The following is a 144,179-nucleotide window of genomic DNA, read 5'->3' on the forward strand; positions in this document are numbered from 1 at the left end:
AAGCGGGTTTCCTGGAACAGTTAGTTCTGTCTCAAATCAATTCCTGCCTGAGTTCCTAGTGGCCTGTAGGTTTCAGATTTGTCAAGCCTTGCACTCACAGGTGCCAACCCTTTTAAATATATATGCGTACTCACACATAATCCTTCTTTAATACCCCTTAGATCTTTATTCTAAGACCATCCGAAGACAAAAAGAATAAAAATACATGAATGTTCGACTCCTAAATAAAAGGTCATCATATTTACATATAATCAGAGCACACCTTCCTTACATACTTTATTCTATGTATTTATTTTTGAGAAAGGGCTTCAGTATGTGGTTCTAACCGGCTTGGAACTTGTCATGTAGACCAGGTTGGCCTGAACTTACAGTGATTGTCCTGCCTGACACCTGAGTGCTGTAATTGCAGAAGTGTAACCCCAAGACCAGCTTCTGGCCTATATTTTAAATCACCTCTAGCAAAATTTTTAAGTAGTTGTATTTATATACTTATGTACACATATGCAAGTACTTAAATAGTTAGGTAGCAAGTATTTAAGTAGTTGTTACATTGTACTGTTTGGGGGTTGATGAAAAGTAAAACAGGTCTAAACATGTTCAATACAGGGCCATTTTGTTGTCCTAACTAAACACAATGGCAAAAGTTTATTTTACAAAAATACTCAGAGATTCAGCAGATAAAGGTACTTGCTTCCCAAGACTGGACTGGAAACTTGTGCTCTATCCCCCTGAACTTAGGTAAAAGTGAAAGGAAGGAACTCACTCTACAAGGTTGTCCTCTGACCTCCATGTGGGTGCTATGGCATGCATACCATGCCCCTCCCCCATGTTGGAATAAACACAATAATGAATGAGAGACTTCTATTCTTCTATTCTCAATTGGCTTTTAAAAAAAGTACTATAAAACCCAAAGATTCAGAGGGATGATTCTGTTTCTCACTGTCCCTCCCCCCTTCCTCCCTCCTTGTGTGTGTGTGTGTGTGTGTGTGTGTGTGTGTGTGTGTGTGTGTGTGTGTGTGTCCTCTGGCGTGGCATGATGGTGCATGCCTTCAGTCCCAGCACTTAAGAGGCAGAGCCAGGTGGATCTCAGTGAGTTCAAGGCCAGCCTGGATTTACAGAGTGAGTTCCTGGACAGCCAAGCTACACAGAGAAAACTTGTCTCAAACAAAGAAACAAAAACCCAAATCAAAACAAACAAACAAAACAAAAAGATTGTTTCTCTGATCTGATAAGAACTCTGATAAGGGTCATGGGCAAGACCCTAGCTGAACCTAGTAACATAAGAAGCAATGGCCAATCTTTGTCAGAAATCAGAAGGGAAGTAATGTTGGCTACCATATCCAGCACCCTGTGCCTCTGTCTCGGATCTCCATAGTGATTTTTCCTACACTGAACCTTCGGCTCTCCCAAAACATTATTGTTCTCAGATTCCCAAGGGTCATTTACAAGTGATTTCGCAATCCTTAAATTTATAATATGCATTTTGTTCTTTCCAAGACAAGCAAACTACAAAATAATGAATAAAACCCACATAAGACAATATGAACAGGTTAATGAATTATTAAAAAAAAAAATAGAGTCTGAAAGGGTTATAAAATCGAACAAAACAGTTGGTGGGTTAAAGTGAGAAGTTTATTTTGTTTCATGATCAGATTGCTTAAATAAACCTCAAAATACTCTGTGGTTTCATGATAGTTTTGTTGATGCTTTTGGAAAATAGTGAATTGACCTAATTCTATAGAGAAAACAAGAAGTCTAATTATTCTACTGCTTTTAAATTCCTAGCTCCAACTTTTTTTTTTTTGAGGTTTGAAGGGTGATGAAAACTTTGTATTTCATTACTACCTTTAAAGTTGATAACATCTTTAAAAATAAAAAAAGAAAGAAATGACTTATTTTTAGTATATTGTGTGTGTGTGTGTGTGTGCCCAAAGATGACAGTACCAAAATTTCCAATGTGTAAATTAGAAGTATATTCTTACAGAGAAATTTGTATCTGAAATCATAAAAAGCTAAAGAAAAAGAAATTAGCCAGCTACTCAGGAGGTTGTGTCAGTAGTGTTTTAAGTTCAAGGCTCACCCAGGCAACTTAGCAAAAACTTTTCTCAAGATAGAAAGGTTTTAAAAATGCTAGGGCAACATTTGGGATGTAAATTTTAAAACATAATTAATTAAAAATGAATAAATAAGTAAGCAAATAAATAAAAGGCTAGGGTAGTAGCTCGGTGATAGAACTCTTAAGCTAACACGTGAAAGTTCCCAAGTTGTCTCTAGTATTAGAGAAGGAAGACAGGAGAAGAAAAGGAGGGAGCAGGAGGGAGGGAGAGAGGGAGGGGGAGAAGAAAGGAAACAAGGAGAAAGGAAAAGGGGAGAAGGGTAGACTGGAGAAAGGAAGGAGAGGAAGGAGGGAAGGAGGATGGAGAAGGAACTGAATCGTAGAGACCATCGAGCTACTGTTCTAGCATGTTCTAGAGACTGAACATGTCCTGTGTGCTTCTCAATAACTAGTTGGTCTGAGTTTCTCTCATTTTGTATCATTACTTCCAGAGTATAAAATCATTTTATCTCATTTACTTTGTTTACTTTTTCTTTTCTTTTTTTTTTGGAGGGGGGTGGGCAGCTGGGAGAAGATAGATTCTCATGTACCTCAGGCTGGCCTCAACCCCATTCTATAGCCAAGGATAGCCTTGTTCCTCCCACTTCCTCATCTTCCCAGGTACTGGGATTACAGGCATATGCCACCATGTCAGCTTCCTTCCACTTCTTATTCTAAGTTCACATACTTTATATGAACTTAGAGCACATATACTTCAGTTCATATACTTTAGTCTGAAGAAGAGGGCTGCAAAGAATATTGTTTCTGATCTTAAGCCAGAAATTCATCAGATCTGTGACACCTTTTGAAGCCACAGGAGGGCAAACATAAGGCTTGCTCAGACTAGCACTTGCTGCTCATGTCCAAAGTCCTCCCTCCAGTGTCCAGTGTGGCCAGTAACTTCCCCAGCACAAAACCTAGGTGTGGAGGACATCTGTGATTAAAGCAATAAATTATAGAAATAATAAGTCTTTATAAAATATTTATTTTTATTCTCTGCATGTGTGTTTTGCTTGTATGTTTTGTGCACTATGTGTCTGCTGAGGCCAGAAGAGGGCCTCAGATCCCTTAGAACTAGAGTTATAGATGACTGCCAGTTTCCATATGGGTGTTGGGAACAGAACCTGGGTCCTCTGCAAGAGTAGTAAGTGCTTTGGACTGCTAAGCCATCTCTCTAGCCCCCATAATAAAATAGTCTGATTTTTTTCTTTTTTAAAGTTTGTCTTGGTGAAGGTTTCTGTTTGTTTGTTTATTTTCTAAATCTCAGCATTTCATTTCTATATAAATTTTATAATAATTTCATCAGTATCTCAAAAAAAAACCTGCTGGGAATTTTATTGGGATTACATTGAATCTATAGTTTAATCTGGGGATATCTGCCCCCTCAACTGTGTTGATGTCCTAATCAGCATTTTTCTCAACTTACTTACAAATTCTCTCTCTCTCTCTCTCTCTCTCTCTCTCTCTCTCTCTCTCTCTCTCTCTCTCTCTCTCTCTCTCTCTCTTTTTCTAGACAGGGTTTCTCTGTGTGGCCTTGGCTTGGCTGTCCTGGAACAACTCACTCTTGTAGACCAGGCTGGCCTTGAACTCACTGAGATCCACCTGCCTCTGCCTCTGCTTCCCAAGTGCTGGGATTAAAGGCATGTGCCACCAGGCTACTTACAAATTCTTTAACTTCTCTCACCAGTTCTCATAGTTTTCAGCATATAGGATTTTCACATTTTACACCCGGTTTATCCTGAGATAGCTCATACTTTTAAATGCTATCATATCTTACCCTATCTTGTATTGTTGTAAAGGAATACCCAGAGACTGAGTATGAGGGCCTCATGTTGCTTGGGGACAAGCAGAGATCAAGCAGGTCTGTCAGGAAGAGGACAACACAGAGTGGTCTCATTTTATGACAACCCACTCACCGTCAAGAATCTACTAATGACCGTCATCTGTTAAAGTCTCTCAGCACTGTCACCTGGGGAGCTAAATGACAATATGAGTTTGGGAGATTTTCAAATAAGAGCATAGTGTAAGTAGTATGATGATCGGTTTCTGTTTTGTTTTGTTGTTTGGTTTTTGTTTGGATTTTTTTTTTTCAAGACAGAATTCCTCTGTGTAGTATTGACTGTCCTGAAATTTGCTCTGTAGACCAGGCTGGCCTCGAAGCCATAGAGATCCATCTGCCTCTGCCTCCCAAGTGCTAGGATTAAAGATGAGCGCCACCACCATTTGGCTGTGATGATTAGGTTTGACTGTTAAGGTAATTGGATTGAGAAGCACCTTGTGAGTTAGTAAAGCTTACTTCTGGACTTCCCTGAGAGAGCCATTTCCTGAGAGGGGTGACTAAGGGAGAAAGACTTGCTTTGAATATGGGTGGCACCCAATAGGCTGGATGCCAAAATGGAATTAAAGCCAAAAGAAGAATCCCACTAGCATGGGAACACTCCTCTGCTTCCATGAAGCAAGCTGGTCTGAAACTGTGATCCAAAAGACATGTCTTCCTTTTAAGTTCTCAGGGATCTGCTAGGGAGACGGAAGCTTGGCTAACACAGTGCTATTTACAACCTTTCAACCTCTGCTTACTTCTTGCTGTTAGGTAAATACAGTTAGTTTTGTGCAATGCTCTCCATCCTCCCGTGTTCTCAGCAAGTTAGGAGAAACCAGAACGATATCGCTTGATTTTCATGTTCTTCATAAACCTGTAACTTAATATTTTAAATTTTACTGGGTGCGTGCGTGCGTGCGTGCATGTGTGTGTGTGTGTGTGTGTGTGTGTGTGTGTGTGTGTGTGTGTGTGTACAAGGACAACTTTCAGGAATTGGTCTCTCCAAAGAAAGTTTTAGGGATTGAACTCAGATCATGAGGCTTGCATGGCAAGTACTGTTACCCACTGAGCTCTTTCAGTCGCCCCAGAAATGTAACATAGATTATAATGGTTAGCCTCGATTTCTCTGCCTCCTATGATACTTGAACAAGAATATAAGCTCTGAGTGTTAGGAAAGAAATACAGACCTTGTGGTGCTGTAGCTCTAACCGTGGGGTCCTATGTAAAGAATATAGCCAGTGGCTGAATCATAGCCCAATTAGCCTCATACTCACAGCAATAATTCTGTCTTGGCTTCTTGAATGCTGAGGTTATAAACGTGTACTACCAGATCCAGTGTTGTCTTGAAGACTGTATTTTAACCTGTAGGTTTTGGAGGGACACAAATAAGAAGACCATAGCTGGGAAAAATTCCCATGACCCTCAGTGAGTAATGAGGATGGGCAGATAGACTGAAAAGCCTGCTTACTGTTGGCTGTGTGTGCAGCTCAGTGATAGAGCACATGCTTAGCATGCACAGGACCTGGGTTCCCCAGCACCAAAGAGGAGAAGCAAGAGCCTACTTTCTCACTTTCTCAATCTTCAGTCAAGACGATTCTCTTTGTTCCTACAAAGTCCGTTAGCGGCTGAGCCCTAGCTGCCTGTCATGATCATTTGCCCAGTAAGGTTCCTACTATCTACTATCTTCCCTTGTGTTTCACATCATTTCTCTCTCAACTACTTCCTGGACCCTCCACCTAAATAAATGAATTATGCCCCCAAACCTTGTCTTGGGTTACATTTTGGGGAACTGAAATAAAGACAAGTCTTTGAGAAAATGATCAAGCTGATTAATAGTAAAGCTAGGGTAGAAACTCTTAGTTAGGGTTTCCATGGCTATAAAGAGACACCATGACCAAGGCAACTCCTATAAAGAACAACATTTAATTGAGGCTGACTTACTGGTTCTGAGGTTCAGTCTGTTATGATCATGGTTGGAAGCATGGCAGCATCCAGGCATGGTACTGGAGGAGCTGAGAGTTCTACACCTTGTTCCGAAGGCCAACGGGAGAAGACGGTCTCCAACATGGATAGAAAGAGGGTCTCAAAGACCACCCGGCAGTGACACACTGCCTCCAACAAGGCCACACCTACTCCAACAAGGCCACACTTCCCAATAGTAGCACTCCCTGGTATATTCAAATCACCACAGCATCTTCAGAATACATTATGTCTTTTAGCTGTCCCACAAGGGAATGGGGCACTCAGGTCACTGATGACACCATGTCCAGAGATCTGTGGTTGATACTAATAATGCAGCGCTATCTTTGTTGGGCTTTATGCGTTTCACTGTAAGTGGCTTCCAGTGGCACAAAACAACTGGCAATCCAAGAAAAGATTAGGGTTTTGGTCTCAAAACCCTTTAAGGATAATATCTCAAAGACAGAGGAATAAAGATGGTATCAGGCACTAAAAACAATCCCATGGAAATAGAGAGAGGGGCTTTCAGTGGTAGAGCACATCTGTATGCATGATATAATATGATATAATGCTACAGGTTTCAGGAAGCCCAGAGGCGTTGGTCAGTAGCTTTTATTGGAATACACGCTTGTGTTATTGGAGTTGTGAGGGTCAGATCCTTGGACTTGGCAGCCTTAACAAGCTAGGCTTGGTGATCTGTCCTCAAGATGCCAGTGAGGAGAGGCAGGTCATGGTGAAAATGGGGAAGGAACTTATTTGATGTGGCCACATGGAGGTGGGACAGACCGGGTGTTCTCAAGTCCACCTTTGGAGCACTGGCATAAAGTTCAGGTTCTGATAGAGGGCAAGAGGTATGTTGAACTAAGTAGTCCTAGTCTAACTGTGGTCCCGCCCATCACAGAGGCATTATTATCTCTCTTGAGAGGCCGTCTAACATGTCAGAGCTGTCCCTCTGGTTGGCACCAGGCTTATGCATTTTCTTTTTCCCAGCATGAGATTTGTGGGGAAATTCCAACTTCTTGGGGACCAATGATTTAACAGTATGAATGCTAAAGGGAAAGAGATAAATGTCTCTCATTAGAATATTTTTGCTTAGGCTGAAGAGATGGCTCAGCAGTTAAGAGCACTGACAGCTCTTCTAGAGTTGAGGTCCTGAGTTCAATTCCAGCAACCACATGATTGCTCCAACCATCTGTAATGGGATACAATGCCCTTTTTTGGTGTGTCTGAAGACAGCGACAGTGTACTCACATACATAAAATAAATAGACAAACATAAAACAAAAAAAGAATATTTTGTTCCTGCCACAATAATCACATTGTCACAAGCACAGAACATGAGCATGGCTGACAATAACCTCTTGAATAGTGAAATCATGGATGGGTCTGTGACCTTTTATAAGGATATCTACTCTGGTGACATTTCAAAGTTGAGTTTAAAAAAATAGAAGTTATTGCACTAAATAGCACCATCACTATCACAGTATATGAAACAAAAATAAACTTATCAAAGGAGGGCTGATTAGATGAATTATGTCAGGTAGTACCCACAACACGAAATGCCTCACAGCTATTTAAAATCTTGAGGTATGTGGCTCAAGATACCGCACTTGCTGCTCTTGTAGAGAGGACATGGGTTCAGCTCCTGGCACCCACATCAGGTGGCTCATAGACGTTGGCAACTTCAGTTCTAGGATATCCAACGCCCTCTTTTGGCTCCCTCAAGCACCTGCCTATGGTGCACACACATACGCCATACACATAATTAAAAATAAAATAAATCTCGATGGAGATATATAGATGTCTATATATCTGTCCAAGACACATTAGCCAAAACACAAAACAGCGAGTAAGAAGGAGTTGGTGGAGCTGGCCAGATGGCTCAGCAGGTAAGCATCAAGACAGATGACCTGGGGCCTGGAGAGATGGCTCAGTGGTTAAGAGCACTGACTGCTCTTCCAGAGGTCCTGAGTTCAATTCCCAGCAACCACATGGTGGCTCACAACCATCTGTAATGGGATCCAATGCCCTCTTCTAGTGTGTCTGAAGACAGCAACAGTGTGTACTCACATATATAAAATAAATAAAATCTTAAAAAAAAAAAAAGAAAAAGACAGATGACCTGAGTTTGATGCTTGGGACCCCATGTGGTAGAAGAAAGGAACCCCTACGCTGTCATCTGACTTCCATAGGCATACTATAGCATATGTCCCTCTACTCAAAAAAAAAGGAAAGACCCTAAATTAAAAAAATATTTTTTTTTTTCTTTTTTCGAGCTGGGGACCGAACCCAGGGCCTTGCGCTCGCTAGGCAAGCGCTCTACCACTGAGCTAAATCCCCAACCCCCCCAAAAAATATTTAAAGTAGTATCGTGTCTATCTACAAACACAGACAGATATGTGTTTGAACAGCTCAAGAAAGCAGGAAGGGAAACTGGAGAATTGTTGGCAGGGATAGGAGGATATTTTTCGAAATATATCCTTTTCATACCTGAATTTACATGATTATTGCCTCTGAGACAATAGTGAAAAGTAGGAACTCCTGCAAGCTAGCCTCCATAAAAAAGCAATAAGTGGAAAACCAAAAACCTAGGCCATTGCTTGGTGCAGGACCACGAGGTAAGCAAGGCCCAGCCCTTTGACTCCACTCTCTGCCTCCTGCAGGGCTGTTTTCTCCCTTTCCAGAGAAACAACACCAACTTGTGTTGATTGCAATGACTCTACCAGGCATAATTTAAAAAAAAAAAATCACACACTTTACCACATTCAATCTTCTCAATAGCCTTGAGAGAGGAGGGCACTGATACTGCCACCATTCTCTAAGTGACAGCTTTGGGACACAGCAAAGAGAAGTAGTCAGCCCAGACACACACTTTGTAAGAGCAGGCAACAGTTTAGCACACTGATGATGCGCTGAGTCGAAATTCTCAACCTCTGTTCAACCACTCCTCAAGGACACAGCATAAGTACTTGGAGTAAGGAGAACTTCTCCATGGCTTCACCATCAAGGTGCCCCAAGAATGAATGAAGCCTACGTTTCTACAAAGACTCATGGATAATTGAACGCACTGAGAAGTGTAACATTCTCTGCCGGTGCCTTCTCAACCCTGTAAACATGAACACGTAGCTATCAAATTAAATGGCGTTTATTATGCAAAACTCTTTAGTTTTAACCTGCCTGTGATCGCGCCATCATGAGAGAAGCTTGGAGTGTCTCTTTGTTCCCAACCCTTGTAGTTAGGAGTACTTGTTGAACCCTGATGAGAAGTGCATCCAAGTGGCAAACAATTATGAAATCCATCAAATGATTTTTGAGGAGACTCTCGGCATCGTAAGATCAATTCGTGTGGGTTGTCAACACCTACAGCCTGCCACTCACACGATCAGGGCTGCAGACCTGGCCCTGCCGGGTACACAAAGCCAGGGTCCAGCTACTCAGGGAGCAAAGTGTACAAGGGTTTGTTGCTTTAGGGCTAGCCTGTCAGAGGGCTCCTACAGAGGCACAGTTTTGAAGAGCTCAGAGGAGATGATTCAAAGACTTAATTGTAGGTAGACAAGGGCTTCCAGACAAAGTGAGTCCATCTCATTAAGCAACGCCTCTAACGGTTCATTTTTCTGCTACTACTCTTATAGTCTGTATTTTGGCTATTTGGCTTTCTGGTAGCTCAAGTACCCTAGACCCTCTTTTAGCAGTCTGTAGGTTTTGCTGATCTGAAACAAAATGAGGAAATTCATTCATGGACTTTTTCTTTTATTTACTTACTAATGTTGAAACCAGGACCTCACACATGAATTCTCTGTTCTTTTATTGTCCCACCAATATCTTACTGTCTCCGTGTCTCTGAGCAAAGGGCTCTTAGCAATTCCATACCTTTCCATATTAGTCAAGATGTACCAGAAAAACAGAACCAGTAGGCGATACTTGGGGGTAGGGTCAGACTCTTCTAGGTATGGAGATGCTGTGGCTTAGATGTGTTTTCAGTGTATCCTCCAAGTGTTCACGTTCTGGAAGCTAAGTCTTCCTCTTGAAATGGCAACACATTTTCCAGATGACAATGCAGAGTAATTACGTTATCTCTGTAGATGCTTCTTTCAGATTGACAGCTCTTGTGGGACCTCAGGCTCTTCTCCTAGGAGTGTGCTGCTGCTAAAAGTTGCCTGGACCCTGACACTACTAAACCCTCTGGCTTCCTGTGTTACCATGTGATCTCTGTCATAGCTGCTTCATCATTCTAATGTCATCTGATATTACACCCTCGACAGAGACCCAACGACGGGGCCATTTGACCTTGGTCTATGGCCTTCCAAAAATAAGCTAATAAACCTTTTTCACTTATAAAATTCCAAGCCTCATATATCTTATTATAGCTTAGACAATAAACCAACAGAGGGCTATCTGCTTTACTCAAACTATTCTGATTTAAACATTAAACACAGCTAAGAAAACTGTTGGAACCCAGGATTCACCCCATAAGCCACACAACCACCAGTCTCAGTCAGACAGGGATGGTTTATTGAACAAATACCCTAATACATATTGATCAGGATCATACCTCAAAATTTGGGGGGGTAGAGCCATGGCATCGAATATCATTTTTTCTGTCAGCTTATAAAAGGAAAAATAAAACCACAAAACCCATAATGAGGTCATACACAAGTGCAGGAAGTGTCTCATGGTCAGCTCTGACTCAAGCTATTTTAGACATAATGGTTTATATTGTTCTTTAAGTTGATGGGCCCTGCGTATAGCTTTATGGAATACCTAACATGCACAAGGCTCAATTAAAAGAAAAAGAACATGACATTTGTCCTTTAAAAGGTAAAATTCTGATTTCAAATTATCCCCAAAAGCCAGGTCCTCACCTCTTTAGATTAGAATAGTCTGGGGATTGGGGTTGAGGCATGGTCACCCACAGGCCTTGAGGGGATTATAAAGGTTATTTAATTTTTGCCAGGATTGTAGTAAAACTTTAGTTAGATATGTATAGGTTACGTTTCTCACTGCTGTGACCAAATGCTGACAGAAGCAACTTAAGGTGGATTAGTTCTGCCTCGTGGGTTAAGAGGGAACAGTTCACCTTGGTAGGAAAGGGATGGCAGAATTCATGATGGCAAAAGTGTGTAGCTGCAACTCCTCATATCTGGGTAGACACAGGAAACAAGGAACAGGGAAATCTGACTGACGCTCTCTTGTTTTCTCTGTTTCTATTTAGTCTGGCCCTTGTAGCCCCTGTGATCCTACAGGCCACATTCAGAATCAGAAATGAAAAGGGAGACATGACAATAGAAACTGAGTAAATTCAAAGAATCATCAGATCCTACTACCAAAGCCTGTACTCAACAAAACTGGAAAATCTTGAGGAAATAGACAAATACCAGGTACCAAAGTTAAATCAGGATCAGGTAAACCATCTAAACAGTCCCATAACTCCTAAAGAAATAGAAGCTGTTATTAAGTCTCCCAGCAAAAAAAAAAAAAAAAAAAAAAGCCGAGGACCAGATGGGCTTAGTGCAGAATTCTATCAGACATTCATAGAAGACCTCATAGCAATACTATCCAAACTATTCCACAAAACAGGAACAGAAGGAACACTACCCAATTCTGTCTATGAAACCACAATTATGCTTATACCCAAACCACACAAGACCCAACAAAGAAAGAGAACTTCAGACCAATTTCCCTTATGAATATTGGTGCAAAAATACTCAATAAAATTCTTGCAAACCGAATCCAAGAACACATCAAAATGGTCATCCATCATGATTAAGTAGGCTTCATCCCAGAAATGCAAGGATGGTTCAATATATGGAAACCCATCAACATAATCCACTATATAAATAAACTCAAGAAAAAAACCCCACATGATCATTTCATTAGATGCTGAGAAAGCATTTGACAAAATTCAATACCATAAAAGTCTTGGAAAGATCAGGAATTCAAGGCCCATACTTAAACATAGTAAAAGCCATATACAGCAAACCAGTGGCTAACATTAAACTAAATGGAGAGAAACTTGAAGCAATCCCACTAAACTCAGGGACTAGACAAGGCTGCCCACTCTCTCACTACCTATTCAATATAGTACTTGAAATCCTAGCCAGAGCAATTCAATAAAAAACAATGACTTCATGAAATTCATGGGCAAATGGATGGAACTAGAAAATATCATCCTCAGTGAGGTAACCCAATTGAAAAAACCACACATGGTGTGCACTCACTGATAGGTGGATATTAGCCCAAAAGCTTGAATTACCCAAGGTACAATCCACAGACTACAAGAAGCTCAAGAAAAAGGATGACCAAAGTGCGGATTCTTCAGTCCTCCTTAGAAAGGGGAATAAAAATATTCATAGAAGAAACTATGGAGACAAAGTTTAGAGCAGAAACTGAAGGAAAGGTCATCCAGAGACTGCCCTACTTGGGGATATACATACAGTCACCAAACCCAGACAATATTGCTGATGCCAAGAAGTGCATGCTGACAGGAGTCTGATATGGCTGTCTCCTGAGAAGCTCTACCAGAGCATAACAAATACAGAGGCAGAGCTCCCGGGGATTAAACCACCATCCAAAGAGTACACATAGACAGACCCATGGCTCCAGCTGCATATGTAGCAGAGGATGACCTTGTTGGGCACCAATGGGAGGAGAAGCCCTTGGTCCTCCCAAGGCTCGACCCCCCAGTGTAAGGGAATATCAGGTCAGGGAGGCAGGAAGGGGTGGGTGAATGGGTGGGGGAACACCCTCACAGAAGAAGGGGGAGAGGGGATGAGATAGGGAGTTTATGGAAGGGAAATTTTTTCAAATATTATGGAAAGGGGATAATATTTGAAATGTAAATAAAAATATTCAATAAAAAATTAAAAAGGAATGGATATTTGACTTCCATTAAATCTCTATGGAAACATCCTCATCCTGCAGACGAGTCTCCTAGGTAATTCCAAATCCAGTCAAGTAGATGATGAAGATTAGCCATCACACTAAAATTTGTGAAATAAACCTCAGTACACTAGCACTGGATCAACATGATAAAATGAATTTATAGAGCAACTAAAAGTCATATCAGTGCTAACCTTACAACTGGGCAAGAGGGTCCTGCACTAGATCTACATATCATAGGTCTGTTCTAGTTCCTTTCTAGTCACTTTATGTGATGAAGAAGGCCCCAGAGTGAAGTACATGCCCACAGGGTTCACAAACACACATCTCCTAGAACACAGTCCATTGTACCCAGGCATTTCCTACTCAGAGGGTCCCAAATGCTCTCCAGGGACTTCAAAAATCTCTTTCCTGGGCCATTCTTACAAGGGATTGTCACTAGTATTTATTTTAGACCAAAAGGAGGCTGAGACAAACATGTGGATACAGATGGGATTTTGTGGAATGGAGAGAAGGCGGGGCACACATAGCCCTAGTGAGTGAGATGTCTAATCCTCCAACCCTCAACCTGGGGTGGGAAATCAGGGGGTGGATTAGGAAACAATCAGAGAACTAAATTCCACCCTGCATTTCCACATTCTTATAAAGGGATATTGGTCAAGACAGGAGCAGAGACCCTATTTTGCTTATAGCCCATTATGCTGATTTATGACATTTTAATTCAATAAAGTGTGTGTGTGTGTGTGTGTGTGTGTGTGTGTGTGTGTGTGTGTGTGTGTGTGTTTGAATGTGGATGCATGTGTGTTAGAGCGGACAAGTGGAGGTGAGAGGACAACTCTGGGGAATCAAATCAAACTCAGACTGTCATATCTGCAAAGAAAGCATCTTTCATTTGCCGAGCCATCCCCAGTCCACATTCTTTTCTTTCTAAAAAGACAGGGTCTGTCAGGCCTGTCTGGAATTAGACACCCTCCTGCCTCACCCCCTGAGTCCTGAGATTTCATGGATACATTGTACTTTTCAACATTTAGGCAGTCAGTATGAGGAAGAAAGGATAAGTAAAATCATCATCTTGGGTTGCTGACCTTTGAGCATTTCATTGAATTCCCTAATAACCAATATGGTATTGTCAGTCAGAGAGCAAAGGACTCTCACAGTGTATATAGTGAGCGTGCTATGTCATGGTATAAGACGCGGACATATGCTGCCAGAAGCTGCTTGGATTCATTATGCCTTGATTTTCAATTGAGTTTTGGTAATTACACATTCAGGAATGGTCTACTGTTGCTTTTTTTTGACATACAGCTCCCAGCCCCACCCCATTCCTGTGACTCCCCCCCCCCCACGGTACAATCCCCATGGAGTCCTGACTCACTATTAAAGAAGCTTTGGTTTAAGTGATGTTTTGCATGAAAATAAAACTACTGACTTGAGAAAAGAAACTTAAAAAAAAAAAAGAGTCTAGAATAAGACACCACAGTGACTAAAAGTATGTGTGTACAACATATTTTTTTGAAATGTTTTCCTCTTCCAAGTGGGTTTTAGAATACAGTTGTCGTTCTTCTGGAAGCCTTTTGCCATGTTGATGAAGGCAAGAATAAAAACTGATACTATGTTCTGTGCCTTTATAACCACTAGTGCCTCTGAAATGATCTAAGTTTAAGTTAGTCTTGCTGTACTAGCCTACCCAGTTCACTCTGAGGCACCTAGGCTTTTTTATGGTCACACAGCTGAGCTGTGGGACATCGGGTCTATGCCAATGCAGTCTGGGTGGGGGCCTTGTTGGAAAATCGACTGCAGAAATAAATGGTTTGATTCACAAGTCTTTCTCCCTTGAAAAGGCTGGTGGAAACCTGAGCATTGAAAACCATTCCAGCGTGGGACGGCATATATCTGTTGAGAATTTGGGTTTTTTGTTTAGTTGGTTTGATTCTTGTTTTGTCTTTTGGGTTTTGGTTTTTTGAGACTAGGTTTCTCTGTGAAGTCTTGGTTGTCCTGGAACTCACTCTGTAAATCAAACTGGCCTCGGTACTCAGAGATCCTACTGCCTCTGCCCTTAAGTGCTGAGATTAAGGGCCTGTGCCACCACGGACCTGACCGGCATATTTGAGGTTCTTAAGTTTTGTTTTCTTCTAGCTTTTTGTTTTGCTTTTAAGTGTTGGTATCAAAACAACTTTGTCACAGGGTCTCTCACTGCAAATTCTAGGAAGAAATTGCATCTGATAAAATGAATGCAGTTAGGACAGATTCTGTAGCTGAAGCAGGGAAGAGAAACAAATCTGTAACAGAGAGAAAGTGACACAGCTCTCTTGTCTTCCCATTCCTAAGTAGAGGAAACCACCAGGGATGCTGTCTCCCTGCCCGGCCCTCTGCCATCGCCCCTCCCTGACCCGCACCGCAGCTAGCTCCGCCTTCTTGGAGCCCCGCCTCCGCCCCGCCCTCTTCAGGCGGCAAGGCGCCTTGTTTACCCGCGGTGCATGTTGGGGCGGTCTCCGTAGGCAACGCTGGCCTTCCAGCTGCCCTGTGGCAATGCCGCGAAGGCGCGGTGGTGGCGGTGGTGGCGGTGGTGGCCTACGCCAGGCGCCCGCTGCATCCGTGCCCTTGGCGAGCCCCAGCTACTACGAAAGGGTGGGCCAGCTCCAGCAGGCTCTGCGGGACAGGTATGGCCGCGGGACGGGGCAGGGAGTCAGCGGCTCCACTGAGAGCATAAAGGGACCACGTCCAACCATTTCCCGCCAGTAGTTCACTAGGCTCGGGATTCGCCTGCGACCCCCAACTAGCTCCAGATGGGGTTGGGAGCACAAGTTTACCACAGATACCCCTTTTTTGATTAGGCGCAGAGCGGCTATAATCCCTCATGGCAACTAAAGCCAGGTCCCTCAGCCTGTGGATGCGGCCGGAAGTGAGAGTGGGAGTTCTTTTGCCTGCCAGTCTTGATCAAGCCTTGTGAATTTCTCCAGTCTGCTCTCTAGTCCTACACGCCCACGCCCCCCCCCACCCACCTTCAAGTTGCCATCCTACTTTGACAGCCGCACTGCATCAAAGATGACAGGTCCAGGAACGCAGGCTGGAATGGTGTGTGTGTGTGTATACACGTGCGCGCGCTCTGTAGTCTTTTGGAGGTGTCTGGGGCTGCCTAAATTTCTAGTAAAGGGATGAAATTTTCAACGAGTTCAGCTTCGAGGGTTGGAACTGCCTTTGATTAAGACATGAAAGATGAGAACCATTGGAAACAGCTAGATCTAAGAATGCATAAATAGAAAAAAAGTATAAAGCAATTGACTCTAAATAACACATGGAAAGATAAGTTGTTGGAACACTTATTTAGCTGCCAAATTAATTGGACTTAGAAATCTCATTAGTTGACAAGAAAGGAAATAGATTTTTGGATCTCTTGATAAACAAAACATTTAATGAGTGTTAAAGTTACAGAATCATTCAGATGAAACAGGAGGGCTGTAACAATTCTAAGATGATAACAGTAATCGCAGGTGAGGTAAAGTAAATGATTTTACAAAGGAATTGCATCTTACGCTAGACTTAATTTTTGTCAGTTATTTGTGAAGTATCTCCCACAGGCCTTCACTCTTCTTTCCATGTTTTATCTTCTTTCTACATCCTATTTTCTTTCTGACACGGTTCTGCTCGCCTACTCTAGGGATCTCTTAATCTCCCACTTAAGAAAAAAACTAACCAACCAGTTATGCATATGCCCATGGTGGTCTATGCTGAAGAGGCAGAGATAGGAGGACCACAGGTTCAAGGCCAGCCTGGGATACATGAGTTCCAGTCAGCCAGCCAGGGCAGCATAGTGAGGCCTTATCTCCAACCCCCCTCCCCCCCAAAAAAACCCCAACACACACACACACACACACACAAATTGTGTGTGTGTGTATGTATATATATATATATATATATATATATATATATTATTGTTTTCTGCAGAACTTTTCTCAAAACTTCCTAATGTTTGCACCTTCAGTGTGCTTAATGAAATCTCAGGGATAATACAGGAGACTGTGTGTGTGTGTGTGTGTTCGAGTGCGCACACATGTGTGGCTGCCTGCCTCCCTGTGTGTGTATGTGTGCACCTACAATGAGAATTTTAGGCAGGAAAAAAATCAACACATAGCATACCATTTGGCTGACTCATTGTGTAATACAGTGGTGGTGGAGGTATTTTATAAAATATTTGAATTTATGTGTGAAATCCAAGAGTCAATCAGCTAGTGTCCAGGTGTTACCGAATGCCCAGTGGCCTCATATTGTCATTAAATAATGACCTTTTTCCAGTTACCCAAGGTGGTGTTAGATCTCTGCATATACCAGATCATTGAAAAGCAAGAACTTGAGTTTCAGTGCCTTTACCTTATTTTCTATTGTAGATCGAGAGTGGTGTAGTTACCTTGGGCCTTTACTTATTCCTGTTTCATAGCCAGAGATCTGATCTTAAAACGTTCCTGATTTAAATGACATTCCTTTTGAACTAATTTAACGGGAGTCATGAGTCATGCTGCCTCTTACGCTAGGCACACCTGGTTGTTTATGGCCCTTCTGGTACAATAACCGTGTCATGATTATCCACTTTATGTTTAGCTCTTCTTGCTTTAATTATTAAGCAAGGTGAGGTTGTTGAAATTACATAAGAAATTGGAGTCAGATTTTATGGCCTGTTCACGGTCCTGCATTTGAAGATTTGTTTTATTTTTAAGCCAGTGTAAATCTGTGGCTGCGTGTGTTCATTTTTCATTTTAAGAATTTGTAAGTAACTCTAGCTCATGCATTCGACACACAAGATAGACGCAAGTAACTTTAGAGAGGGCGCTATGGTAAGAGCATAGGAACGTGAGTTCTGGCCCATGACAAATCATGAGACCTTCAACAAGGGACACACACACACACACACACACACAAACACACACACACACACATACACACGCGCGCGTGCGTGTACAACCACACTAAATGTAATAACATTTTAAAAATTAAATCCAGTCTCAGCATAGGGACCACTATCTGCTGAAAGTCCATGGTCATCTTAAATATTGTGAATTGCACAGCAGTTGGAAATGCTTTTATCACTTTGGAAACTTTGGGGAATTAGGAGATCAACAGCAACAATAAATACAGTTCATCCTTCTTGGCCCTTTTAGAGGCAGCCATTGAAATGTTAGCTGATCTGATAGCTGGGCTTTTCCATCAGAACTGTTGTATTTTAAACTCCAGTCATTTTCTGTGTATTCACACACAGGTGTAATTTTATAGCTCGAATGTTTTTCTATGTGTATGTAGTGCTTCCTCTCCATTGTCGTGAAAGTCAATAATTGAATCTGAAAGAGTCTAATGGAGTGACATGTTGCAGTGTGTATAGTGCCTACAAGTGTGGTAGAAACATATAAGTGGAGCTGATGCTTAACAATTACTGTATATAAAAACATCCTTTGAAAGGTCCATTAACCAGCCCCGGGTCTTTTCAATGGCGATACCGATTCAGGGCAACATATCATAATGGTCCAGAATTGACACCGAGATATTAGTTGAGTACAGTTGAGGGTGATGGAAAATCGTGGTATTGAGGCACAAACAGATTAAGTGCCTTAAAATGTAGAAAATTCAGCCTCGTATGAACAGGCCAGCTGTGAAGTACAAGTGACTGAGACATATACTCTGTAAGTAACACAGGTTTGGGCATTTCAGAGATTCTGAAGTAGAGATTTGATATGTAGGCATTACATGGGGATCCTAGCAATAAGCCTTCCCTCTGACTTTTCACTGAGGTAAATATCCAGTGTTTAGACCTTATGTTAAAACCCATATGAAGGGTTACCATTTGGAGATGCAGCAGCATGGAGGAGGGAGTTAGATGAGGAGTTGACAAAATGAGCACCGTTTTCGAATGGAGCCACAGTGTGTCTGTGGTTGCTAAGATATGAAGTGTTCAGAGAGAGACTAGCGGAGTGACCAGCGGGTGTCTGCATCCACGGCAGAGGGAACTGAGAACAGAGATCTTTACATCATTATTAAAAAGAATTTGCAATTTCGGAGGTGATGGAGTTTAAAAAAAAATGGCCCTTTTCCCCTAGATTGCAGATTCATTTAAAAAGTTATCTTCAAATAAAGTCAAGCTTATTACAAAGTTGCAAACATGGGACAAAGATCCAGTATTCCCCTCACAGAGATTCTCCTGAAGTCCCAATGATATTATTTTCATTTTCTTTTCCCATGTGATCATGTGATGGTCCACATCACTAAAACCTTCAGTCTACTAAAAAAAAAAAAGATAAGATGCTCTTTTGTAAAACAGCTCTCACAGTTACCCTTTAGCCTTGCTGTCCATCCACACACTCAGTGCCAGACACAAGCGGTCCCAGCAGTATGCCTTTTCCTTTCTGGTCCTTTCTGGTCTAAGGTTTTATTGAGAAACATGGCTTGCATTTCGTGTGCCATGTCACTTCTGTCCTCTTGGCCTGTCTGTCATGTTCCTGACAATTTTCTAAGCTTGTACTTAAGGATCTTCCTGTCCTTGTAATTTAAGCACAAGTTCCCTGGACCATCTAGCCATTCATTTTTCCCGAGTCAGGCACCCAGTTGGTTATAAAACCCTTGAAGGGTTAATTATCAAGATGTCAATACAGATCTCTAATGTGAAAATAAAAGTTCTCTCCACTTATACTCTGAATTCAGTCCTTTTGTTTGTTCATTTGTTTGCTTTTTGAGACAAGGTCTTATGTATCTCTGGCCTCAAACATTTTTCCTTACTTTCAGAATCCTTGTCAAGTTTTGTTTTCCAGATAGGTCTACCCTATGTAGCCCAGGCTGGCCTCAGTGTACTAATCCTCTTCCCGTAGCCTCTGAAGTGTGGGTCAACAAGGATGCACTACATACCGTGCCTCGCTGATGTTGAGAATCTTGATCTTTTGCTTCATACTGCTGTTTCCTTTGTTTCTTTTACTTGCTTGTTAATAGGTCTTGTAGCCACCCATGACATTTCCTCCCCTTTTAAATAGATGGGTGGGACAGTCACATAAAGATGTGATTTCAGAAGACACTATGGTCTTAAATTTCTACAATACAGTGACTTATGTTTCTGTATTTCAGTGAGAAGAAGAGACTGGACCTGGAAGACAAGCTTTATGAATATAATAAGTCTGATAAGTGCAGGTAAGAGATGAGAGTGATGGTTGTCCAGCTTGTTTGCAGCTGTTAGCCAAAATTTAATCTGTACAGCTGGGTGTGGTGGCCTTTAATCCCAGCGCTCTGGAGGAGAGGCAGGCAGATCTCTGAGATCCAGGCTAGCCTGGACTACATAATGAGTCCCAGGCCATCTAGGACTACATAGAGAGACTCTGTTTCAAAAACAAAACAAAACAAAAAACCCTACTATTATGTCATAGTTTTTATAGTTGGAATATTTTTATCATTCTTTTATTTTTAATGCATAATAACTTGAAGTAAATCCTACAGTTTTATATAATTATTATTAATAAACATTTTTATTATTTTTTGTATTAGTTCAGGAATGTGGTTTTGTTTAAATATATTAAAATAAGGCAGTATTATCTTTTTTTTTTTTCTGTTTTTTTTGGGTGGCAGGGTTTCAAGACAGGGTTTCTTTGTGGAGCCCTGGAACTTGATCTATAGACCAGGCTGGCCTTGAACTCAGAGATCCACCTGATTCTGCCTCCAGGTGCTGGGATTAAAGACACACACCACCACCGCCAAGGCTGTCTTTGATTCTTATGTCAACATGTTTAGCTTCTGCAGAGAGTTAGACATGTCATGGTTACAGCTGATCTGTTAGCTTTTATCCATCCTGTAGTGCTTTCCTGAAAACTTGTTGCCCCTGCGAGGGCCTCCCTGCCTCTTCAGCTAGGTAGGCAGGCAGGCAGGTTGCTTTGAAAGGCTCCTTTCACTTTGCCTCAGAACATCCATCAATAGCCTGTTTTCCTGTTGACTGTAGGTAGACAGTTTTCCTACTTGCACAGCAGAATGTATCAATGATTGCTTGGATGGATGGATGATGCACATGGCGAGCGTTAGCAAGAATAGCAAGAATGAGGGCAAGCATTTGGGTGGAGAAGCAACTTTATTAAGTACCTAGGCAAGAGTATGTCAGGGTCTTCCTCCATTACTGTCATTTGGGTCAAAGATGCAAACATGGTCATCAAGGAAAACAGTATTAGACTGTATTATCAGGAAGGAAGACTGAAGTCAGCCAACCTCAGTTAAAGCACAGTGTCATTAGCATGATAAAATTCTTCTAGGCTGGGGAGATGTCTTAGTGAGTAAGTCCTGGCCATCCGAGCCTGAGGATTTAAGTTCAGATCTTCAAGTGCACATAAATCCAGACATGGTGGTGCATGTCTGAGAGCCCACATGGAAATGGTAGGCAAAGACCAGAGCATCTCAGGAATTTGTGAGTCAACTAGTCTAGTATATGCGGTGGTAAACAGCTAGAGACCCTGTTTCAAACAAGGTAGAGGTGAGGACTGGCACCAGAGGCTGTCCTCTGATTAGACTCGAAAGCACACTCATACATAAACCCCTTCCAGAGATATGGGGGGATTTCTTAAAGCTTGTTAGCCTAGCATTAGAGGTTTAAAGTCTATTGTTGATTAATTTTAGAAATTTCTAGCATCTCCAAAACTTTTCTGGGAAGGTAAATATCTCTGTCTGTCTGTCTATCTATCTATCTATCTATCTATCTATCTATCTATCTATCTATCTATCTGGATAAGAGAATATAAAACATCTTATTGGATTAATAATGTAAGTGCTCCACAGGAGGTGCTCATTTGTGGTTCAGGTAGAAGCAAATTGGTTTAAGAAGAGAAGGTTGTGTACTTTGAGCTCTCTAGCATGTCTTTTTAGTATTACAGCTGGGTAAGAATCTCCAAAGGTTTTCTCAGAGTTTATGTATTATTACAAAATATTTCAGTAGTATTTTGTTGCAATGTCTAATACATCTTTACATTATTTAAAGGATAGGTTTTTTTGTATTTTAGATTTTCAATTTTCTTAATTCTATGGACTACAGTTTATAGTTTCATTCTATATAAATAATTAATTTAAAAATTGCTTGTCATAAAAACTGCTCATAGGCTAGGTACGCATCTGAATATGACTACTTTAGAATCCATACTTCAGTTTAAGAAATAAATCTAGAACTGGGCATGGTACTACACACCTTTAATCCCAGCTTTCCCAGGGGGCAGAGACAGATGGCCAGCCTGGTCTACACAGCGAGTTCTGGTACAGCCAGGGCTATTCAGAGAAGTCCTGTATAAAAAGAAAACAAACTAAAAGACAAAATAAGAAAGACAGAAAGGAGTCCGACCCATGCAGCTGGGCGTGCTGCAGCCGGCATGGTGCTACACAGCTGTAATCTGTACACTGGGGAAGCCAAGGAAGGAGGGTTGCCCATCCATCCCGGCTGGGCAGTGAGACCTGTCTCAACAGAATATGAATCTTCACTGTGTTACCAAATGCACTTGGTATGCACTTCTCAGGAGAGGTATGCCATGCTGTGACTAATGTGATACAAACAGTGAGAACTATATTAATTTTCTTTCTCTAAACTATATATGCCTTCTATTTCTTGGGCTATGAGTAAATGTCTTACATTTTAATTGTCTCATTAACATTTTTGTTAAAGAAAATTGTTAAGTTTGTTTGAGTTCTGTTTTTAAAACTGCTTTTCTTTTTTTAAGAGCTAAGCTGAAATGTGCAAAACTAAAGAAATATCTGAAGGAAGTATGTGAGTCTGAAAGGAGGGCTCAGGTTCGAAACCAAGGCTATTTAAAGAAGTTCGAGTGTGTCCAGTCGCTTGTTGAACACTTGACCACAAATACGGAGAAGCTTCAGAAACTGAAGGTAACATCTTGTTCTCCGCAGTGTGCTTTGAAAAGCTTCTCCGGTCGGTGGCAGGCACCACTGTCAGTTGTCTGAGGAGGGTTATTTGTTGGTAGAAGGTGTGAATTTAAGCAGCATTAAGTTCCCCTTTGAAACTGATTCCCTCTCTATAGTGAGTCCTTGGGTTTGTTGTTGTTGGTTTGTTCATTTTGTTCTTTGATTTTTTTCTATTTTTTGTTCTCTTTGGTCTGGGCTGCTCTCTTCAGGGCAGGAGTGCATTAGGGATGGGGAGCACTGAGGGTAAAAATGTCCCTGAGGTATCGCCTTCCTGCTCCTGGGCTCTGTACAGTGACTGCTGCTGAAGGCTCCCTTTCATTCTGGCCCCTCAGTCCTTTGCATTCACGCCTATATGACCTTTGCCTGATGCCAGGACTTCTTATTTGCTGTCTGCAGTGGTGGGGGTCATTGTCCAGGTTAACCCAACACAATACTCAGAGAAGGTGGTTTGAGTGGTTTTCTTTGTGCTCTATCAGTTCTTCCCTAGCCTAATGTTATTGCAAAAAAAAAAATCCAGATTTATAGAAAAAGGAAAGGACTTATTCTAATGGACACCTTCTCCACTAGATACAATGGTTATAAATATGTTTCTGCATTTGCTTTGTATGCATGTGAGGGCTTTTCTTTCCCAGCAGAGTTTCCTGCTTATATCATGACACTTCTTTTCTGAGCTCTTAAGCACAAGGCTAGTGTCTTATATAATTAGACTCATGTTATCATCCTTAAACCTAAATAACTAATCCATGGTGCCATTTAATATTCAACTCATATTCAGATTTTTCCAGTTCCCATAGAAGGTGAACCCTTTAGAGTGTACATGTTATTTGAGATTTATGTTGTTATCATAATGATCCTTTAAAGTCTATTTTAATCTAATTTCAAATTTTTAAAAAACTGTAAGACATTTATTTGTGGATTTAAAAGTGAACATAATGGACAAGCATAAAAATTATCATAGAACATCAGTAAATCGCTTTTACACAGTAAAGCAAGAAACATACATGCACATGTTACTAGCTCGAACAATCGTGTTAATGCCCATCACACACAGGTATGGCAACTACCAACAGACAAACCACATCCACAATGAAATTAGGTCAAAACAAGTAGAATAAAATGACAGTGACCTGTGGCTGCTTTGAACTCTTTATTTTTTAATATGTATTTTAAATTAGGTATATGTAGGTCTTGGTCTGCATGTGGGTTTGTGCATGAAGGTGTAGGAGACGAGAGATGTTGGATCGCCAGGAGCTGTGATTCTCCTGTGTAGGTTGTGGGAATCTGGGTCCTGTGCAAGAATAGTACCCACTGCTAACCTCTGAGCCATCTCTCCAGCCTTGTAACTGATCTCCTAGGTGACTGGGATAGTCTAAGCACAGGGAAGAGATCCCTTAGGAATCGCGGGTGACCTTGAACACAGTGTTAAGAAAGCAAGGATCTCAAGGAACAGACTCTTCACAATGCCTGTGCATGGAAGGCTGTCACTTCCTTTATTAAGAGGGTCTCAGTGTTCCTGTGTATGCAGAACGCCTGTGCACAGTGGGAGGGCTCTGACTATGCATTTAAGGAGTCAGGCTTTTCTCATTAAGAGAAGAAAAATATACAGGGGCATTGTTCGTATGCTGATGTGCAGGAGTCCTGATAGCAGACCCTGAGAAAAGAGAACTGAGTATACGCCAACTGTCCAGAAGTACAGTATTATAAGAAATAGGGGGGAGAAGACTGTCTAGTGAAATAAAACATATTTTAGCAATTTGTAGTGTACAAAACACAACTGTAGGCTTCTCCTTTCTTGGATTTTGTGTTATGTGTTATTCTCTTATAAATTTTCCACAATTTATGTTGAAATCCCTAGAATATACTTTCTTTTCGCTAATCTCAGATATTTTAGTTTTCTTTTTTTCACTGGCATAAGCTGTTTGAGGAAGTCAGCCAATTGCTTGTCGCTTGGAATTTGAGTTATAGTTTCCTGGTCCAGAATCTGCCCCCACCTCCGACCCCATGCCCTGAGAACTGGAAATGTGGTTTAGACTAGCATGGCTGGCAGAACTTTCTGCAGTCCTGAGAATGTTCTGTGTCTATGCAGTGTTCTCTGATACAGCGTTGACTTAGCCAGCCATGCATATTCTGTCAAATCTGATGGTGTAGCTTGCACTGTGCTGCAGTTTTAGTGGAGTTGGGTTAATAGTCACAGGTGACTCATGCTTCCTGCAGTGTCCAATAAAGGAGTCCCTGGTGTTGTGGCCCTGTATGAGTGAGGCAGTGTTTGAGTTGTTGGCTAAGATGGTAATCTCTAGGGGGTTGGGGATTTAGCTCAGTGGTAGAGCGCTTGGGCCCTGGGTTCGGTCCCCAGCTCTGAAAAAAAGAAAAAAGAAGAAAAGAAAAGAAAAAAAAAGATGGTAATCTCTAGATACTCATTTTAAGGTACCTTAGAATTTTAAGGTACCTTAATAACTAGTCTGTAGAGTGATGGCTTGGCATCACTGGAAGATCATATTTTCACTAACTCGTTACCCACTGGTTTAGGGATCTCTAGATGACCCTTCCTGAGAGAGTTACTATAATGGAGGATGTCAGAGTGGCAATTTTCAGTTCTATCTTCCATTAACTCACTTTCTTCTGTAACAAAGAGAAATGACCTCTTTGCCCCCTCCCTCCTTTTTCAATAGCATGATGAACGTATGAATTTTTATTTAATTAGAATATTATCAATAGTTACTTTTGCTCCTATTGTTCTAAACATAGGCAGTAGGGATTAAAACTAGTACCTTAAACATGCTCAGTACGTGTCCTGAGCTGTACCTGCAGCTGCTGGGAGTCCTTAGGTGACTCCTGTGCCCTTTCTGTACGACCATTTGTTTGGATTCTGAGCCCTCTTTCCTTTGGGGCATAGCATACATGGGGCTGTAAGTGTGCCTCATGTCGTCTCTGCTTCAGACAGACGTGGCTTTAGGGGGCTAGAAGTCAACTTCTAGGATTAGCTGTGTTTACGCTTTATCAAGTTTTGCCTCTCGGTATTCCAATCAAATGTTTAAGGTTAAGAAGCAGTTGCCATTATCCACAATGTAAGCTACTCAGAGATTTCATGTACAACATAAGCAGTGGGCAAAACAGGAATAAAGGAAGTAAAAGAAAATTCTCTCTTATTCTTATATCATGGTCTTATCCAATTATTGATTTCTCCTTATAATCAAATGTAGGAGGAAAGATTTGGAATAAACTTTTGTAAATATTTTTATATTGAGAGCATTAGTTATATATAACAGGTAAGTCTTAGAAACTTGTTTAATGAACTAGGAAAGAGTATCAGCCCAGGGGACCATTTTTCAGAAAAGATCAACAAACTATATAAGAATGTGGAAAGTATTACTTACAAAATGCTTCAAAAAAATCACTTAGATTATGTTACTTTGAATTTTTGGTAAGAATTCCTTTTTTGAAACAATTCTGTTGATGAGATAAAAAAAAAAAAAAAAAGACCATGTAGCTACAGATGGATACAGACTTGGTATCCATGTAGCACTGGGATTTAGCAGTCACTCTGAATCCAAAGCTGCATGCCTCCCTTGTGTCCATGGAACCCAACACCAATGTCAGACACCCATCCAGTGACATCATTAGCTTAGCTGTAAGCAGAGGCTTGTCATGGGAGATGTTGATCTTTCGGGCCAGTTTCCAGCATTAGCCATAGGTACAGTAGAGCCATCTGTACCTCTTAATGCTTTTCTACCTTGATGTCAGACTTTACCTCTTTTGCTGAGGCCCTTAGGTAAATTACTTAAAGAGAAGGCTGTTCAGAGTGCACTCCCACACCTCCAGTGCTATCGAGTTTTTCCCTGAACAGAGGACAGTTTCCCTGAACATGGACTTCAGATCAGTAGAATGCCAGGAAGGAAGATATGGTAAAGGAGCTTTTGAGAGGTGGAGGGTTTTCTCAAGTTACAATTAGTCCATTTTTCCTTCTTTGTAGAGATAAGCCCATCCCACCACCTTATTGTACACACACACACACACACACACACACACACACACACACACACACAGACACACACACACACACACACACACACACACTAAAATCTTTTAGAATGGCCTAAAAGCTGAAAAAGAATTAACTGATCTCATGGCTCATTTGTGATTATCTGCAGCGGCTTTGGAGCAGCGTGGGTAGAGAACTGATGGGCAGAGGTGCAGGTGGTGATACTAGTCATGTCTTCCTAGACAGGGGAGTCTCCTGGGATTTTGAGAAGCCCTAGACACAGATACCCAGATACTGGAACTTAGTACTGAGGAAGGTCCCAGACACAAGCATTTATTAACTAAGATATGCACAGTCTACCACACAGTACCAGGTGTGGCACCAGCATGTCAGAGAATTCAGGAACGGTCATCACCAGGGCAAGACTCACCATTACATCTGTCCTCAGCATGAGGTGGTAGCCCAGGTGTCGTAGGTCAGAGCCCAGATGCTGGTCTCTACTTGAGCACTACCTCTAGCCTCAGCCTATGATTCCCCACACCCCCAATTCTAACAAACACATTCTCTTTCTGCCTCCCTTCCTCCTGCTACCATCCTGGACAGTTTGACAGGAGGTTATGTGTTGAAGAGGGATAACATTTGAGAACAAGTCTTTTGAGTTATTTAGTTCCTAACTAAGCATGTGACAAATACTGTGGGTAAGCTATTATCTTAAGGGGCCTAAAAAGCAAAATATGTAGCTAATCTCATTTTTAGTAACCAGAATGTTTTTCTTGTTTGTGTGTGCTAGTTGAATAAAAGCATGTTCTCTCGTGTCTTCTGGTGAGAGTCCACTATCTAGGAAAAAGCATGCATAATGGAAGACAGTGGGAAATAAAGGCAAAGAGTCACCTGAGAATCAAATTGAACAATCTGTCACTGTGTCCATCTTGAGTTATAACATGTGGAAATTGGGGCACTGATCTTAAATATCTGTGTAGTTCAACTGTCCCCTCCCACCTCTAGTCTGTAACTGAGAATCAGCTGTGCAATTTCAGAAACTGGGGAGAGAAAGAAATTAGTAAGGGAAGAGGGTAGTGAGTAAAAGGTAGTGCAGGTAAAACACAGAGGAATGAAGTGGGAAATGAGCTGTGCCATGAGCATGGAGGGACATCCCAGAGACCTGAAATCCCTGTAAGAATACCTGTCTCTTTCCCCTGGCCCATCCTGTTGTTAACAGCTCCAGTGATTCAGCTGAAGTCAATTGCTTGTACCTGTGTGGAAGTGAATGGGGGGTCCTCTTAAATTATGCGAGCAGCATCACCGGTGCCACGAAGCAATACAGTCCCCAGCAGAATGCACATGGTTAGCTCAGTGCTGTTCATTTATTAAGCCACGTTTCCCAGGCTGGGGGAAAATGATAAGGGGTCATCCTAGAGGTTCTGGACTAGGCGATGCTGCTGGAACATGAGTTTCCCTGCCCATAAGATCAACAAATCTAACCATGAAAAGTCCACATGCCAGAAGGAAAATAAAACAAAGGCTGGAGGGGTCTCCATTAGAAAGGACATATTCTAAGCTCTGATGTTCTAAGGAAACAGAAAAAGGACATAAGGCCTGATGGGAGAAGAAATTAGGAAGGAAACAAGAGTGACAGTTGGAGGAGAAGATGCGAACAAGGACATGTCCTCTGATGCCACATTAGACAATTTTTGCAAAAACAGTCGTGGGAAAAATAATCTGTATAATATTTTAGGACCAACCTAAAAAAACAAAAATAAAAACAAAACTTTTCAAGACATGTTTTGTTTTGCAACCCAGGCACATTTGAACCCACCATCTTTCTGCCTTTGCCTTTCCCTGAGTGCTAGGTTGTGCCCGTGTGTGTCCATCCTTAAATGAACTTTTACCAAGAGTAGACTCCTTTGCTTTATTGCAGTGGGAGAGAAGGTGGAACTAGGGAGCTCATAGCCTGCAGTTGGAAACTTTCTAGCATTCAGATGATCTGGTAAATACTAAATGTCTTATAAAGGGCAAAGAAGAACAAAATATTCTAGGTGGTGACTTTTCTAAAGGGTCCAGAGATATAATTTATATTTACCATCAATTTATGGCTGCATCACTCTGGTTTCAAAATCTATTAAACATTTTTTGGTCCACAATTTAGAAAGAGTTCAATTCAATTTTCAAATGTGTTGAGAACAATCTAGATCAGGCTCTTGAGGATACGTTTCTTACTGTTCTTTTGAAACTTAAACAATTATCAGTTGCATTTTGCTTCAACATAATTAATTGAACAACCCTTGTGAGAGAAACTTTGCTGTGAGAAAGTTGTCTGTGTTTGTTTGGGAGGTGGCTCTGAAATGATTCCCAGGCAGGTCTAATACTGATCTTTTAAATGTTAAGGCAAATGTTCTGTTTGGGCTATTGTTGTTCATGCATTTTTTTTTTCCTGTTAAAACAAATTTCAGACCTATTTTCTGTTCAGACCGAAAGCGAAAGAACAAGCCTTTAATTCATTATCTCATAGGTATGTTTCAAATTGTTTATCTAGCTGCTTAATTCAGAAACACCCTGATACTTACCTGGGATGGGCCACAGTCAGTGGCTTTTTAAGGCTTTGAGTTGTAACATATTGAATCAAAGCACTTTTCATACTGTGCGTTTTAGAGAAAGACATTTGTGTTTGAATCATTTTCAGTGGTTATAGTGATGGAATGATGCAGACCTCTCGAAGTTACCAGTGCCAAAGCAAACTTGATTCTGATGGTACTGGTGACTACTTACATTGTAATCTTATTCCTGGAATATAAAACTGATTTGCTGTGACTTTGAGGATCATGATAATATAAAATATAGTATGTAATAGCAAACGGTAAGACTTAATTTTTCTTTTTTAGGCTTTGAATTAGATACCTAATATCTAACTTTTATAATCAAGTAATGGGATTTTCATGATAGCTTAAAGAAAATATCAAGCTGTTAGTGTGTGTGTATTGAGGATTGAGGCTTTATTCCATCCAACAGATAGAAGACTAAGTAAAAATCCAGTAAGCCTTGTTTTACTTTAAAATGTGTGTGACATTTTATAGAGTTCAACTCTTGGCATATATTGTTTGTGAAATTGTCTGTTTTCCAAGGTAAGCTGAAGTTCTTGGCAATGTCAGCCTTTTTTTTTTTTACACTCCATTGTACCTTTTATGTGGCGAGGAAAGCAAGATATAGGTGGGGTTACTTGCAGTAGCGTCTAAAATTTGACTTTTTTTATATTTAGGCTGAATATGAAGCTGAAATGAAGAGGCTGCGCCTCCTGTCAAAGGACAGCCTGGGAGCGAGTGACAAAGACCAAGCAAAGGTAGCAGAGGGAAGCGGGGAATTTAATGTTTCCAGAAAAACCTTAGAATGCTTATATGTTAAAATTTTTTAAATAAAATCATCGTATTATAGACATTTTTTGATAGAACCATGATTATCTAAAGAATTTTACTTATGGGATATCATTTTAACGTCTGATTTAATTAAATTTGCCAAAAGACAGTCACTTGGACTTACGATTTCAAAGAAAACCTCAGGGTTTCAGAAGGTAAAATTGTATTTTCATGATTAGTGTTTTGTAGCTATTTTTTATTGGATTGAGAAATATTTTAAATGAAAATAAACTAAGTATGCTGCTTTGAGTCTTTCCTTTGTATGTATAATTTTGTACATTTGAACCTTTTCACCGACAAAGTGAAAAGAAAAGATTGCATATCTAAGCAATAGACAAAAAGACCAGCAAGGAATACTTAAATAAATTCTGCTATATATCTGCTGTAATACAGGCTTCTAATCCTTCTGCCTATCTCCATATAAATGATTCTGCTCAAGACCATAGATGTTTTCTTCACTAAAAGCAGTAAAGCTCTTTTAGATGAAATGTCTAAAAACATCTTGTAATAACTTGGAGCATGCTGGCAAGAGTAGTCACTTGTGACTATGTGTGAAACCCCCTCAGCCAGTCGATATTGTAATAAGCAAAAATGGTAGCATCACTCCATTATTCAGAGAAGCCAACAGCGTGCTTGTTCCTTAGGCTGCAGCATTCATTAAGAAAAGCTTACTGGGCTGAAAGCTGGAAACAGATGATAACGGGATATGATTTTCATATTTAATGCTTTCCTTGGAAGAGTATGTGTGCTACAGATTGATAGAAGACTCAACTGCTACTTTACTAAAAGACTTTCAGGTTTGCCCTATAGCTACCGATGGAATCATTCAGCCAAGAAATTAACTTTTTCTCCTTTTACCTGCTTTATATATCTGCTAAGCAGGCTGCCTGGCTGCCAGTAAATGTTATTATGCAGTTAACTGTTTGGTATTTAAGACTCTTATCAGAAAAGAAACAGAGGCCACACTATTTTGTTTTTATGGTAGAAGGAAGGTTTAGTTTTCCTTTCTTCCTTGCATTAGCAGGCATTAATCTGAGTTTACAGGAAGTTTTCGTTTTCTTTTCCCATAGATTAAAAAGTTAAAAAGCTAGAATTTAGAGCATTCTTTAAACAGTAAGATACTAAACACCAAGCCCCAGAACCTTGACCTATCTAAAAAGGCCTTTCATGATAAGTGATTCATACACCAATAGATGTAGGGCAAATGTGGTGTGATGTGATAGTCTTCCAAACCAGACTAAAACAAACTGTTTGACGTTTGGTCGAGAAATAATTGACATACTTTTAATCTATAAACCAGTTTGTTGTTCTTCTGCTGTTCTTGATAGACATATTCCAGTTTCTTCTTTCTTTGCTGTTCCTGATAGACATATTCTTAGTGTGGCTGTATCAATGGCACTTAAGTAAAATGGGAGAGAGCCTCCTCACCACCCCCATTTGCACTGCTGACTCCTTACCTTGCCCATAGTTATGGGTCTCCACTTGATAATTAGAACAGGGTATTTTCTTTGTACTGAAAGCTGTCATCTCCTCAAAAGCTTTGACGATTGGCTGCAATAAGAATCAATTAGATAACATTTTGAGGAACTCGTATCTTGCCTTTTCTAATTTCCCCTTGATATCTAATCAATTAAAAGGTAAACACACTGCAGCAAAAACATGACTTAGTTAATCCTCATTAAATGCTAATTCCTGAATGAATCCTTATCTTACGAATTAGGTTGTACTTTTTATTGGCATCTGAGCTCCTCCTCTCTAGGCAGTCAGAGGAATTTGTCTCTGTGCCCAGTCCCTGGCATCTGGGACTTTCTAATGCATAGCATAGTTGTTCTGCAACTGTTCTGTTGAAAAGCCACGGTAGGCGTCTTCAAGAATGTCTTAATTCTTGCTTTCGAGATGTTTCTCACAAAACAAATGTTCTTTCTGAGGCACAGAGCAGTGTGCAGAAAATGACAGTTAGTTATGGGATGAACTTGAGCTGTAGGAGAAAGAAGAGGCTGCTTCCTTTGCAGCATGTAACACAGCCTTAATAGAAGGAATGGTGCTTGGTGGGTCCTGAAGGATGAGTAGGACATGGGTGTTTGGCAATGTGTGGACACTATTGTAGTGGTAGTACTACCAGTAAGAGTGGAAACAGGGAAGCCCAGAAGGTCATTGCCTAGTCAAGCTGAGTCTAAAGAGATTGTGGGACATACTAGAAAATAAACTTGGACAGGCGTACCATGAAATTCAGGTACCCATTACTAAGGCTTTCTGTTTAAGAACTGAGATTTCCCCCTAGGATGATAATGTGTGTCTGCGTGTCCCTACCTGTATGTGTTGGGACAGATAAAGAAGCATAGGCTGGTTATATCATAGGAATGAAGCTGGCCAGGGTGAGCCTGGGGAAATCAGGGTCAGGTGGGAAGAATGATCTGAGAGGGATTAGGGTAGCCACTGCAGAGGAAGTCATTGATGGAGGAAAGAGGTTAGATCTCTATCAATGAACAGATGGTTTTAGGGATGCATCTCAATTGTTAGGGTGCTTCCCAGCAGCAAGGTCCTTGGTTTCAGCCTACCAGTACCCCATAAATCAGGTGTGGTACACACCAGTAAGCCCTGTACTTGGGAGGTAGAGGTAGAAACATCTGAAGTTCTGGATGGCACATGTGGTATTCTCCAGAACTGCAGAGAACCAACGAAGCTCATCACAGGACTAAAGGTTACACGGGGTGTCAGTTCTGCTACTGTCAGGTTTGGGAGGATAGCTCTGCAGGTTGCTACCCCACTTCTAATAGCAGCCTTTGTTCTTCCTCCATGCCAAGTGCTGCAGTGGCATTTTCTCTGCATCAGTTTGTTTAATCTGTTTCACAGCCCTGGTCTTAGATGTGATTGTTGTCCCATTTTATAGCAAGGGTAAGAAAAGTTAGTTAACTTACCCAGGGCTATAGAGTTGGACCCAAAATTCAGACCAGGGCCATTTTGCTATAATTCCTTCCAACCAAGTTTGGGGAAATGCTCATCGAGGATAGGGTAAATTCTCAGTGAGATGAAGGGAGCTTTTGGTGCTGTATGTTTACCTTAGGACTGAATTATCTGTCATAGTGCTGTAAGTTCAGCGGAATACAATGAGTCCTAGTGAGCAGAGGGCCCACCTCCAAACTGTTCATGTTTTCATAATAGGATCATCTGTTCTAGTTGGCTTGGTTGCACAGAAGAGTTTGAATGGAGAGAGCTGGCACTGACACCAGAGTCAAGGTGAGCCTGCTGGGCATAATAGAGCATTGCAGCAGCTTTAGCCACTGCCTTGAGCTCATTAGCAAAGGTGACCCACATGCTATTAGGAGCAGCCCCACCATAGGAGAGGCAGCACCTGAGTTAGGTGGTGAGGACTGTTCTTCCTTGCTTGAGGGGAGTGACTACTGCTCACAGCATCTGAGCGGTGTTCATAAAATCAGGACAGTCTCTGCAGTGCCAGGTTCATTGCCAAGGGATAAAGATATCTTGTGGAAGGGAAACTGGTATAATACAAGGGAAGAGGGAAAGGAATCCTAAAGCTGAAGCGCCCCTATCAAAAGAGCAAATAACTTGGAGATCCTCCGGAAGCAAATCACAAGACGAGGATTTATTGCAAGTAGTTATTTAAGAGGTGGTCCCAGAGGCAAATTAAGGAGGGCGGCTAGTGACAGAGAAGGGAAAGCAGCCAGTGGGTGTTTGATTGAATAGGTTATCACTGTGAGCACCTGGCACTCAGTCCCACTGGGGACCCTGGGAAGACGTACAAAACATGTTCCAGAAGTATCCTGCCCTAGGGGAGGGGAGGAAGGTATTTGTCCTCCAGCTTAGCCACTGAGCTGTGTGTCTGACTCCACTTCTGGTTGTCAACAGAAGCTGACGGGCCAAGAAGCACGGTATGGCGCAGGATAATAATAGGAACACACCTAGGATGATGAGAGCCCAGGAGTTTGGGCCTGGCCCTCTTCTAGCTGCTGAGGGAAATAAGCAGAGAATCATATTATCAACAGATACCTAGATAAGCCAGTTTCTCTCCGTACCAGTTCACAGTGCTACTCTCATCAACAGCTTCCTGAGTAGTCACTGCTCAAAGGGAAACATACACACTGTGTTGACATTCTTTCATGTCATCCTCAAAATTAGGATGACATTTGACTCTGAGCCATGATGTGTTAAGACAGTCATCCTGTGTTCAGCTTGGTGTCTTTTCTATTAATATTTTTTCAGTGCTAGGATTGAATGCAAACCCTTAGAAATGATTTGCTAGTGAGCACTCTACCACTGAGGCACACCCCAGCCCTCTTCATAGCTTTGTAATTTGTATGCTGGTAATTCAGAAAACAATTAGAAACTAAGCTGAATTATAGTAGTTTCTCAAGAGGATTGAGTTATTTAAACAAATCCAAAGCCTTCTACAAACTAAGTACACAGATCCATTTTTCAGGGTTGTGTAGGAAATGCTCTTCTCTTAGCTCACAGACAGAGACGATGCTAATAGCCTTCTCAGAGCAAAGGAGAAAGCTCTGAGGGATGCTCTCTCTGTGCGACAGATGTGTCCTGTTTCATCTGAGTAACAGGCCAGATGAGGCCTGCTTCCTTTTAGGTGCGTCTACTGTAAAGTGTGGTTCTAGTCAGAGCTAACATTTGCATTGGCCTTACTGTAATTCTGCTCTCGTTCTAGGGATTTGTGTGTAGGTATGTATCGGTGTATGTGTGAGTACACATCCCTACAGCCTTAGAAGGCCCTAAGTATTTTACTGTTTACTTTACAGATTAGGAAATGAGTGCTCAAAGCAGTTAGTATCTTGTCCCCAGGTCCCACACTAGCGAGTGCTAGAGCCTAAATCCACACCCAACAGAACAGACTAACCTGGAGTCTGAAAAAGAAGAGGTGGTGGTGGTGGTGGTGGTGGTGGTGGTGGTGGTGGTGGTGGTGGTGGTGGTGGTGGTGGTGGTGGTGGTGGTGGTGGTGGTGGGTGGTGGTGGTGGTGGTGGTGGTGGTGGTGGTGGTGGTGGTGGTGGTGGCAGGAGGAGGAGGAGAAGGAGAGGAGGAGGAGGGAAGGAAGGAAGGAAAGGAAAGAAAGAAAAGAAGGAAAGAAAGAAAAAACCCTAGTTTTGTTTTTAAAGTTTATTTTGGTCAAGAGTCGGAATATGTTTATCCACCTACTTTTTAGTTACTGTATAAAATAATTTGCTTGAGAAAATGATGGGAAAGGGCCGCTTTTAAAGGAACTTCTTTCCCATAGTGCAAACATCTTTTGTGGAAACTTTCTGCTAGATAGTTATCTTCCTTTGCTCGTCTCTGTAGTGGGAGTGTGTGAAAGCATGTGAAGTTGCAAAGGCTTGTGCAAGTAGGAAACTTATAGATACAGGGCATGTCCTGTGGAGGGAGGTGAAGGGAAAAGAGTGTGGGGAGAGCTAGAGAAGCAGGAGCCTGGGGTTGGGGATTTAGCTCAGTGGTAGAGCGCTTTCTGGGTTCAGTCCCCAGCTCCGAGAAAAAAAAAAAAGTAAAGAGAAGCAGGAGCCAGCCTAGCAAAGATAGGTGTGTGCTGTGGGAAAGCGTCCTTTCCTCCTCTAACATAACAAGGGAAGCTCTGGAGGATAACATACATTGATATTTTGTTGTTGTAGGGTCTGCTACAAATCTCAATGTGCTTATATTCAGTATAATATTATATCATTAGAAAAGCCATTCTGTGTGCAACTGAAAGCTTGCTGTGACAGCTCCTTTTCTGTTCTGCATTCCTCTTGCTGCTTCTCATTCCCCTGGCTATAGGGAAAAAATATTAAGAAAAATCAAAATGTTCCTAGCAATTTTCTTTTTTCTTTAATAATTATTTATTTTATGTATATGAGTACACTATAGCTGTCTTCAGACACAGCAGAAGAGGGTATCAGATTCCATTACAGATGGTTGTGAGCCACCAAGTGGATGCCGGGAATTGAACTCAGGACCTCTGGAAGAGCAGACAGTGCTCTTAACCACTGAAAGCCCAGCAATTTTTCAAAACACCGGTGTGAACAAATGCATCCTTTCCTAGTTGAATAAGGACCAAGACTTACCTATTTTGAAACTGTAGTCTCTAAGTACACCAGTTCTAAACTTGCTGTTATCCATGTGCCTGTCCCATTTCTCTCCCCCCCAGTAAAAGCAGCTGTTAGTGAGCCTTCTGGTCACCAGTAAGTATTTTCAGCTATTTTCATTTGCTTTGCTCTTACTCTCCCCAGTTCCACCAAAATTTAACGTGGCTCACTGGGGCAGGAACAGGAAGAATGAAGCGGAAACCTCAGATGGTGGATTTACTGCCAGCTTATAACTGCAATGTAACAGAAGGGCATAGACAAGCTAGACATTATGCCAGCTCCTCAAACACTGATTAAGAACCTTCTTTCAGCTGTGCCTCTTAGAAGACACCTTTGAATTCCTTCTGCTGATGCAGTGTCAACAATAATGAAGAGTTGGGAATTCTCCCTGGGTCAGAAACTGCTCTTAGAAGACTTAGAACTTAAAAGGCTTTCCCTATTGCAAAGATTAATTTTAAAAGTAAAGAAAAATTTGTCTTAGAATCTGATTATAGCAAATGGGAAAGCTGCCAATCAATAGGTCCACCTTTTCCTTCACCAGAGTGTCCTTCCACAGAGTGTTTCAGTTCAAGTATGGAATAACTATAGCAAGTGGAAGGTACTTGCCAGTTTCTCATAGAATTCTTTTTTTTTTTTTTTTTCTTTTTTTTCTTTTCAGAGCTGGGGACCGAACCCAGGGCCTTGTTCTTGCTAGGCAAGTGCTCTACCACTGAGCCAAATCCCCAACCCCTCTCATAGAATTCTTGTTAAAGAATTGTTAACAATTTGTTAACAATTAACAGTTGTTAAAAAATTTGTTAAACAGTTGCTTGTAGAAGTGTAGAACAGTGAAACCACTTTAGGAAACAGTTTAACAACTCCTAAAAATAGAACCACTACTAGTCAGAAATTCCATACCTATTTACTTGAAAACATATCTTCCCTAAATGTACAGCAGCAGCGTTTTCAGTACCAAAACAGGAATGACTCAAGTGTGTATCATTTGATGAAAGGACAAACAAAATATGGTATACATATATACATATAGATGACATAGATGTTATATATGTATACATACATATATATACACACACATATATCTTGGTTAAACTATGAAAAGGAATGAAATACTGATACCTGTTGTACTATGAATGAACCTTGAAACACACTAAGTGAGAAAAGTAAAAAAGCTTAAATACTGTATAACTTCATGTATACAAATTGCCCAGTATAGGCAAATCCATAAAGTTAGAAAAATGAGGTGTTGCTGAGGTGGGGAGCTGGGTGAAAGGCATTGAGGAAGATGCTAAAACATGTGGGGTTTCTTCTTGGAGCAATCCAATAGGTTCTAAAATTATAACAATAGTTAATATAATTTTGTGAAGATACTAAATACTATAAACTACCCAATTGTGTGCTTTGAAAAGGTAGATTTTATGATCTGTAAGTTATGTTTTGATAAAGCTAGTTTTAAAAGTTCAAGTGAAGTTGAAGTTATTAAATTGAAAGAACAAGGTGATAACTATATTCATATTCCTGACATAGTCTTACACAAGCACATTTTATTACTGTTTAGAATGATTTTTTCTTAGCTTTGTTCTTTGCTGGTTTTCATTCACCACATCTGAGCATTTCCCTCATTTCATTAACCTTCATGTGTCTCATTTTGATGATGCCACAATGCTTCCTGATCATGTATTTATAGGTTGCATCCAACTTCTCTGATTACACATGATCTATATGTGAACTAGTATGTCTCTGTAGAGTTTTGGATTTGTTTGTTTGGTTGTTTGTTTGTTTGTTTGTTTGTTTGGTTGATTTTTCTGTTAGCTTTATTTCCTTAAGAATTTCCACACAGAGTTACAGAATCAAAAAGAAGTATGTTCAGGACTCTCAATGCTAGATCTTTTTCAAATATAAATGTATGGGGGGCAGGCCTCAAACTTAGTCTTCCTGCTTCTACCTTCCAAGTAGAGGCATGCGTGATTGTGATCATCTTATAATTTTTAGAGTTTTAATATTTGCAGAAAAGTTACAGAACCTAGTGTGAGGAGGGCCTCTGTTCCCCACATTGTGTTCTCACGACTGTTAGCATCTCATGTTACAGTGTCAGAAGCTGCTTATCTAGAAAGAAACACTGGAACATGGTTTGCTAACAAACTTCTGACTTCAGTTAGATTTTTAGCAGGTTTTCTGTTAATATCACTGGACTCAATATAGTATTTAACAAAATTTTATTTCTGCTACATTATTTATTTTGATTATGTGTGTGCATGTGTTTATGTGTGAAGGCATGCATATACCATAGTGCACACGTGGGAATTAGAGTTGGTTCTCTCCTACACAGCATGTCTCAGGGATTGAACTCAGCCCATCAGATTTGGTGGCAGGCACTTTTTCTCAGTATGATTTTTGAAAGTTTAATATAACACATATAAAATGGTTTTACATTGTTTTCAGTCTTGTTTTAAAGAAACCACACTAAAGAAAGTATTCTTAATTATTTTGTTTACAAAGAAGAAAACTAAGAATCAATAAATCTCTCTCTCTCCTTCTCTCCTCCTTTCTCATTCTTCTTCCTCCTTATAAAGTAGAAATACTTCTTGTGATTATACTATCAAAAATGAATAATATGAATATAACCTTAAGGAAATGTCAGTAAAACAAACTGAGAGACAATATGCAGACAGATAACCTATATTCTTAAACAATGTCAAGGTCAAGAATGAGAAAGAAAAGCTAGCCATCTACTGCAGATTAATGGAGACTCAGGAGACACGAGCCTTAACTGAGTCTTCAACCTAGAACAAAGATAACTAGCTATAAAGGACATTATTTGGGCAATTGACAAAAAACTATGAGCTACAAAATAGGAACAAAATTATTTCTGCATTAAATTTTCTGATTGTATTAATGAAGCCCAACCAGGACAAAAAGTGCCCTTGAGTTCAGGAAACACATAACTAGTACACCACACATATAATGTATAAAGCGTGGAAGAATGGCCAAGAAATAGGGAAAATTCAAACAACTGGTCAACCTTGTTAAAGAGTGTTAGGTTACTTTTTTCAATGACAGTTGTAACTCTTTTGTAAGTTTGAAGTTGAACCAAATTCCAAATTTCAGACAAAGATGTACATATGTGCTCACACAATCACTTCAAATAAATAGACAGTGACAGCTAGACATTCAACAGACCAAATTCAAAACTTAGGAACTCCCTCTTGGGTCTTCATAGATCCTCAAGAGTTGCCTGATTGAATGATGTCCCACTGTGGACTTTCATTTTTATGTGCAGTTAGGACCATCTTCCTATAACTCCTAACTGACCATAGGCCTCTAAAATCTGATCTCCTCATTCATTAGTACATTGCTAGAGTAGGTGAAGAACTCAGAGTCCAGTGCTCTGGGAATTCTGCCCATGCTTGGATGAACCAGAGAGCACTGAACTACTGCTGTGGTGAGCTGTGCTCTCCCATTGCTTGGAGAAACTTCTGTTAACAGAGCATTCACTGCTTTCACTTCCTGTCAGTCAGAAGCATCACTGTAAGTAAAATTCCTTTATGTGCTACTTTCCCTCATTGTACAGTGGACATCCTAATTGGTTTCTGGCACTTGGGTTGGTTCTCTGAGTTTTGTCCAATAGGAATGGCCTGAAGTCTTTTGTTTCTCTTAGTGTGTCAGAGAGGTTTGAGAATTACTGGTTGTGGGGAATTACTCAGTGACACTTCAGTTGGTCTTTGCCATGTGACTTTTTACACCTGAGATGTAGTTGGCCTTTTGTTTACTGTCTCAGGCTGTCTTAGAACAAAAAAGAGAGAGACCATTAGAACTGCTGTATTCTCTGTGTCCTGGGGTTAGTAGACAGTCTGGTAACTCCCTAAATTGGTCTTAAAAGTGAAAGATCAAAAGCCTCTGAGACTTAGATTTCCCACCTGTGATTTGCATCAGATCAGCATGGAATAGCTACTACTGCTTCCAGTCAAGGCCTTGCTACAGTTGGTTCTATTCCACAGTAGTATCCCATTCCCTGGAACCGTCTATTTCAACAGTTGTTTGTTTATTTAGAATAAGGAAAGAATTTGTTGAGCTAAAGTAATAGTAACAGGTAATTTTGACTTACCGTAGATGCTGTCTCTGGGATGAAAACTGGAAAACTGAAATTCAAGTAAGCCATGGAGGGAAGCTTCTCTCTTTCCTCTAGACAGCTTATCTGCCCTGCACTTTCATATTCTTCCACATCATCAATTAGCACAAGCATACTTTCCCTAATTTTTAAAAAAGATTTATTTATTTTATGTGTGAGCGTTCTTTCTGCATGTGCACTTGCCTGCCAGAAGAGGGCATCAGATCTTATTATAGATGGTGGTGAGCCACCATGTGGTTGCTGGGGATTGAACTCTAGACCTCTGGAGTAGCAGCCAGTTCTCTAAACCGATGAGCCATCGCTCCAGCCCTATCTTTTTCTAATCTTAAATTAGACATATAAGTTATTTCTTGGTAAGATCTTGTTTGTTCATCCCTCCCTTACTTTTTATCTACTGTAACTGTACCTTTTTATACTCCTCACAGCGATAATTCACATCTTAGCCACACTTGTTATAATTTGAATCCTTATTGTAGCAGTTACTGTGGTCTGATTCCCCCAGTGCATATGTGAAAACCTCACCCGAAGACCATGGTGTTAGAGGTGTGGTTAGGTTAGGTTAGTTAGTTAGCCTTCACACTTGGTTCTAGTGCTCTCTTGAAAAGGGCCCTCGAGAGTTGAGCCTCGTACCATGTGAGGACAGGGTGAAAGGGCACAGTCCACGAAACAGAGAACCCGTATTGGACCCTAAATCCCCACTGCTTTTGATCTTGCTCTCTGCAGCCTCTATGACTGTGAGATAGGTATCTGATATCCTGAGCACTCTTCTTTATGTGTCGCTTGGTTCCGTTTGCTCTATTTCACTGAGAGTTTTTCACCTACAAGCATAGTAGTGATCTTTAGTTTCTTTGTGCTATCCTTGCCTCATTTTAGTGTGAAGAATCAGTTTCAGAGATTGAATGTTTTTTTCCTTGTCTGTTTTTACAAGAGCTTGGAAATGATTGGCATAAATCCTCCTTTACACATGTGGTAAAATCCACTGTTCCTGGACTTGTCTTTGAGGGAAATTGTGATCACTAAGTGAATCTCTTGACTTATAAGTCTGTTCAGATTTTGTACTTCTTTTTGGTAGTACCTTTCTAAGAATTTATCAAATTTGTTCCAGTGTTTCTGTTTATTAGTATAAACTTACTCCTGAATTTCTCCTCTAAATTTTTAATGAAAGATTAGTAGCAAATTACCTACCCACTTACATTTCTGATTGTAATGAATTGTCATTGCTCTTTTCTCTTGATGAGTCTATTCAAAAGGATTTTAATTGGTTGATCTTTTCAAAGACGCGCTGTTTGCCTTGCCGCTGCCTCTTTAGTGTCTCTGATCTCTAAATGTCATCTTTGCTGTTATCTGTATTATTTTTTCCTTCCATCCTGCTTTGATTTAATGGGGGAGGAGCTAGTGAGTATAGATATTTTTTGGTTTATCCTTTACCTTGTTGAGCTCTGTTACGTAGATTCATGTCTTTCATCTAATTTGGGAAGTTTTCCCATTATTTCTTCAGAACTCCATTGTTAAAAAGCATTGTGTGAAACTGTGCTGCTTGACCACCTCCAGAATGGTGGGTTTTCCTGGCCCAGCTAAGCCAAGTCTTTTCCTGAGTCTCAGTTTCATATGGAACAAGTTTGCCAACATTCAATAAAGCAGAAATATCAAGAAGAACATTATGGGGGCTACAGAGATGGCTCAGTCAGAATATTTGGCTGTGCACATGAGACCCTGAGTTCAGATCTGTAACATCTAATGTAAGAGAGCCCACACAGCGCTGCTATCCCTGTCAATCCCAGCACTAGTGAACAGAGGCAACGGAGATCCCTGCAGTTTACTGGTCAGACAACCCCAGGTTCAGACAGACTTTGTCTCAAAAAATAAACAACTGCGGAAGACTTCTAACGTCGGTCTCCGGCCTCCTTGTGCCCCATAAGGATGCACAAATGTGTACACATATGTACATGACTCCCCCTTTCCTGAGCAAGCTGGAGCAGCTCCCTCCAGCACATCTTAAAAGCCAGATCCATGCCTATTTCTCCCATTTTGGCACTATTACAGGATTCAGACTGTGCAGACGTAAAAGGACTTGGAAGTAGCGGCAGCTCTGCCTTTGAGGGGGTGGAGGGTCTGAGGATGTTGCCAAGATGGTTGTGGAAACAACAAACAACTGTGGTTTTGGTGAAAGACTTCAGCTGTGTTGTTTTATGCCAACAGAAAAAGTACATGTAGAGCTTTTTAGAGAGTAGAATGTGCCATTTCCTTCACCATCATATCCAGCAGTGAAACGGGAGAATCAGAATTGGAAATGTGGACCAAAAATAGAAAAGTGATTTAAAAGGAAACAAAAGTTACTCCGGAAGAGATTAGCTGAAGAAAGAATTCATTATAGTTTCCCCATCCGCTTTACCTTATATGAAAGAGGAGGCTTCAGGCTTCTAGAAGGAAAAAGAGAAAAGGGCTTCACGGGGCGCTCCTGACCCTCCTGTGAAGCCCCTCGCCAGACAGGGCCCAGCCAGTTTGTATGCCATTTTTAGAAAGACAAAAAATGAGAAGTGGCTGAAACAAATGATGATAAAGAAGATGGGATTTTTAAACAGACTGTGTCCATTGTTAAAGGAAATTTCCAAGAGCCTCCTCCCCTCTCCACTCAGACTCAGAAAGACAAAGAGAAGAGGCCTCCAGAGACTCTGAATGCCTGCATATAGCATGTATTCTGAAAAACTGTGATGCTCCCATCATGGGGACAGGCCGTTTTGTATTTTTACAGTAAAGGACAAGCATTGACAAGACTTGTGAGGAAAATGTACTGTTTGTTCTTATGAGGAAGAGTAGTAGTGGTTTTGGCTGTTGTGTCCTTCCTGAAGTTTAGGGCCGTGTTCCAGTGCAGTGGTGGGACCTGCTCTGTCCTCATCCTGGTATCTTCCAGTTTTCAGATGTTATGGTTCCCTTAAACCATAAAAGGATCACCAATAACTGTAACCTTTAATACCTAGCAGAGAAAGGTCCCCAGTCCCCTTTTACCATCTGTGTAGTGGTTGTGACTACTTAACCCCAAACCTACTGAGATTTTAGCCTCTGGTATGTTATGTGGGAGCGAGAAGACAGTTCAGGTGTTAATACAGTTTGATTTTATAATCAAGTACTAATACATATTCAGAAATAGTCTGCTTTCAGTGAAAACGTTACTTTGGTTTTTGGTAGCCTAATTTGATAACTACGCTTGTGTTAGCGTCATTAGTGTGGAATTGTGTTCCAGTTCAAACCATGACTGAAAAATAAACATCTTTGATAAAATTTGTAGGTGAGTCAGGCCTAGATGTTGTAGAGAATAATACCTTTTCATTTGTGTTTGTTTCTGGTACCCTTGAAATGTGCTGCCTGCTTCCCCATAGTCTTTCCTTTCATCTGGTCTTTAATGCACTTGATATTGTAAAATGATGTTCTGAGGCTCAAAGTTTTCTTCGTTCTTTTTTATCTCAGATTACACAATTAAAATCTCTGGCTGCCTCTGTCTCTCCCTCTCCCCTGTTCATCCCACTTTTAAAATGAGTCTCAGTGAACAAATCTACCGGCTTCAAGGTCATTCATTCTTCTGGGTGCCTCAAGAGTCAGCCTTACTTAGCTAATTATAGATAATTTAATGTCTCTATCTAGTAAGTTTAACACCTGGCCTTCCTCAGAGATAGTTTCTACTGACTGTAAATACCCACCATCTGTATAAGAGACAGTATTTATTATTTTTCCATTTAATTTTTAAGTAATTAAATGTGGCAATTGTGACAGTTCTACCCTCTCTGAATCTGTTGTTAATTGTCATTTGATTTGGGAAATGTGTCTTATTTTCCATGTGTGGTCACTGACGTTTCTGTTAAATTTACTGAACAACCATTAGTTTTCTTTGATGCCTGGGACTAGGATTCTTGTCATCTCGGCTAAGAGGTTCTAGGTATCCACTGGACACACCCACACTCCGCTGAGCATTCACAGCTGCACCTGGGCCTTCGCTTGCTTAGAGCTTCGAGTGAGCTATCTCGAGTTCAGGCACTTACTTCATGGAAACTTTTCTTAAACATTTCCTACAGCTGGGGCACAGGGTTGGTCCTCTGAATAGAGTCCCAGGAGTATACTAGAACCTTCCAGAGTTCCTCAAGCCAATAGGTAGCACTTTGATCAGCTTTCTCTTTAAAATGCCTTTTGTTTACTTTGAGTGGTACTGCCTTGGGCAACTTCCACATTAAAAAACTGGTTCTGATTATTTTCAACAAACTTGGCTTGGGGTCAGAGCTATGTGTCCTGGGTCAATTCAAAACTGGGCCAAGTCAAAACAGTCTTTTGCCTGGAGAAGTACCCCAAGGAGCTGCCAGATAGTCAAATGATGACTGTTGTCTGGAAATCAGGCTTCGAAAGAATTCTGCCTCCATTCCTTTTCCAGTGGCTGCTTGGCTAGGTTTTCTCTGTGAGTACAGTGGTCAAGTTGGCCAGTGCCTGGGAATCAGAAGCTTACTAGTTTTTCAAGATCTAACCGGTTCTCTTAAGTAAATGCTCCCCAGATGTCTAGAAAGCTGGCTAAGTTAACTTCTCGGGGTTCCTCACGCCTGCCACAGAGCAGAGGCTGTTTAGCGCTCTTGATCCCGCTGCCTTGCTCTGGCATCCTTGATTTGGTGACTGTGTGTGGTGGTGGTGGTAGTGGTGGTGGGGGTAGTGTTTTTTGTTTTGTTATTGTTATTCCAGAATTAGAAGAGACAATGTGTGAAGAGAAATATGGCCTGGATTCTGTTGTTGCTCTCTCTTGTCTGGCAATTGGATGTTGGTATTTCCATTTGTGGAGGGAAGTTGTAGATACATTTCGCATCTCCCCACCTGCAGCGTGAGCCTCTGGGAAGTGAGTACTCCACCTGTGGGCGTGCTCTGCTCCTTCTGGAAGAGAAGCCTTAACTTCTGCAGACTTCAGCTTGTTGCCTGTAGTCTGCTTGGCACCATGTCCCCTGTCTAAGCCATGTTCTCTGCCCAGCTTTCTCCTGCCCACCAAAGACCAGGCTGACTTTCCCATCAACATGCTAGTATGTTTAAAATTACTTAAACATTCCTTGAAGATGTTCAGGAAAATTTGATGTTAATATTTTTTTTTTTCCTTTTTTTCAGAGCTGGGGACTGAACCCAGGGCCTTGCTCTTGCTAGGCAAGCGCTCTACCACTGAGCTAAATCCCCAACCCCTGATGTTAATATTTTATATATGTTGTGATATGCTTTACTGTCATTATGAAGGTCACCATTGGTGCTTTTTATTTTCTATATAGCACTAGAAATAGTTTGAACCATCTTACTGTCTGTCCTATGTAGTCCCATGGTTTGCTTGGTGTTTTTTTTTCTCCTCTTGTCAAGTTTCTTTATAGCAGTGCTGAATGAGCTCTGTGTAGAGTGCATTTAAAACTCACCACTTTTCAGGGATTGACACTGGGTATGATATGCATAACCTAAAATTTACTAATGCCATTTCCTTTTAGCCACGTACCTCAGCTGGGTTAAACCTATGCATTTCGTTCTTCAGGAATGAATACCATAGTTCATTGCAGTAGTTGCTATGCACACAATGCTGTATTGCAGTAATAATCCGGACTGTAGCAGAGCTGGCTGGTTCATTAAGGGGGAGGCATGTTTATCAGTGGTGGGAGTTGATACCATGCTTATACTTCCGTTCGCTCCATCCCGCTCAACTTCACTGCTCATATGCAACATGTTTAACTCACACCTCTTTTGCAGGATGCAATGCAGGCAGGAATTAACTCGGGGACAGCTATGTCAAGAGGATTGTATCAACCAGCAACAATCTTTATGGGCCGCCAAATGTCAGCCATCTCAAGCATTGAAGATTTCAGTACAGAGCAGAAATCTAACCAACCCACAAAGAACTTTTCAATCTCTGACCCACATTCACACCAACAGACAGCCCAGAGCAGCTGTGTGACAGACAGCTGTGTAGTGCAGACTAATGGTGACACACAGTGCTTAAATAAGTCTGACAAAATACATGGAAAGACATCTCTTCAGACTGGTGAGAAAACGCCAGTCACAAGCTGTGTATTGTCTGAGGGAGAACAAACTCATTGCTTGGAGATAGGAAGCACCACACGTCACAGCAAGAGTAATTTATCTGAAGGCAGAAAGTCTGCTGAACTCCATTCCTTGCTACAGGGAAGATTAAGTCCAGAGAACAGAATCACTGATTTAAAGTATGACAGTTCCAGCAGATCAGAGGGATCAGACAGAGAAATACTGACACAAGAACATATTGAAGTCGAGGAAGAAAGAGCCAACCCGCTGGTCCCCATGATATCAGTTTCAGAACACTGTCTATCTGCAAAGAAGTGGGCTGGAGAGAAGCATTCTGCTTGGGAAGCTTTCTCAGGTGAGATGGCACACCGGTGTGTTTGCCCATTTTCCTTAGTGCCTAGCTTTTCTCATCGCGATCTATAAATTCATCTCTTTGAGCAAAGAAGTGACTTCATCAATGAGTTTCATCCTAATAACTTCTTATTTTTGTTTATGGAAATATTTCAAAAGATTTCAAATTCACCAATTTTTTTTTTAAAGATTTATTTTATTTATATGAATACACTGTAGCCAGAAGAGGGATGGTTGTGAGCCACCATGTGGTTGCTGGGAATTGAACTCAGGACCTCTGGAAGAGCAGTCAGTGCTCTTAACCACTGAGCCATCTCTTCAGCCCTTTTTTTTTTTTTTTTTTTTAAATATTTATTTATTTATTTTGTGTATAAGTACACTATAACTGTCTTCAGACACACCAGAAGAGGGCATCAGATCTCATTACAGATGGTCGTGAGCCACCATGTGGTTGCTGGGATTTGAACTCAGGACCTCGGGAAGAGCAGTCAGTGCTCTTAACTGCTGAGCCATCTCTTCAGCACCAATTTTTAAAATCATGTTTAAAAAGCATTTAAAATATTTTTAAGGGTTGAAAGTATTCAGCTCAATAGCGGATACGTACTTATTAGGAGGCCCTGGGTTCATTTGATCTTCAGCACCATTCAATTTATACATTTTTTAAAAGAACAAATTTTTTAAACATTTAAATACTCTTAATCGTGGACTGTTTCTACATTTTTAACGCATTTGTATATGTGCGTATAAGTGTATTTATTTGGGGGGCAGTGCATGTATGTGTATGTGGAGGGAAACCAGAGGACAAGCCCAGGTGTCAACTTTACAAAGAAAGCTACCTAGGTCCTTTGCGACTGGGCCTCTTACTGATCTGGAGTTCACCAGTTAGTCTACACTGAATGGCCAGTGAACCACAGAATCTTCCTGTCTCTGCCTCACCAGCTCTGGGAATAGAAGCATACCATGGAGCCTGCATCTTTATGTGCATTGAACTCATGGCTTCATGCCTCTGAGGCAAGCGCTTTATTGACTGAGCTATCTCCCAGTCCTGTGCTTCTGCACATTTGTTGCTTTTGGAGTTTTTTTGTTTTGTTTTGTTCCTCTTTTTGTTTTTCTTGAAACAGAGTCTCACTGTGTAGCCCTGGGAAGTCTTGAACTCTCTAAGTAGACCAAGTTGACCCTGAACTCAAGAGATCCTCCTGCCCCTGCTGAGATCCAGCATCACATCTGATAGGTTTCTATACATGTTTTAAAGGATGAAATTCTGTTCTGTGTTCCTTAGACCCTCAGAGCTTTGTGAACAGCAGTGCATGCATTTCTCCTCTTGCAGATGATCTTGACCATGGGGACCCGAAGTCACAGAAGTCCTTCCTAAAAATTCAGGAAGAACAGGAGGAGGACAGCTCATGCAGCAGCAGTGACCTCACAGTTTCTGTGAGTGAGGACGATCTGATTTTAGAGAATCTGGAGGCACTGTTGAATCCAGGAGCCAAGATGGCGGGTAAAGATGTAATGCAGGCCTCACCATCAGTCCGCACTGAACCGAGACAGGATTCAATCTTCACTGACTATGTTTTGCAGACCCAAAGCTTTCCTGATTCAAAAAGGGAACCCTCCCCAGACTCAGCACGACAGTAAGCCATTCTTTTTTTCATAATCATTCTGTTTTCAGTTGTACTTGGCTCTTAAAGTCCATTCCACTCAGAAAATTTTATTGAACACCCAACAAAGGTTGTTCAGGTTGCCTAATCATATAAATAGGCTTTGGGGTAAATTCTTGTTTGCTTCCTTTCCTTCTTTCTTCCTTTCCTTTTTGTAAAATTTAAGGTAGCTTTTAAAAGTCTGAGTGTTATTGAACTGTGGTGGTTAACTGTTTATAATACCCAGGCAGTGCTGAGAAATGCACAAGTCACTTGGCCTAACCCTTACCCTTATTTTTTTTGAGCCCCCTACCATTATTCTTTTTTTTTTTTTTTAAATGATGTTAACATTAGCCCCCAACAAAAGAAAAAAGTAACTAAACTTACTAGGAAATTCAATTTTGGGAACTCAAAACTTTGTATCTGAATACACACTTAACCCTTGCTTTCCGTAATACCTTTTTTCCCCATGCCGTAAAATAAGATAATACTGGGGCTGAAGATAAGGCTTAGTGGCTAAGAACACTGACTGCTCTTCCAGAGGAGACCCAGGTTCAATCCCCAGCACTGACATGGCAGCTCACACTGTCTATAACTCTAGTATTTGACACCCTCACACAGACATTCAGGCAAAATACCAATGCACATAAAGTAAAAGCAAATTATTTTTAAAAAATGAGGTAATACTAATCCTTGTTTCTCTTAGTCAGACTTCCTTTTCTGGGTGTAAATATGAGAATTCCTAGTGTTCAGTTAGAGCTTCAGTGTAGTACATTTTGAGCACTTAACAATGTCCAACTCATAAAAGGTAAGGTATGTGTTTTTATAAGTAATTGGAAATTTTGGACCAAATAGAACTTCGTTGGAAGTTTTTCTGTATTTTCTGAGTAGAAAACTTACTAGGTATTGAAAACAAATTCTGTGATTGAAGTAAACCAACCAATCAAATCAACTAGAAACATCAAATCCCCTTTAGGAGGAGAAAAAGCCTGAATAAATAGCTTATGATAGGCCTTCCCTTTTATAAGTAAATAAACTAAGACCAGGAATGCAGCAGCATCACATAGACCTTGGGGGCAGAACACACACACACACACACATACCACACACACACACACACACACACACACACACACACACACACACACACACACACACACACACACACACACTGGACTTGCCTCCCTAACTCCTGACCTCCCAGCTTTCCATTGCATCAACTTGCTGATTACCTTCCATCCTAGCAGGGTGAGGCAGTGAATGTCAATGTGAATGTCTTCTAAAAGCAGATGCAGAGTACAAGCCGTGTGCACAGAAGTGGCTGGCTGCTCTCACTGAGAAATTGGATGCCTTGGAGAGAGAAACCCAGAGGATTTTTCTATTATTATGCTTCTCATATCAAAGAATTTGTAGGTGTTACATCACACAGAAGTGCATCAGAAACATGACTAGAGGTAGAATGTGTCTGTTTGTGTTTGCAGGCTTCTTCTCCTGGTAACCTGCTGAGCAGGGTGGTACTTCAATGGCGAACTTAGGACCAGTGTATTCACCTAAGACTCTTAGGGTACCTTTTCTCACATTGTGTAAAGCTTTGCCTCTGTTTTCTGTTTTCAGTTGTAAATTCTAAGTGCTAAATGTTGGCAGGATTTTGGTGTTGTCATTTTTATGCCCCATCACTGGATTTTCTGTTTTGTCATATTTGTCCTTCCTCACCTGCCTAAGGCAATCTAGACCCGTGTTAGATTGTCTCCCTACTGATTGGTTGTAGCTGACTGACAGTCAGTAGCTGGATAGGAAGGAGGAGAGCAGAACTTCCCAGACAGAAAGAAGGACACAGGGGAAGAAAACATAGTTGGAGATTCAAGAGCAGACACAGACAGGAGCAGACACCAACTGCAGCAGAACAAAGACCTAGACCTAACCACACAACAGGTTGGAGACTAGATAGTGTAAGTTAAACAGTAGCGGGAGACTGTCTCAGCTAAAGACCCAGGCTTTTAACTATATTAATAACCTCCATGTCATCATTTATACCACTGGTGGCCCGCAGAAGGTGTGGGACTTGATGATTTTCTGAGGTAAAAGAGTTGGAACATGCTGAAATCAGGAGTATTCTTTGTCCCAATCTCCTGCATGAATGTCTTTTTCCTATAATCCCAAATCTAAGTACCTGAGTTTTTCAATATAGTTTTCAAATAGTATTGGAAATTTGGTGAAATTTTCAGTATTCATGATGATAACTTCCCCTCCTCAAAATGAAGATGTCAGTCAAAAGTGGTTAATTACCGTTCTGTTAAATTTGAGCCTATTGATTTTCGGTGGTAAAACACTCTCTATAAATTAGTTTGAAGGAGGTTTTCTTTTTATTACACTTATTTATTTAGTATGCATGTGGCAGTGGCTTGCACATGCTATGGCACAAATATAGAGATGGACAGACAACTTGTAGGAATCAGGTCTTTTCTTCCATCATGCGGGTCCTGGGGGTGAACTCAGGTCACCAGGTTTGGCTGCAAGCACCTTTACCTGCTGAGCCTGCTGTGCTGATTTTTTATGCTTTTAATTTTAAAAAATAGTTTTATCAAGATATAGTTTATATGCTATTCGTCTCTGTTTAGAGTATACAGTTCAATGGATTTGAGTATATTGCACCATTAATTTTGAGTCCTATAAGCAATATATAACGTGAAATTTGCCATTGTAAAATACACAATTTAATAACACTAATTACATTCATGGTGTATAGTTAAAATTGATACTCTGAACAATTCTTGTAAGTATAGTCATTCTTGTCCCTTTTTATGTCTACCCGTTCCAGTTCGCATATGGCTTTGAGGTTCATCCATGTTATGTATCAAAATCTCATTTCTTTTTATGATTGAATAATATTTCTATATATGGACATACCACAAATAATTTGTGTATTTAACTCTTAAGATACTTGGGTTGGTAATCAAGTGTTTTGAGAGCCTGGAGAGATGGCTCAGTAGTTAAGAACATATAACTTGTAGAGAACTTGAGTTCAGTTTCTAGTCCTTGTTTTAGGCAACTCACAATTTCCTATAACTCCAGCTACAGGATATCCAGTACCCTCTTCTGACCTCTGTAGGCACAAACCCACACAGCAAGCACATACATACAGCTAAGTAGAAAAATAAAATAAAATCTTGCTGGGTATGGTGGTGCACAGCTTTAAATCCAACACTTTCTCGATAGAGCCTCTTTGAGTTAGAGGCTGTCCTGGTCTATGTAGTGAGTTCCAGGCCAGTAGGAGCTACATAGTGAAACCCTGTGTCACAATAAATAATAAACAAATGAATAAAATCTCTTTTTTAAGCCAAGTTTCCAGGCCCAATCTCATAGATGAGTTCAGATATTGAAAACTGGTCCATATAGTTTCTCCAGCATAAGTCTAATGAAGTAACTCTTCTTCCAAGGAAACATGCCAAGGGCAGGACAGAAAGCCCAGCATTTAAAGGTGCTTGCTCTACAAACCTGGTGATCAAAATTCAATCCTTGAAACCCACCTAAAGTTGGAAGGAAAGAATCAATTCCACAAAGTTCTCCTTTGACATGTATATGTACTCTCTGTCATGCCACCTTCACACCATACATGTGTTCATGTGTGCATAAACACACACATATGAATAGTAAATAAACTAAAAAAAAAGAACATATACTAAGTGAAATAGTAAAGTAATTGTTACAAAAAAGGGTGGTTTTGAATCTCCTCATTTTAAAGAATAGATACATTGAGTACAAGTGGATATATAGCCCCATGGTTTGAATCATCACTACCTTTGTTATTTTCCATTAACAGGTCCATGGTCACTTGGGGACCACAGGAGTGACGTGGCCTCATGTCTCTCATCATTTGGAAGGTCACTAGTGGTAACATGGCCCTAAGACAGCATGGAGGAAAGCCCTATTTCCCCAGTGCTTGCTTTGGCTTTCTTCTGTGCTTTTGGCTAGAATCTGGCCTCCTTTTTAGGCAAATGCTCTGTTACAGAGTTGCCCTCAGCCCTGCATGGGTGCTGTGCAGGTGTCTTGCGTCACGTTTGCTGACATTGCATTGGATAAAGAGTCACATAACCCAGTCCTTCTCTTAGGCTTTCAAAGTTGCATTGCAAAGGCATGTGCACATGGGATGGGAAATGTATGGTTTTCTTTTTCAGTCTATTCTAGTACTTCAGAGCAAACTCAGATGAAGAAAAGCTCTGAGGATCCAGAGAGTCAGGAAAACTTGTGGGAGACTCAGTGAAGCTTCTTGAAGTCTAAATAGGCTTTAAAGTAGGAGGGAAAGGGCAGGTATATAGACACAAAGGACACAAGGGTATGGGCTTAGTCCTACCCCTTATCCCCTGTGAGAACTCACTGAGGAGGGATTCTGGAAGTTAAGGGTTCCAGCATCTACAGGGCAAGTGCTAATGGACCTTGAATAATGAATTTGGAGTTCAATTTCTGTGTCACATGGGATGTTTGAAGATTATTTTAAGAGAACAGTGTGAGGAGTGGCCTACTTTACGAGGATTAGATAGCATTGACTTCTCAGGATTAATTCTCTACATGGTAGGCAGAATTCTAAGATGGCTCCAAGTTTCCTGCCCGCTGCTGTACATCACCTGCATAATCCCCCAGCCTCGAATGTCAGAGAGTTTGGTAGATTTCATTCCTGACTGTTCTATATTCTGTGACAGATAAAGGGTTCTGTAGATTTTCTGAAGGTCCTGAATCAATTGGCTTTGGGCTAATCATGATTATTCTTTCAGGTAGGCCTGATCAGACGAGATCTTTTAAAAAGACTAGATTGTGAGTAGATGAGATAGACTCAAGGAAGCAAAATGCCATCTTGTGGCAGGGACTAGTTTTTATACCCTCCAGGCATAGAACATTTCAGTTCTCCAGAGGTAAGAAAAAGACTCATGGATTTGGATCTTAAGTGAGATTGCAGCCCCAGCAGACACCTTAATTTCAGGCCAGTGAGACTTGAGCAAAGGGCCTCAGTCACCCACATCACGATCCTGATCCATAGAAACTGTGAGCTCATAGATGGCATTAGGGGCCAGAGTTGTGGTGATTTGCTACACAGCAGTAGAAGGTGAATGTAAGAATTGAAGCAAACTTTATATCTCTGCAAGCAGAGATGTGAGCAGAACATCTGTCCACAACGACAAGGTTGAGTTATATGTTTAGTTTTCGGTGTGAGAGCACATGGTGACAATGTATATAGCCGATGGGAGCCCAGTAGCCAAGATAACCTGGTCTTTCTCTCACCTCTCACCCACCATGTTCTGAGTGAATGAGTAGAGCATGGTAGGTAGAGACCAGAAAGTAGTTGTGCACATCTGGCAACAGCAGCTTTTCCTCCTGTTGTGCTTCTCCGCTTTGTCTCTAGGAGGTGCAGCATGTATTGAGCTTCTTTGTCTTTTGTTTTTCTTACAAACACATATTTCCACATCGTGGCGGTATGCAGAATGGGTTAGAATACTTGCACTGTGCAGAATCCCCTGTGCTCCATCTATACAGCTCTCTTCTCCTCTGGACTGTTGGCAAGCACTATCCAGTCTTAAATATTGAATTTTTAAATTTTTTTGAGATTATAATGTAATTATATTCTTCCCTTCTTTCTTCCTTTCCTGAACCTCCCATGTACCCCTCCTCTTGCTCTCCTTCAAATTCATGGCCTCTTTTTATTTGTGTGCGTGTGTGTGTGTGTGTGTGTGTGTGTGTGTTGTATTCCTAAACATAAATACAACCTACTCAGTCTGTATAATACTAGTTCTATCCATGTTTCCTGGGATGGCCATTTGGTGTTGAATAATCAGTTGATCTGGTCTTCCTTGGGGAACACTGTTTCTCTCACTTTCAGGTTCCCTAGTTGCCTGTAGTTCTTGGTCTAAGGATGAGGCTTTGTGGGCTTTTCCCTGTCTACTTTGGCATATCTATTATTGTTCTTGTTCAGGTCATATTTCGACAGCCATGTTGATGAGACTTTGTGGGTATAGCTTGTGACATAACTAAGAGACACCATCTCATAGCAAACTCCAGCCCTTAAAGTCTTCCTGCCCTACCTTTGAGTGTGAGGTGCAGTTACTGTGATATAGATATAGCCATCACACCTGCCTCCACAGTTGTTGAATTCTGACTGTTCATTTTTCTTATTGTTGAATTTTAATTAACATTCTGATTGGTGTGGTCTTCAAGCATTGTTCTTACTAGGGGCTTTGGCTATTTAGTGTACCAGAGGCAAAAGAATGTGGCAGGCAGCCTTTCATACTGGATTGTTTTGTGCAACATTCATCCTAGGTTTCTTCTTGTCATTCCATGGCTTGCTAGCTTATTTTCTTTCTAACAATGAATTATATTCTAGTATATGGATATGTCACAATTTATGTATCCATTTACCTATTACTGGACACCTTAGTAGCTTACAGGTTTTATCAGTTATAAAGAAAACTACTGTTCAGGGTTTTTTTCCCCATAGACATACATACTTTCAACTTAACTGGGTATTCAAGAGAGCACCTGCTGGGCTGTTGAGCCCAGCCAAGTCTCAGTTTAGCTTTAAAAGAAACTTCCAAATTACTGTACCAGTTTACATTATCACCATCAATGAATGAGAATTCTGATTGCTCCAGTTCATATTAGCATTTGCATTTGGTTTTCTTGTGTTTTGTTTTGTTGGTTCTGTTTTTAATTTTAGTTATTAAGTGGATATGTAGTATCTCATTAATTTGCAGTTTATTAATGTAAAGTGATATTGGGATTCTTTTCATATACTTATTTTATACCTATGTATCTTTAATGAATCTATATAGATCTCTTACCATTTAATTTTTTTAATTTACAAAACATTTTATGTGTACGGGTGCTCTGCCTATATGTGTGTCTCTGTACTACGTGTATATTAATCCACACAGATGCTAGAAGAGGGCATTGGATCCTCTGTAACTGGACTTACAGATGATGTTGAGCTACCATGTGACCACTGATACTTGAATCTGGGTCCTCTGAAAGAGCAGCAACTGCCCTTAACTACTGAGCCAACTCTTCAGCCTTCTCTTCTCCATTTTTAATTCTGTTAATTTTTCTTATTGTTGAATTTTAATTAAGATTTCTCTATTTTGAGTACTAGCTTTATATTTTAAGTTCTAGTTCTTTATTAAATGGGAATATGTCTTCTCTTGGGTTTTGTTTTTCTCGTTGTTGTTTGTTTGTTTGTTTTATTTGTTTTTTATTTTTAGTTTCCAGGTAGAGATTACAGATACTTGGTAAAATTCATTCTCTAACTGTTCGCTAGCATTCACCAATGAAACAATTTGGAAGGTTAAACATTGACTCAGCTTATTCAGTGGCTGTAGGCCTATTTAAGTGATATATTTCTTCTTGCATGTGATAGATTCTATCTTTAAGTCATCTGTCCATTTCGTCTAATTATCGGATTGGTAGACATATACTTGTTCATATTCTGTTCTTTTATTCTCCTTTTGATATTTGTAACATCAGTAATGAAGACTGGTCATTTATGAATTTTGTGACTTCTGATATTTGTTCCCTATCCTCTGCTAGTCTGATATAAATAAATATTTGTCTGCCCCACCCCCATACACACACCAATTCTTTTGTTGAAACTCTTAACTACCAACATATGGAATAAGGCCTGTGAGAAGGTCCCAAAGGTTGTCTGAGGTCATAAAGGTGGCACCTTAATCTCAGAGGGCTGGTGCCTGTACAGAGCTCTCCTCTGCACATGAGGATACATAGAAGGTGCCCAGCTGCAGGCCTTCTCAGGAACTGAATTGGTCACCCTGATCTTGGACTTCCCACCCCAAAATTATGAAAAATACAACTGAGTTATACCCACCAAGTCTGTAGTATCTCTCATAATTTGGCCGAAAATCATATTTCTTAATCATAATAATTATTTTGTTATTTTAATTTGTCAAGGCATGTGATGTTCTTGGGATGGTCTCAGTATGTGCTCTGTGTGAGTTTAAGACTAGATCATGGTGGCATTGGACGTAGTAGTCCACACGCTTCAGTTATATGTCACTGCTGCTGCTGTTTAGTTTGCCCCACTTCATGATTGACTGTGCACTGGGGCAGTCAGCTACTGATAGAGGTGGGTTCAGGTCTTAAACTGTAATTGTGCTTTTAGCTCTCTAAGATTCTGCCAGTTTTAATCTATGAATTCTGATTTCATTAAGCATGTAGAGATTTCTATGTATAGAATTTTTGGGCATTTATCTTGGCATCCCATGATTGTTCCAGATTCTGTTTTGAGGTGTGCTAGTTATTTTGGGCCTCTTAGCCATTTTTACTTTAGGTATTCTCTCTGTTTCTCTTCTAGTTTGCTCTCCTCCTGCTATCTCAACAGCGGGCATGCATATCGTTTGTGCTAGTTTCACACAAACTACATATCGTTCTTGTATATCGTTCCCCCTTTTCCTTCTTTCTCTTTACATATCACTTCTGGGATATTTTGACATTATCCTCAAGTTCACTGAATCTCATGCTTTTGCTCCCGGACGTCTCCATTTTGCCCATGTTGACTCTAAGCTCCAGTGCTCAAGGAAGAAAGAAGCAGTAACCTTTGTCTTGACATCTCACTTGGCCACTGATTGCTTGCTTGCTTTCTCTCTCTTTCTTCCTTTCTTCCTTCCTTTCTTTCTTCTCCCTTCCTTCCTTCCTTCCTTCCTTCCTTCCTTCCTTCCTTCCTTCCTTCCTTCCTTTCTTTCTTTCTTTCTTTGTGCACTCTGGGCAAAATGCCACTGAGCAACATCCTTAACCTCTTGGACTTTTTTTTCTTTTTAAAAAACATGTTAAAAATTTTATTCTCCCACTACCACCCCGTGTGTGTGTGTGTGTGTGTGTGTGTGTGTGTGTGTGTGTGTGTGTGTGTGTGCGCGCGCAGTTGTGTGCACCAGTGCCACTTTTGGGTGTCAGTTTTCCTCCCCATCATGAGGTCTGGCTATCCGCTTTGTTTGAACTCAGGCAATCCGCTTTGTGCAGTGGGCACTTTTACCTGCTAAACCAGCTTGCTGCTCCTCTCCTCCACTGTTTTTTAAATTTTCTCCTTTCTACTAGTAAACTCAGCACACTTTTTTAAGGCAGAGTTGGGGTTTATCATAAAGATTTTGATATAAAGATTTAAGCCTGAGCGTGTATACAGAGGTGCTCAGGGATAGGATAAGATACATGCAAGACTCAAGTGCATCACAGACCTCCTGCATTGAGTTTGCCTCTTAGCGTTTTTGTTGTGAAATTATGTAGATGAGGAGGACATGGTGGCCCTTCCTTGTAAGTACTTGGGAGGCTAAAACAGACAGACTGAGCCAGCCTAGGATAATAATGAGGTAGATGGTTACCTAGGCTACACAGTCATACTATGTCTCCAAAAGTAACAACAGTAGCAAAACCAAAACAATTATGAGGAGGAAAAGAGGAAGATAAAATTATTCTTCCTATGCCTATGTATTAAAGTTAAATTATTCTCTCTTCTAGTTACACTGTCATAATTAAAAATTTAGTTTCTTTAAGTTTTTACTTTAAAATTTCCTGATCATTTGCTGAGCCCAATGCTCTATACTGTGAGCGATGGGGTTTTGTGACTGTTTATTCTGATTCGTCAGTGTTCCTTTGAATCTAGATGGGTTTATGTCTTCTTTAGATGAGTAAAGCATGATGGGATAGCTGCTGCATGACCTATAACAGCCGTGTTAAAACAGGCAGCTAAGTTATAATGGACCGTGCACCTTTCTACCATGTTTGCCAGAACACTCAGTTTTGAGCCATGATCCAGTCTATTAGAAATCTGACTTCTGGGGTTGGGGATTTAGCTCAGTGGTAGAGCGCTTGCCTAGCAAGTGCAAGGCCCTGGGTTCGGTCCCCAGCTCCAAAAAAAAAGAAAAGAAAAAAAAAGAAATCTGACTTCTGAGGCTGCTGTCTGTACTAAAGGAATGATGTGTAGATGTGTTGTATCTTCCCATTTCGGCTGTTCCCACCAAAGTGCCAGATACAAAGGAGAAGTCTTCTAGGACTTGGTTAACAGGTCATTCTACAATGTCATCAAATGATCTCTCCTGATAATGTAACACAGAAGGTCATTCCGCCACGCTCTGCCTGGTTCCTAACTTAAAAAACTGAGAGATACAATAAGTTGTAGTTTTAACCTCCAGAGTTTTGGGTGCAGCTGGTTATGAACCTGTGAGTAACTGAGAAAGCACTATGTTAATTGAACAGTAAGCATGAGCCTCTGATATGTACCAGGATTGATTGTTTTACCCCTGTGGTAATATTGACCATGCATGTGTAGAAGTGGGAAGGAAAAAATACAAACCAATGAACATTCTGCTAAAAGTATTATGAAAAAGAATAATGATGTTGAGTAGCTAGAAAAGGCATGGGCACCTTTAATAGAAGATAGGAAGAGAAAGGCCTTCTGTAAGGTGGAATTTGATTAGAGACCTGAAGTATATAGGAAAGCCGTATTACTTGTGTTCATATATTCTATGTCCACTTAATCTGCTCTGTGCTTTACCATTTTATTTTTGCCCTGTTGTATTTTTCCTTTATTTACAATTTCTCTTTCCAAATATATCTGAGAAAGGGAAGGAAGAACAAGAGCAGGAGACAGCACCATCGTGGTCTTTTTGGAGATGTGAAAAATTTTGGATTGTACTTCAGTGAAAATAAAGGACCACTGTTGCAGAACCCAAATAACTACGCAAATCGTCCCGCTGTCCTCGTTACCTGCCCCAGTGTTCTGTGTTCCCGAATGAAAGACACAGATAGACAGACAGATAGACAGACAGATAGAGACACAGAGAAAGAGAGAGAGAGAGAGAGAGAGAGAGAGAGAGAGAGAGAGAGAGAGAGAAAAGAGAGATGTTTTAAAGAGCTCAAGGCTGGATCACTTCCAAACTTCATGTGGCTAACACTCTCCCCTCCGATATTTCTGAGTTATTACTTAACTAAAACCTATATTCCATCTTAGCTACCCAGATCCAGACCTGCAGCCCTCTCAGGCTGTTTCCTAGCACCTATGTGGTTGCCATATTCTCTGTTTGGCATCTCTCAGACACAGCCTCTATTCCTTTCCCAGTATGGAGACTCTCTTTCTCTCCCCATTCCTTCCTCAGTCCATTACCTGGGAATTCTAAAGTCCCACCTCTGTCTCCCTGCCCAGCCATTGGCCACTGGACCAGCAACTTTATTTACCAATCAAAACCACCCGAGGGCAGGGTCCCTCAGTGTCTCATGTGCTAATTCTCAATTCTCGTGCAATTTGGGGGACTAAATTAATATAATACATGTAGCATTAGACCAAATCAAACACAGACCACTGTATTAGAAAGTAACTGAAGAAAAGGGAACAAGCAGGGAGCCCTGTGGTCCAGGAAGAGACACTGATATCTTGGCCTAGGGTGGCAGTGGCAGAATGGTGTTCTCTGCTCCCCCAGCACTGCGATTGCAGGTGCATGGCATCACACCCAGCTCTTTATTACCTGGGTGCTGGGGACCCAGGTCCTCAGGCTTGTCACACAATTTACTCATTGAGTCATTCATTGCCCCCAGCTTCCTCACCCCATTGCTTGATTTTTGTATGTTGGTTAATCCTTGCATAAATTCCACTGAATACTGGTGTATGATCTTTCTGATGTGTTATTGACGGTGTGCTTGACAGTTGGGAGGAGGTTTTGGTTTGCTTTAGTTTTGGGGTATTGTGTTTGTTTTTGTTTTTGATGTATTGAGATAAAGTTTCTCAATATAGTCTAGGCTAGCTTGGAACTCCTTAGTAGACCAGGCTTGCCTTGAAGTCGTAAGATTCACTTGCCTCTCTCTCTGCTTCCTGAGTGCTGGCATTAATGACCTGCAACGCCACACCCGACTCTTGATAGTTTTGCATTAGGAATATCAGTTTGCACTTTTCTTTTTTGTTGTATCTTTGTCTGGCTTTGGCATCAGGGTAATGCTGGCTTAGTAAAATGAATTTCTAACTTTCCATTTTATAAGAGTTTGAGAAGGAGTGATGTTAAAATATTTTGCAAAAACTACCGGTGAGGCATCAGACCCTGAGCTCACTTTTTAGTGGGAAACTGTGAGTACTGATACAGTCTCCTCACTGGATACATCTAGCAAGACTTTATGGCTTTCACAATTTGATCTTGTTGGGTTGTCACACCCCCTTCTTTATTACTAATTTTTCTTGAGACTGTTTTCAATGTGGTATCATTGTTTTATTTAAAATATTTTAATAAAGTTAACATCTAAAGTGTTAATAATACCTTCTGTTCATGAGTGTAGAGAGGATCTCACTGTATATCACAGACTAGAGTTGAACTTCCACATTTTCCTTTCTTAGCCTCCTGAGTACTGGGTTTACAGGGATATACCACCATCTGATTTTCAATTCTTTTATTTTTAGTTGGTGAATAATTGTAAATAATTTTAATGGGTACAACATGAAATTTGAATATGTAATGTTATGATAATATCAAGGTAATTGACATATCATACTAAACATCTCTTTTTCTTAATTTACTAGTAATTTGTCAGCTTGTGTGTGTATGTATGTATGTATGTGGGTGTATATGTGTGTATTACATGTGTGCCTCTGAGTATGTAAATGTACTGTGTGTGTAGGGCCTGTGGAGGGCCAGAACAAGTTGTAAGATCCCTTGAAACTGGAGGTATGGATGATATGAATGCTGGGAACCAAACTAGGTCCTCTACAAGATCAGTAAATGTTAACTCCTGAACTATCTCTCTAGCCTCTCAGAGATTTTTATGAAAAAGACATTACTGTGGTTCTACTCCATGCCAGTATGTTGGAAGGGAATAGAGAGAAAAGGAAGAGAGAAGGCTTGACGTGAACAAAGACCAGAGATTAGTGAGAGAACAAAGCTGATTTCTATCTCTATCTGACTGGGAACTAACAGTTAGGCCAGATCCTCTTAGAGCTATAGCAAAAGTAGACTTTTTCCAAAATAAATTTGAGTCTAAGAGAAGTTTATACTGAGTGGAACAATTAGAGAGAAGACACTGTGAGTCAGATCCTGTTTGTTTCAGACCCAAATAAGGTAGGAGAGAACAGAACATGGGCAGGTTTTCAAGAAATTTAACAAGTAATTGTCAGAGAAAGATTGGATAAGTCCAGTCATTATCTCAACAGAGATAATGTCATCCCTGCTTAGACCATAGATAAAAGTGTAAGAAGGTACAGATACTTCTTATTCTTACATTTAAAGTCACTTTGAGATGTCGAATCTGGGCATCATACATTGTTGAGCAAGGGATAGGTCCAACCTATACTGTGCCCTACCCATTTCCAAATCCCTGGTCCACAGAAACCATAAGCTTCATAAAAAGTAATTGGTTGTTTTTACTACTAAGTTTGAGTTGTTTTCTGGTATCATAGACCGTGATAGGTTAGTTTGTCTATTGAACGAGGTTGTCCCCAAGCAAGTGAAAGATCTGTATGACAAGAACTTCAAGCCTCTGAAGAAAGAAATCGAAGAAGATCTCAGAAGATGGAAAGATCTCCCATGCTCATGGATTGGCAGGATTAATATAGTAAAAATGGCCATTTTACCAAAAGCGATCTACAGATTCAATGCAATCCCCATCAAAATTCCAACCCAATTCCTCATAGAGTTAGACAGAACAATTTTCAAATTTATCTGGAATAACAAAAAACCCAGGATAGCTAAAACTATCCTCAACAATAAAAAGACTTCCGGGGGAATCACTATCCCTGAACTCAAGCAGTATTACAGAGCAATAGTGATTAAAAACTGCATGGTATTGGTACAGAGACAGACAGATAGACCAGTAGAATAGAATTGAAGACCCAGAAATGAACCCACACATACCTATGGTCACTTGATTTTTGACAAAGGAGACAAAACCATCCAATGGAAAAAAGATAGCATTTTCAGCAAATGGTGCTGGTTCAACTGGAGGTCAACATGTAGAAGAATGCAGATCGATCCATGCTTATCACCCTGTACAAAGCTTAAGTCCAAGTAGATCAAGGACCTCCACATCAAACCAGATATTCTCAAACTAATAGAAGAAAAAGTGGGAAAGAATCTCAAACACATGGGCACTGGAGAAAATTTCCTGAACAAAACACCAATGGCTTATGCTTTAAGATGAAGAATCAACAAACGGGATCTCATAAAACTGCAAAGCTTCTGTAAGGCAAAGGACACTGTTGTTAGGACAAAATGGCAACCAACAGATTGGGAAAAGATCTTTACCAATCCTACAACAGATAGAGGGCTTATATCCAAAATATACAAAGAACTCACGAAGTTAGACCGCAGGGAGACAAATAACCCTATTAAAAAATGGGGTTCAGAGCTAAATAAAGAATTCACAGCTGAGGAATGCCGAATGGCTGAGCAACACCTAAAGAAATGTTCAACATCTTTAGTCATAAGGGAAATGCAAATCAAAACAACCCTGAGATTTCACCTCACACCAGTGAGAGTGGCTAAGATCAAAAACTCAGGTGACAGCAGATGCTGGCGAGGATATGGAGAAAGAGGGACACTCCTCCATTGTTGGTAGGATTGCAGACTGGTACAACCATTCTGGAAATCAGTCTGGAGGTTCCTCAGAAAATTGGACATTGAACTACCTGAGGACCCAGCTATACCTCTCTTGGTCATATACCCAAAAGACACCCCAACATATAACAAAGACACAATGCTCCACTATGTTCATAGCAGCCTTATTTATAATAGCCAGAAGCTGGAAAGAACCCAGATGCCCTTCAACAGAGGAATGGATACAGAAAATGTAGTACATCTACACAATGGAATACTACCCAGCTATCAAAAACAATCACTTTGTGAAATTCATAGGCAAATGGATGGAACTGGAGAATAGCATCCTGAGTGAGGTAACCCACTCACAGAAAAACACACATGGTATGCACTCATTGATAAGTGGCTATTAGCCCAAATGCTTGAATTACCCTAGATGCCTAGAATAAATGAAATTCAAGAAGGATGACCGAAATGCAAATGTTTCTCTCCTTCTTTAAAAGGGGAACAAGAATACCCTTGGGAGGGAATAGGGAGGCAAAGTTTAGAACAGAGACTGAAGGAACACCCATTCAGAGCCTGCCCCACATGTGGCCCATACATATACAGCCACCCAATTAGACAAGATGGATGAAGCAAAGAAGTGCAGGCCGACAGGAGCCGGATGTAGATCTCTCCTGAGAGACACAGCCAGAATACGGCAAATACATAGGCGAATGCCAGCAGCAAACCACTGAACTGAGAATGGGAGCCCCTGTTGAAGGAATCAGAGAAAGGACTAAAAAAGCTTGAAGGTGCTTGAGACCCCATATGAACAACAATGCCCACCAACCAGAGTTTCCAGGGACTAAGCCACTACTCAAAGACTATACATGGACTGACCCTGGACCTCATAGGTAGCAATGAATAGCCTAGTAAGATCACCAGTGGAAGGGGAAGCCCCTGGTCCTGCCAAGACTGAAGCCCCAGTGAACGTGATTGTTGGGGGGAGGGTGGTAATGGGGGGAAGATGGGGAGGGGTTGGGGGATGTTGGCCCGGAAACCTGGAAAGGGAATAACAATTGAAATGTAAATAAGAAATACCCAAGTTAATAAAGATGGAGAAAAAAAAGAAAGAAAGAGGTTGTCCATTCTGAATTGCAGGGAAGGGCTGTTATGTCAGCAAAGGCATTGAGACAGCCAGTATGACTCTTATCTAAGGAAATGCTGGCTACTTCAGCTCATGTGCCAGGGCCAAGCACCACTACAGCCCACAGGGATGTCTTCAGGAGCAGCACTGCTCCTCCTCATCTTTCCAGCCCCATCATATGAGCACTCACCCAGTCCTCCTACATCATGATGGCCAAGACAACCAAGGACAAGGATGCTGCTGTTAGTTCATTAAAATTAAAACACAATTTTTGTTTAATTTTAAAATTTTATATGTATGGACATTTTGCCTGCATGTATGCCTGTGTACCACATATGTGTAGTGCCCAAGGAGGTCAGAAGAGAGCATCATATTCCCTGGGACTACAGTTAAAAACAAATATGAGCCACCATGTGGGTACTGGGAATAGAGCCTAGGTCTTTTGTAAGAACAACCAGCTCATAAACACTAAGCTATCTCTCCAGCTCTGGCTCACATTAAAAAAACAAAACAAAACAAAACAAAACAGATCAAGAGAAGACTTGACAGGGCAGAGGCAAGTTGTAGATTTGTCATTTTCTTCCTTTTCTCTTTTTCAGGTTTATTAATTTATGAGTACACTGTAGCTGTTCCAGACACACCAGAAGAGGGCATCGGATCCCATTACAGATGTTGTGAGCCACCATGTGGTTGCTGGGAATTGAACTCAGGACCTCTGGAAGAGCAGTCAGTGCTCTTAACCACTGATCCATCTCTCCAACCCTTAACATACTTCTTAAATGTGTTTTAAACAAAAATAATCTGAATTGCTGACAAGCCTCTATAAGAGGTCTTTATCCAGTTAGCTTTCTAAGCTTGTACATTCAGCTCTTAACTACAATGTGTCAGGACACTATTGGAGTCACGTAACAGTAGTACTGTGTCAGAATGTCTTAAAGAACAGGCACATTTGTTATGCCAGACATGTAATGTCCCTACATTGTTTATTCACTTTTGTCCACAGAAATTCAGGTACTTCCATTTCTCTGTCTAGTCGTTTTTTATTGGCCTCATCCTGAGGCCATGAGCAAAATGGCTATAGCAGTTTTATTGTGGCTGGAATCTCTCATGTGATGATATGTGGAGGTGAGGCCTTTGAGAAGTAATTGGGATTAGATGAGGTCATAAGAGTAGGGTCCTCACCATAGATCTAAGTGCTCTTAAGAGACGAGGACACAGGAAAGCTCTTTCCTCCATTCTTTGGGACCATAGGAAGAAGGTATCCATTTGCAAATAAATGTAGGAGTGGTTCCTCTCCAGGCCTCCCCCTTGAGTCAGACAAAGGAGCTCGAAGTGAAGACTGTGATATGAAGAGAGAACTCTACTCAGGGAATTTTATTTTGCTTTTGGTACTGGATTGAACCTAGAGCCTGCTCTTACACTGAGTCATTTAGGCCAGCCTTAAACTCGCCTTGCTCATTCTTACTATAAAGCCACTACAGTCACATGTCAAGAATCTTCCTAGAACTAAGCCTGGTGGCACAGGCCTGTAATCAAGGTCCCTGTAATCCAGGCTAAGACAGTAGAACCATAGTTCCAGGGCTGATTGAGCCCATGAAGTGGTGAGAAGAAGGTATATCCTTTTGTTTTAGGATAGAATGTTCTATAAATATCTGTTAAGTCCATTTGGTTCATAACTTCTATTAGTCTGTCTATGTCTCTTTTTAATTTCTGTTTCTATGATCTGTCCATTGATGAGAGTGGGGTGTTGAAATCTATTATTGTGTGAGGTGCAATGTGTGCTTTGAGCTTTAGTAAGATTTCTTTTATGTATATAGGTGTCCTTGTATTTGGAGCATAGATATTTAGGATTGAGAGTTCATCTTGGTGGATTTTTCCTTCAATGAATATGAAGTGTCCTTCCTTATCTTTTTTGATGACTTTTGGTTGAAAATCGATTTTATTCGATATTAGAATGGCTATTCCAGCTTGCTTCTTCAGACCATTTGCTTGGAAATTTGTTTTCCAGCCTTTTACTCTGAGGTAGTGTCTGTCTTTGTCTCTGAGATGTGTTTCCTATAAGCAGCAAAATGCTGGGTCCTCATTACATATCCAGTTTGTTAATCTGTGTCTTTTTTTACTGGGGAATTGAGTCCATTGATATTAAGAGATATTAAGGCATAATGATTGTTGCTTCCTCTTATCTTTGTATTTGGAGGTGAGATTATGTTTGTGTGCTTGTCTTCTTTTTGTTTTGTTGCCAAGACGATTAGTTTCTTGCTTTTTCTAGGGAGGAGCTTGCTTCCTTGTGTTGGGCTTTACCATTTATTATCCTTTGTAGGGCTGAATTTGTAGAAAGATATTTGGTGTAAATTTGGTTTTGTCATGGACTATCTTGGTTTCTCCATCTATGTTAATTGGGAGTTTTGCTGGATACAGTAACCTGGACTGGCATTTGTGTTCTCTTAGGGTCTGTATGACATCTGTCCAGGATCTTCTGGCTTTCATAGTCTCTGGTGAGAAGTCTGATGTAATTCTGATAGGTCTGCCTTCATATGTTACTTGAACTTTTTCCCTTACTGCTTTTAATATTCTTTCTTTGTTTTGTGCATTTGGTGTTTTGACTACCATGTGATGGGAGGAGTTTCTTTTCTGGTCCAATCTATTTGGAGGTCTGTAGGCTTCTTGTATGTTTATGGGCATCTCTTTCTTTAGGTTAGGGAAGTTTTCTTCTACAATTTTGTTGAAGATATTTAGTGGTCCTTTGAGTTGGGAGTCTTCACTCTCTTCTATACCTATTATCCTTAGGTTTGATCTTCTCATTGTGTCCTGAATTTCCTGTATGTCATGGGCCAGTAGCTTTTTCCATTTTACATTATCTTTGGCAGTTGTGTCAATGATTTCTATGGAATCTTCTGCTTCTGAGATTCCCTCTTCTATCTCTTGTATTCTGTTGGTGATGCTTGTATTTACAGTTCCTTGTCCTTCCCTTGGTTTTCTATATCCAGGTTGTCTCCCTTTGTGCTTTCTTTATCATTTCTATTTCCATTTTCAATTCCTTTACCTGTTTGATTGTGTTTTCCTGTAATTCTTTCAGGGATTTTTATGTTTTCTCTCTAAGTACTTCTACTTGTTTACTTTTGTTTTCCTGTGTTTCTCTAAGGGAGTTCTTCATGTCTTTCTTGAAGTCCTCCAACATCATGATCAAATATGATTTTGAAACTAGATCTTGCTTTTCTGGGGTGTTTGGATATTCAGTGTTTGCTTTGGTGGGAGAATTGTGCTCTGATGATGCCATGTAGTCTTGGTTTCTGTTGCTTGGGTTCCTGCGCTTGCCTCTCACCATCAGGTTGTCTCTGGTGTTACTTTGTTCTGCTATTTCTGACAGTGGTTAGACTGTCCTATAGGCCTGTGTGTCAGGAGTGCTGTAGACCTGTTTTCCTGTTTTCTTTCAGCCAGTTATGGGGACAGAGTGTTCTGCTTTCAGGCGTGTAGTTGTTCCTGTCCACTGGCTTTTGGCTGTTCCTGTGGGCCTGTGTCCTGAGACCACCAGGCAGGTCACTTGGAGCAGAAAAGTTGGTCTTATCTCTGGTCTCAGGCCTGAAGTCGCTCCTCAGGGCTGGGTTTCATCTCTCTGTGAGGGCAGTAACCAGAAGGGGCTGCCCCTACTTCTGGGTTTCTGTGCACAGGAGACCCTGATGGCGCTAGGTATTTTCCTCTAGAGTCAGAAATGTGGGCCGAGATTAGTCCCCTCTGGTTTCCCAGGCGTGTCTGCCCCTCTGAAGGTCTAGCTCTCCCTCCCGATAGATATTTTATTTTAAAGAAATCATGGCACATGTGTCAGTGGTTTGATTTTGGTAAAATATATATATCATACATACATACATACACACACTGCCTGCTAGTCCATGTTTTCCCAATTCATGTATTCAGTGATATTTTGGGGGAAAAAAGTGAATTTGAGTGTTCTGCATCTTGGTAATTGAAATCCACTGCTTTCCAGACAATTGAATTTTCTTCCAATGTTGGGTGTGCAGCCTTGATATTCTTCCCTGGAAAGCTGGGAATGTGCTGGTTAGAGTTGTTTCAGTAGCATCATCCCATGCTGAGACTGCATGTGAAATTGTTATCTAGCATTTTGAAAAATGAAAGCATTTGATTGACTAACCTGGGCCTATAAGGGCTCACAGATACTGACCCGCCAACCACAAAGCCTGCATGGGACTGAGCTGTAGGCCCTTGTATACCTGTAACAGTTGTGTAGTTTGTTCTTCATGTGGGACACCTAACAGCAAGAGCAGGGGCTGTCTCTGACTCTGTTGCTTGTTTGGGGGACTCTCTCCCCTAACTGGGCTGCCTTGTCTAGTCTCAATAGGAAAAGATGTACCTAGTCCTACTGCAACTGGATATGCCAAAGTGGATTGATATCCATGGGAGGACTCCTGTTTTCTGAAGAGAAAGAGAGGAGGGATAGATTGGGGAGAGGAGAGAGGAGGGAGTGAAGGAATAGGAGGAGAGGAGGGAGGGAAACAGTGGTCCAAATTTAAATTAATTCATTAATTAAACAGTAAAAAAGAAAAACATTTGGGCTGTGCTCACTTTCCCTGAGCTCTAATACTGAGTCAGGAGCAGTGTGTTCATCTGACTCGCAGACTCTACGGAGGAGAGCCAGTAGCTTCTGTTGTTTTCTTGGTACATTGGCCTGCTGCCATTTACAATCCATCCATCTTTTTATGTATGAAGATGTGGTTTTTCCACTTGTTCCTTATCTCGTCTTTTTGTTGGTGGCGCCTTTCAAAGTATTTGAATCATTTGATTCAGTGCTTCCAGTTTAGCACAGTGCTGACTGACCCTTTGAAGGTTCAGCAGTAGCCCAGCGCACAGTCTTTGCAGCAGTCCTCTTTCGCGGCTACTGTACTCAGCAGAGGTGGCAAACGTGACAGTTACTGGTGGTGAGTCCTTTGGAGGGTACTTTCCCTGGCTGCTCTCACTTCCTTAGCACCGTAAAGGTGGGCCTAGGCAGAATCAGAACACTGGGAAGGGCTTGCCTCACTTCTCTCATCACCGCGCCCCCAGGAGAAGATGGGGCTCTATGCGGGACTCATTCTCATTCCTTAGAGTTAATTGGTTACATAAAGACCTACTTATCCTGGAAAAGTGATGTATTTCAAGGATGTGGGATTTTAGTTTTGTATCTTCATTTTGTTTTGTTTGAGATAGTGTCACTTATAACCAGACTGGCCTTACACTCACCACCCTCCTACCTCAGTCTCTGAAATGGTGGGATTATGGGCATGTACCACTATGCCCATCTTCTTTAAGAGTTGTGGATGGGGCTGGAGAGATGGCTCAGCGGTTAAGAGCACTGACTGCTCTTCCAGGGATCCTGAGTCCAATTCCCATTAACCACATGGTGGCTCACCACCATCTGTAATGAGATCTGATGCCCTCTTCTGATGTGTCTGAAGACAGTGACAGTGTACTCACATATATAAAATAAATAAATCTTTTTACAAAAAGTTGTGACTGTTGCCCGAGACCTCAGCAAGCCTCCCTGCAATCCCCCTTTCCCACTGAGCATAACCTTCACATCTGCTCCCTGTCTTCCTTTCCACGTGCACACAAGTGTGTGTGCAGACATCGAGTGTAACCAAACAGCGGAGCTGGTTGCTTTGCTTTTTGTATGAGTCACTAGGCCCCAACAAAGAAGATTCTACCTTGACCATATGAGGTGTCTTTTTCCCACAAAGACCTAGAGCAGTAGTTTTCAACCTGTGGGTCATGACCCCTTTGAGGGTTGAATGACCTTTCTAACAGGAGCCCCTGTTAAAAAACAAAACAAAACTGGAAAACAGTTGTTTATAATATGAATCACACAGTAGTAAAATTACAATTATAAAGTAGCACCAAAAATAATGTTATGGTTGGGACGTTACCGTAGCATGAAGAGCTGTATTAAAGAGTCACAGCCTTAGAAAGATTGAGAACCACTTCTCTTGGTGAGTTTACAGAACCACTTAAAATAATATCTAGTATATGCCTAAAGGTATTATGACTATAGTACTTTTAAGACTTTTCCAAAATACAGGGTTCAATTATGTTGAATTTTGGAAAGGTATGAAGTTCTATAATTGTAAGACATTTACCCTGGACACTGTTTTTCATGAGATTCTAAAGCAAGGTACAATTAGCCTCTGCATGCACCAGAGATTCCGTCCCTTTCTCTTCCCTGGTGGAAAGCTCAGCTAACACCCTTATAATTAAACCCCTTTGCCGGTCAGTGCTGCTTTAAAAGAGACCCAAGGAAGTAAGAATCCGCTTTCCCCATCTTCACTTGCAACCATCTGCAACTGGGGTTTTGTCAACCTGTATATTAAGTGTGGAATCCACAGTTATCAAAGAGAACGGCCTGAAAACACTTATCTGTTCCTTAAAAGACATCTACAGCTGTCACTAATGATTCTTGGCTACTAGAAACAGTGACAGGTTCAGGCTGCTTATCTCTGCTCAAGGGTGGAGGGAAACATCCATTATAAATTCTCCCAGGCCTTCCAGCTCCTCATTAAGAAACTTTGGGGGGGAAATGTGTTACAGAAGGGGCCTGGTTCTGAGGATGGGAGTGGAACAGAATGATGAGGTCTTTTGGGAGGCCGAAGGCAGGGAAGGCCAGAGTGTTACTTGTGCAGTTTCAGCAACAATGAAGGGGACCTTAGCACAGCCGGATGGCACCCTACAAAAGGTAGCCCATAATTCGAGCTGTCAGCTTAATCACAGTGCTTCCAGGTAAAGAGAAGGAGCCCTTGTTTCCTGGGTAAAGAGAAGCAGCGATGTTTGCTGACCCCTGCTCTTCAGCCTGCCGCAGACCGCCCTGCTCTGTTGGCCTTTGTGTTGCTGTCCCCTCCTTCTCTCCTTCTGGGCATTGTGCTCCCTTCAAGTGGCCCCCTGGAAGGGACCACCCAGGGGGCTGTACAATAAGGACGAGGTAGCTACCAAAACATAGGTTTTGTAAGACAGCCCGTCAAAAGAAAAATACTGTTTAACTATGTATGTGTTTGTCCTTTCTACAATCGTTTTTTTGTGTAGCAAACAAAACCGGGTACACAAACTTCACAGTGGCTTCACATACAGCGGTTACAGCCGTCGGGTGCTGGGCTTGAGATAGTCACAACCAGTTTATTTCCCAGGGCACTGATTCTTGCTGTGGTTTTATTTACATTCTTGGATTTATAGCCAGGAAATTTGATATCAAAACAAGCAAGTTCCATTGCTTCATTTAACTGTTTTATCAGTAGTCCTCAGAGCTGGTGGCAGGAACCTCCTCTCCAGTAAAATTTGTCTGTGATACTACTCAACAAAAGCCAGTAGCCTGGAATTCAATTCTCAATGGCCATTTACACCTCTGTAAAAGGATTAGCTCTGGCCAATTGTTCCACTGTTCAAATCTTAATTTGCATCCTTATGGAGGTAGCACGCTACAGACCTCTTGGCCCTGTTGTATTTGTGTACCTGTGGGTGGGAGGTCAGGAGACCTCTCCCTGACTAGTGAAGGTGCTAAACAGCTTTGGGTGACAGTACGCCACACAGATTGGATTAGCGGCTCAGACTTGCTTTGGCTCCTTAGTTATATGTTGTAGCAGGTGGGCCCCTTGTGTATGAATACATTCTACTACAAGTATTTAAACCTAAGAACCTCCGTGGTCTTTAGAGGATTTTAAATGCTGTGAATTGTATCAGATTTCTTTGGGACTGAAACATACGAAAAAAGAGAACTTGATGAGGGATTGGTAATTTTAAAAAGTAATCATTTCTGTCCAAACCATATAGTTTTAATTTAAAGTTATCCTTTGTTTAGCTTGCCTGTAGGCAGCAGATGAAATTGTCTTCTCACCATCACAAAGTAGTGAGTGGCTCTGTGAGTCTTGGCAGCCCAGCACCGACCTGCAGTGATTCAGAATACAGAAGGGCTGTAAAGGAAGCTAGGTCATGAGTATAAAGGGGAAGAAACGGTTATGATTTTGCTAGATTTAATAAAAGGTACTTGGTGGGGATGGAAATAGAAAACTTGGGATATTTTAATGGCGACTTTATCACCAATACCATGATTTCTCCATCATAAAACAATTACTCTTTTATTCACAAAGCATGTAATTGTGCCCACAGGAGATCCCTCTGAAATCATTGAGGTGAAAAGAATTGCATAGATTGTTGATATTATAGTATAGACAGGAAATATAATTTATAAGAATCCTGCAGTCTCCAGGTTCTCCATGTAACACAGGCCAGGCAGAAGGAAAGTAGACAGAGTTATTTACTAAGCACTAAGAGAACTGTGAGAAATGTTGACATTCATTCATCACCAGGTAAGCTGAGGCAGGGGCAGTACTAGTCCTGGCTGCTCTGGAGTTTAATGCATGAAGTGAAAGGCTATCTGAGAGCCTCAGGGTCTTTGGAAGAGACAGCAGTGTCTTGCTGCATTGAGTCTCAGAGAGTAGTCTTCCAGCATTCCAGGAGAGCTGAGTCGGGCAAAGAACCTTTGCAGACTCCAAGGAACACCTACAATTAGATTCGTTTTTAAGTTTTTTAACTTTTAGAGCTGGTAAGACAATGACTAGATCTGTTCATTCAGCCTCACAAAGGCGAGAGATTATGTTTTAGGAGTGAAATAATTATAAGGTATAATATTTGCTCTTTTTACTTTTGTATGTCTGTGCATGCATATAGGCCAAATAAAAGCAGAGCATCCAGAAAAGAACCCATTTTTAATTTATACTTTAAAAGGACCTTCTATTATATGACTTTGTCCAGAAAATATCTTTTCATTTAAAACCAAAGACAGAAAACATGGACATACAAACAAAGTTTCTCAACAGACCTTTGGTCTTTTTGTCTCTGTGAGACTGAATGTAGTTTAGTGCAGAAAAGCAAACCAGCTGCCCACAGCCATTACAGAGACTACTCTAGTTCTCCACTCCTGACCTTTCCCTGTGCTTGTTGAGAACTGTGCTGCTTACTGGCCTTGTCCCTCTCACAGAGACAGCTAAAGGGAAGAAACACTGATTTGGGTTCACAATTTTCAGTCCATCATGGTGGATTTGGTAGTTGCAGGAACGGGGGGCTGAGCTCCTCATGATATGGTGAACAGGAAGCAGAAAGGACAAGAAGGAAGGCCAGCTTTTAACTCTTAAGCCACACACCACCCTTTAGTGGCCTGTGTCCCCTAGCCTGTGTCCCAAAAGCAGTACCACGTGTGGGGACATCTCACATTCAGAAGGCAACAGGACTAAGACTCTGAAAGCTTCCTTTATAAGAGTTGTATTGTTCATGGTGTCTCTTCACAGTAGAACAGTGACTAAGACACTTCCTTAAAATTTTATTTTCGGTCTGAACAAATACAATGTTTTATGATTATTTTGTCTTATTTAAAATATTATTTAAAACTTTAAACAAATAACATCATGTGATTGGGCTCAACACTATGACTATTTGAGACTGCTTTTACCCATGGAAAATAAAACCACCAGGTCAAGCATACTTCATAAGCAACTAAAACACAAGACTGAAGTCTTCCAAAAAATATCATGCCCAGAAACATGAAGTCATAAGGTAGGGGTGAGGAGCTTTATTTCTGTACCCTTTGCTCGGGAATTTAATATATTCACTACTGAGTAATCCTCAGTTACAGGACTGAAATTAAAAAAAAAACTATCTTTTTTCTTTTCTATGATTAAAAAACTTATTCCTTATTCATATGTTTGGAATAGCCTAAATTGGCATTGCTTTCTTTCCAGTTGTTTTCAGGGTTCTTTATTGTACCTCATAGCTCCAAATGTCTGTTCACCTGCCGGTTCAGGTACCATTGACTCTGGAATCTCCTTACTGCTCTGAAACTGGGCTACTTCTTGGGGACCCTCTTCTTCAGGGCAGGTATTCTTCTGGAATGAAGTGGCTACTTGATGAAGCCTTCCAAAAAGAGCCAGGATCCATATTCTGGCTGGGCAATAAGAAGTTTTCTTATTTCTTAGGGCAATAAGTCAGATTGGCCTGGGGTCTGGAAGGTATAAAGCAGTAGACCTCAGTGGTGAAGGACCCAACACAGGACTTGGGCCAGAGACCAAGAAACCCAGGCAGGCTATAAGCTTGGAACTTGGCTGCAACTGGATCTCCCGTATCACAGATGACAGTCAAGAATGGGCTTGAATCCAGTAGCTCACATATATTTCCTTTTCTCTAAAGACCTGCTTCAGAATTGGGGTGAACAAGTCTGCATGCTCCTCACCTTGTCGTAGCCAGTCTGCACTCTTTATCTTTGTGATATCAGACACACATCACATTAGTTCAACAATATGCCTAAACATACTACTGATTACCAACAGGCAGGTTAGCATATTGCTTTAATAAGTGGTTTTATAAATGATCATTTTCTTTCTGTATATGTGTTCTGGATATTCCCAACTTACAACGTGATTAGCTCCTTCAAAATAGAAACACTGATTTGGCTTTAATATCTTCTCCCATGGTAGTTCAGAATCAGCTTCCCACCAAATAGACATTGTTTGAGGTAATAATTACCCAGCCTTCTGGGAGGCTTCTTGGTACAGTGACAGAGCTAATCTAAAGTAGTGGCCAAATCGATTCTCCCAGTGAGTAATACGTTTCCTATCTTCCAGCTCTTACTAAAATTAAAGAAACTTTACTGCAGAGGAATCTGAATGGAAAATAATAGTCATTCTTTGCACTTAGAAGTCAAAGATGTAACCCACACTTCAGCCAGAAATTGTGATTTCTTAGCAGTGACAATTTAAATAAATTTTATAGGCTGCGGCGATCTAACTTCATAATGATTGACAATATAACATTAGCCTTTTCTGCAGTTAAGATTATCAGTATTCCCATCAGTTATATGGAATGTGGAATGAGATTGCCCAGCTGTGGATTTGAACCTCATTAAAGTCATCAAAGAGTTAAAAGTTACTTCCTCCAGTGCATGTAAAACTGTCACAAATACACAAACAAGTTTTTCAAATTGCCTCATTTTACATCTTTGTGGAGAGACGTATAGTTGCTGCATTTTTTATGTCTAGATTATATTGCAGATATATTTCAATAAACCACAAAGAACCACCGGAGACTCTAGAAACAGGCAGTCTGTGCTTAAATAAACATCTCGGGCAGCACCTGTTTTATTTTATAGGCTCTGTAATCACAGTGACATTCTGAAGGAAGACCTTGAAGCTTGCAAAACAGCTGTCCTTCACAACTTCCCAGACTTGAAGCTAGGGCAACAGCAGTGAAGAGGAACAAGGTACTTGGCATGAAATGGCTGCTCTGGTGAGGCATCCGTCTTGCCCCAGTGCTTCAAAATCAGAACGTTGACAGGTGGTGAAACTAGTCTACACTGCCAGTGCTTGTAGCCATCAGTTTAGCCTTTTGATGGAGAGCCTCATGTACTCGTCTATAAATGCATTTGTTTCTTATTCTTAGTGAACTCACATGCTCAGCACCACTTGTAGCAGTATTTCTAGATTGGGTTTGTCCATAAATATAAAAACATTTACTTTAGTGAGTAGCGGGAAGGAGGTATAGCCTTTGACTGATGTACAGTCAGGTGAGCAACCCAGGATTTATCCACCATAGTTACCAATCAGGAGGCCCTCTGCAGGTTTGAGCACCATGTGGGTTCCCAGATTTCCATGCTCACTCTAGATTTAGACCCTTTAGTCCAAAACTGGTTCTCAAAATGTGGTTTCAGGACCAGCAGCATCAACAGGAGCTGGGAACTTCTTTTTAAAAAGCACATTGTTCAGTCCTACCCTAGATGCAGTGACTTGGGAACTCTTGAGGGTAGGGCTAGCCATCTGGGCCTTAATGACTCTTATTATTTAAAGCCCTTCAGTTTAAGAACCATAAACAAGTGTAAAGCTGGGATGAGAGAAAATGAGAGGGTTACTGGTTTCAAGAGTGGGTGCAACATGAGTCAAGATTCATATATCTCCTTGCTGTGTCAAATCTGTTTCTAGTTATTTTTCTATAGCAATAGTAGAAATGTTATGTCACACACCAATACAAAGACAACTTACATTAGGAAGGGTTCATCTCCAAAGGAATAGGAGTCATCATGGCAGGGAGCATAGCCGCAGGTACATCATGGAGCAGCAGTTAAGAGTTTACATCTAAATCTACAAACAGACACTAGCAATGATGAAAATCTTCAACACCGCAAAGCCAGCCCCAAGTGACGTACCTCATCTAATAAGGCCACACCTCCTAATCCTTCCCAAATAGTTCCATTATCTGGGGACAAAGTACTCAAATCTGTAAGTCTCCAGAGACCATTCTCATTCAGACCACCACAGTTGGATGCTATGAGCTAAGAACAGAACAGTTTTGTATCTGTTCAGCTTCCATCTAACGCTGTATTCTCTATCTCTCAGGGGCCACTTAGGCTATTTTATGTGCTGTAAACAGGGAAGAGAAGTACATTTTTTTAAGAGTAGAATTCACCTTAAATCTAGAAACATGATTCCATCGTGGGCTAGGTAGAAGTCAGGATGATTGTCTTTGGAGAGATCTTGACAGAGAAAACTTCAGTGGATTAGGTGGCTCCAATTTACAATACTTGTGCATTTCCATTTATGATCTCTGAACTGGGGGAGACCAGAAGTGACCTTCCTGGTCAGTAACTTTTCATCTTCTATCACGTTTTTTATCATGCAGAATAAAACCTTCTGTCTTAAAATCCTGCTTCACAAGGTGATGAAAGAAGCTGACTTGAGAGGCATCTTTCTGAGCTTTGTGGGTTGATTTGTTTGGTGATTACAGGTTATAAAGCTCTCTAACCAATCTTATGGCTTTTTACCACTGTCTTTTATATCTCTTTATATATGATTTGGCATAACCCATAGTTGTGATATGGAAAGTGCATTTGCTTTATAATAAATGATGTATCATGTAACTCTTAAACCTGAGAATATGGTGATAAGATAGGTCTACATTGACTAAACTAGGATCGTTCATCCATAATAGGGCACTGATTTCCATTATAACTGATTGCATATGGCTTTCAAGCTACACGTATGCATACATCAGCCTTCCGTAAGATGTGATTCTTTATGACTGACATAAATTGTAAAATTAATAGTCTTCAAGACTTTTCTTTACTGTGATCATTTTTTAAAGACAGATGAAGTCAGAAATGTCTGCTGTCAACATTATGCTCTATTCCAGTGTATGTTGTCACCAGAGGAGCTGTTTATAAAACACTGGTGATCTCTGGCTTACTCTGTAGCCCTGGGAGAAAATGTTTGTGTCCTGTGATCGACAAGCAATCAGATTTTGGAATACAAATTCTTTCTGGTAAATTTGAATCACTAGACTCTCCTCTGCCTTCTTTGCAACAACTTTGCTGCACCCCCTTGTACCCAGGAGTTGTAGCAGAGAACCTCCCTAAATAAAATGTTCCTGTCATCCTCCCAGGGCCCAAGAAGTCAGCAAGCCAGCTTGATGAACCATTCCAGAGATACAGACTTGTAGAGAATGATTTACTCTGCTTGTCTAATAGGCAGTGACTCAAATGGCATAGAATTATAGAATTATAAGGCAGGAAAGGCAAAAAGGCTTAGCAGGTTATAAAATCCTTAAAGCCTTTGAATAGATGAATGTTGGTATGACCGTGGCCCTACCTGGCTCCTGGCAAAACATAGCACTCATAAATGTCTTTTTAATCTTACCCATAAAGTAGGACACCTACCCTAGAACATACTCCAGAAGAAAATGTGAAGATTTTGAATTCCTACTCACATAAAGAAGCAAATTAATAATAAGAAGGAAAAAGATAAAACTATTACTTTCATCATTATTGGTTTAAGCTAAGCCAAGGATTAATTTTGGGTTATGCCAAGAGCTTCATATACAAAGCTTATTACTATTACTAGGTAGAGGGCCAAATTCTTATTTTAGCAATTATGAATTAATATGATTCACATCATTTGGATATTGAATTATTTAAATTTGCCAGGTTTTTTTTTCAATAAAAACCTTTTGTAAAATTATCCTCATTTGCTGTAGTTTTTCCAGGTGCAGCTAATTCTCTCCTTTAGTATCTACTTTCAAATATAATTATTCTCTTAAGCTCATGGAGTCATCCATATTATTTGCAAAGAATACAAAATTTTCTTTGTTTTATTCTACTTAAATTCAAAATAAAACTCAGGACAATTATTACTATGTCTGCACTTAAAACATTGGTCAAATCATCAATGTATAATAAGTCAGTTATAGTTAAGGAAAAACTGATACATTTGTTTGGATTATAATTAGAAAAGTATATAAAACTTAAATATGATGTCAAACTTAAATTTTTGCATTATAAAATAAAATTCCTTTCATTTTTTGTACCACTTTGTAAGTTTTCACACTTAGTGTATTTATGTAGACGTGGGAAAGACTCCATTCAAGGACAGTTGTAAACTCCTTGGCCCAGGTATCCTGAAACAAATCTGCAGGAAAACTTGATGTTAGCTTAGCTTTTCTGAAGTCACAAAGCTCAGAGGCTCCAAGTTAGAACTGCACTGTGCTCCACATACTGGAAATCTGGTCTGAACCATCAGCCAACAAACTACAGGGAAACTCACGAGGTCTCTAGAAAAGGGACAAGCAATCCTGGGTTTAAGACCCAGGCTTAAAAGTGCTAGGATCTCAGGAAGGTCACCAGAAGACTTGCTGACAACCTTTCCGACACCTAGAGATGGAAAGACACCTCTAGTTATGGCACCCTCTGCCCAGCCCATACACCCTATGATTTTAGGGCCAACAACACAGAGAACAGCTCAGGAAGTGTTCTGATCCAAATAGTCACAAAAAGAAAAGCAAGGTTGCTATAGATAGTCATGTCTGCACTCAGGTGAGTGACCACATAGAGACAGATACCATTTAATTTCCAATATGAAATGTTGAAGATTACTTTGTCCTGTATATTTCTCTGTTTACAAATCTTTAAAGAAAGGCTTCCTCAAAGGGTACATGTTGACCTGGAGCTGAGAGACCCCCTGCTTTTTAGCCTCTAGAAGCTGTGATTGTTTTAGGTTACATGATTGCATTTCTTTATACCTTTTAGGGAATTTATTAGTCAGGGTTCTCTAGAGTCACAGAGCTTATGGAATATCTCTATATATTAAGGGAATTTATTGTGATGACTTATAGTCTGTAGTCCAACTAACCCAACAATGGGCAGCTGTGGATGGGAAGTTCAAGAATCTAATAGTTACCCAGTCCCATGAGGCTGGTTGTTTCAGCTGGTCTTTTGTAAAAGTAGGTTCCAACAGATGTGCTGGCAAGTGCAAGCAGTTGAAAAAGAGTGAGTCTTCCTTTTTCCAGTGTCCCTATGTAGGCCTCCAAAAGAAGGTGTGGTCCAGATTAAAAGTGTTACTACCACACCTGCATCTGGGACTTGCTCTTCCCCAGGCTGACCTTGAACTCAGAGATCTTGCCTCAGTCTCCTGAGATTAAAGGCATATACTACCCTGCCTGGGCCTAAGCTTTTCGTGGCCACTATACCTCAAGATCTCCATGCCAAGATCCAGGTCAGAAACTTGTTTCTTCCAGCCTCAAGCTCTGGATCACAGGTGTGCCCTCCAATTCATTTCAGATGTAGTCAAGTGGACAACCAGGAATAGCCATTACAGGGAATTAGAAAACAAACATGTTTAGTAATCTGTGTTTGAGTATCTGATAAAATAGACTTCAAGCCAAAATTGGTCAGAAGAGATAAGGTGATTTCATATTGATTAAAGAAATAGTCTTTGAGCTGGAGAGATGGCTCAGCAGTTAAGAGCACTGGCTACTCTTCCAAAGGTCCTGAGTTCAATTCCCAGCAACCACATGGTGGCTCACAACCATCTGTAATGAGACCTGATGCCCTCTTCTGGTTTGTCTGAAGACAGCTACAGTGTACTCATATATAATAAAATTTTAAAAAAATTTTTTTAAATCTTAAAATTTAGCAAATAGCATTGCTAAATGACATAGATCACATGATTTAACAACACTCTTTATATTCTCCCATTCAAACCCTGTAGAATACAGCAGCTTATGAAACTGAAGACATTGGTGAACACAAAGCAATTCTTAATAAGAAAAAAAATTTCAAGTAGTCTGTTTGATCCCGATAGAATAAATTAGAAACCAGTAGCCACAGAAACACACAAGTTCATGGAGATTGAACCCCATAATTTAATGATGCACCTTAAAGTCTTAGAAAAACAAGAATAAAACAAACCCCAAACCAGTAGATTAAAAGAAATAATCAAGATCAGAGCAGAAAGTGATGAAATGAAAACCAAAATAGCAATACCAAGAATTTTTTTTCAGATTTATTTATTATATATAAGTACACTGTAGCTATCTTCAGACACACCAGAAGAGGGCATCAGATCTCATTACAGATGGTTGTGAGCCATCATGTGGTTGCTGGGATTCGAACTCAGGACCTCTGGAAGAGCAGTCAGTGCTCTTAACCACTGAGTCGTCTCCCCAGCCCCCAATACCAAGAATTAATGAAACAAAAAATTAGTTCGTTGAAAGATAAGATTGCTAAACCCTTAACCAAATTAACAGTGAGAGACACTCACAAGTCATGTTGTCTATAATCCCAGTATCCAAGAGGTCCCTTACTTGTTTTCAATATAAGTAGTTCATAATGAAAATATCACTAAAAGGTGACATTAAGATGGAGATATGATTGATGTCTCTTACTGAGGTCTACTGGTATGGCGGGAAACCAACCATACCATTCTTTTAGTGTACATGTCTGTGCTTTAGAGTGATGCCGTGAGTCTTAAAATATACTGTGTCAGGGTCACAGTGTAGACCATTTTGTGAGACTCGGTACAAGTGGCATTAGGTAGCTAGACTTTACAAAATTTGTTGGCTATTTCTATGTGCAAAGTTGAGAATGCTTGTTAGCAATAATATAACAAAATAAGTTGAAAAATGAAGAGCTTGGCAAAGACAGTGGATCAGATCAAGAGATGTGTTGGTCCTGGGGCTCATCAGAAAGCCAGTCTAGCTGGACAGCAAATTCTAGATTCATTGAGAGGACCTGTCTCAAAAATTAAGGTAGAGAGTAACAGAAGATACCCAATGGCCTCTGGCCTCCACATGTGCACACATAAGCGAGTACAACCAGACATACGTGCACACACATATGTACACACGCATGGACACACATACACAGAGACATACACATACTCAACCTATGGAGGGGATTTGAACATCGTTTTGTAATTTCAAATATGTTAGGTTCCAGATTTTTCTTGATAAATGTTGTTCTATTAACTTGACTGTAAGACTTTTAAAAATGTAAGAATCTTCTAATTCACTCATTTATACATATATTTACAGATTTATAGTGTCTCCCCTATTTCTGTTTTACAGAGCTGAAGCAGTACCAGATTGTCACTTATTGAAGACACAAGGGCAGTGTACGAAGGAACATGATGATTCTCTTAAAGAAGAGGTATGTGCTGAGGCTATTTTCTTTCAAAATCAAGATTGTGGCTAGTAGTAACTTGTATTTAAATAAACTCCAAGATGATACAGGCTATTTGTTTGGGGAAATAATATATTCTGAATGATAAACATCTGAAAAAATGGTTAACAGTGGTAAATGAGGTGCGCACAACTGGCTGATAATATTTTTAACTTTCTGATCTTAGATCTTTTACAGATTTTGTGGAAGGACCCAACATCTGACTTAATATTAATTCAGGTCCCAGAGGTAGCTTAAATATATCTACCACAACATCTTCAGAGTTTAGAAACATCTGTAACATTCTGGGTTTTTTGTCTGTGCCGTACTATAAAGTAGTATAAAGTCATTGAGTCTATGCCAGCAAATACGTTTTTGGCCATTGTTGTATATTATACACAGGAACTAGCCCAGATACATTGGAAGGAAAGAAATACATGAAATGTGTCCCTCCTTTTCTGAGGCCAGTTACCAGGGTGCACATAATAGAATGGCAAAGAATGTGTGCTCTCAGAAAGGGAGCTCAGCTACACGCAGAAGCAACGGGGAGAGCTTGTGATGGAAGGGGTCTCAGGACATGTAAGGTGACCCTTTAGAAATAGGCTTTGACAAAGTGAGGCTGAAGAAAATGTTTGGGATGACAGGGAAAGGCTGTTAGGAACCAAAAAACAGACTAGGAAACCCGACACATGAGGCAATAGAACCATTTTTTTTAATTGATTTTATTTTTAATTGTGTATGTGTGGGTGTCTGTATATGTAGGTATGTGCAAATGAATGTAGGTGTCTGTGGAAGCCAGAAGAGGGTTACATATCTCCTAGAGTTTGAAACTCTGCTGCAGACTTTTGAGCAGAACTAGAATTTTTCTTCTTTAAAAATGGGAGTAAACAGGCAGTTTCTGAAACATGTAGGTGTGACTGAAGAAATGCACAATTCCAAAGAACAGTGTTATCACAAAAATGATGAAATGTCCTGTAAACCTCAGGACAAAATGCTTTTGTAGTTTCTGAAGCTGTTTTGGTTTCCATAGTGTGCCCGTGTGCATGCAAGGGAGGGGTGAGGAAGGAGGGAGGCAAGGTGGGGCTGGGGGCTGGGAATTGAATTCAGTCTTGTTCATGTTAAGCACACTTTTACCATTACTCACTGCATATCCCCGGCCCTCCTCACCCTTCTGTGATTAGCTAACTAGGGTATCTGAGTTGTTTCTGTGTATTGAAAAAGGATAGATATTCAGGAGAAACCATAGGTTAAATAGCTCTCTCTTTAGAGAAAATCTTAAAAGTAAGTGATTTTGAAAATGTAAGAAAGCTCCATTAGAAAAAATCAAAGTCTAATGAAGCCTAGAAGTATTTACTTTGATCTCTTGGGCAAATGGCTAATTAAACACCCGCATGTAAATTATGTTTACCTGTGGGTCTCTGTGCTGTCAGCTCTAGTCAATCCCTTCTCTTGAGTAAACACATGACCAAAGCCATAGAAACTCACTGTCCCCTGGAGACCAGATAAGATCTGTCAGCACTGCATAACCTGTTAGGCAATTACATAATTGAGCTACGTGCTTTTAATTCATAAAAATTTGTAATAACTTTATGTGTGGGCAAAATGAGTTGAGGTTGTCACTGAATCACAAAGTGGCTTAACACTCCTTTATTCTCATGAGGTCTGTTTCCACAGGGGAGAACGTTGACACAGAAGAACAACTTTCTGATGTCACTCAGAATTGGTCTGGTCCTGCCCCCACACAGATTTTATTTACCAGAAGACATAGTTCCTAAATGATAAATCGTTTACTGATATCTCATCCATATTCATGTCCTGGCTCTTGTGATCATTTCTCCATCTTTTAATTGCTACATAAATAAAATCCCTCCCTTTAACTTAAATATGATCAGTATCAGTGCATGTGTTTCTCTTTAAACACTGGAAAATATTTCTCTGTAACCAAGAGGAAACATTTTGAGGATGTTAAATCTGGGAGCTGTCATCCACTGCCATTGTGCATTAATAGTGTGTGAGTGGTACTGTCCGCATAAAGACGAGAATTAATTCTGCTAAGTGCTTTCACACTTAGTTTCTCTTTGGAGCTGTGCTCCCTTATATACATCAGATTTCTTTAGAATTAGTTGTCATTTCTTAGAAGAAACAAGCAGAAAAACAAAAACAAAACTTTGAAATGTAAAACAGAAAAATGCTACTGTCCATAAACAGTCCTTTGACATGAGGTATGACCTTTAATATTAAAGTATTTACAAATAGTGTTAGGAGTATAGCTTGGTGGTAGGGTTCAATCCCCAGTAAAATTCTCTCTCTCTCTCTCTCTCTCTCTCTCTCTCTCTCTCTCTCTCTCTCTCTCTCTCTCTCCACTCACACATTGCATTGCCTCAGTATGAACCTCCCTTTCCTGCTTGCCACAAAGTGAATTTCCAACACCAGGCCCTTTGGGCAAGAAGTACAACTCTTTCACACACTACCCCAGACAAGTTTCTCTAGCCTCTACCATAAGCCCAGATCCACGAGATGCACCTAAGAAAGTCAGAAGGCAAAGGCCTTGCAGCAGTGTTACAGCCCAGGACAGGACCCTTAAAGGATCTTCTGAGTGAAACGCCCCGGCTGGGGCTCCCATTCTTTGCTTCAGAGACCCTCATATCAGAGCTGTGCTAATCACTAAGAATTACTTGTTTCCTTTTTATTTACTGAACAATTGCTTGTTACCCAGACAGTCAACTCCATGGAACCTGAGGACCTTTGTCCAGTTCTACCAGTCATATTGACTTGTGATGTCTTAGGCCCATTTCTTGCAGATTGGGTGGACACTACCCATATTTTCTATATTCATCAATCAACAGGTCACCATCACTGTTACCAGGATAGAGCAAATCACTTCTCTCTAATAGAGAGTGTATACTCTGTCAGTGCGACAGTGTGATAGAGGTTGTCTGCTAGATAGTCACCTCTTGTTCTTAGCATAGTTTTATGTGAGTGTTTCCAGATACTCAGGAGACTCAAAGGCAAGCGTAGCCTTTCATCCGTGGCTGAAGTTGAAGACTCATGAACAGATCAGTTATCTTTTTGCTTAGTGTATTTCTTCAATTCATTTTTATTTAGGTTTATGTATGCCTATATGTGCATCACATGCAAGCAGCATTTGCAATGGTCTGAGGAGGGCATCAGATCCTCAGGAACTGAAATTACAGGCTGCCTGATGTAGGTACAGGGAACTAAACCCAAGCCCTCAGCACAAAACAGCAAGAGCTTTTAACTGCCGAGACCTGTTGCCAGCTCCTAAACCAATGCTCTGTTACATATTTAGAAATCAGGATTCATTCAGTGAGAGAATTAATCTTCCATTTAGAAAGGAGGTCTGAGGGTCTGCTTCTGTGTATAAAAAAGGGAGGATAGGCTAGCTCAGATAAACAGAGGTGATCTCGTTTCACAGACCTACTTCTCAAGTAGGACATTTGTATAGTACATAAGATTCAGTCTTCAAAAACGTTATTGTCAATAAAAATTGTTGTACAGAATTAAATTGTGTTGGAAAACAACCAGATGTTATTTTTTAATTAAAATGTTTTTCAAATATTTTAATCATGAACTCTTCCCAAATCCTCCCTACCTCCCTACCCACCCAGCTTCATGTTGGTTCTCTCTCTCCCTCTGCCCTCTTCTGCTATTTTGATCTTGAGGGCATTTTAATGTCAGGAAAGAAATTAAATTCTAAGTAAAGCTTAACCTAAAATTGTTTTTTAAATGTGAGTCTTTGAGAGCAAGAGAACAGGGTTCCAGTTTGTTTTGATTTTTTTTTTTTTTGTGCTTTCTTTGAAACACTGTAGGCAACAACATTATTGAAAAAAGTCTTTACAGAAGAATGTGACCACAGGTCAGCTATTCACAGTAATGAATCATCTTGCAGCATGCCATCTATTCTGAATGACAATAATGGAATAAAGGAAGCAAAACCCGCCCTGCGTCTCAACAGTGTTCTTACAAGGGAACAAGGTAACTATTGTGTGCAGTGTCCACAGCAAAAAGGCATTCAGAGTCAACGCAGCATCCTTTCTCAAGGCATTAGGCTAGCCAAGCACATCTCAGGTTTCATATGCATAGTATGTTGGTTGTTTTATGGTACCTTTCTGTTTATGTGTATGTTCTCAGTGGAAACCCTGAGTGTAGTTCTGTTGAGCGTCTAGTGAAATAAATAAAGTTAAGAAATCTTAAGCTGATCACTCACGCTAGCAGTACCTTTTAGATAACAAAAACTGTAAGCGAAGAAATAGTGAAAAAATAGAAGAATTCTATTAAAACTCCACGTACAGGGACTGGAGAGACGGCTCAGTGGTTAAGAGCACTGGCTGCTCTTGGAGAAGACTCAGGTTCGGCTCCCGTACTCACATGGCAGCTCAAGCTGTCCTTTACTCTTGCTCCCTTCTGGCCTCCCACAGGCACTAGGCACAACATACACATGGTACACATACATACATGCAGGCAAAACCTTCTTGCACATAAAATAAATCTTAAAACATGCAGGGCTAGGAGTGTAGCTCAGTGGGAGAGAGCTTGCCCAGCATATGTGGAGCCCTCGGTTCCACCCCCAGTACTGAAGAACAAACCTGTTTTCATAATTTTGAAACACATTTATTAATGTTTTTAATTTTTTAGAAGTTTCAAGTGGCTGTGGAGATGAGAGCAAGGAAGAAGGCCCAGCTGCGGTCCCAGTCACAGGTAAAGGTACCAGTGCCTACGAGCTTCAGTCACAGGATGCAGTCTCACTGCATGATCAGAGAATTAAGGGTTAGTCATTGCTGGGTCCAGTGACTTAGCAATGTGGAAGGAGAATGCACTCACCTTCTGTATGCAAGCTGTGCTAGCATAACCCAAGCCGGTTAACAACTATGCCCACTGAGCTCATCTCGATTTTAAGTATTCGGTCTGTAAGCATCCCCCATCATACAGTCTTTCAGCACCTGAAGCCACGAGAAGATGTCATTTGGCCAGGGTAAGAGACTAGATGACAAACTGTAGGTGTTTCTAATTTTACTTTTTTTCTTTTCCTGTGGAAATTGAACTTCAAACTGTTATTTTTAAAAATGCATTAGATAGGGAGTTTGCTTGTGCCTCGGGTACAAAAGCCTGTCTAGCGATTTAAAATTCTCACTAATCATGCTTCATCCATCAAGACCTATTAAGATCTGCACATGTATTACGTGTGTTTATAGGTGGAATCTGAATTGTGTCATTACAATTTTTTTTTGGTTTGGAATATCAACAAGCAGCAATTAGTATTCTGAACGGAACCTTATTTGTTGTACATCTAAATTTACTAGATCCTTATTTTGTAAAGTGGTATGTTGCTTCATTATAAATTCAAAGGTCTGACTTTAAATATTTATACACATAAACACACCGTTGCTGAGGTACTGAGGCATGCATCTGCATATGAGGTTGTTTTGTTCTTGTTTACAAGCAAAAGAGAATGGCTTGCTTTATGGTAATACATTTCATGGCATGATGATTAATTTTTAAGCTCAAGTTTCTGTAATGAACTCTTGTTTCAAAAATGGAGTTTACAGCAAAACAGTTACTATGTATTATAATATTTCATTCCATTATAAAAAGATTTTCTTTACTTTTAATCATTTTTCCCAATAATGTTCATTATGTTCTGATTTGTCAATTTCAGGAACTGCTGGTAGGGTTCCCTATGATTTTTGTTCATTTGTTTTTGTTATTGTTAAAAGAAGAATTGTAGATGATCCCTAAGCTCCAGATAGCCATGAAGTCATTTGGTTATCTTTTTTCTTATATTTACTTTTGAGTACAGAAGTCGTTAATGGCCTCTGAATGTATTTCAGTTAGGACGGTAAGCCTGTGATCACAAAGGATCATCTGTAAACTTAGGTAAAATAGGCGGTAATTCTAACAGCCCACCCTCCATCTATCAATAGTTGGCAGAGAATAGTATGCTTTAGTATGCCTTAGCATACTGAAGCATTAGCCATTATAAAATACCACAGGAGAGTCAGGCCTGGTCGTGACGCATGCCTTTAATCATAGCACTCAGAAGGCAGAGGCAAGGAGATCTCAGAGTTGGAGGCCAGTCTCATCTGCAGTGCAAGTTCCCAGATAGCCAGGCCTACACAGAGAAGCTCTGTCTCCGAACAAACAAACAAACATAGCACGGGAGTCCCAGAAAACTTTAAGATATTTTTACTGTAGCATCGCTGTTCTGTTCTTCTAAGCACCTGGGGCCTCCCATGAGGTTCACATCGAAGTGCTTCAAATGCCTTGCAAAACTTCCGTCTGAGAGCATAGACTCATTGAAGGCCTCTTGGCACAAGAGCCAGAGACCTACAGCCTTGATCAGTAAGGTCCCAGGAGCTAGCCTGCAGTTCACCACTAAGGGTGTTCCTTATGGACTACCTGGAATATCCAAACATTCAGAAATCCTCCAAGACTTTCTTCTGATGAATAAAAAAAATACCTTTCTGGAGTCAAATCATTAGCCGTGTTCTCAGGTGGCAATTTCTTGAGAGAGCGAGTTCAGCAGTACTGCTGGAGGCACCATCACCAAGGAATCACAGTGACACTACCCTCATTCACTCTATAACTCAGGGCGTGGGAGTGAACGTGACAGGGTAACACACTGAAGGCAGCTAGACATCCTTCTGGAGGCCACATGATAGCTGTCAGCAGGCATTTCCTGATGTGCTGTCTCCTAAGTGTTGATGGACAGTTCAGCATTATCCAAAATGCACCCCTGTTCAGAAAATACTTAGGAAAATAACATATTTTGATGCCAACTCCTGGATGGTTTCTTTGGTTTTCTGTAGCGTACATAATATATAGGATCATGTTGAAGGCTCTCAGAAGAATTTAAAGGAAACTGAAAATTGTGAACTGTGATTTTACAATATATCATGTAGTTGAAAATGAAGTCCTTGTTTGTTTGTTGCTTGTTTGTTTGCTGAGGTAGGATTTTTCTATGTAGCCCTGGATGTCCTAGAACTCACTGTATAGACCAGGCTGGTTGAAGTTCTTCTTAATAGCCAGCAACACTTCTTTTGTTATTTTTGGAGAAACTTGCTATGGAATACACATAGGTTCATATATGGGACCTTTAAAAAAAAGTAGCAGGGGGTTGGGGATTTAGCTCAGTGGTAGAGCGTTTGCCTAGCAAGCGTAAGGCCCTGGGTTCAGTCCCCAGCTCTGAAAAAAAGAAAAGAAAAGAAAAAAAAAATAGCAGGTCCAATTGGGATATCAACTTTCTCTTAACTTCTGAACCATCTCTCCAGCCCCTGTACCAGCTTTCTCAATACATTAAAATGATCCTTGTTGTTTCTCTGCATCCCATTTTTTGGGGGAACCTCCCTGGTAGATGAAACTGCTTTCTAATAAGACTCAGGGCAACTCTAATCAAATCACATTGGAGTGTTAAGATTGAAAGCTATTGATAAAACTCTCCCTTGGGTTGACCAGAAAGTTATAATAGTAACTTTGGTGTCCAGAAATGCTCTTCAATGTGGCTCTTTCTCTGTGTACCTGTTTGCTTTGCATTCATTTTAGAAGGATATAGGGAAGCAAGAGGGCAAGGTAAAATCCAAGTCAGGTTCCAGGGTGGGTGGAAGGCTCTGATGTTCCACTGTGCTCAGAATAAGAGTCTTGAGACAGTAACATAAGAAGGGCACATTAGCTCTCTCTGTATATTTGAGAAGTAACTGCTATCATTTACTGTGCGTAACTGTGGAGTGTAGATCAGTAACAAAGGCACTTTCTAGCTCTTTATTTCATAAAACAAAGCTAGGAGTCTTCCAGGTATGAGATTCTGGGCTGAGAACCTGACCCACAGCAAGGCTGTAGAAGGAACATTTGTTTATAGAACATGCCACTCATTCATGCTGAGGCTGTGACTAGCAGTGTACACTAAGGGAATCAATGAACCAACATTCTAATGTCTTCACTTCCCCTTCTCACTTGTTTATATGCTCCCAAACTTAAGCCGCCTTAGCAGAGTTCATCTATCCCTCCAAAGGCATCTGCTTCATTAGTCATCATAGAAAAAGTGTTTTCTCCCCCCAGGATTTATGTGGACTGTCCCTTGTACAGCACCTATCCCCCAGTGTACAAGTATTCCCGCAGACCAGCCTATTGTTAACAGTCTACCCCTTTTTATTTGTCTAGTGTTCTTACTAAAGAATCCATATAAAACAAAGAATGTTACATCTATAAATGTGTTTCTGTATATGATAGATAATACACCACTTAATATGTTTAATATATTTAGCCCATTACTTGGACTGAATCTTGGGATACCAAGGACAGAAAAGACTGCCCCTGCCCACAGTCAGCCTTAATCATTTCTAACTTTCTTAATAGTCTGTTAGGACTCAACTTGAGTAACTCATCCTGCTGGTCAAACAGAAACTTAGAAAGGTTGGAACCAGCTCAGTGGATGTGGAATCCAACTTGAGGATTCAGTGTTTCCATTCCTCCGCCCTGACTCTCGTTTTAGTAGCAGAAAGGCAGCTCGCTGTACCAGGGCATCTGGGTCAAGGAGACCTCAGTGTATATCATGGCAAAAGAAGGAGTTTAACAAGGGTGTTCTGGGAACAGTGATGAGCAGCCATACATTTCTTTTCTCTTCGGCTACACCTAGAGAAGTGAGCAGCTTGCCACCACCTTACTAAGAGGCTTGCTTTTTATAAAGTGGGACAGGCCTGGGTACAGCTGAACCTCTGAAACCATGTGAAGGATGCAGGATGTTATGGTCAGTTTTCCTGGAATCATGCAAACAAGAAGAAAGTGATGCTTAGTAAGATTATGAGAGAACATGTCCCTCTGAAGTGTGCACATCTACAGTGATAGCATTTTTATTTGCATTTACACCAATGTGCCTTTCAGTACCAAGCTTGCATTTAAGCAAATGATACAACTTATATTAAATCATGAAACCCAGCACCTTATGTAGTATGTGCCATACAGTGAACCCTTAATTTGTCAAACAAATGAATAAAAATGGGGAATTAAGGAGTTTCCTTAAATGCTTGTTGATTCAGGCCAGAACAGTATCTCTTTCAGTCACTCACTCCACCACCACTTTTCCCACCCCACGTGCCCATCCTGGCAAAACTCATCTCCTTAAGCTGCATGTGAAAAGGGCTGTCGGCTTTTATCTCAAGAGGATTAAGCCTCTAAGAATGTCCATTCAGCCTCTCATTCTTTTAACACCAATTCTGATGGTCAAGCTGTGTTAAAAGTGTTGCTTCGCTGTGCCCTTCCTCCTCAATACTCTTTGGCCAGCTGAAATGCTCTATAGTCGTCACACTGGAGCACTGTGGAGAGGCTGTACAGGTCAGCATCTACCTGCAGGGTGCTGCTTGGCTTCCGGGTTCCGACACTACCTCCCCAAACATTACAATTTCTGTTTTATACCAAGCTGAAAGGGAGCTGAAAATATACAATGGCCAGGTTGTCATTGGTGACTGGATTTACCCTGGAAGGAAAGAATGCAGTGACAAGTTTGGGCCACCCAAGTGTTATGGCATATAACCTCCAGGACAGCAAGTTCACGAAAAATGTTTTCTTCTTGCATTGTCCAAGAAGTGCTTTACTCGAAAGAATTAGTAGTGCCTGGGTCAGGGAACTTCCAAAGAGTGTAAAACCAGGACATCATTGCTTGTATTGTTCTCCATGGTAGTCAGCACCTCTGCCTCTAGGCTGGAGTCAGCCTGTCAGCCTCTGCCTTTCTGCAGTGAGCCTATTGCCTGCCGCCTGCAGGTGGGGGACAGAGGCTTTTAACCAGGATGTAAAGAATAGAAAGAGCTTTCTGAGGAGTGCTGTTGGTTAGTGCTCTGCATTTGAGGAGAGATTCTCCCCGTGAGTATGCAGTAAAATTCCATGTGGGCTTTCTGTACTGTGATACATCAGAACTAACCAAGGTAGGTCCCAGGCACAAGCTTTTTATTACACATCCAAGTGAGTTTCTAGGTTGAGAATTGTGGAGTGTCAAAGCTGGGAGAGGCTCTGTGGGTCAGTTTGTAAAAAGGCCTTTATTTTACACAAGCAATTCAAATTGAGAACGAGGTGGGGATTTAGACATTTTGATAAAATCGGGAGTCAGGGGAGCATTGTTTCTCCCAAGTTGCTATGATGGTGAGGCCATAAGCTTACCAGCTGCAGAGTCCTGCACTCGTAGTCCCAGATCCTCAACAGGCTGCAGCACAAGAAGCATTGGCGTTAACAGTAAGCCGCCCTGAGCAACAAAATTCCAAAAATGAAAACAAAAATAGTAGACTTACTCTGTCACAGTTCAGGATGCAAAAGCCCAAGGTACCATCAGACCGAGCTCCGGGAGGATTTCTTCCCAGTGGTTCTGGTTTGCGATGGCGTCTCCTCAGGTTTATGTTTGCCTCTGCTTTTACACCGCCTCCCTTCTGTCTTTGTGTCCGCTGCTCCTACAGAACAGACACCTGTCTCTGGGCTTAGGTCCAGTGAAAGTGCAGGGCAGTCTCATCTTGCCCTCCTGGGCTAATGTGTCTACAGCAATCTATTACCAAATAAGATCATGTTCTGAGGTTTGAATGGGCTTGAATTTGGAGGTAAAGAAGGCAGTATTCAGCCCACTATAGGGTTTGAGAAGGGTTTTCTTGATACTTTACATTACTAGCATTTGTGGCACCTCATACCCATTATTCCTGGTAGAGCTCCTACTTAGCTTGCATGAGCCTATGGGAAATAAGGAAAAGCACCGGACTTTGCCATTAAACCCAGCTTTTAACAGAGATCACTCAAGGTGATCTGAAACTGGTGGTTGAGAACTGGAAATGAACCTCCTCTGATGAGACAGTGGTAAGCAGCAAGCGGTACAGTTGTCACACCTGACGGCTTCGTGTTTCCATAGTCTCCATCCAGCTTCCACATACTTTGTAGATTACTTTTAACATAATATGATGTAAATGCTATATAACTGTGTCATTTAGGATGTAATGATGAGAAAAAAGTCTGTATATACCCAATACTAATGCATTTTCCCAACTATTTTTAATCCATGTTTGGTTTTGGATAGGTGGCTATGGGACGGAAGGACACAGAGAGGCAGACCTAGTACCCTCAGAACTGTTTCCGTTCAGCTTGGGAACAGCCATGAAAGGTCAGTTACAAGCCTGGCATTGATCTTCTGGTTTAATTGTTGAGTTGATTCACAGAAATTAAAACTAGAATGTAAATGTCTTCTCTGACACTGCCCCAGGCAGCCCTGTGAGTTAGGAGTGTTCCTTGTGTATTAGCAGCTCTCATGGGGAAAACAGATAGAGAAACCTCACAGTGGATTCACTGACCCAAGGCTCCTGGTGGGCAAGTTTAGCACTGGAAGTTCAGATGTGAAGATTTCCCTTGCGTAAACCTGTGCTGAGTCTGCCCACATTCAGAGACATGTGGCCTTTTTTCCCTGAAATCTTAATATATAAGCATCATCTGTTATATGTTCCAAATTGTAAAGGCACCCATATTCAATTTTTTCATTTTTATTCGAGCAGATTATTAGATAACTGATTTATGGGCTTAAAGTGATAACACATGTCTTTTGAATTAATTTTAGAAATACCATTTTGCTCTTGATGTTATTTTTGCAAAAGCAACTGAGTTTGTTTCATTGTCAGTGCATCCAATATAACATGAAAAAACATTTTAGCGTGCATAGAAATACATAAAAAGTAATAAATAGAACCGTAGCATTCTTTCTAGTGAAAGCATTTTTCAATTTTAATTTTAGAATTTCTGCCCACTTCATATAGGAACAGTACTTAAACATCTTTAGTTGAACGCCCTGGTTCTTTGTGGGTTCAAGGTCTGGCTCCCTTGCTGCGGTGATAGTATTGTCTGTGTCTCCCTTTGTTATTCCTTTCCAGACCCAACTCTGTTATTCCTTTCCAGACCCAACTCTCTCTCTCTCTTTTTTTTTTTTTTTTTTTTTTTATTAAGGATTTCTGCAAAAGCAATGGGCAGATTCCTTGCCTCCATACACTCCTTAGAGGCTGGGGAAACACATGTGTATCTTGTAATGGGCTGTTAAAAGCACTTGTTCATCAGATATTTTCTTTTTATTTGTAGATTTAGGAGTATTTTAGCAGGTGTACATTTGCATATAAAAGAGAATAAAAGATGCGAAGTTGAGGCTTTTTCTTTCCCCTCTCCTCAGCGTCCTCTCTGTCCTACCCCCTTTATTCAGCACGGTTTTCACCTTTTTTTTCTCTAGTTGCTTCTATTTTCTAGACCCAAAATGCATATCAAAAAGAAAAAAAACCCTCTTAGTGATCCCTCAGCTTTGCAGGAAGATGGATGATTGGGCTCTGGCAGCTTATGTAACAAAGTAGAGGAAATATATTTATCTCATTGTGTCATCAGCACGGAATTAATAAACAGAATAGGTTTTAATCTCTTGGCTGGATACTACGTGGGATGTACACTCCTTGCCTTGTATGTTTTAAACTGCAATATTTTCTACTTCTTAAGCGAAAATTTGACATCGAATTGAATATATAATAGTGCTTGATTACAGGATTCAGAACCGAAAACTTGAGGGTGTGTGAGTGTGTGTGTGTGTGTGTGTGTGTGTGTGTGTGTGTTTCTGTATATGAAAAGAATTGACTTCTTTAAAAATGTTGGATTCATCTAATCATTTTAATTACCCCATAATTCTTGAGTGGTTAACATTACAAATGAGAGAAGTGTTTCGCTGCAGTTCCAAGGCACAGGCTACAGTGTACACCAAGCCTTTTACAGCTAGTCCTCGGATTTTCAGATTTATGCCTCACTTGCATCCAGGATGAGCTTAGATTCTTAAGCTCTTAGTCCTGTGTTTACAGCAGGCTAGCTTTTACTTTTGCTTTTATATTTGACTTTTTCTCCTATATTCACTTACCCATTCACATTGTAACCACATTGGCAAGGCAGTGGCACACTGCAACTTTAACTGCTTGTTTCCTTGCTCTCTTTGTTTCCTTCCTGAAGAGCCAGGGCCCAAGTTACAAAAAAAGTCATATTCATTGTTTGGCCTTTTTGCACTGTGAAGTTGGCTTCCTGGCTAAGCCTTCTACACTGTTCTGGGAGGGTTCTACACTCACTGTTCCAGAACCTCTAGCAAATAGTATACTCTTGCCTGCAGAGTCTGAAGCTGGCCCACAATCACTTAACATCTCAGGGCTCACAGAGCCTCCAGATAGTGTTTAGGTCCTCGCCCTTTCGATGAGCGCTTTCCCTAGAGTCCCGTTTGTACCTTTGCCTGCAGCTTTGCTGATCCCTCTGTGCACCTAGCTTTGCTTTCTGTAGGCAGCCACCCTCTCCTCAGCCCTAGGGAGTAGATTTTTCACTGAACCTGCCCAGTGGGTCTGCCTCTAACCCTCCTGAGATCTTTGCGTTCTCTCTCCCCTCTCTCAGAGCCCCACACTCTAGTATTAGAACCTGAGAATCAGGGCCTGGAGCCCAGTGACTTTTCTACCAGGATGCTGCTTCTTCGAGGTCAGAATAGAGAGAAGCTATTGATTTTGACAATGAATCTACACATGGATCCACTGAAATGACAAATTTGTGGTCTGAAATGAACTCTTAAAGTTCATCCCAGAGTCTTAAAATTTAGGTGTAACTCAATTTTTATTTAAGACATACACTTGTGAGGTAGAGGTAGAAAATTACAGATTTTGGTTTTATAGGGAAACCATGCATTTGAGAAATGTGTACCTCTTTATAGAGAGACCTAATTAGGGACCCGTGCTTCTGAGAAATGTTAGCCTCAAAGAGGAATTTAAGAAACACTGATGAACAATTGAAAGTAGAATGTTTCTTTGCTTTTCTTCATCTATAGAAACCAAAGCCTACCAGTTACTGAAGAAGTCTACCCTTCAGGATAATTCAAATCAAGCTGAAGAGAGATTTGAAAGTCAGTTTTCAAGTAAGTTGGGGTCGATTCAGCACTTGACTCCTGTGGCAAGGGACTGAGGGCAGACACCAGGACGGTGCTTAGAGAAGCATGGTTTTAGAGTTTGCTTTGTAATGAGTATTACTGAGTCTGAGTGAGCAAGGACGTTTTCATCCTTAGCAGACAGGCATTTAGAAAGGCCCTCACTTCTGGATACGTGGGGTCCAGCATGGTAGTAGCTTTCATAGGCCCTATGATTCTATTTGGTGTGTCATGAAGGTATCTTTTCACCAATTACTACAAGATACTCCAAGCTTCTCTTCTCTACATGTCCTCTGTCCTCCCTCATCTTGTGAGGAGGACAGCTTTGTGCTGCGTGTCCACTCTTGTGGGAATGCTGGGAAATTCTCCACTGTTATAATGAAAGGACTGTACATTCCAAGAACCTAACGTTTAGGCTTAAACATAGTTTCTTTAATCTAGGATTTTGTTTCAATTTTAATTCCTACATTCTTCCACTATACATGTGGTTTTCATTTTATTATATTTTCTTTTCATGTATTATTCAATTGGACACCCATTATCAAATGTACATAATATATAAGAACATGTATAGTGATTTTTTTTTAAATTTTAGACTTACATGTTTTATTTTATGTGTATACGTGTTTTGCCAATGTGAATATGTACCATGTGCATGCTTGGTGCTGATGGATGTCGGAAGAGAAGTTGTATTCTCTAGAGCATAGTTACAGTTGATTGTAAACCACCATGGAAATCGAGCCCCAGGTCCTCTGGAAGAGGAGCCGGTACTCTCAACCACCAGCTGTGCCATCTTTCCAGCTCAGAGTGACTTTAATCTTCTATGATCACCATACTCTGTTTTTCCTATCAGAATTGTACAGTGAGTTCTGAATGCCATACAGTTCATAGACGATAGATATTCAGGTTTCCAGTTGTCTCAAACATGTCTTCCTCAGACAGATACTTTCTTAAGACATGTGCTATCTGTCTGTGTGCTGAGAATGCATTTTTAGTAATATCAGTGGCACTGTCATTTATTTTGGTTGCTTTTACGATCAGTAAGCTACTTTAGGTTAAAGACCCAGCCCAGGCCTCTAATGAAAAGCTCCTGGGGAGAGCCAGCCATTTTGATGACTGTGATTTGGCTCCGAAAATGTAGAAATCGAAGTCTCTTGAGGTGAAAAGCAGGGCCTCTGTCCCTATTGCTTCGGAAAGATCTTAGTACAGGTCAGCTTTCTGTTCACATTTGTGACATAGAGTCTGAATGGAGATAGGTCTGAGACAGTGTTGTCCACCCCCCTCATCTTATAGATACGGTCTCAAGAGAGGAACGCCTTGCTCAGAGCACACCTGCCTAGCAGCTGCACACAGGTGGGAAGGCAGCGCTGCAGAGACTTTTAGCAAGTCTATTTTGGCAAAGTCTATTTTGGTTTTTGGCTTTTGATTTTTTTTTTTTCAAGACTGTTTCTCTCTGTAGCCCTGTCCTAGAATTCTCTTAGTGGACCAGGCTGGCCTTGAACTCAGATCCACCTACCTCTGCCTCCCAAGTGCTGAGATTAAAGTTGTGTGGCAGGTGGCAAGTGTATTTCGATACCTAATTGGCAGGTACAAAAGACAACTATTTGGCATAAATTATCATCTCTTGGTTATCTATAAAAATTATACTAGTATTTAATATATTAATAGCTTATTTCAAATAATATATATTCTTTGAGCAGTTCATACAATTATACAATGTATTTTGATCCTATTCTGTTAAACTTTTCATATGTGAAATGGCACCTGACAGGTTATATGGCTAAGCACAGGCAGTTCAGTTTCTTTGGTCTGTCTCACAGTGGCACCTTGAAGGATCCCAGTAGTCTGATGATAGTATTGACAGGAGCTTCTGATGCTGTTGGCTGCTCTTAGAATTGACAGTGCCTGCCTCCACTCTCCACTGCCTTCTTGCTTTTACTGTCCTGTAGTCCCCTGAGCTGCAGAGAGCAGTTGACCATCTTAGAGCGTAAAGGGAAACTTCCCCACACTGAAAAGCAGTGAGGGCAGGAATCTTATCCTTACCTCTCACTCTTGAAGGAGCACTCTGTCTCAGTTACTTTCTGAGTTAGATGGTTTAGGTCTCTGTGTCCAGATCTGTTACTGAGAAAACCCACTTAAGTTCTGAACCTCACTTTTTATAACCCAAAGTCCTGTCCTTTACAAATGTGGAGACCCTGTTTGAGTTGAGCATGCACATGGTGCTGAAAGAGTTATCCTGCTACAGAGATAATATACAGGCACCATTCAAGGTTAGCAACTCAGCGAGCCTGCGGCAAAGCTGCCTATACACTCTCTGGGATCTGGGGTAACTGCCCATTGAGAGCAGAAGTGCCACAGAAATATCCAAGGCTGAGGACAGTGGGGACAGTCCAGCCTCCATCCCCAGGGAAAAGGGTGTGTTGCATGTCCATGTCCTCAACATAGGCTGAGAGTGGCCTTGATGGCTTTTAGTGGAAATTTGTTCTTTGTGGGATAACAAACAGGATTTAGCCAAAGAGCTTAAGAGTAGATAGTGTGGGAGCCTGCCATCCAGGAGTGTGAGTTTATGTCTGAGACCTGGTTCTCCTGGTACCTGTTGTCTTGGTGAGCCATTCATCCTTGCGTCCTAACAAAGTGAATTAAGTCTTCAACTTGTGCTCTTATTTGTACTTTCTGACCATTTACCGAAGAGCTCTGGTACTTAGCTCTAGGTCATATGCTTGCCTAGCACATTTGAGGAGGTCTCGGGCTCAGTCCCCACACTCCAGAAAAGGACTGAGTAATTAAAGTTTAAAAAAAAGCAGACTTTAAAACTGCCTTGGATAGTTTTAGCTTTGTTTGTTTTTATTTTATTTTTAGTATTATAATGAAAATTCCCCGTTTCTATTCAGTGTTCTATGAGTATTTTGTCTCTGGGCCTAGAAGCCCTGAAACCTTCTGTGGCTTGAACAGGATCTTCCTCTTGATTTTCTAAGATCCTGGGAGGCTGCGGATGCATTCGTCTCGTGTGGTAGGTAACTCATTCTCCTTGGCTGTGTTTGTCACAGGTTTGGATATTGGCAGCAGCACGTTCAAGACAAAGACAGCCCACAAAATCGCCTCGGAAGCTAGTTTTTCATCCAGTGAAGGAAGTCCTTTGTCAAGGTAAAGTCCTGAGAGCCTTTCTGAATAGCAGTAACAAGATGAGAAATGTCACTACGCAAAGAGTTCAGCCCTGGCTGCGTGTTATTTTGTGTGTGACTTGATGGAGGGTTATGGTTTGGGGTTTTTGTTTATCTAAAATAACAGTCAAAACTTTAGTCTACCTTTGAAAATGTTTGCACCAGAGCCACGCATTGTTTTGCAGCTGTTGTTGCCTTGGTTTAAGACTCAATTGACACCTCAGTGAACCACAAATTAGCGCCTACAGCTGCTCGCAGTAGGACTGCTTAGAGCCCACACAAAGGAGGTTGTCAGGAAAAGGGCAGGGAGAAGACATCGGGCCTTAAGAGAACTAAAGTGGCATGTTTCTTCTTTCTGAGACAGTTGATAGACGACAGGCAATTGCTCTGTATTAGTTTTTGTGTATGGATTCTTTTTTTTTTTTTTTAAAAAGCAAGTCTTCCAGCCACATTACTCACTCCTTTTCTGATGTGCTCTTGCTTACTCCCCTAACGGACAGAATGTATCTTTTTACACTTGTTAAAATGTAACACTTTTGTGAGCTATAATAAGCAAGTTCTGTGCTGTTGTGCCATCAGCATCCAGTACTAATCATGCAGCGACTTCCAGTCATTTAGGAAGCATTTACAATGTGAATCTAAGCAATTGCCCGATGCAGTGCCCACTCTTACTTTGGACTAAATACTATTTCAAACAGCCTCGAAGCCGCCTTTGCAGTAGCGTTGCTCATTTAAAAAGTGTTCTTTGGATGACCGCATTACCTTTGAATTTACTACTTGACCCTGCTAAAATGTTAAAACATGACCTTTACATTGCTTCTGCTGTGTGTAATGTCCACATAACAAAATGATCTGATCCAGAAATGTCATACTAAAAGGAAATGAAAATGGAAAAAAAAATCTGCTCGTTTGTATTTTACAAAAGCATTACAGTGTTTTAGGACCTGGACTATGGATAGGTTAACTTTCTCAAATTCTTGCTTTTAGAAACTTGGTAAGCACCCAAAAATGCTTTTCTTCTTTATAAGAAATTATTTTTTTTTTTTTTTTTTTTTTTTTGGTTCTTTTTTTCGGAGCTGGGGACCGAACCCAGGGCCTTGCACTTCCTAGGCAAGCGCCTACCACTGAGCTAAATCCCCAACCCCTAGAAATTACCTTTAATACCCAGTTTTTGTTTGTATTTTTGAGAAAATAGGAGTTTACTGGTTTTGGGACAGTATTGAATACACTATGCTTGGGGCTATACAATAAATTTGAGTTTGGATCTTTTAAGAGAATTTTTAAAGGTCAGTAAATTCTACAGATAGTTCCCAGTTTTAATGTTACCATTTGGCTTAAAAAATGTATCTCATTAGTTTTTAAGATTGTTACAATCTTAAAATTTGTCCCCATTATATTTTGAAGACATTAAAACAAGTCCTATGTCTATCCCCCACACCAAGATAGAGTTTGTCTGTGTAGCCCCGACTATCCTGGAACTCAGTCTGTAGACCAGACTGGCCTCAAACTCACAGAGATCTGAATTAAAGGTGAGGGCCGCTAGTGCCTAGCATTGAAACAAGCTCTTTATGTTCTTTGAGAAGTTCTTAAGCACACTTAGAAAATAATAGGATCAGATAGGACATTTTCTCAGCCTGGTCATTCATACCCAGCCACAGTTCACCAACCAGATAAAAATTAAACTTTGTTTTTTCTACAAATTAAAATAAGGAGCCTCTTGTAATTATATGTCTGCATGAAATTAACTTTCAAATAAATCATAAGTAATCTCATCACCCCCCTTTAGAAAAAGAAACCCACTAGAAGGTCTTCCAGGAACCCTCGGTTCTAGATACTTGATAGTAATCTAGCATGAAAGGCTTTGAAGGGTGAGTGTGGCTTGGTGTGCTGTTCCACACAGTTTGGTTCTTGTGCTGGGTCTGTTATTGTTCATATCCCACCCTGGGCTTTGGAGAGCTCAGGTTTTGCTGTTTGTGCCTGGCTTCACTGAAATTTCTTAGAGGCTTACATTTAAGGATCCCACTCACTGCAGTCACTCCTTGTGCTTTATTGCTTTTACAAGTGGTCTCGAAACCCAGTACTTGAGAATAAACATAACAGTGCGGCGCTGCTGTGGCACTTTTAAAAATTCTTCTTTGCTCTATTTTGTCAGTGAGCTGATGAGCAATCTCAAAAAAAAAAAAAAAAAAAAAAAGACCCTGTTGGACCTTAAAAAAAAAAAAATGGCTTCCTCTGATGTCCTAGAGACAATAATTATGATGTGCTAGTTAAGCCCAAACTACAGCTGAGGGATTTTACTTTAAAGCAGGGGCTTGGGCGCAAAAATGCATTTATAGCTCTTTGTCTGCACCTCATTATGTGTGGGCCTGATTCATTAAGTAATTGGTTTGCAGTTGTTTACATGAGTATTAAGGCCTTCTTTTCAGCCGCCTTTGAGAGATACATTGTGCAAATGTTGCCTGTGATGAATGCAGAATGAGGGCCAGAGGGTCCCTCCTATTGGCTAAACAGTGCACTCTGTTGAAAAGCCAGAGAAAGGGATTGGGTGCTGCTTTGCATAGCAATGACTTTCTTAATAAGCGTTACAGATTAATACACACAAGCTATAAAAGATGCAAAGAGATACTCTTAGCACATTTATACATGCTCATTTCATTGTGACGGTGGCGGCGTCCCCGCGCTTTCATATTCCGTTTTGCAGAGCAGAGGCTTCAGTGTATGAGCCGTAATAGAATCCGATGTTTATTGTATTATAAATCACGGGCAAGTAGGCCGATCGGCAACAGTTTATTATTAAAGATTCTTTCAGTGTAAATCTTTTTCTACCATTGTATTTGCTTCAGTAAAATCATTTTGTGGTTGAGTGGGGATGAAAGGCATGATGTACGAAGGAGTGAGTCCTAATAGGAAGCTGTTCTCCGAGTAAAGACCACTTGTTCCCTTTTGTTCCGGGGTGCATGCCAGAGCTTCCTCTCCTCTGCAAACATTGTCTCTCTTTACCTTCCCCAGGAAGCGGCTTCACTCTCCAGGATCCATTTATTCAATGGAGAGTGTATCTTCACAGCTCCCTTGTAAGTTCAGCTTACAGGTTCTCTTGTAACTCCAGTCTTCTGGTTGAATCAAGATAAGAATTTTGCGGAAAGAAAAGAATGTGTGCTTGCTACATAATTGCCTGGGGGAAAGGTACTAAAAGTCACCCGGCCACCCACACCCCTTAACAGGGCCACCGTGGGTGGCATTCCATGCCAGCCCTGCAGCCATGGAATCGGCCAGCGGAGGGCGCCAGCATGCAGCTGTTGATCAGATGGTGGCCGCAGCTTTTCTTTCTCGTCTGGTCATTTGTTATTTTCTCTGGAATGGTATAAAGATATTTAGTTATTAGCTGTCCATTGAAATAAAAACAAAAAAAAATTCTGGCAGTCCTTCCTGTACCTTATAAAGTACCCACCTCCATCTCTAGCCTAGGAAATCTGCATTGACCTTAAATTTTACTAAATTAGAAACTTCCTAAGCATTCCATAATCACTGTCATTAACTCATAAATTTATTTTTGTTTCCTGACATAACACTTTTGCGTAAGAAAAATCACATTATTTAATGGGAAAAAGTAAACTAGCTGACTCCAGGGCAGCAAAAATTACAGCGTGTGCTGTAGGAGCTCCAACTGACCATCAGGGGGCGCTCAGACTTTGTCAATTTAAACAGCCTCAGCCTTGGGTGGCCTTTACAATTTAAGATTGGTATTTGTGGAGATTTGTTGATATGGTCATTTGTACTTTTATTTCTTTCTGGATTGCTTTGTTTCCTATATTTTTTCCCAGAAAAATGTCTATTTTGAAGGAAAAAAAATCCAGCCAAAGATGCTATTTGAAAATGTTTAATATTGACTCTAAATCCATAGAAATGTTTGTGGTTCACAGCCAGGATACCACATCTTCTCATAGGTGAGCATGCCTCTGCTTTCATGTGTGTGTGCACGTGTGTGTGTGTGTGTGTGTGTGTGTGTGTGTGTAGGCCAAAGTTTAGTGCTGGATATTTTTCTTGATAGCCCTATACCTTATTTTTCAACACAAGTTCTCTCAGTGCACCTGAAGCTCATCCATTTGCCTAGATTCAGCCACTGAGTTCCAAGGAGCTGCCTATTCCACCCACCCTGACCCCAGTGCTAGAGTTACAGACACACATCCAGCTTTGACACAGGCACTGGGGACCCAAACTCAGGTCTTCATGTTTCACAGTAAGCACTGTCCTGACTGAGCCATATCACTGGCCCTCCAGTCTTATAATTAGGCCCTAGAACAGAACAGTGCATCCCACCGAGGGCCATTTCTTAATTGTCCTCAATGTCACAAGTTGTATTTTTGGCAGGATCCTCAGGGTTAATTGCCAAATTCAAATGAACCCCAAATCCAGTAATTTAGGTGTGTTTGTTAATGGGACGTGGCTTTCCCCTGGAGGCAGGATTGGCAGTCAGTATGTTGCTAACAGTAGCATATTCCCCAGGCCTTCTAGTCTCCAAATCTGTCCACCTTTCAGGACCAAGCCCCATCCTAACTCTTCTACTGTTGCAGGTCTTGAGGAGACCTATTGCGTGCACCCCCTCTATCTGGAACAGCCACGTTCTAGTGTTCTTGCTGCCTACTGTGTGACTTATGGGATATCCTTCAGGGTACCAGCTCAGATGCTGTGCCCTAAAGCAACATGCAACTCCATGCCTTTGGCCTCTGTTGTTTGGCTGGGATACACCAACCCTATTGTTTATCTGCTTTCAAATGCTTCCTGGTCAGAGGATGGCTGTGTCATATGCCCTTCTAGTGGCCATGCAGCATTTCTGTCACCACCTCGCTAGGTGTAGGAGCTGTTTATACCTTGTTTCCCCTCACCATGTGAGCTTCTCATTGGTCTGGAGGGTTTCTCAGCAGAGCTGGGTAACTGCTGAACTTCCTGCAAGAGCACTCAGCCATTCACCCAAGCCTTCTTCAGGCAAGCCACTTGCAAAGCGCCTCCCTCTGTCTGGCATCGTCTTCCTGACCTGAAGGGCAGTGTGTATTCTATCCAGTTATCTGCAAGTGGTGTGTCTAGGAGAGGAGTACACATTTTCAAATGGAAATCTTAGCTCACTTCAAATTAGGTCACCTTCCCAAACTGTTCTGATGCTGTCTGCAGTCAGTTTGAAGAAGTAGGAAGGAAGTGGGCATGCTTCCAGAAAGCCTTAATGGAATCTTTCCTGACTGCTGTCCTGCGTGCTGATGGAAGACTTGCCTTGGTCTTGACCTTCATGAGGATGTGTAGGCTCATGGCACTCGTCAGGGACCGGAAACAGCATCCTCAGCTGCGCCCTCCTTCTGGTGCCCTTGTCTTCAGTGAGAAGCAGTACTTTTGAAGAGCTGGAGTGTGTTCTACTTTTTTTTCTTACAAAGCACCAAGTTTCCTATGGTGTTTTCATTCACACTTACTGTGCTGCGTTTTTACTGTGTTTTTGTCAATTGAAACAAACTAGAGTCATTTGGAGGAAGGAACCTCAACTGAAAACACCCACATCCGATTGGCTTATAGTCAGGCCTGCGGAGCCTTGATTGATTGATGATTGATATGGGAGGGCCCAACCCAGCCCAGCCCAGCGTAGGCAGTGCTAAACCTGGTCCTGGGATGTAAAGGAAAGCAGGCTGAGTAAGCCGCGGAGAGCAAGCCATGTAGGAAGTGTGACTAGTGTTTCTCTCCATGGCCTCGCCTTCGGGTCCTGCCTCTAGGTTTCTGTCTTGAGTTTATTTTTAGGCCCCAAAATCATATAGCTGTAGCTGTTGATGTATGTGTCTGCTTTTATGTCACCCCATGTTCTTGTTACCATAGCTCTGTAAGATACCTTGACATTAGGTATGGTAATGCCTCTAACCTTTTTTTCTTTACCCTCTCAGGATTATTTTGGCTATCTGAATTTCTTGTCCTTTCAGATGAATTTTATGACTGATTTTTCTATTTCTATAGAAAACAACTTAAGAATTTTGATAAGAATTGTACTGAATCTGTAGATTGCTTTTGGAAAATAGCAATTTTCATAATATTGATCCCACTGATCCATGAACATGGAAGCTCTTTCCATCTTCTGGTATCTTCTTCAATTTCTCTCAAGTATTTTAAAGTTTTCATTAGAAAGGTCTTTAACTTCCTTAACCAGGTGTTTTCCAAGGTTATACATGGTTGGAGGGCAATTGTGAATGGGATTGCTTCCCCTGTTTCTCAATGGGTTTGTTAGTGATATATAGGAGGAACTACTGATTTTTAAGCGTTAATTTTGTATCCTGCCACTTTGCTGAAAGTGCTTATCGGATCTAAGAGTTTTCTAGGGGAGTTTGTAGGGTCTCCTTTTTTATAGAATCTGCAAACACAGATAATTTGACTTTTTCATTCCCTATTTGGTTTTCTGGTGTTTCTACTCTAGCTTAGACCTTCAGTACATTTAATAGAAGTGGAGAAAGAAGACTACTCTTGTCTTTCTTTTGATGTCACTGGAACTGCTTTAATGCTCCCCTATGTACTGTAACAGTGTTGGCTGTAGATTGCGAATGCTTTTGGTTTTGTTTTCATGTCTTATTGAATTTGGTTTGCAAGCATTTTTTAGTGCCTATGATAGGGAGTTTGGTCTATGATTTGTTGTCGTACCTTTATTGATACAGGAAAATGCTGTCATTACAGAAGAATTTGGAAATACCCCTTTCCTGTTTTATGGAATAGTTTAAGAAGGTATTACTAGTTCTCCTTTGAAAGTCTGGTAAAATTCACCAGTCCTGGCCATTAGTAAATCAACTTTTTAACGTGTCTCTCCTACTCCCCAGGGATTGTTTTCTTTGTCTTTTCCACCAGTCTCACTGTTTGTTATTGAGCCACTGGCTTAGTCACACGGCTCCTATAAAAGAAAGCATCCACTTGGGGGCTTAGGCCATTATGATCATGGCAAAGAGCATGGTGTCAGGCAGGCTTGGTGCTAGAAAAGTAGATGAGAGCTACACCCTGATCTGAAAGCAGAGTAGGAGAGACTGGGTCTGGCATGGGCTTGTGAGACCTCAAAGCCCACTCCCAGTGACAAATGCTCCTTCCAACAAGGCCACACCTCCTAACATTCAACTCCCTAGTGGCTAAGCATTCTAATATTTGAGTCTATGGGGGCCATTCTTATTTAAACCACCACCTTCCACTCCTTGACCCCCATAGGCTTGTAGCTATATAATAGTGCAAAAATGTATTGAGTCCAACTTCAAGTCCCCGTAGTCTATCTGTCACAGTCCTAGCACTGCTTAAACGTCCAAAGTCTCTACTGAGACCCATGGCAATCTCTTAACTGTAACTCCTGTAAAATCAAAATCAAAAAGCAGACACATACTTCCAACATACGATGGCATAGAACAGACTTTACCATTCCAAAAGGACGGAAAGGGAGCACAGTGAGGAAATACTGGGCCAAAGCAAGACTAAAACCAGCATGACAAACTCCAGAGTCTGCATCTCCAGTGTGATGTCAAAGCACTCATCAGCTCTTCAACTCCTTTCAGCTCTGTTGACTGCAACACATCTCTCTCTCTCTTGGGCTGGTCCTCACACCTGTCTGCAGCTCTCATTGGCAGGAATCCCACAAATCTGGCATCTCCAACACAGTCCAGACTTCACCGTCACAGCTTCATACCTCCATGCATGGCCTCTCTCAGCCTCCATGCAGGGACACCCCCAACACACGCCTGGCCTCGGCAGCTTTCTTTAGCTATGGAGGGAGATTCTACAACCCTTTTTTGTATCCTTGACTCTAAGCCAGAGCCATATGGCCAGAGCTGCCAAGTTCTGCTTGTCGGGACTGGAACTTGGCCCCTCCTCCAATGACACTGCACCAGCTTTCTGTTACTGATGAGTCCCTTCGAGGCTTTAGTGTTCCTTTAATTCCTTTTTACAAGTTGGAAGCTTAGTAAGCCAGGTCTTGCCTTGAGGTCACCACTCCCTTCATTCCATTTAGGATCAGGCTTTTCTTTAGACATTTTATCTCCTTGAATTCAGGACTTGGCTCCAGCACTCCCTTTCCTGGTGCTCCTTTCTCCTCACACTGTACATTTTGTATTTCTTCTTGCCCCACGTGCTCCTTTTCATTGAAGATCTGCATAAAAGTGACCCCTAATAACCATAACCACATGCCAGAGTCAATACTAGGCTGTCTTGAAATCCCTGCCAACACTATTAGTTTTGGTAGACGATATGTTTCTAGAAATGCATCTGTTTCTTTTAGATTTTCCAATTTAGTGAATGTTCTGATTTGCTTGGATAAACGCCATGATCAAAAGCATGGAGGAAAGGATGTATTTGATTACACATCCCAGGCCACAGTCTGTCACTTGAGGAAACCAGGGCAGAGGCTCACAGCAGGAACCCAGAGCCAGGACTGAAGCAGAGGCCATGGAAGAATGCAGTTTAGAGACTTTTCCATGATTTGCCCTGCTTCCTTATGCAACCTAGGAGCGCCTGTCCAGGAGTGGCACCACCCACAGGGGGCTGGGCCCTCCCACATCAGTCAGTCATTAATGAAGATACACCACAGGCTAGCCTACAGGCTCTTGAACTCACCACCTTATTTTCACAGCCATTCCCCAGTCTCTGCAGCTCCTGGTGTTAGACTTCTGAGGCAGCAGAAAGAGGCAGAAGGCAGAAAGAGACCAGAGTCTGACTTTCAACAGAACTGTGTTTATTGGCACACACAGCAAGGGAAATTGAGGGGTCGGGGAGCAGGGAGGCTGCACCCTACAGGTGAGGCTTGGAAATGAGGGAAGTGGTACAGCCTTAAGGGGCTGGAGGTCTTCATAGTCTCCTTCTGCCTCTAGCAGGATAGATTATTTGGGGAGACGGGCTATCTCTACAAACATTCCTTTCTGGATTGACCAATAATGGCTGATTAAGGTCATCTGTAATCTAGTGGGAATCCTCTAGGCATTTGACTGCCATGAGTTACTCTATCTCCTGGTCTCTGAGTCACTGTGTACGCTTACACTTTCATTGCTTCTGGTTTTGACCTGCCTGCCTTAGATCACATGCTTCTTAGCTGCAGGAGTTTGCCAGCCTCCTCCATTTTTAGTAGCGTACAGTGTTGAGTGTTTATAAAGTTAAGGTGCTAATGTGAAGTGCTAGGTGAGCTTTTGCCCATGCGGATCCTTAGGAGGCCATGTTGCTTCCGCCTTCTTTCCTGCCTTAGTAGTGCAATTTACACCCTTACTTAATGAGCCCATCTGCTTCTCCATTACAGTAATGTCAGGGCTGTTCTCTCTGAATCCTCAGCGCTGCAACTTTCAATAACAAAACTGTGGTCTGCGTTATTCCTTTGTGGACTAGTTCCCAGGGAATCCTGTCCTCCTCTCGGAAGGTGCCTGCAATTTTGTTCCCTGCTCTCCCAACTCAAAACGTGACTCATGGTTTCCACAGCATTCTCTTTGTTCTTGCGTAGAGAATGACTGAATGAGCAAAGAAACTCAGAGTAGACGCCATGTCCCCCCACTGGAGGAGGGCAGCTGGAGCAGTTCTCCACCTCTCAGAACCTGACACTTCACTGACCTTCAGGGCTCCTACCTATTGGGCTCCTTAAAGAGAAAGTATGTATGGAGCCTGTCTCCTCTCAGCCCATCCCAAACCTTAGTTTTCCTTTGCTCTGGGCCTGGTTTGTCATCTCTACTTGGAATTCATACCTACACACCACAATGACCAGGGACTTTTGTTCATCCAGATGTGTCAAAAATGCCATATCACTGTTTTCTAAAATCCACCTTATACAGGCTGTCTGTAGGATCATCTGTAATCTTACCAGAACACTAGAAGGAAGGCATTGCTGACCCATTTTATAGGCAACCAGACTGGTGCTCAGAGAGCAGTGGAACTGGCCCCAAGCATTTGGTGAGCAAAGTTGGGTATTGGAAGCTCTTTGCTGCTATGTCTCAGACCTGTAAAAGGCTCTGTGAATGACAGCCAGGAGGGATTCTGTACCATGAGCTGAGAGGTTTTTATACCTCTACTTTTTGTTTGTCTATCCTTCTTTGAGACAAGATCTCTCTGTTTAGCCCTAGCTGTCCTAGAACTCACTATGTAGACCAGGCTGGTCTGGAACTCACTGCTTCTGCCTTCCTCCAGTGCTGGGATTAACCACCCTGCCTGGCAGCTTTTATACTTCTAAATGGTTGTAAAACTAACCCAAAGAAAAGTTTTGTTCCATGACATGTGAAAGTAAATAAAATTCAAGCACCATTGTCCCTACATGAAGTTTCCTTGAGGTACAGCCATATCCATTCATTCACATACACAGACCTGAGGAACTGTGAAAGCTAAGTGGCCCTCAGAGCCTGAACGTTTTACTAACTGGTAACTTACAGAATTCCTTGGCCCACCTCAGCCTGACAAGTTAGATGTATTCCTTTCACACTTGTGGAGATTAGGCAGTCTGATCGCAAGCACTTTGATGGAGTGATAGGCTGACTGTGCGGCCTGGAACTTCAGACCCAATTTCTTACTCTGAAAGGGGACGTTCACGCATACTTTGCTGTATATGACTAACAAACTGACCCTGTCAGCACTCCAAGGAAAGTCCTTCCTCTGTGCCTGTCGGTTTTCTTTACAAGTTTGGTGAGACACATGAAAGAAATGTGACCCTAAGAATTGTACATAATAAAAGTTGACCTTGAATTACAGTGTCACATCGGTTTTAGGCATGGGTTTCTACAGAGAAACATTGTTAAGACACCAGGGTAGAATGGGAAACATTTGAGCGCATCCTTACCTTTCTCAGTGATGAACTGCAGCTTATGAGTTATGAAACCGGTTTCTTGTAAGAACTCTAATAAAACTGACAATTAAGAACCACTGTACAAGGGGTTGGGGATTTAGCTCAGTGGTAGAGCGCCCTAGCCCTAGTACGGCCCTGGGTTCGGTCCCCAGCTCCGAACCACTGTACAGTTAATTCACATTTCACTGATGTCGTCTCCTATTCCCAATGGTTTATGATTCAAAGCCACACAGCACAACCACAGAGCAAACAGAAAAAGTAAGTTCAGGTTGCCTCATAGAGACATGACATGCCTAGAATACCTTGTGCAAAGCAAGAGGGTCCCTGGCATGCTCCGTGGGTCACCTCCCCACGGTGGGACCTGACCTTGCTGCTGGCTCAGTTCACTTGCTTTTGATGACTTGCACCCACTCAAGTGGAGGACACTCACAAAAGGCCAGGGCCACGTTCACAGCACTGGTAGGCATTTTCTTTCCTCTTTTCCTCTCCTGGATATTTCACCCTCTATTGGCAGGGAAGACAACTCCAACAGCCTGATTCTGAAGTCACATGCTAGTCAGAAATGCGCAGGTCACATTCTGTATCATTGAACATTGTTAGAGCGCCTTTCAGTGGGGCCCTGTGCTAAGTTCATTTATCCATTCCCCCCAGGTCCCTGCTAATTGCTGGGTAGTGGTTACCAAGTGAACTGGAACACATGTAGCCTCTGCTTGCAGCCCAGAGGGTAAGGAGTAGCCTATTGGTTAGCAGAGGAACAGATGGAAAACAGCAATTTTGATAAGGACTCCAGGGGATGGGGCATGGGGGATACAGAATTAGGAAGCCCAACATTGTTTGGGAGCCCACCTTGGGAAGCACCATTCAGCATTTAGGTTTTTATGCCAAAGGCGATGAGGTTGTTATTAGAGTTTTCATCGGAAAATGTAAGGTTTATGTGTCCAGCATCTCACCCTTGCTGCCAAGTGGAAGGTGGATAATAGAGGGACAGATTAGACGTGGTGTCATCAGTGAACCCATTGCAAACATCCATGTTGGAGTTTCTTGGTGTGCTTGCCAATGTGGTAACAGTACATGAGGAAATTGCTAAGGAGGCCAGGTTACCAAGGCATAGGTGTTGGCTGTGTTTGGCAAGGGATATTGGGGCACCACAAAGTTGGGGATGCCATATTCTGAGATGAGAGAAAGGACTGCCCTGGTGGGGTGGAGACCACACTAGAAGGATGGTGAGTTTAACTACAAGTTGCTTTGGAGGGGGGCTAGCAGACGTACACTAGACTTGTTTCTGGAACTCAGAGTAGGAGCTTTGGAACTCACCCAAGCTGTAGGAGCCTGGCCTGGGCTTGCTTGTGCCTGTCTTTTTTCTCTTGTATCAAGACATTCAGCTGCCCCATTCCATTCCTCAGTCCAGGCCTGTTGTGTTCTCTTCCTCAACTAGAAGCACCTTGCCTTCTGGGGCTGTCACCCTGCAGCTCTCAGCCCACTCTTGTCACCAAGCTCTTTGCCCTCTGAGTCCCAGCCAATGACAGATTTGACCTTCCTGAGCATCTCATTATGCAGACCACAGCTGTCTGAGTGCTGTCTCCCAGCATTTTAGTAATCTGCCTCTGCCTTCCGGCACCCAGTCCAATTACCTAGCACATGGGTAATGGGAGTAAGTAAATAGTATCCCAGACCACGTGGGTTCATTGTGTATGTATATACTTTACATAAAAAGGATTCTTTGAGGCTCACTTTGTTGATGCCTGCCCCCATGGTAGCTTGATTATTGGCTATCTGTTGTCCCCTTTCAGATGGTCACAGGAGTGTTGTGCTATTTGTGGAGAATGACCATGGTCACTACTACTGCTGGACCCTGGTCAGCAGCAGGTACTAAATGCCAAGGGAGTATTGCAAGATACTGTATAGAAAATGGGCCCTGAGTAGAGCCTGATTTACTACAATGACTATATTAGAAGGCATATGCATAAGCTGTAGGTTGATAAGACTTGGACGAGGGGGGACATGAACTTGCAAGGTTCCCCCATTAAGATGAGCAGGGTCCTCTCCATGAGAGGGCAGAGATGTCACCTTGTTTAGAAAAAGTAAGTTTCTCCCCTAGTGTCTCCATTGACCACTTATCTCTCAGCATGAGACTTGGAGAATTTAGGTATAATACAAAATGTAAGCGATGCTCCCAGAAGGGCTCTTTTAAACTCTCTAAATTGCACAAGGCCCTGAAAAGGCACACTGAGAAATTCCACTCTAAAGAGCCACTGTCTTGCCCTCTTACGTTCAGCAGAGGAGGCTTGGTACCAAAAGCTAGCATTTGTATCGATGGATACATGGGAAGCTAAGGTTGGGTGCCTGCGACACTTGACTGTTCCCACAATGCGTTTGCTGCGCCTGCCTTTGTTAGACTGTCAGCATTGTTGCTGGGGTACTTTAGCTTCCTCCTCAACGTCTTGAATTCTCCTCAGGTTTCTCCACTCTGAGTTTGCTCAGAAGCACTGACACTCCGTTCTCCAGAGGCCTGTTGAACAGACACCATGTCCTGCCTACTGCAGTCATGATGACTCCAGCAGAGCCCACAGGCACCAGGCTCCCCCATGCAGGGGCTGCCAAGAGGAGTGCCCTGCAGGCCGGAGAGGCTGTGGGAGGCCAGTGCTTCCTCAGCAGATGCCTCTGGCCACCTGGAGCCTTGACACTTTTATGCTCCTCAGGCCTGGGAAGGACATATAAAACTTCTCTCCTTACCATAAACAGCACCCTGTAAAAGCTCTCAGACCAGCTGTCAATTTTCACTTTCTTATTTTATAGGCATGAAAGCAAAAGGGACCCAGTGACCACCATAAAGTCAAATGGTAAGAAACAGACACTAATTTTCATTTCTCATCCTAAACAAAAGAGTTGTGCTGTCTATTGTCTCTGTGTCCTTGTGTGAGGACTCTGACACGTCCTCTCAGCCTAGGGACGGCCCACATGGCTGCCCATGAACAGGACCTTCATTGAAAGGACCATGGAGTGCCGTGGGCCGAGTGCTGGTGCAGGCTGTTTGGCGTTGACCGTCAGAATTGGTGCTCTCTGCCTACTGAATGCTTCACAGCTCTTCCCTGCCCTGTGGGAGGGCCCACAAGTGTCTGTCACTCACTGCTGGTGGGATTCTTACAGCAACCCTAACTGTTCTCTTCACATCCACCCCACCCCCACCCCGTTTCTTCATAGCCACTAGCATTTTAAACTTGATTCATCCTATCCACTGTCTACTTAATTCCCAGTCTCTCTCACTAACTGCACCATAGAATATGTTTTCTCTGGTGGTCTCCCTGGTTCCAGCTCTCTCTTTGCAAGGCTGTAGCCCTTCTGACTTTGCTGTACCCCTGCTCTGCGCTCTTGCTCATGTTGTTCCTTTTCTATGAAGTTCTTTTTTCTTGGAACTGGGAGCTCCCCTTCATCCTTCAACACCCAACCCACACTGGTGCTATAGTTCTCCTGTCACGGTAACACTGGGACACTTACCTCCTGTGCCTGGGCTCTCTACTCTGGTCACCTTGCCCTTCGTGTCCCCACTTGTAGTAGTAGAGAGCGCAGGTGGATTGGGTGTGACTGAACTGGATCACCATTGACACCAAGGTTGTGGCAGATACCTACCCCTGTTCAGCTTCCCTTTGCACAGTAAGGGACAGACATTATTCTAACCAGGCCAATGAAAGGATCAGCTCGGGTCTTTTAAAAGAAGCCTCTTAAGAGCTGCCGGGTTCTTCTCTATAGATGTCAGTAACCTAGTTGTCAAGGCAGACAATGCTGCTGGTACCCTACAGCACCCTGTCATCTGCCTAGAGGTCACCTCAACCCCAACTGGCAGTAATGCCCATGGCTTCTACATGAGACAGTTATATCTCTGCCCCAGGTTTTTGCAGACTGCACAAGGATGTCCCTTTCAGAGAGCCAGAAAGTTGGCAGCTAGGGTTAGGAGATAAAGGATCAGTAAACACTGTCTAACTCTTCACTGGAACTTGAGGGAACCTCTACACAGTCTCTCAGAAGAGCCTCAGGAGGACTGAATCCCAGTTGTTTACTGCCCACACCCACACCTTTCACTAGCTTCCTCTCTTCCTGGGCCACTCCCATCCTCCTCACCTGAGTGCCTCCCAAATAACATGATAGGTGTTCAGATCAGCCAATCACCACTGCTGACCCCTCCTCCCAAATAACTTGATAGGTGTTCAGATCAGTCAGTCACCACTGCTAGTCCCTCCTCCCAAATAACTTGATAGGTGTTCAGATCAGCCAATCACCACTGCTGATCCCTCCTCCCAAATAACTTGATAGGTGTTCAGATCAGCCAATCACCACTGCTGACCCCTCCTCCCAAATAACTTGATAGGTGTTCAGATCAGTCAGTCACCACTGCTAGTCCCTCCACCCGGTCTTTCCCTTTTCTGATCTACTCTTAACAAAACGGCAAACAGGGAGACAAAGGTGAAGCAGCAGCCACGATGGGTGGTGACATTCCTGGTAACCTGGGTTTTAATGTCTATCCTATAGTAAACAGTTGACCATGATGAAAAAGAGGGTCTGCAAGGATTTCCCTGTGACAGTGGGAAGAGCATAGCATGGAGCATATAAATGTATACAGGTGACACAGTGTTGTTAGACTGTGCAGTGCTCCAACTTAGCAGTTGGCTTGCTGTTTTGAAAACCCCCTTCAGAATGTAAAGTTAACAAGCCGTGTTCTTTTCTCTTCCAGCCTTCTGGGGGGAGTCTGATGACAGTAACTCAGAAATTGAAGCTGCTCTACGTCCTAGAGACCATGACACGCCCGATGATTTTGATGATTTTTATGACACATAAGCCGTTGCATGCTTAGAAATAAAGTCTTTAAAACAAAGTCACTGTGATAATGTGTAATTCCCAACATAAACATATCCTTCTAAGTTTGCTAGTTGTGAAAGGGGAAACAGACTATCATTCAAGGGAGACTGTATGATAGCAATGGGAACAAGGCCTGGGAAGTAGCTGACTAGTACAACACTTGCCCACCATGAGAGGGTCAGAGTGTTGATCCCTAGCACCAGGGAACCCTATGGGAAGCCAAGTGTGAAGGCAGCAGGAGGATGGTGATTTCTGGGCCATCCTAAGCTATCTAGCCAGGCCCTGCCAGCCCAGCACTTGGGAGGTAGAGGCAGGAGGAAGAGAAGTTCCAAGCTAGTGTCAGCTACATAAAACCCTCTGGTAGTTTAAATGCTCAGTCGCAAGTTGGTTTGAGAAAGATTGAGAGGAGTGGTCTTGTTGGAGGAGGTGTGTCACTGGGGGTGGGATTTTAAGTTTCAGAAGCCCACACCGTTCCCAGTTAGCTTGGTCTCTTTCTCTGTTTCATGGTTGTTACCTCAACAGGTAAGCTTTCAGCCACTGCTCCAGTGCCTCCTGTTGGCTGCCATGCTGCCAGGTATGGTGGTCATAGACTCCTACCCTCTGGAACCATGAGCCCCAAATTAAATGCTATATTTTATAAGGTGCTTTGATCATGATGTCTTGTCACAGCAATAGAAAAGTAAATAAGATAGACCCTGTCACACAGGACTTGACTAGACATCATTCCAAAGATTCATTGGGCCAGTAAGCACACTAAAAAGTGATTAGTTTTGGGGGAAATGCAAGTCAAAATCACAGAGAGATAACACTGAGATTTAAAGAGACAAGTGTTTATGCAGATGTGAAGAAATCACACAAGCTGCTGGTAGGGTTGGATAGGATATGGTACAGCAGTTTGGAAAGCAGCACTCAAAGGGTTAAGCACAGACTTGCCCTGCCATCTAACCATGCCACTCCAGGAGAAATTGTGTCTATGCCAAAATGTGTTTTGAAATGTCCACAGAAGTGTTATTCATCATAAGTAAAATGAAAAGAATGCCCATCACTTGGTAAGTGATAAACAGTAAGGTCTGTCCATACAGTAAACTGTTAGCATTCCATAGAAAGGAATGGAAACTGATGTTGTTCTACATGGGTAAACCTTGAAAATACCACATGAATGAAAACAAGCCACAAGAGATTGCTAGTTTATAATTTGTTTAGATTGGATGTGTTCTGGGGTAGCCTGGTCTACATAGGGAGTTCCCAGCTAGATGGGGCTATGTAGTGAGATAAATATATACTTGTATAATAATAAAAACTGTTAAAATTAAATGAAGTATCTGCGATGATATTTCAGTTGTCAACTTCATCTAGAATTAACTAAAACTGAAGTAACTGGGTACAACTCTGTGGGACTTTTAATTAAGTCATTTGAAATGGGAAGACCCACTTTTAATCCAGATCTTTTGAGGTGAGAAGATATATCTTTACTCTGGGCCACACCTCCGCTGGCAGCTAGAGTCATCTCAGAAAAGGAATCTCAGTTGAGAAAAGGCCTCCATCAGATTCCCTGTAGGCAAATCTGTGGGCCACTATCTTTATTAGTGATTGATGGGGAGCGTCCATCCCGCCGTGGGTAGTGACCCCTCTGGCCCATGGTCCCGAATGGTATAAGAAAGTCTACTGAAAAAGGCATCTGACAAGGTCTTCATGCTGTACCATGTGATAGAGCAACTGGCAGTAGGCGGGGAGAGTGGGCATAGGACCAGACTTAGCCCTCTAGTTAAGCAACACTCCTCCTGGGTGGGCTCTGCTTCCCTCCCTGCCTCCACAGTCTTGCCTTGTCTTCCCAGGATGAGGGACTACAGACTGTACGGTGGAGTTGGTTTGGGTCATGGTGTTTTATCACAGTAATAGAAACCCTAACCAAAAGAGAAAACTGGAACCAGGTCTGTGGAATATTGCTGTGACAGACCTGACCATGTTTTTTGAGAGGGTTGTGGAAGGATTTTGAAACTTGGGGTTTCAATTGCGTGCTCATGGGTTGAGTGGCCTGTTTTGTAGGAGCTTGGGAGACAAGAACGTTCAGAGTGATGCAGACGACAGGCCTGACCTGTGAGGTTTTGGAGGGAAGCAAAGACTACTGAGGCCATGTGTGTAATATTTTGTATTAAGAATGTGTGGTGCTAGGAAACTCACCTGCTGAATAACCTGCTGTGGTTTATGAGGGACCAGTGAAAACCTTTGCAATGGATGCTGGTCATCTGGGGCTGAAGAATCATCTGTGATTAAGAAGAAACCATCGTCATTGAGAGAAAATCTAAGAATTATTCCCTCAGGGTCAGCACACAGAATCCATAGTCCAGAGAGGGCCAAGGCTGTACCTTGTGCTGACAGACAAATTTGGTCATCTCTAATAGACTCCCCCGGGTGGTACTGGTTTTGAAGGACATGAATGGGTCATAAAGAACAGCTGCGGTTTGACACTGGAGGAATATGGGAGAGGCCACTGGTGAAGTTGCAGTAGAAACTCCAGGATGAGAAGTCGAGGCTTCATACCATGTGGCAAGGTCTAGATCCTGGAAGAGAGCCCAGTGCAGCCCAGTGGGAGCAGGAGGGCCCAGCACTGGAGATGCCAATGTGATGAGACAATGACCAAGCCCAGCCCCAGCTGTGGAGTAGAGCAGACTTAAATAACCGAGAGAAGCTGTGGGTGCCATAGAGGGCAGAGCTGGAGAATAGAAAAATCCAAACCCATGGAGCTCAGAAGACCATGATGGGTCCCAGAAGTCTGGGCTGAACTTTACATTGGTGGACTTGCTTTAATTTGGCTAACTGCCCTTGTTATTCTTCCCCACCCACTCCCAGAATAACAAAGTTTCATACTTACTTTTATTTTACAGGAGCCCACAATTGAGACTTAGAGACTTTTAAGAGACTGGATTTGCGGAGAGAGAGTTTGGAATTTTAAAGGGATTTTGGATGTTTTAGAGAGACTGAATGTCAAAAGATTTTTTATATGTTTTAAAGAGACAACTATTAAAGTATTTGATTTAAAAAAAAAAGGACAGGTACAGGGATTGCCATGGGAAGTAAGCCAGTTAGCAGCATTACTTCATGGTCTCTGCTTCACTTCCTGCCTCCAGTTCCTGTCGTGACTTCCTCTGATGATGGGCTGGGATGTGGAGGAGTAAGACAAACTCCTTTTTCTGGAACTTTCTTTGGCTATGGGGTTTTATCACTTAGTTAGAAACCCTTTGGCAGGTAGCCAAGAGAAGACAGCACAGGTACAAGAAGAAAACAAGGAAGTGGGGATGACGAGTGTTGAAGGAAAATATTTGACTTGCTTTGAACAACTGAATGGAAATTTAAGAACGTGTGTGACTCTCCATGTCCTTGGTTAGTAATCATAGACATGTGCAACAAAATGGAGATAGTCACTCCCAGCCCCTGAGTAACAAGAATGAGCAGATCTCAGCAGACCTGGCCTTTTATGCATAGTCAGCTTGTGATGTAGAATTTAAATTTAGACTGGCGATGCTCTCAAAGCTTCCTAAGTCCTCACTGAATAAATACCAAACCTTTGAATACATCTTTGAAAACAAGAAAATGGATCCTTAATTTTAAAAAAAGTCATTGCTTTTGCTGTTGAGACCTTGAAAATCGAACTTCCACCAACTGGTTAAGGTAAGGTGATGAACAGATCAACAGAGGCCCCAGAAGTCCTCCAGGCACAGAAGCTGACCCTGTGTGTTCATGCAGTCCATGTGGTCCTGAAGTCAGTGAGCTGCAGCAGACTCTTGGGTGCTGGGCTGATTTGTGGTCCACATAGCAAAGAAGAGGAAGAATTTCACCTCAGCATGGAAGAAATTCCAGTAGGAAAAAGTACTAAATGTGAAGGAGAAAACTTGAAATTTTGAAGAAAAAAAGGGCAACTTTCATTATGACTCTGAGAAAATGAGAATTTATTAATAGAAAAAGCACAAACTTGTGAATGGAAAGCATTAGTAAATATCATTACTTTAAAATTTTTGGACGGCAAAATTGGTACCAGCGTAGGACATAAATTACTGTTGAAACGTTGACATTTATAAGATACCTATTTACCGAAATCTGCAAAGATCAATGAGAAATATATAGCTCAATGAGAAAACCAAAGGGTCAGGAGAAATTTCTAGAAAGCACAATCAGTAGACATAATAAGGAAAACAAATTCATAATGTGACTGAAGACAAAAGAAACACAAGAGGATGCTCTGTCATAACCAACCCACTGGAAGGTTTAGGGGACAGATCATAGTGAGTTCTGAGAAAGACTTCAGGAAAGGAGGACTGAAACACTGTCAAGAGTATACTTATTACACCCAGTAATGTGGACATTAGGAATGCAAGCTGTTCTTAACTTGTGAGTGGCAACATCTTTGGGGGCCAAACACTTACTTACCCTGCATATCAGATATTTATATTAAGATTCATAATAATAGCAAAATTACAGTTATGAAGTAGCTGTGAGATGATTTTGTGGTTGGGATCACCACAACATGAACTGTATTTAAAGGGTCACAGTATTAGGAAGGTTGAGAATATTTCTCTAGTGCTACTATCTCATACAGTTTCACCAGCCATGAATAACTTTTGACTACTTGAAATGTCATTAATCTACTGAGAAACGCATGACATGACGTTCATTTAAATCCATATTTATATAAGAAATAATTAAGAAAGTTTATTAATTTTGTGTTAGATCTATATTAAAATGATTGTGTTGGCAATATTGGATTAAAACCTAACATTTTAAGGGCCAGCAAATGCCAGGTGGTGGTACACGCCTTTAATCTCAGCATTTAGAAGGAAGAAACAGGTAGGTTTCTGAGTTTGAGGCCAGCTGCATCTACAGAGAAAGTTCTAGGACAATCAGGACTACACAAAGAAACCATGACTCAAAATAAAATAAAAGTTAAGGGCCAGTGAGATAGCTCAGTGGGTAAAGGCTCTTGATACAAAGTCTGATGACCTGAGTTTGATCTCTGGGATCCTCATGATAAAGTGAACCATTTCCTCAAAAGTTGACCTCTGACCTCTACACAGGTGCCATGGCACATGTACATTAATTCCCCACCACACAAAACACACACACACATACACACGCCCTGTCATTTTAAGCTTAATACTTTCTTTTTCTCTCATTTTCTTGTTGCATCTTCTAAGGCAATCTCGGAAGATGTTAAATGACATATGTGACTTGTTCTTACAGTTTTATTATTATTCTACTGGCCAAAGCCACTTACTATAGAGAGCTCTCAAAAGAAACAGTCAACAATTTAGCCAATGTTGATTGAAATAGCAGAACCTGGGAAACATTGGTACTCCAATAAGGAAATGATAAGAATTGCTCATTGCCAGGCAAATTATTATGCCTCATTGCTGGAGTCTGGGGAGCTGGATCGGTTGGTAAGAGCACTTACTGCACAAGCATGAGGATCAGAGCTTGGATCCCAGTACGCACATAAAAGGCCAAGTGTGATAACATGCACAGGGATATGGGGGGATGGAAACAGGAGCATTGCTAGGACTTGCTCCAGGTGCAAGTTGAGATACCCCATCTCAAGGGAATATGGTAGAGAATGATGGAGAAAGACATCTGACCTTGGTAGCCTCTGCCTCTGTGCCTGTCTGTACACTCCCCAACACACACGTTTGCACATCCCACACACATATACATCATACATATACACATACAAAACTAATTAAAAAGAAACATTGCTAAATATTTTAAACAATTAGTAAATTATAGATGACACAATGGAAGGACACCTGATTTCATGCACTGTGGATGACACTAGGGAACACTGACATCAGTCACTCAGGATCAGAAATGACTGAGCTGAGGCAGCCTCTACATGTCAAGGAATTTGGGGAATCCATTAGCTGACTTAGTTGTCTTGGGTTTTCTTTTTCTATACAAGCACAACAGTCAAATCATTCTTTCTCATTTTTTTAAGTTACAGTAAAGGCTGGGGTTGGAGCTTGTTTGACAGAATGCTTGCCTAGCATGCATAAAATCCTGGTTCAAACTTCAAAAAGTCAATAATGGGGATGCATGCCTGTAATCCAAGCACATGGGAAGTGGAGGTAGCAGTATCAGGAACTGGAAGAGATTCTTGGCTACAAGTTAAGTTTGAGGCCAACCCAGGCTATGTGAGACCCTGCTTGAAAAAGACAAAAAAAATTTTTAAAATAGTATCTTATCCATTATTAAGTATAGAGTCAATGTTAAGAACACTCACTTTGTAAAACTGACACCAGGTATAACTGTTACTTTTGTTCACCTCTTGGCAACTAAGTTTTAATTTTCTGTCTTGACAAGTCTTCTCACCTGGGTATCTGACAGTTATCCAGTATCTGTCCCTTTTTGTGACCTATGTCACCCCTGCACAGCATATTCAAATTTCATTTATGCTGAAGCAGAATCTGCTTCCTTTCTGAGAGTGAAGAATGTTATGTTCCATGTACAGACATTTTATGTAACTGTTTATCCATGGATAAACAGCCAAGTTGCTTGTAACTTTTGACTTGAGAAGAATACTGACATGACTAAAATATGCAGATATATTTTTCATGTTCCTGTTTTATTCATGTTAGGGATGATCACATCTAGAAGTAGTAGGATTGTGGAATCATATAATGATTTGCTTGTGACTTGATTTTTTTTCAAGTTTTTACATTGCCTAAGAGCTCTGGAAATCAGTCTGGAGGTTCCTCAGAAAATTGGACATTCCACTACCTGAGAATGCAGCTATACCTCTCCTGGGCATATACCCCAAAGATGCTCCAACCTACAACAAAGACACATGCTTCACTATGTTCATAGCAGCCTTATTTATAATAACCAGAAGCTGGAAAGAACCCAGATGTTCTTCAACAGAGGAATGGATTAAAAAGATGTGGTACATCTACACAATGGAGTACTACTCAGCTATCAAAAACAATGACTTCACGAAATTCATAGGCGAATGAAATGAACTAGAAAATATCATCCTGAGTGAGGTAACCCAATCACAGAAAAACACACTTGCTATGCATTCACTGATAATTGGATATTACCCCAAAAGTTCGAATTACCCAAGATGCAATCCACAGACCACAGGAAGCTCAAGAAGAAGGATAACCAAAATGTGGATGCTCCCACTCCTTCTTAAAAGGGGAAATATCCATAGGAGGGATATGGAAGCAAAGTTTAGAAATTGGCCATTCAGAGCCTGCCGCACATGTGGCCCATATATATACAGCCACCAAAACTAGATAAGATTGATCAAGCTAGAAAATGCATGCTGAAAAGGACCGGATATAGATCTCTCCTGAGAGACACATGTCCAATACAGAGGTCAAAGCTAGCAGCAAACCACTGAACTGAGAACAGGACCCCCTTGTGGGGAATTAGAGGAAGGATTGGAAGAGTTGAAGGAGCTTGCAACCCCATAAGAACAACAGTGCCAAGCAACCAGAGCTTCCAGGGACTAAACCACTACCAAAAGTCTATACATGGACTGACCCAGGGTTCCAACTGCATATGTAGCAGAGAATAACCTTGTTGGGGCACCAGTGGAAGGGGAAGCCCTTGGTCCTGCCAAGGTTGGACCCCCAGTGCAGGGGAAAATGGCAGCGGGGGGGAGAGTAAGGGGGATGGGTGGGAGAAATACCTGTATGGGGGAGGGGGAGGAGATGGGGACTTATGGACAGGAAACCAGGAAAGGGAACAACATTTGAAATCTAAGTAAAGAAATATATCCAATAAAAAAAGAGTCCTGATCACCTCAACTGCTCCCAGACCCTCAGATGAAGAACATTCATCAAGGATTGTATATGAATGATTTGAAATGTGTTACCCAAGGGGTTTAGTGCAGAATTCTATCAGACCTTCAAAGAAGACCTAATACCAATACTCTTCAAACTATTCCACAAAATAGAAACAGAAGAACACTACCCAATTCAATCTTTGAAGCCACAAAGAGAGAGAACTTCAGACTAATTTCCTTCATGATTATCAATGCAAAAATACTCAATAAAATTCTTGCAAATTGAATCCAAAAACACATCAAAATGATCATTCACCATGATCAAATAGGCTTCATCACAGGGATGCAGGGATGGTTCAATATATGGATGGTTCATATCCATCAATGTAATCCACTATATAAACAAACTCAAAGACAAAAACCACATGATCATCTCATTAGATGCTGAGAAAGCATTTGACAAAATTCAACACCCCTTCATGTTAAAAGTCTTGGAAAGATCAGGAATTCAAGGCCCATACCAAAACATAGCAAAAAGCAATATAAAGCAAACCAGTAGCCAACATCAAACTAAATGGTGAGAAACTTGAAACAATTCCACTAAAATCAGGGACTAGACAAGGCTGCCCACTCTCACCCTACTTATTCAATATAGTTCTTGAAGTTCTAGCCAGAGAAATCAGACAACAAAAGGAGATCAAGGGGATACAAATTGGAAAGGAAGAAGTCAAAATAGCACTATTTGCAGATGATATGATTGTATACTTAAGTGACCCCAAAAATTCCACCAGAGAACTCCTAAACCTGATAAACAACTTCAGCAAAGTGGTTGGATATAAAATTAACCCAAACCAATAGCCTTCCTCTACTCAAAGGATAAACAGGCTGAGAAAGAAATTAGGGAAACAACACCCTTCACAATAGTCACAAATAATATAAAATACCTTGGCGTGACTCTAACCAAGCAAGTGAAAGGTCTGTATGACAAGAACTTCAAATCCCTGAAGAAAGAAACCAAAGAAGATCTCAGAAGATGGAAAGATCCCCCATGTTCATGGATTGGTAGGATTAATATAGTAAATAAAAATGGCCATCTTGCCAAAAGCAATCTACAGATTCAATGCAATTCCCATCAAAATTCCAATTTAATTCTTCATAGAGTTAGAAAGAGCAATTTGCAAATTCATTTAGAATAACAAAAAACCCAGGAGAATGAAAACTATTCTCAACGATAAAAGAACTTCTGTGGGAATCAGCATCCCTGACCTCCAGCTATATTACAGAGCAATAGTGATAAAAACTGTATGGTATTGGTACAGAGACAGACAGATAGACCAGTGGAATAGAACTGAAGACCCAGAGATGAACCCACACACATATGGTCACTTGATCTTTGACAAAGGAGCTAAAACCATCCAATGGAAAAAAGACATTTTCAACAAATTGTGCTGGTTCAAGGAGGTCAGCATGTAGAAGAATGCAAATTGACCCATTCTTATCTCCTTGTACAAATCTCAAGTCCAAGTGGATCAAAGACTTCCACATAAAGCAAGATACACTGAAACTGAAAGAAGAAAAAGTGGGGAAGAGCCTTGAACACAAAGGCACAGGGGAAAATTTCCTGAACAGAACACCAATGGCTTATGCTCTAAGATCAAAAATTGACAAACAGGACCTCATGAAACTGCAAAGCTTCTGTAAGGCAAAGGACACTGTCAATAGTACGAACTGCCAATGAACAGATTGGGAAAAGATCTTTACCAATTCTACATCCAATAGAGGGCTAATATCTAATATATACAAAAAACTTAAGAAGTTACATTCCAGAGAATCAAATAATCCTATTAAAAATGGAGTACAGAGATAAACAAAGAGTTCTCAACTGAGGAATACTGAATGGCTGAGAAACCTAAAGAAATGTTCAACATCCTTAGTCATCAGGGAAATACAAATCAAAACAACCCTGAGATTTCACCTCACACCAGTGAGAATGGCTAAGATCAAAAACTCAGGTCACAGCAGATGCTGACAAGGATGTGCAGAAAGAGGAACACTCCTCCATTGCTGGTGGGATTGCAGAGTGGTACAACCATTCTGGAAATCAGTCTGTGGTTCCTCAGAAAATTGGACATTGAACTACCTGAGGACCCAGCTATACCTCTCTTGGGCATATGCCCAAAAGATGCTCCAACATATAACAAGGACACATGCTCCACTATTTTCATAGCAGCCTTATTTTTAATAGCCAGAAGCTAGAAACAACCCAAATATCCTTCAACAGAGGAATGGATACAGAAAATGTGGTGCATTTACACAATGGAGTACTATTCAGCTATTAAAAATAATGACTTCAGGCTGGGGAGATGGCTCAGCGGTTAAGAGCACTGACTGCTCTTCCAGAGGTTCTGAGTTCAATTCCCAGCAACCACATGGTGTCTCACAACCATCTTTAATGGGATTCGATGCACTCTTCTGGTGTGTATCTGAAGAGAGCTATAGTGTACTCATATATATATATATAATTAATAAATAATATTTAAAAAATAATGACTACATGAAATTCTTAGGCAAATGGATGGAACTAGAAAATATCATCCCGAGTAAGGTAACCCAGTCACAAAAGAACACATATGGTATGCACTCACTGATAAGTTTATATTAGCCCAAAAGTTTGGAATACCCAAGAAACAATTCACAGATCATATGAAGCTCAAGAAGAAGGACAACGAATATGTGGATATTTCAGTCCTTCTTAGAAGGGAGAACAAAATACTCACAGGAGGAAATATAGGGACAAAGAGTGGATCAGGGACTGAAGAAAAGGTCATCAGAGGTCATCAACAGAGACTGTTCCACCTGGGGATCCATCCCAGGTGCAGCCACCAAACCCAGTCACTATTGCTGATGTCAAGAAGTGCTTTCAGACAGGAACCTGATACGGATGTCTCCCGAGAGACTCTGTCAGAGCCCTACTGATACAGATAAAGATGCTTGTAGATAACCATTGGACTGAGCACAGGGACCCCAATGGAGGAGTTAGAGAAAGGACTGAAGGAGCTGAGGGATTTACAACCCCATAGGAAGAACAATATCAACGAACCAGACCCCACCCCCTACCAGAGCTCCCAGGGACTAAAGCACCAACCAAAGAGTACACATGGAGGGACCCATGGCTCCAGATGCATAGGTAGCAGAGGATGGCATCGTCTGGCATCAGTAGGTGGAGAAGCCCTTGGTCCTGTGAAGGCTCATTTCCCCAATGTAGGGGAATGCCAGGGTTTTGAGGTGGGAATGTGTGGGTAGGAATGAGAGCATCTTCATAGAAGCAGGAAAGAGGGCAGGGGAATGGGAAAGGGGAGGAGATAACATTTGAAATGTAAATATATAAAATATCCAATAAAAAAGAATATGTACAAAAAAGAAAATGTGTTACCCAAGGTGATGGATGCAGACATGGGTGCAGGTGATGCTGAACACCAGGTGGAACTGCAGTAAAAGTCTGATTTCTCAATCAGGTATTGAAACCCCGGCACTCTTGACAAGTAGCTGCAGTTAAGGGGGAAAAACTATGAAGCTAAAACCAGACAGACAATTTCTTGGATATTATTTAGAAAACCTCATATCTGCTTATATTGTTTATCAACCTGATACAAAAGGCAAAAAGAAAGAAATGTGGCCATGCATGGAGTTGCTGCTCTTTAAAAAAAAAAAAAAAAAAAAAAAGCGTGGCTAGAATCTAAAGCTGTAGTATATATGCTTACTTTCTCGAGTATTTGTGATGACGTCAGATCTAGGTTCTGTTCATTTCTACCAGGGGACTTCTCAAGCTTGTGTGTTTTGTTTATCGATGGGAACATACAAACATAGGGGCTTTATAAGTAGAATTACAGTCTTTATGAAATTGGGTTAGCACTTTTTATTATGTGCTTAGTTAGTAAAATATACAAGAAATAACCATATTGTGTAAAAGGGATCAAAACCGTGAATGCACAGCTTCTGTGCATTACCCACCATCTCTTGCCTCCCTTCCTTCCAGAGGCTTCTTCCTTCTCATTGCCCTTCCTAAAAATGACTTTACAAGTTATCACCTGTCACGTGAGAGGCTACAGCCATAAAGTCTCGCCAACACAGCTGCCAAAACGTGGATGACAGCAATGAATGTCAAAGTGGACAGGGAAAAGCCCACAAGGCCTCAGCCTAGACAGAGAACGGTAAGCAGTGAGGAAAGTGGGAGTGGGAGACGTGGTCTTTCCCAGGGAAGAGCACACCAGCTGGTTGTCCAGTGTCAAAAGGTCAGCCCTAAAGGCACACATGCACTCAACTAGTTATGTGTATAAATATGTATGATACACACACACACACACACACACACACACACACACACACACACACACACATTACGAATACTAGCAGAGTCCATAAAGTTGGAAGAGAGTGGGGAGGATTATATAGGAAGATTTGGGGGAAGAAAGAGAAATATATTGTACTTGTAGTAAGGGAGAATGAAGCATTCCATCCTACATGGCAGCTCTGAGGGTTTAGATTTTTTTAAACCTGCTTTTAATAAGGGTTTTTAAATGTTTTAATACGTCTTTTAATCTGTCATCCACCAGAGATAGTGCAAAGGAAAGGTTAATAGGGTAAAGGAGGACGTGGACTTGTTTAGAAGTATTTCTTTGGAGCAAATGTAATCTGCTGTTGTCAGGATATTAGTTGTTTAGCTTATCCGAGTCAGCAGCAGCAGCTTGATCACAAATATCACGTGTGAATCAGCAATGGCAGGTCGATCGAGAAGAAACTGCAAGGCTCTGCCAATTAGCCCAAGTCTGTGGAAGTGACAAGAAGCTGCCAGAACATTACCAGAAAATATTTGGTGCATTTTTTTATGAAGTCATAACAAATGCTGACCAACAAAGAATGGTAAGGCATACCAATATCATCCAGTGTCAGCAAACTCCAGTACAAGCAAAACTCAACAATGACTAGCAGAGAATGGCAAGGTATGACAATACCATCCAGCATCATTTTTTGTTCATTAGGTTATATTTATTTTAAACATCATGTTTTCTCTCAAGCAACCACTCTAGCAAAACATCATATGTCCTTTTTCCAGGCTGCCTCCAGAAAAATGTCATGAGTTTGTTCTTAGGAAAACATCTTCCCATGTGTCTGCTTTAGCAAAAACATCTTCTCATAAGACAGTTTCCGGAGAAACATCATATGGCAGAACTGAGTCTCCAAAGAAACTAGAAATTTACACTTCACAGTTTCACTCCTTGAAACTCAAGAAATAAACAACTCAAAAACCTCAGAAAGTCCCCAAAACTGAGCAGATTCACTAGTCTCCTTCACTAAAAGGGTTATATTAAGTAGTTAGGACTCCGAGAGTCTCAATGCTGCCATACTGCCTGTAGGTGGTGCTGTGACCTTCCAGATTTCCAGCTTTTGTAAGCTGTTGTCCATGATGGATCTTTGAGTTAAACTTATTCCTATAAGTAACTTACATAAGAAATTTTCCCTAATAAAGCATTGGTTCACCCAGTTGGACTTCGGTGATATCCTGACTTTCATCTGTAATCCATTTCCTATCTGGTTATTAACATCTTCCCAGACACAGTGTCATACAATAGTTGTTCTCAACAAAGAAACCCAATTCAAAGGTGAGTTATGTAAACCACTAAAATTAAGTTCACTGAAACCTATCCCTAGAGACCCATCCCTGTAACTGCCCACACCTTATCAAGGAACAAATCCTATGAAGAGAAGTCTTATCTGGAGATCTTAAGTCCCACACAGTTACCTGTATCTGCAGCACCTTAGTTATTCTAAAATGTTTTGTTTTAGTAAATTGTTGTTCTACGTTCAAATTCCTTTAAAGTGGTCAGCATGCCACCCTGTTCTCTCTGATTTTCTCCAGTACCACGGGGTTTGTTATGCTCAGCATTTAGTTATGTTGTTGATTGACAAGATTCATTTAGGCTCCGGTTCTCTTTCTTCATCTTTTCCTCAGACAACAAGAAAGACAAGACTAAGCAACTGCAAATCCTAACAGCTTTCATTTCGTTCTCGAGCTTCTGTCCACTTCCAATATCCCTGTCACCAATGGTTGTGTCCTTAGCAAAGTGTTCTGGTGACAGTCAGATTTCATTGGATCAGTTGGATAAAGCTGGCAAAAACACATTAAAAATGATTGCAATAATTCCAGCCCCAAATCCAGGCAGATAAGAATATTACTCAATAACTTAGCCCAAGTGACAGGCAGACCTTGTCCAATGGGAAGGCTCATTGGCATTCAGTAGCTAAGATTTCAAGTCCAACTGCTTTAGGTAGTGGTTGTAGATATTTGCTTCAAAAGCATCTGGAAATCTCTGGCTCCTTGAGGTAGCTCCCTTTAAGTCTTTTTGAAAGACACGGTGCCATCGTGTACCTCCTTCTGCTGATGTTTTCCATTTCCTCAGACCAAGCCAGCCATGGACACAAAGACTAATATTTGATGACAGATGGCTCCGATAAGTCCATATCTCACTTTTGGAATGCAAGTGATAACCACGTTCCTCTAGAGCCTTATTTATTATACCATCATTGTGCACAGACTCATTAGATGTAAAGCATTCTGCCAGTCAACCTGATCCTACTCGTCCCAGCTGTCATGCTGGCAGCTCAAAGACGGTGACAGACGACACTGATGGACGGTGCCTCTGCCATCTCCTACTTTCCCAAATAAAGCTACTCAACTAGGAGAACATGTTGGAAAAGGAACTAGGGAGCCACTGTGCGGTTTGCTACATTTAATCACCACAGCGGTCACTGGACGGCACTCCTGGGGTCCTGCTGGCAGGCCTTCCTAGCACTGGCGAGTGCATACATCACCGCCCTATAAAGTCAACCCAATCTGACTGCATTCCTCCCTCCGGTCCCACAAGGATGCTGCCAGTTCCACACGTGGTCTGGACTCTGGCTGAGGACCAGTCTTTCTCCTCCTGTTTCAGATATGCCTGCATCCAGTCTCCACGCAAAACATTTCTCCTTGGCATTTCTGCAACAGTGTAGCAATCATTTAGCTAACTACTCATTCCATTGGAGCATTCATCAAGGAGGACTTGCGGTTTGCCAGATTCTAGTACAGGCCAGATATAGAAAGATGGATTTGCTCTCTGCCTGCTATGGACCTGTCTGTCTCACCCGGGGGAGGGGGGATGGGGGGGATGATAGATCACCTGAATGTGAATTGTTTAGAATGGTGTTTCAGCTGCTAGCACAAATGGGCAGCCAAATACAGTGACTCAGGGAATGCTGAAGTTTGTTCTCTAACCACAGATTAATCCCAGGGTTAGCGGGTGGCTCTGTTCACTTGATTTAGGCAGACTTCAGAGCTCAGAAGTCAGAGTTCTTCCATTTCTGTTCTTCCACCATCACCAGGGTACCATACTGGTCTATGATGCTGTGGTGGTTTGAATAGGCTCAACCCAGGGCACTATTAGGAGGTGTGGCCTTGTTGGAGTGGGTGTGGCCTTGTTAGAGGAAGCGTGTCACTGTGGGGATGGCCTTTGAAGCTCTGCCCGGTGCAGAAGAGCCAGTCTCTCCTCTCCTGGCTGCAGTTGGATCAAGATGTAGAGCTCTCAGCTCCTTCTTCTGCACCGTGTCTGCCTGGATGCTACCATGCTTCCTGCCTCGATGATAACAGAATAAACTTCTGAGCCTGTAAGCCAGCCCTAATTAAATGTTGTCCTTTGTAAGAGTTGCCTTGGTCATGGTGTCTGTTCACAAGCGATGGAAACCCTAAGACAGTTGTCAAGCTGGGCTATAGGCAGTAAAAGTGGGTGTCGTAGAAAAGAGAGTTCCTTCTGGCATTCTGTCTTCAGATATGTCTGGAAACCATCCTCATCTGGATACATATGGCTAAGAAGAGGAGGGAATTTTGCTGGGCAACTGACAGTCGGCTACACCCTGCCATGTGCTCGGTATTGAAAGAGGAACCTCCCCAGAGAGGCTGAGCCTTGTAGTGATTAAATGTTCAGGTTCAGGGCCAGACAAATAAATATTGGAATCCTAGAGCTCTGCACATTATCTGATATCTGAAGATACTTAGTAGATTGCCTGTGAATAGACAATATCAAGCTTAGATAAGGGCATAGCCTTTGGGCTGAATCTCAAAAGGCCAGCAGTGACAGCTGGGAGGAGCCGCCTTGGCTGTGGGAGAGCCACCTTAACGCCTCTTTCCAGTTCTCATACCATACTCGAGGGGCCTGTCTCTTTGTGAAAGCAATACCTGAGGATGGAAGCACCAGCAAACTGAAGTGTGGGTGAAAGTCTGTGCCAGGAGCTAGGAAGACAGCCAGAACAGACCGCAAGATCACTAGAATATCACCTCCGAATGTAGACCACATTAGTTCCTCTCTCTCATTGAATGAAGCCTTTCCCCAGTTTCTGACAAAACTGACTTTTTGGGAAGAAACCTTTGGGTCCCATTTTATAGCTAGTGTGGTCCCTACAGCACCAGAGGAAGGGGAGGTGCTGTCTAACCCAAGCATTATGGTCCTTTAGCCGCCATTCTAACTGTTTTTCTAAATCCATTTTTTACCTCCATCTTTATTAAATTGGGTATTTCTTATTTACATTTCAATTGTTATTCCCTTTCCCCGTTTCTGGGCCAACATCCCCCTAACCCCTTCCTCTCCCCTTCTATATGGGTGTTCCCCGCCCCTCCCTTCCCTCATTACCGCCCTCCCCCCCCAACAATCCCATTCACTGGGGGTTCAGTCTTGGCAGGACCAAGGGCTTCCCCTTCCACTGGTGCTCTTACTAGGCTATTCATTGCTACCTATGAGTTCAGAGTCCGGGGTCAGTCCATGTATAGTCTTTAGGTAGTGGCTTAGTCCCTGGAAGCTCTGGTTGGTTGGCATTGTTGTTCATAAGGGGTCTCAAGCTCCTTCAAGCTCTTCCAGTTCTTTCTCTGATTCCTTCAACAGGGATCCCGTTCTCAGTTCAGTGGTTTGCTGCTGGCATTCGCCTACGTATTTGCCGTATTCTGGCTGTGTCTCTCAGGAGAGATCTACATCCGGTTCCTGTCAGCCCTCACTTCTTTGCTTCATCCATCTTATCTAATTGGGTGGCTGTATATGTATGGGCCACATGTGGGGCAGGCTCTGAATAGGTGTTCCTTCTGCCTCTATTCTAAGCTTTGCCTCCCTATTCCCTGCCAAGGGTATTCTTGTTCCCCTTTTAAAGAAGGAGTGAAGCATTCGAATTTTGGTCATCCTTCCTTTGTTTCATGTGTTCTGTGCATCTAGGGTAATTCGAGCATTTGGGCTATTATCCACTTACCAATGAATGCATACCATGTATGTTTTTCTGTGATTGGGTTACCTCACTCAGGATGATATTTTCCAGTTCCATCCATTTGCCTATGAATTTCATAAAGTCATTGTTTTTGATAGCTGTGTAGTATTCCATTGTGTAGATGTACCACATTTTCTGTATCCATTCCTCTGTTGAAGGGCATCTGGGTTCTTTCCAGCTTCTGGCTATTATAAATAAGGCTGCTATGAACATAGTGGAGCATGTGTCTTTGTTATATGTTGGGGCATCTTTTGGGTATATGCCCAAGAGAGGTATAGCTGGGTCCTCAGGTAGTTCAATGTCCAATTTTCTGAGGAACCTCTAGACTGATTTCCAGAATGGTTGTACCAGTCTGCAATCCCACCAACAATGGAGGAGTGTTCCTCTTTCTCCACATCCTCGCCAGCATTTGCTATCACCTGAGTTTTTGATCTTAGCCATTCTCACTGGTGTGAGGTGAAATCTCAGGATTGTTTTGATTTGCATTTCCCTTATGACTAAATATGTTGAACATTTCTTTAGGTATTGCTCAGCCATTCGACATTCCTCAGCTGTGAATTTTTTGTTTAGCTCTGAACCCCATTTTTTTTCTTTTTTCTTTTTTTTCGGAGCTGGGGACCAAACCCAGGGCCTTGCGCCTGCTAGGCAAGTGCTCTACCACTGAGCTAAATCCCCAACCCCTGAACCCCATTTTTTAATAGGGTTATTTGTCTCCCTGCGGTCTAACTTCTTGAGTTCTTTGTATATTTTAGATATAAGCCCTCTATCAGTTGTAGGATTGGTAAAGATTTTTTCCCAATCTGTTGGTTGCCGTTTTGTCCTAGCCACAGTGTCCTTTGCCTTACAGAAGCTTTGCAGTTTTATGAGATCCCATTTGTCGATTCTTGCTCTTAGAGCATAAGGCATTGGTGTTCTGTTCAGGAAATTGTCTCCAGGGCCCATGTGTTTGAGATTCTTCCCCACTTTTTCTTCTATTAGTTTGAGTGTATCTGGTGTGATGTGGAGGTCCTTGATCCACTTGGACTTAAGCTTTGTACAGGGTGATAAGCATGGATCCATCTGCATTCTTCTACATGCTGACCTCCAGTTGAACCAGCACCATTTGCTGAAAATGCTATCTTTTTTCCATTGGATGGTTTTGGCTCCTTTGTCAAAAATCAAGTGACCATAGGTGTGTGGGTTCATTTCTGGGTCTTCAATTCTATTCCACTGGTCTATCTGTCTGTCTCTGTACCAATACCATGCAGTTTTTCTCACTATTGCTCTGTAATACTGCTTGAGTTCAGGGATAGTGATTCCCCCAGAAGTCCTTTTATTGTTGAGGATAGTTTTAGCTATCCTGGGTTTTTTGTTATTCCAGATGAATTTGCAAATTGTTCTGACTAACTCTCTGAAGAATTGGAATGGTATTTGCATTGAATCTATAGGTCGCTTTTGGTAAAATGGCCATTTTTACTATGTTAATCCTGCCAATCCATGAGCATGGGAGATCTTTCCATTTTCTGAGGTCTTCTTCAATTTCTTTCTTCAGAGGCTTGAAGTTCTTATCATACAGATCTTTTACTTGCTTGGTTAAAGTCACACCGAGGTATTTTATATTATTTGGCACTATTATGAAGGGTGTCGTTTCCCTAATTTCTTTCTCAGCTTGTTTCTCTTTTGTGTAGAGGAAGGCTACTGATTCATTTGGGTTAATTTTATACCCAGCCACTTTGCTGAAGGTGTTTATCAGGTTTAGTAGTTCTCTGGTGGAACTTTTGGGATCACTTAAATATACTATCATATCTTCTGCAAATAGTGATATTTTGACTTCTTCTTTTCCAATCTGTATCCCCTTGATCTCCTTTTGTTGTCTGGTTGCTCTGTCTAGAACTTCAAGAACTATATTGAATAAGTAGGGAGAGAGTGGGCAGCCTTGTCTAGTCCCTGATTTTAGTGGGATTGCTTCAAGTTTCTCTCCATTTAGTTTAATGTTAGCAACTGGTTTGTTGTATATGGCTTTTACTATGTTTAGGTATGGGCCTTGAATTCCTATTCTTTCCAGGACTTTTATCATGAAGGGGTGTTGAATTTTGTCAACTAATGAAATGGTCATGTGGTTTTGTTCTTTCAGTTTGTTTATATAATGGATCACATTGATGGTTTTCTGTATATTAATCCATCCCTGCATGCCTGGGATGAAGCCTACTTGATCATGGTGGATGATTGTTTTGATGTGCTCTTGGATTCGGTTTGCCAGAATTTTATTGAGTATTTTTCCATCTATATTCATAAGGGAAATTGATCTGAATTTCTCTTTCTTTGTTGGGTCTTTGTATGGTTTAGGTATAAGAGTAATTGTGGCTTCATAGAAGGAATTTGGTAGTGCTCCATCTGTTTCAATTTTGTGGAATAGTTTGGATAGTATTGGTATGAGGTCTTCTATGAAGGGCTGATAGAATTCTGCACTGAACCCATCTGGACCTGGGCTCTTTTTGGTTGGGAGAACTTTAATGACTGCTTCTATTTCGTTAGGAGTTATGGGGTTGTTTAACTGGTTTATCTGTTCCTGATTTAACTTCGGTACCTGGTATCTGTCTAGGAAATTGTCCATTTCCTGCAGATTTTCAAGTTTTGTTGAATATAGGCTTTTGTAGTAGGATCGATGATTTTTTGAATTTCCTCTGATTCTGTAGTTATGTCTCCCTTTTCATTTCTGATTTTGTTAATTTGGACACACTCTCTGTGTCCTCTCGTTAGTCTGGCTAAGGGTTTATCTATCTTGTTGATTTTCTCAAAGAACCAACTTTTGGTTCTGTTGATTCTTTGTATGGTCCTTTTTGTTTCTACTTGGTTGATTTCAGCTCTGAGTTTGATTATTTCCTGCCTTCTACTCCTCCTGGGTGTATTTGCTTCTTTTTGTTCTAGGGCTTTTAGGTGTGCTGTCAAGCTGCTGACATATGCTCTTTCCTGTTTCTTTCTGCAGGCACTCAGACATTTTTTGACAGCTTATGAAGCAGTAGGTCTCCATAGGAGTCTTTCTCGCATCCTTGGTTTGGATGCTCACCTGCTCGTCTCCTTAATCCTCATCCTTGCTTGAACTCGTCCCCCGCCCCGGCACTCCTACCCTCTGCTTTCATATCACATCATGCCCTCCTCCACCCGTCCTCAGTGCCTTCCCATCCATTCCCCTTGTCCACACGCCTGTCCTCTACAGCCGCTCCAAGTTACACAAGTCTGAAATTTCAGACCCAGGATCCACATACGAGAGAGAAGCAGCCATTGTCTCTCTGAGCCTGGATCCCTACTTAGGACATTTCCTAGTTCCATCCACTTTTCCACAACCTCCCCAGTTTCCGTGTTCATTGCAGCAGAATGAAATTCTGTGTGTGTATTGTCACACTGCCACTATCCACTCATCTATTCATGCACATCTCAGCCAGTTCCATTTTCCAGCTTCTGTGAGCAGAGCTGGAGCCAGGATCACTGTGTCAGGATATAGAGTCCACCGGGTATGTCGCATGCTGCGTGATTCCTTTCCCTTCCCTCTAGCAATTCGAGTTTCAGGTGTTGTAAAGTCTTTAGTACATCTAAAGTTGACTTTCGTGTAGTGTGAGAGATAAGTATCTAGTTTCGTTCTAGTTAATTCTTCTGCATACAGATATCCAATTTTCCCACCACATTTGTTAAAGAGGTTGTCTTTGTTCCAGTAATTTTTGGCTCAAAAAAACATGTGGCTATAGCTACACAAGTTTATATCTGGATTTTCTTTTTTCTTTTCAACATCCAAAGCTTTTTTGTTACCAGTAAGAGCCAGGGTTAATTTTTGTAGCCTTGGCTGGCCCTTCAGCCTCTGGCACGCTCGAACTTCCAGCCCTTGGGACGGACATAGGGTTTGGAGTGGCTCTATGGAGGTCCTGGGGCCTTGCCAAAGCGTCACCTCTCAGCCCTTCTGAGGACCAGACAGGAGCACGGAGCCTCGGCCCTTGGGAGACTCCAGGGCCAGTTTGTCGAAGGTCAGAATCTTACACGCCCCCGCCCCGCAGCCTTGAGGATCCGACTTCCGGCCCAGCTGCTCACCCTCAGTGCACACACCTTCTGCTTGGGCACTTCCAGAATCCGCACATCATCTGTGACCGTCCCACAACCACAGCGGTTTTGTTCTCCCGACCAGGAAGCTTCATCTTCCGGATCATTCGGCACAGGGACAGAGGTGGCCGGTTAGTGCGGCTCATAAATAACCTTTTCAGCACAACCTGACTGAAGGTGGAGTTGGTCTGTCTGGCCAGAAACCTGTACAGCCTGACTGGCAGCCGCAGGTAGATGTCCTGGCTCTTAGGTTCCTTGCACCGAACCTTTCGGTCCTTGTTGTGGTGACTGTCAGCACCCATGATGGCGTCTCCTGCTCAACCCTATATCTAGATTTTTCTATTTTATTCCATTGATTTATGTGTCTTTTATTTTTTGGTTAGTTGGTTTGTGTGTGTGTGTGTGTGTGTGTGTGTGTGTGTGTGTGTGTCTGTGTCTGTGTCTGTGTCTGTGTCTGTGTGTCTGTGAGTGTGTGTATGTGTGTGTCTGTGAGTGAGTGTAAGTGTGAGTGTGTGTGCCTGTGTGTGTATGTGTGTATGTGTATGTGTGTGTGCCGTTACCGTGTTTGTTTTGTTACTGTGCCTCTCTAATACACCTTAAAATTAGGTATGATGACACCTCCAGCTTTCCATCATCCCCTTGGAATTTCTTTGTCCACCTAAGTTTATTTCAGCTCCAAATGACTTGTAAGATTATTTTGGAGCAGAAGAAGTGACTCGGTGGTGAACAGCATGGACTGCTCTTGCAGAGAATCTGAGCTCTGTGCCCGGTACCACAGCTCACAGCTGTCTTTAACTTCAGTTCCAGGGGATCTGACAGCCTCTTACAGACTCCAGAGGCCCACACGATGCACATGCTCCACCCCCTCCCCAAATAAACCGTTAGGATGATTTTATCCACTTCTGCGAAGGATGACATTAGAAGTTGGAGGTGGATTACTCTGAGTCTGCAGGTTGCTTATGATAAGACAGCCATTTTCACAATATTGGCTCCTACCCCATGAAGATGGAAAGTCTTTTCATCTTCTAATACATGTATGTCTTCTTCAGTTTCCCTCCTGGGTTGCTTAAAAGGTTTTAGTGCAGAACTGTTTCACATCCCTGCTTAGGTTTATTCCAAAAGTGTGTGTGTGTGTGTGTGTGTGTGTGTGTGTGTGTGTGTGTGTGTGTGTGTGTGAATCATGAATGGGATTGTTTACCTGATATCTTTCTGGACATGTTTGGTTTTGTGTTAATTTTGTGTTCTGCCACTTTGCTAAAAATGTTTATCCACTGTAGGGATTTTCTGGTGGAGTCTTACTGTACCACCTTTCTACATGACATGGGGTTCCCTCCTAGCTTTACATGCATATGATGCAAGGGATCCCTCTTTGTTCCTGTCTATTTGGTGCTCTTTGTGCCTCTTAGGCCTAGATAGACCCCTCTTATCCTAGGTTTTGGGAAACTTTCTGCTTCAGTTGCATTGAACTTTTTTTTTTATGTTTTTAGCATGGAGGTCTTCTCCTCCTTCTATGACCATAATTGTGAATTTGGCTTTTTCGTGATATCCCAAAGACCCCACATGTTCTGTTCATGTGTTTGAAATGCTTATCAGTTTATTTTAACTAAATATGTCAATTCTTCCTCTTAACCCTTCCTGGACAGTCTTCCCTCTCCTCAGTCCATTCAGTTGGTGAGGCTTTCTATTGGGCCTTTTGTTTAATTTATCACATGGTCCATTTCCAGTGGTTCAGGTTGAGTTTTCTTCAGTAGTCCTTTGCCCCTCTTCCTCCTCTCTCTTTGCATGTGCATGCCTGTGTGGCACGTGCATTTTCACACATGTAGGTATGCGTGCGCACACTTCTGGAGGCCAGAGTTTGATGTTGACTGTCTACTTTGCACTCACTTCCCCATCTGTAGCCTCTGCTTTGGATGTTGCCTCTCCTCCATCTCATGGATATTTGGATGTTGCCTCTCCTCCATCTCATGGATATTTGGATGTTGCCTCTCCTCCATCTCATGGATATTTGGATGTTGCCTCTCCTCCATCTCATGGATATTTGGATGTTGTCTCTGCTTTTGTCTCAGGGCACTTTGTATGGACCAACTGCTACTCTTCGAAGCTGCCTAATAAATGCATTTGGTTCGAAGAACCTCTCTTCTCTGAAACCATTAGAATTAAACTGTCCTAATAGAAGAAAAAGGAAGAGCTGCCAGGGGACCTGACTGAAAGGGTCCAGAAGAACTTTCTAGAATACTGAAAACTTCCTGTTTCTGCTACCTATTTCTGAAAAATAAATTGTCCTCACACTGATTTATTGAAAACAACTCTATCTCAGGAGTCTTGTGGAAGAGGAACTTTGACAGGATAGAGTGGAGACTAAAGTCTGTGATGGCTGGGGCCTCGGCTCTGGGACTTTGTGATGACTCACTCAGGACTTTGGCTATTGGCTGCTGGGCATTAATCAGCTTCTCGACACTGTAGCAAAGCACCTGAAACAATCAGCTTACAAAGAAGAGGGTTTTATTTTGCCTCACATGGTGCTTGGTCCTGTGGGTTTGGGTCTATGGCTGTACAGTACATCATCATAGGAACATGTGACAGAGACGGCTGTGGTGGACAGAAAGGGAGAGACAGGAAGGGACAGCATTCCGACATCTCTTCAAAGGCACTTTCTCTAGAGTCCTAATTTCTTCCATGGAGGCCCCCACCTCATGAGAGTTATATTACCTTCCAATAGTGCTGTGGACTGGCCACTAAACATTTAACACATGGAACTCTGTGACCTTTCAGAACCAAAGTGTAGCAAGCCATCAGCAAGAGCATCTGTACCTGTTTCTCCTTGTGGCTTCCTGACTTCCTTTGCAGCACAGATTCTAAGGAACGAAGAGAAAGGTGGAAAGAGGGAAGGAGAGATGGAAAGGGGGTATAATGGAGAGAGGACACAGGGCAAGGGAGGGACAGGGACAGAGAGAGGGAGAGAACATGAATGAGAAACACTTCAAGTAGAGTCAATGTCTAGCTGTCTAACTTAGTCTTTGAAATCATGTCACATGGAAGAAAGTCGCTAATGCCAGTTCAAATTAGAGAGGGAGGAACGAAAGAGGGAGTGGCACATAATGTGCAGGCTTGTCTTAACTTATATTTTTAGACTTAGTTTATATGTTTGGATGTTTTTGCCTGCATGTATGCCTCTGTACCATGTATGTGCCTGGTGCCCATGGTGGTTCAATGAGGACACTGGGTCCCTTACAGTTACAGATAGATGTGAGCCACCATAAGGGTGGAGGGAATCAAACCCAGGCCATGTTGGAAAGCAATAGTTGCTTTTAACAGTTGAGGCTTCTCTCCATTCCCTTCAACGAGTTGTTAAATACCCACAGGCCTCTAAAATTGTCAGAGCTCCCCAAACAAACGCTGCTTAGTCATACTGGCCTCTATGGTCATACACATCCATACATATACATATAAACAAAAGTAAAACCTTTAAAGGGTAGACAGTGCCTGAATATTTACACCTGAGTTGGTCCTCTGACTCCCAACTATACGCATATACACAGATATGCACCCACAGGACACAGACTTCATATATGTGCACTTGCATGTGCGTGCGTGCGTGCGCGCGCACGCGCACACACACACACACACACACACACACACACACACACACACACACACAAACAAACTCTTAAAAAGCAAGTCTGTGTATTGTCAAAAGCCAGCTTTGACACCACAGGGTAAACTGAGGAGGGCCGGGTGTGGAGTCAATGACTGACTCAACAGACTTTTCTCTGAGGGAACAAAGCTTGATTCACTAGGGTCCAGCACTCCCTGTGACTGGAGAGAAACTCTGAACTCTTTAAGTACTTTAGGGGCCAGCAGGAAGGAGAAGAGAAAAGGAGGAGGAATCAGGTCTCTCTCTCTCTCTCTCTCACACACACACACACACACACACACACACACACACACACACACACACCCAAAGTGGATAAAGCAAGACAAGCTCCAAAGCCTTTACACAAATGCAGACAGACAGACATACGGAATGGATGGAGCGAAGCTCTAACGACTTTATTTTTTCGCTTGGCCTTTTTATACCATCGAAAACAAAGTTCTCTATGTAGCAGAAAGATTACTTCATAGCCATAAGTTACATATCCTCTAAAAACAATCACCACAAAAGCATATTTTTAAAAAATAGATTAAAATCAGCAAAACAGGAAATTACAAGTTTATTGATTATGTAGTTTTCTTTTGAAACTCAGACCTAATTAAACATTTCCCATCTATCTTTCTCTCCACACGTTCAACATAATCCCAAAGCAATAATTCTTTTGTTATTGATTAACAAAGTCAGTCCATAGTAGCAAGTTTTCTCCTGTGCTTAGCTGAAAACAGTTTGTATTTGCCAAGGAATAGATCATCATCTCTCTTATGTCTTATTTTTGAAGTCTTGTTCAGCTTAATTGGCTAGTCATTTATCCTTTATTTTTATACTCAAAATAGAATTACTCTTTATTCATAACCCTGCCTTTTCATGGTGCACACTGAAACCTACGGCCACATCCCTGCGTCACAAGATCCAGGAACTCAGACCCAACCTAGAAAGGATGTTTTCTTTCACCATTAACTTGTCCCAGCCTACCTTTCGCTTCTGACTATAATCATGTGCTTGTGACAATGAAAGCTCACGGCGCTCCTTTTCTCACCTGTGCAGCCCTCAGTGCTCTACAAGGGGGCACATTCTGCTCTTAATTCTTTATCTTTCTGTGAAAACAACTTAAACCATCTCTTTAAACTTTCTATCAACTATCCTAACTTCTTAAAACTATTTAAAATCACATGAGGAATTCTGTAAAACTCATTAGTTCATCTAAACAATTTTATTTTGTGAAAGTTCATCTTCATATTGATCTGTAGGAGAATTGCCTGATAGGGTGGGCTATCATCCATGAAGGAATCACACAAGAATATAGGCAGTGAGAATCTCCCCACGACAATCATGCCATGCCAGATACATGAGGTCTATAGCAATGACAGACATGAGAAGGTGCAGCAGCAGCAGCAAGAAGAAGAAATCCTTGGATGAAGCCCCCAGGGCTGTACCTCTCCAAGGTACACCCATCGCAGCTGAGCAGAACAGTGGACCATCTCGAGGAAGCTCACTGTCTACTGCAGCTCCTTCTGTCCATGTATCCTATGGGCAGGTCTCCAGTTTCCTTACTCTCAGCCCCAATGGTCTTGGTTCTTGGACTCCTAAATGGATTCAGATAGAAAATAGCAGTATATTAAACAGTCAGGAGTTTACCTAAGGAAGCAAGAAAATACTCTATTATCTTTGAAATTTTTTTGTACACTTTTACATGGCATCTTGGTCATACCCACCCCACCTCTACTTCTCCCCTTCTACTCCCCTCCACCACAAGAAAACTCTTCCAAATTCAAGTCCTCCTTAAAAAAAAAGACAGCCGACTGCTATTAGCATCTCAGTAGGGGTGGGGCACCGGAACCACACCATCCCCACTAAGAAACACTTCTGAAAAGGATTGGGCTGAGCAGAGTAGCGTCTGCTGGGGCCTGGCAGTCTATGGGATTATACTTTCCCCTGTTCTTTCCCTCCCACACACCCCCATCTCCTTCAGGGTCAGCACTTTGAGAAAAAAGACATACTTTTTCCAGAAGCACACTTTCCCCAGAATTCAGTCTGTTTGTCTGTTTTAAAACACACACACACACACACACACACCAAAACAAACAACACACACACACACACCCACCCACACACACACCACCACACACCACACTACACACCACACACACACACACACACACACACACACCACACACACACCACACACACACACACACACACCACACACACACACACACCACACACACACACATACACCACACACACACCCACACACCACACACACCACAAAACAAAACACACACATACAAACACACCACACACATCACACACACACCATACATACACACACACCACACACACACCACACACACACACACCACACAAACACACACACCACACAAACACACACATCACACAAACACACACACACCATACACCACACCACACACACACACACACACACACATACACACTCACGTATATATGATATAATAATATATGTAGGGTTTTAATATCCCTAGAGTTGAAAACTTTATTAGGGAAATGGACAACAGCACTTTGCCATATGATTCCCTGAAGACTTTGTCCCGAATTTGCTTTAATCTGACCTAGGTAGCATGGGTCACTGTCACCCACTGTCCCTTTTGTCTTGTTTTTGAGACCCTGAGCTGGCCCGGCTGGAGTTGACCACACCATTAGTTTTACATCCTGTTTCAGGCTACTGAGCTGGTCTACCCACCGTTCCTTATGTTCTATTTGGGGGTACCTGTTGTTCTGTACTTCCTGGAACTATCCTCCTCCCTAACAATACTAATGTAAGTCACAGATGTCACTTTCAGGTGACACAAATGTCTCCCTTGGGTCTCCAGATCTACAAGGGTCCTTGGAGACAAATTGGTTTAACTCCTACATATTTGAGGGCTGTGAGAATCTACCAGAGATGAGGAGCTTGTTGTAGGGCACACAGCAGTAGGTTTTAAAATCAGACCACTCTATCTGGGTCCCAAGATGGGGCTCTGCCCCACATCCCATGCATCAGGAAGTTGTATTATAGTCCGCCCCTGCTGCTGGACAGAAAATTGATGAGACTGAATCGCACGATCAATGTAAAGCTCACACTTTGTACCAAATGAAAAGGGTTATGTATTTGTTATTGATATTTTAGTTTGGGGTGATTTGACTTGGCTTTGGTAGTAGAATCAGCCATGTAAAAAGTGTTCTTGGCCATCCAGTGTCATCACACACACACCCCATTCCCTTCTCCCAATGTGCTCTCTGTAAAGGTAAAGATTTCTGAGCCAGCGCTCACTCAACAACTGATCCCATGATAGGAACACAGAAACATGTTCCTGGCACTCACTGCAAGCAAAGCTTGGATCCTTATCTTTGCTGCATGCTGAGAGCAGTAATTAATTTCAGGCATTCTCCTATTGTGCTCCTCGAAACTCTGGAGTGTGAGGCGCTCCTGCATTGTGCAGCACAAGCCAGATAATGGCTGGCTTTTGCATAATACGAGTGTTCAGTCCCGTGTTTTAGTTCTTATTCAAGTTTCCTGAATGACTCTATTTAAGAGACCCACGTTGGGACAGGGAAACACACAGTTTCGAGTGGAAGATTCGTTTCAGAAAAGTACAGAGACTTGTAGGATGGTGTACATCTGTTTTGAGAAACAGCAAAAACTGACATTAGATTATTAATGAGTTTTAGGCTTCATATTGATATCATGATATGACTAAGCAAAAGTGGCTACTGGGAGTTTTTAAAGTATACATTTTTTTCCTCACTCATCCTTGTTTTCCACTTCCTACTCAGCATTACCTTCAGACAACAAATCGAGCCTAGATTTTATGAGCCCAAATCTCTCCTGTGATGACTTGGTCCAGACTTCATGCATATTCAGCCTCACCGAAAAGATGATTTATAATTAGTTGCTTAAAGAATAACATGACAGGATGGGCTACAGTCGTCTGTCTCCTTTCACTCCGTAATTGTCATGAGCCATCTAGTCCAAATTTTAGTGTGTGTTTCAGCTAAGATTGCATCAGTGCACTTAGTCATGGTCTTAGACTGGGTTTCCATTGCTGTGAAGAGTCCCTATGACCCAAACAACTCTTATAAATGCAAACATTCAACTGGAGCTGGCTTACAGCTCAGAGGTTCAGTCCATTTTCATCATGGCAGCATCTGGGCAGACACGGTGCTAGAGAAGGAGCTGAGGGTTCTACATCTTGACCTGACTGCAGCCAGAACTCTTTCCCCCACTGGGCGGAGCTTCAAAGCCCACCTCACAGTGATGCACTTCCTCCAACAGGGCCACATCTACTCCAACAAGGCCACACCTCCTAATAGTGCCACTTCCCGTGGGCCAAGGAAATTCAAACCACCACAGTCACATAAACAGTAATCCGCTAGGGTCTCCCATTTAACATTGCAGTGAGTCTCACCAGGCAGAGATGCTGCATATCTGAAAACCCTGCTCCCGTTCCTCAAAACTTTACGTAGAGTAGATGCTCATTGAATGTTTATCAACTGGATCTCTAAAGAATAAATATTCTCTGTACCTTTCTTTCTAGAAAATAAGATCCTAAAATCTAAGAAACAGGTTTGGTATGATGATGATATCTGTGAAATTTGGCATGGGAACATGGTGAGTCACACCTCCACCGTGGTGTCCAGCTCTGGCTGATCCCTGTGGCGGGATTCACGACCACACAGGCAGGTATGTGGAAGCACTGTCACTGAGGTATGGCCCAGCCGCGGGCCCGTGAGTGGCCAACCATGATTGAGTAAAGGGAGTAAGCACAGTGGACGATAGAATCTAAAAAGGGAAGTAGATGGAGTACAGCCGAGAGCTGAGCATAGCACTATGAATGCAGCCCTAGAGAAACCAACTTCGATTTTCCTGAAAATGGTGGGAATGATGTTCCTAGAAATACAAAGTATCGTGTAGAAAAAGATGGCACAAGCCCTTTCTGAAACCAGTCTAGTAGTTCTTATAGGGTTCAGTGTATTTCTTCCTTGCAGCCATTATTCCTGGGTGTCTGACCCAAAGACATGGTAACACACACAATTCACAAAGACTCATACACTAATATTCACAAGTAGCCAACAGACATTCCTATGGCTTGGGAAAACAGACTGGCT

The 144,179-nt window shown here is 41.6% G+C and overlaps 1 protein-coding gene, 1 long non-coding RNA gene and 1 pseudogene across 3 annotated transcripts; 2 read left to right on the top strand and 1 right to left on the bottom strand.

Moving 5' to 3' along the window:
• Positions 1-15,265: 15,265 nt before the first annotated feature.
• Positions 15,266-114,235, top strand: Kiz (kizuna centrosomal protein). 2 transcript variants are annotated; one of them, XM_032904354.1, is made up of 14 exons: positions 15,266-15,411; positions 19,850-19,912; positions 22,462-22,624; positions 29,893-29,973; positions 45,996-46,641; positions 47,965-48,268; positions 81,368-81,444; positions 85,290-85,457; positions 86,118-86,180; positions 92,521-92,604; positions 95,314-95,400; positions 98,457-98,553; positions 112,165-112,208; positions 114,095-114,235. In XM_032904354.1, the coding sequence occupies exons 1-14, from the start codon at positions 15,281-15,283 to the stop codon at positions 114,196-114,198; spliced, it is 2,112 nt and encodes a 703-aa protein (XP_032760245.1). In that variant the 5' UTR covers positions 15,266-15,280; the 3' UTR covers positions 114,199-114,235. The 2 variants fall into 2 exon arrangements, with proteins under 2 accessions (XP_032760245.1, XP_032760246.1); XM_032904355.1 differs by lacking the exon at positions 86,118-86,180.
• LOC116902066 lies at positions 112,379-113,772 on the top strand. Its single transcript, XR_004388037.1, has 2 exons — positions 112,379-113,511; positions 113,622-113,772. It is a non-coding gene; the product is annotated as an uncharacterized LOC116902066 (long non-coding RNA).
• A 20,898-nt stretch (positions 114,236-135,133) lies between the features above and the next one.
• On the bottom strand, positions 135,134-135,705 carry LOC116900663 (annotated as a pseudogene).
• Positions 135,706-144,179: the final 8,474 nt, after the last annotated feature.

Source organism: Rattus rattus, chromosome 5 (genome assembly GCF_011064425.1).
Source record: "Rattus rattus isolate New Zealand chromosome 5, Rrattus_CSIRO_v1, whole genome shotgun sequence".
Lineage (NCBI taxonomy): Eukaryota > Metazoa > Chordata > Mammalia > Rodentia > Muridae > Rattus > Rattus rattus.

Coding starts and splice junctions, on each gene's coding strand:
- Kiz (XM_032904354.1), top strand. CDS start 15,281: ATGCCGCGAAGGCGCGGTGGTGGCGGTGGTGGCGGTGGTGGCCTACGC. Junction 19,913..22,461: donor AATAAGTCTGATAAGTGCAG/GTAAGAGATGAG, acceptor TCTTTTTTTAAG/AGCTAAGCTGAAATGTGCAA. Junction 95,401..98,456: donor ATTTGAAAGTCAGTTTTCAA/GTAAGTTGGGGT, acceptor TGTTTGTCACAG/GTTTGGATATTGGCAGCAGC.